The sequence below is a fragment of the Apteryx mantelli genome, chromosome 5 (assembly GCF_036417845.1).
Source record: "Apteryx mantelli isolate bAptMan1 chromosome 5, bAptMan1.hap1, whole genome shotgun sequence".
NCBI classification, from domain to species: domain Eukaryota; kingdom Metazoa; phylum Chordata; class Aves; order Apterygiformes; family Apterygidae; genus Apteryx; species Apteryx mantelli.
The window spans coordinates 44,025,890-44,163,036 of record NC_089982.1 but is presented as its reverse complement, the minus strand read 5'-3'; the positions used below and the strand labels follow the sequence as shown (position 1 = coordinate 44,163,036).

Sequence of the window (137,147 nt, the reverse complement as noted above, 5' to 3'; positions counted from 1 at the left end):
TATGTAGAAAAGAAGCTTACACAAGATTTAGGCCTAAAACTATGATCTTTAATAGTCTTGCTCGGTTGCTGTCTCTTCATAATGATGACAAAACTTCACAGACATATTATTTTTTCTATTTCAATGCATCAACTCCTCTGTGCATTGAAAACTCAGTTCTGACAGAGACTGCCCGAAGTTCAAGAACTCCCCAGAAAAAAGATTAGCTAACATTATGGTAATCCAACTGGGACAGAAAAACATAATTACTCCCTCAAGTAGGCCAGAGACTAGTGATTAAAAGAGCTTCACCTTTCTCCATGAAAAGGTGAATCTAGGCTTCTGATTTGCACTGAGTAGCTATAGCTCATTTTAAAGAGTGTGTTAAAAAAGATATTGAGTATATCTGTAAATGCCTGCATAAAGACATTTATTCTGAAGGTGCAAGTTTAGCTTAGATGGTGGCTACTGAAAACTCCAAGTTAGGTGTCTCAAATTAAAAATAATTTCTGCAGCAGTTTTTCTGTACTAGATGGTTACTGCAAATTGCTTGATGATTTTAGGCATCTTGATTCATGCTTGAAAGAATGGCTATTTCAGGTCCTCATCTCAAGCCTCTCTCTCTCCCTTCCCTCTTTGTTTTGTAGGGAGGTCTTAAAGACAGATGTGGTAACTGTGATGCGCCACTAGAAGGGCATCCGGGATTCTTTTGGATTCTGGGGTTAGCTGCACTGAACTCAAGAGATCATTATTTGTCAAGTAGGAGAATTTATTAGAGATAAGAGATTATAACAAAGCTAAAACTATAGTAAACCTAGAAGTATAACAGAACTGAAAATATATACTTATCAGAGCTCTACAGTTAAATCATGGGTGCACGGTACAACGACTGCTCTTGCCCTTTCATCAAGTGCCACCCCTCCGGTATAGTTTTCTCCGGATTCTCAAGCAATGGGTGCATGGTACAGCGACCGCTCAGGGCCACCCTTCCGATCTAATTTTCCCCGGTTTCTCCTCACCAGGCCGTTGACATCAGGGGCGTCCCCGCCGACGGGTGGGCCCTCGGGTCCCGTGGGTCCAAGTGCACATCAGACTTCGTGGCTTACTCTCTTTTATACCCAGCCAGAACAATGCCAGCCCACAGCTATACAGAAACGGCGCGGCTCTGGTCAATAGCAGCGCGCCCATCAGCGGGTCACCTGGTGCTCAGCCCACAAGAGTGCTCGGGGGGGGCGGGGGTAACGATGTGCCCATTAACAGGTCGTTTTGAGGGGAATGGCTCCACAGCACCTAGATGTTTATGGTGTGGGTCTGCGGTGTCACTTCTCCTTTGTCTGGACTTGTCAATCATGGGGTCATTAGAGGGTGTGCCCCCAGGCTGCAGCAACCCAACAGTGTGGTGGCTCCGGCCCTGGTGCACTCGGGGTTTGTTAAGTCTGAGGGAGCACGGCAGAGCAAACCCCTCTTCTTTGGGCTGCACCATCTGAAGTCCCATGCTTGCCTGTCAGTAACATAGGCATTAAAATACTATTCGATACATGAACGTTTTATTTAACCTTTAAAAATTAAATGGTTCTCTGACACTTCTTTGTTTCTTTCTCTGGAAGATCCGAATCAACTTCTGTGAAGATTTCTCCTACTTGTTATTTGAAAATCCCTCAGGAAAGTCAAGTCTGGTCTGCCTTTTACTAAGGGGAGTAGTAGGAAATCTAAAAGATACCTATATGAACCAAAACACATCATCCAAAGAGATGAAGAGTTGAATCTAAAGGCCTTCCTTCAGGACCTAATGAAGAGGTATATTAAAACCTATTGAAGCATCTGACTAAAAATCATTTCCTCTTTAACGTGGAAAAGGGGAGGAAATAAGGAGTTCTGATTATTTCCTAGAGCCTTATCTACAAAAGGGGGGAGTGGAGAAAATGTGCTGAGAGGGAGCAGCAGGTTTATCTTGGTTAGCTGAACAATGCAATTAGAATATAACGCCGTTTTGGCGTTGAGGGTGTGAGAGATAGCTCTCTCCTGAATTGTAGAAATCTTTGTGCAAGTCTCAAAGGAAACGCAAGCTGTGAAAAGACCTCTGATCTGCTTATGTGGCAAATGTTACATGTCAGCTATCCTCCAGAAAGGCTGCCCAAAACTTGTCTGGTTCCATACTGGGACTATTTATTCATATGTAGCCCCTGCATTTCTCTGTGCTGTATCATGCACTAGTACATGACCTAAGGAGGATTGTGGCTTTTTGCTTCTCACAGAGACATTCTAATACCTAAATTATACTAATTTCATAAATGTTGACTTCAACAGTACTTAAGTACCCAAGTTCCCGTGTGAGTTGAGGCTTCTCTAATTTAGTTGAAGTGATAGGAATCTGGTGTTGTTTCTGCTAACGGAGTTTTAGGGAAAGTTAAAAAGTTGAGTGCAATAGATTTGTTAGTTTCTTTTCATATGGAATTTCCTACTTTAAGAAAACAGGCTTGTAAAAATAGTAGCTTGTGGTGGCAGTGCCATAATTAGGGACCCAGTTTTCTGGTAATATCATCTTGACTCCATCTCCCAAAGTTTTCCCAGATTACTATTTACCTAAATGGTGTTTGGGTCTGTTTTTTTCCCCTTCAACAGTTTCTGGTAGTTTTCAGAGGCAGCAGGAGCAGGTCTCCCCGCCGCTGCGCGGCCGCCAGGGCACCGGGGGACGGCAGGCAGGAATGTCTGGGGGCTGCTGCCTCGGAAACGAAGCTGACCCGGGCGGCGGGGGCACGCCGGGAACAGAAACCGAAAGTGGGCGGGATGGCACCGGCTCCAGTGGCCTCGGGAGCGGCCCAGCAGCGGGGCCATAAAGGATCTGTGGCGGCGAGCCAGGCGGCACAGCAGGCAGCGGAGGCAGGTAGTGCCCAGGCCCGGGCCCGGGGCTTGGGTTGGATTAGGGTTAGGGATAGAGTTGGGGCTGGGGCGGGGGTTGGGTTAGGGTTAGGTTTGGGGTTGGATTTGGGGTTGAGTTTAGAGTTGGGGGTTTTGGATGGTAGTGGCAGCTGGGTTGGAGTTATGTTTGGGTTGGTGCTTGGACTGAGACTGGGGCTAGGGTTGAGTTTAGGGTTGGGCTTTGGGTTGGGGTTAGGTTTAGGGGTGGGGTTAGGGTTGGGAGCTGGGGTTATAGTTAGGGTTAGGTTTGGTGCTGAGGGTGGGATTGGGGCTAGGTTTTGGATTGGTTTTATGTTTGGGACTGGGGTTGGGGTTAGGTTTGGAGTTGGAGCTGGCGTTGGGGTTAGGGTTAGAGTTCGGGTTGCAATTAGGGCTGGCAGTAGCATTGCGGTTATGGCTGCACACGGTGACTGGGTGGGATGCAAGGGAGCATCGGGGCCTGTGGGCACCTCAGATGAGCCTGGGATGAGGTGGTCTCTGGGCACACAGCAGGTAGGCAGGGGCACCACTGGGACAGCAGGGGTGTGCTGGCTGCTGGCAGGGTGTCCAAGCCACCCAGCTGCCCCTGTCCATCCCATGGCTCCAGACACTTCAGATGTTGAAACGTGTATTGCAGAAAAGCGTCATTGTAGCAAAGCTTTTAAGACTTTTTTGACAGGAAATATAGTGGTCCATACATGAGTATGTGCAGGTATAGTTCTGCTTTCTTTCAAAACAGCTGGCCTTCTGTTTTCAGATATGTAAAGTAACCCTTGATTAGCAGCTTGCTGAAGTAGGGATGGCAGTTTCCTAGGTGAATGACAATTTTAGCATGCAGATACATGCATTCATCCCAGAAAGAATCTCAAGCATTTGATACAGCTTTTTCAATTTAAATAAGAAAATGGAGAAAAGTTTCAAGCTTCTTCCTGCCTTGACATAAAATACATATGCAAATGCATAAAAAGTGAGCTTTATGTGGCTGTATGTATATAGATTGCTTACATTTAATGAAAATAGGCATCAAAGTTCAACTATAAAGTTATTTTAAGCACACCACTGTAATATAGCATTCTATGTGTACAGTATTTTACAGCTAGTTAATAGAAGTGTATTTTGTTTCCTTTTTCTGCAACTTCATTTCCTAGGAGTTGAAACTAATGCAAGGTGAAAATCAAAATGAGAATTTCAGCTTAGTTTTGGGTTGAGTTGATGAAATCTGAAAAATGGAGGCTGTACTTTGTTTTCTTTCTTCCCTTAAGAAAATGTGTAAAACTAAAAATGAATTCTAAGGACCCTGAAAAGACGTGCAAAGGATTTTTTTTCAGTTTGTAAAGAGTGTAAAGATGATGTGTTCCTTATACTTCATAAAAATAATTACTAATTTGAAAATGAAAATGTGTCTCATATATGTTCATAAAATGGTTTCTGATTTTTCTTCAAGTTTTATTCCAATGTAGCTGTGAGGTAGATAATCTAATGGTTCAAGTGTAAGAGGATACCGTATTTCCCCCAAATTACATTTTGATTATTTAGAGTTTTCTTTTTTTAGATACCAGAAACGAGATCTATGATGGACTCTGCAGAAGCTGATTTCAGGAAGGTTGTTGATGATGATGCCAGCAAGAGTGCTAGTAATGATGATCAAGACAGTGAGTTTATGTGCAGTGGGAAGCTAGGCTTAATGCAACAGTTTAAAAAGGAAGATGTAGAGAGTGGGAGTGCAAGTGACAATGATGATGAGAATGAGACCAGTGATAAAGAAGAAATAACCTTTATGCAGATGCTTAAAGAAATGGAAAATAGAGAAAAAGAAGCTGAAGACACAGATTACAGTAACTTCTATAGTACCTCAAACAGTGAAGAAGTAACACATCAGGCCTCACAAACTGAAGGCAAGGATTTCAGAGTTCTCCAGGACAAATGTGATTCCCAAAGTCCTGGTGAGGAGATACTGTTAGCTTATGCTTGTGTCTCTGGCTTTTATTATGGTGTTATACCCTTTGGCTTTTTTGTAATTAACTGATGAGTTATGGTTATATGGTTCTACAAATAACCATAACTAATATTTAGAAATTATTCTAAATTATTCTAATTATTTTAGAAAGAATAAACCATCTTGGATTTCTGGAGAGACTGCATCTACACATTTGGACATCTCTATCACAAGGTGAGTAAGTGCCCTGGGGTTCACTGAAAGAAATATAAATATAATTAAAAAAAGTTTTCTTTGAACTAAGTAGACATTGCGGTGTAGTACCCCTCAGAGCAGCTATGTGTTTGTCACCTAGATTTGTTGAAAACCAGGAGGCATAGCCACATGAAGGAAGCCTCATAATATCATAGGATGTCTACCCAAAGATTAAGGATTGTTTGCAGGTTTTAGGAGCTGATCTGCAATATGTAACTTTTGCTATTTATTATTTTTCAGAATCTCTAGCATGCTTTATAGCATTTTGAGTATGTTTCCTCACCTGTTTTAAGGCTTACTACTGTTATGGCATTTACTTCTTTTTTCACAGTTTTCCTTTTCATATGTACCTGCTATGTCTTTTGCACATCTGTTCTCATGCATGATCTTCTGCATCTCCAGATTCTGGTTCCTTTCCCTGCTTGATATGGAAAAGGATTAGCAACAGCACAGTTCACACTGACAGTGAAATGTCTTCTCTACATTCTGGAGCTGACATGCCAGAGATTAGTATTAATAAATGGCAGATAATTTAAACGTGTAGGAGAGATTTGCATAGTTTTGGTAAACGGAAAGCTATTAATTGCGTTGAATATCAGACTGGGCCTGCATAACAAAAAAAATCAGAGGCTGCTGATCCAAGTCAGAAAGAAAAGCTGGGTCTTTCCAGGTGTGTATATAAGGTGGTGTGTATCAGGCACTTTTGACAGCCATGAAGAAAATAAGCACATTCTTACCATTACAACATGGATGTTCTTTTACTATGTAATAGTATTATTTTTCCAGTGGGAGAAATGACATTTCTTTCAACTGCTGAATCTGCAGATGAAACTGAAGTCGTCTTCTGGCAAAAAAAACCCACATAGATTTGAAGTCTGCTGTTGGTGTGTCTTGGCAGTTAGGACTGAGATACTGTAGACAAACTAAGAAACAGAGAACCTTTACTGAAAGGACTTGTCTCTTCTTCATCTGGACCTGCAAAAGTTCTTCTATCTCCTTGCTCTGTCCAGAGTACAACATCATGCCCCTGGACATTCATAGATATTTAGGCATCTGAAGAATGCAGTTAATTCCTAGGATGTACCCAAAACTACTGAGGTGCTGCCTGTTTATATCTGTCATCTTCCCACTGAAGAGGATTTGTTCCTAAGACTGGGAGGATCTGGCCTAAGGCTGGCTTAATGGCAAAATTTATTAACATTCATAAATAGTTTTCTTAAATGGGAAGGGGATGAAGAAGTCTTTTAATTCTTTGCCCTCGTGAAGAAATATATCATGATTAGATTGCTTGTGTTGTTAAGGTACTTTTCATGCCATGGACGTTCCTTGGAGGAGGGAGGTAATTGTCGCTGTTGTGACAGTTGTTGATATCCCACTTGCTATATTTGTGTGGAAACAGTCAGGAATGCCCTCAAAATCCATTTTTGGTTGTCTCCTGTGGGATATTTCTTTTATAGGACAGGTAGTACCTGGATAAGCAGACATGAGCAAGAGCTGCCACAGAAGTTGCAGAGGCCTCAGATGCTACAAAAGTATCCAAAATTGTAGAGGAGACAGTAGTAATACATTCAATAATTGAAAGGATTGCAAACTATTTTTGACTAACTTTAGATCCAAAAAAGATGGTTTGCTATAGATTTTACTTATGCATCTAATGTGTAGTTGATTTAATTAAGCAAAACATTTACTTTAAAATCTATTAGTAAGGAATTTTCTTCTGTCCTATATCTGTAACTTTTTTGGAGTAACATAATGTACATGCTATTTTCCTTTTCTTTCAGTTATGTCAGTCTATTAAAAGACTTTGAGTCTGAATTTTTTGTGATAGATGGAGATTCCTTACTTCTTATGTGGTTATGGAAGGAAACAGAATATCTAACCTTCTTTTACCAAGTTGAATGCTTTCTGCATGACTTCACTGAAAAAGGAGCAAAATACGTCATTGTTTTTTCAAGGTACTGAACAAGTAACAATATTTGTTTGCTATTTAAAGCACTGCACTTTTTCAAAAGGGACTGTCTGATTCTAACCAAGTTTAGGAAACGATCTGTTTGTTGTGTCCGCAAATAAAGAGAGATGTGTGACATTCAGCAGGAATAACATTTCATTTTTTTTCTGCCTCTTCCTTGCATGAGATTTATTTTCAAATTTGCAGTAGATTTTAAGAAATTCAGTAATGTATTATAATTCACATCAGTTTTTGCTGCACAACTAACCATTAACATCCAAAGAATGACAGATCCATATTGTCCTGTATGAGGTTTTAACAATGCTTTTGTTGAATCATACATAGTTTGAATTCTATAAACATATTTCAGATTACTTAAAAATTAATAGCTTTGTTGATCCTGTCATGGAAAAATTATTAGGAAGAATGATAGCTCTATGGAAACAAAAAAGTATATTTGAAGTGACCTATGGGGGGAAAATGGGTAGTAATCATACTTCGCAAACGCAATGCAACTGAAAGGATCTGGAATCACTGCTAGGGATGGCCTAGTATTACAACTGCTCTGCAGTGCTTCCTCTTCTATACAACAGATTTTAAAGTCTTTATTTGCTGGTCATTCATCCCTTTCATATACCTTAAAGAGGAAAGCAAACCAGAAAGCACAATGGTCTGTTTTTCAGAGACAAAAGGTGCAGAAGGGGTTTTCCTTGGTTCAGTCTATGGTTCAGCTACAGAGCTCAGGAGCCCGTCCAGTGCTGTGGTTGTCAGGCAATGTTTGCAGGCTTGGGGAGGGTGGGGAAGTGGGCAAAGGGGGATACATCAGCACATAACTAATCTGTGAAAGTGATTATTCCTTTTCTCTTTGGGCTATTTTCAGCCCCAAGAGATACAGATCAAAACTAGTACAGTTGACACCACTCGTATCTGACACATCTCTTTATATGTTTGTGTTTTCAAATAGAAAGAAACACAGTCATAAAATGAAAATACTGTAGTGGGCATTTACGAAATAGCCTGATTAGATTTTCACAGGAAATCTTAATCTCTCATTTCTCAACTTTTGAGATCTGATTTTACAACTTGAATGTTCTTTTGACATAGTTTTATTTTTTATACGTGTGTATATATATATAAAATATATATGTATAAATACATATCTGTATGTAGACAGATCTATTTATTTTTCACATATTTATATACCTTAAAAATTATTTTTTCGTTGAATTTGCTTGGCATGTCTGGTGCAAAATTACTAGTAGTGTACAAGGGAACCTTAATGATATGTGAAATAAAACAGCATTATGACACTTATAAACTGTAAATAGAATTTGAATATATGCTTGCACAACTTATGAAAACTGAATTTGAATGTTGCTCACTGGAAAGTAACTGAGTAATTACATTGTTTTCATTTTCAACAGGATGCAGAACAGATGTACTTTGCACATCCCCTTTTCTTTTCCTGTGTACTGCATTAATAGAACACCTAAAGCATAACACAGACATCAGTGTTCATACAGAGTTTTCCAGTTGTTTATCATCAGAATGGGAGATTTTCCTGAAGAATAACTATCCTTATTTCATCATCGTATCTGACATAGGACTGACCTGTGTCCAAACAGACTATTTACATATCTTTATTGCTCATTCCTTGTCGAAGAAAATCAATGTTGTGCTCACTTCAGGACAGGAATATGATACTCTTAGAGTTTATGGATATCATCTTCAGAGTTTGTGGAAACACAGACTATTCTTTCAAAAGGTAAATTACACAACTTCTTTGTGGGTTTGCAATCACAGTGTTACAGTTACACAAACCTGATATATTTAAAAGAACTCAATATGAATATTAGATTTTACATACTAAAATTATAAATCAGTGATACATGGCTCATTTTATATATCTTTCGTCTAATACTCTTGAAACCTTTAACAGATAACTATTGTGACTGGTGACAAATTCCTGCCCTGTTCTCCATAGTGTCACTCCAGCCTGTACCACTGAGCACTATCTGGATCTTAGGGAGAGCTCTCCTGACAGAGGGCAGAAAGTGGTGTGACAGGCCCAAAGCATTACTCAGTCTGCTTAATGCTAATGTAACTGATCAGGCTGGACTGAGAATTTGACTATTACCTTCAATAATGAGTGGTTCAGTCCTCCCTAAATTTCACTGTGTGATGCCATGTCCTATATACAATCCAACTGAAAGCAGTGGGATCACTCTGTGTTAAGTAATGATAGCAGAATTAAACCACAGTGTTCTCAAATTTCACATGTTCTTTTAAGGTAACTAATATATTTATCTAAGTTGATATGGTAAGTTCTTTGTAGCTTCAGAAGTAGGTCACTGACTTGGACCCTCAATGTTATTATCTTTTGTGTTTTCCATAAAAGCAGCTTTTGAGCCCTACTGAAAATAATGTTAAATATACTTTATAAAATCCTGTAATATTTTATGCTTTATCCACTGGAACACAAGTTCCTGTGTCTCCTTTTTCTTTTGATGTTCCCATTTGACATCCCTGTTGATAATCACTTAAGGTATGATAAAAAGCCCACTAGTATCAAATACAACCTTTCCCATAACTTTAGTAGCCCTTGTCTTAGTTGGCTTGTAATATGCCAGGCAAGACTAGAGTTTAGTCCAGGGATGTGATGTTTAATGAAATTTTATTTAGAAGAAATATTTCTTGTAGGCTGAGGTTTGATATATAAATTTGTTTTCCATCTGTGTATGGCTAATGGTCCATGATCCATTTTATCTGTTGACTTTCGCATATAACTTTGTGACTTCTGCACTTCTTAGCATGAAAAAGATCTGCGACGTGCCTGTGAAACCGTGGTCAGGTACGCAGCAACATCCCTGTGTCTGTATGGATATCACAAGCTGAGCCTGAAAAGCATACAAAAAGATGTATTTCATCCTTTTTCCTTTTTTTTCCCCCTCAGGGTGACTATCTTTCTCCATTCCTGTTCCTGAAATTCTCTCCTACTCAGAACTGGGGTCTCTTTCCCTTATTCTAAAGAGACACCCTGAGGACACTAATGTCCTCTCTTTATCCAGTGTTCTTCACAGCCACTTGAGGCGCTGTGTTAACTTTCTTTCTTTAGGTTCACTAAAGTAGGATGGTTCAACTGGGGGCTGGTTGTTGGGATCCATCTTGTGGAATGTTTCCACCTTGCTGATTGCTTTTGTCTTGTAGAAGATGGGGACCAGCCCGTTCAACAGAAAGCTCTATCTGTAGGTGCAACGCCGCACAAGGGGGTTGCTGCTGCTGCCCCTCTAGGCAGCAGTGTGACCATTGTCTAAGCCTCCATGGCAGCAGCTGGCTCTTTGGTTAGGATGAGGGAGGGTATGTTCAGCAGCTGCAGATGAAAGTCAGTTGCTGCTGTCAGCAGCAACCTAATCTGTATGGACATCTCAAAATCTAAATCTAGCTGTTTCAGCTGCCAAGGCTTGCACACTCTGTTAACTAAAGTATTCACAATTGGGGATATTTTTTGAAGAGCTGGATTATAGTTGCAAGGCCTGTTTTAATCATTGCTGATTAAAACAATGCATTCTTTAATCTTATTTTACAATATTTTAGCCTAGAAATATGATACTTTTATGGTACCATAATCACCTTTAGTGATTATTCTACCCATTCCATTTCCTTAAATGTTAAAGTTACACTGCAATGTTGTGAATCTACTTCTGCTCCTATTCAGAACAATAGCAAGATTTCCTTTGACTTCAGTGGGAATGATACTGGTCCAGCAAGCTGAATTTTTAGTCCGGAAGCAATTGGTGTTACTCACAAAGCATTTTAAAGTCAATAGAAACATGGCTGCCTGGCTGCTAAAAATATTTCATTTTATTATAATTATCTTTCCTGAGGCAAGTTCAATAATTAGGTAAACCATGAACAGAAAAGCATCAGGGTGCCACAAGGCTTGGCACTCCTGGGGGCTGGTAGTGGCGGGGGCTCCTGGTGACTGCAGGGTAGAACCTCACAGCCCAGGCCCATCCCACTGCCCCGTGAGGGAGCAGGGCAGCTGGGGGGCAACTGGGGGCAGCCCTGGGCATCAGGCAGTGGATGGGAATGGGCCAAGCGGGCTGTCAGCCTGCGTGCTGGGGTCTGGATCAGGCCTGGTAGGGGTTACTAGGGTCAGACACAGCCCCATGATGGCCAGGCAGGGTCATGAGGACAGGGATGTAGTTTTTGTATCCCTTTTTTTTCCTCTGGTGGAATTATATACAGAATAAGATTGATGCATCTTTTTGTAATTTTTATCATGACAGTAATTTGTGCTATTAATAATATTTTGACTGCAGGTATGCCAGACTATTCTTCTCTTGAAACAGCTATGGCCTGAAGGATCTGACATTAGGCGTACAGTCTGTGTTCTTGCTTGTGCAGTGGTTTTAAAAATGTACAGCAACATGTTGAAAAATGCAGATACTTTCATGGGAGCAGAGAAAGAACCATCAGAAAGAGTAAGTATTTTTTAACTATCCTCTCAGCACATTCATCATAACCATCTTGCTAACAGAAGAGATGGCTATCCTTCCAGATCCTAAGTTGAAGAGAGGCCCAGCTGCTGCTTTTGTGATTGCACTCCATAAATGGTTTGATTCAGAGAATTACTGTAGCCAAAGCTTCTTGAAAGGAGCATGGCCTTTCTGTGCCTCCTACAGAAGTGGCTATTTCCAGGGAACTGTTTTATCCTAGGAGTGATTACCTCCATGGAAAGTTTTACCTTAGGAGGTAGTGGTGCTCATTATTTTTCCTTTTCTTACATACAGTAGCATAGTCGCTTTTACAGAAGAATACACTTTTCCTCAAGTTAGCAAGACATTTGACAAAAAAGATTACCTAGGTTTCCTAGATGCGCACAGTCATGACATCATTTTTGTGATCATACTACAAACCTTATATTTTCATTAAGTTAACATACATAAGATACTGTATGAGGAACATATTCAGTGGACTACAGAACATAGATACTTCTTCAGTATTCCTGACCTACTTGTGACAGCAGGGCACTAAGTAGGATCGCAACCCTGGACTTCAGGAGGGCAAACTTTGGCCTCTTCAGGGACCTACTTGGAGGAATCCCATGGGTTAGGGCCCTAGAAGGAAGGGGTGTTCAAGAGAGCTGGTTAATATTCAAGCATCACTTCCTCCAGGCTCAAGAGCGGTGCATCCCTATGAGTAGGAAGTCAAGCAAAGGAGGTAGGAGACCTGCATGGATGAGCAAGGAGCTCCTGGCAAAACTCAACCAGAAGAAGGAAGTCTACAGAAAGTGGAAAGGGGGACAGGCCACTTGGGAGGATTATAGAAACATTGTCAGAGTATGCAGGGATGTGACAAGGAAGGCTAAGGCCCGTTTGGAATTAAATCTGGCGAGAGATGTCAAGGACAGCAAGAAGGGCTTCTTCAAATACATCAGGAGCAAGAGGAAGACTAGGGAAAATGTGGGCCCTTTGCTGAATGGGGTGGGTGCCCTGGTGATGAAGGATGCAGAGAAGGCAGAGTTACTGAATGCCTTCTTTGCTTCAGTCTTTACTGCTCAGGCCAGCCCCCAGGAACCCCAGACCCTGGAGACAAGAGAGAAAGTCTGGAGAAAGGAAGACTTTCCCTTGGTGGAGGAGGAGTGGGTTAGAGATCATTTAAGCAAACTTGACACCCACAAATCCATGGGCCCCGATGGGATGCACCCACGAGTGCTGAGGGAGCTGGCGGATGTTATTGCTAAGCCACTCTCCATCATCTTTGAAAGGTCATGGAGAACAGGAGAGGTGCCTGAGGACTGGAAGAAAGCCAGTGTCACCCCAGTCTTCAAAAAGGGCAAGAAGGAGGACCCAGGGAACTACAGGCCAGTCAGCCTCACCTCCATCCCTGGAAAGGTGATGGAGCAGCTCATCCTGGAAGCCATCTCCACGCATGTGGAGGAAAAGAAGGTGATCAGGAGTAGTCAGCATGGCTTCACCAAGGGGAAATCATGCTTAACCAATCTGATAGCCTTCTATGATGGAATGACTGGCTGGGTAGATGAGGGGAGAGCAGTGGATGTTGTCTACCTAGACTTCAGCAAGGCTTTTGACACTGTCTCCCATAACATCCTCATAGACAAGCTCAGGAAGCGTCGGCTAGATGAGTGGACAGTGAGGTGGATTGAGAAGTGGCTGAATGGCAGAGCTCAGAGAGTTGTGATCAGCGGTGCAGAGTCTAGTTGGAGGCCTGTAGCTAGCGGTGTCCCCCAGGGGTCAGTACTGGGTCCAGTCTTGTTCAACTTCTTCATCAATGACCTGGATGAAGGGACAGAGTGCACCCTCAGCAAGTTTGCCGAGGATACAAAACTGGGAGGAGTGGCCGATACACCAGAGGGCTGTGCTGCCATTCAGAGAGACCTGGACAGGCTGGAGAGGTGGGCGGAGAGGAACCTCATGAAGTTCAACAAAGGCAAGTGCAGGGTCCTGCACCTAGGGAGGAATAACCCCAGTCACCAGTACAGGTTGGGGGTTGACCTGCTGGAAAGCAGCTCTGTGGAGAAGGACCTGGGAGTGCTGGTGGACACCAAGTTAAGCATGAGGCAGCAATGTGCCCTTGTGGCCAAGAAGGCCAATGGTATCCTGGGGTGCATCAGGAAGAGTGTTGCCAGCAGGTCGAGGGAGGTGATTCTCCCCCTCTACTCAGCCCTGGTGAGGCCCCATCTGGAGTACTGCATCCAGTTCTGGGCTCCCCAGTACAAGAGGGATGTGGCACTACTGGAGCAAGTCCAGCGAAGGGCTACTAAGATGATTAGGGGACTGGAGCATCTCTCTTATGAGGAAAGACAGAGAGAGCTTGGCCTGTTTAGCCTGGAGAAGAGAAGGCTGAGAGGAGATCTTATCAATGTGTACAAGTATCTGAAGGGAGGGTGTCGAGAGGATGGGACTAGACTCTTTTCAGTGGTGCCCAGTGACAGGACGCGAGGCAACGGGCACAAACTGAAACACAGGAAGTTCCATCTGAACATGAGGAAATACTTTTTCACTATGAGGGTGACAGAGCACTGGAACAGGTTGCCCAGAGAGGTTGTGGAGTCTCCTTCTCTGGAGATATTCAAAACCCGCCTGGACGCGATCCTGTGCAATGTGCTCTAGGTGACCCTGCTTGAGCAGGGGGGTTGGACTAGATGATCTCCAGAGGTCCCTTCCAACCTCAACCATTCTGTGATTCTGTGAATCTGTGATTAGCACAGCTTGCTTTCTGTACAGATTTTTTGCTGTGCATTTGACAAAAGAGCATAGGTCTATATCTAAATATTAACTTTCCCTCTTAAAATAATACCATTTCTAGCCAGACATACTGACAGTTGTTTTTAAATTTGTCTTGATTTTAATAGTCATATTCTTTTTGGAAGAGAGGGGTTTTTTTACATTGTAATTGATCTCAGCTGTCAGCACTACAAAAATGAACATTTCGAACTAGGTACATCCAGAAGTAATTATAATGCACAAATAAATGCAAGTTATTAGTTGCTTTAACAAAATGAGAATCACTGAATTAAATTAAGTAGAGGTGGACACAGTTATTTTAATGAAGAATGTAATTAACTTTTTATCTGTCATTTCTCAACAGGGAGAGAGTAAACCACTATCTCGAGAAGAAGCAGCTGACCTCTGTAGAATGCAGTGTCTTATGGTGATTTTTCTTCTACATATGCCTCTTTCACAGAGAGCTCAGATTAGGATCATTAAATCCCACTGGACTGAGCGAGTTTTACTATTAATAAAAATGGTATGTGTAGCACTGTCTTACTTCCACTGTCATCAGGTGCAATCATCATTTCAGTTTTCCCTTTTCTTGGTATGGTGTTTTAGTCCTCTGATAAGACCAAAGAATGTAATGTATCTGCTGGAAAGAGTCTCTTTCTGGTTCAGGGGGCTAGGATCACTGGGACTAGGAGAATGTTTGGGAGAATATCCCTGTATATTTGACCTCTTCTTAGCCATCTACTGTTGGCCAGCGTTAGTTTTAGGATGCTGGGCTAGATGGACCTTTTGGTCTCACCCCATACAGAAATGCTGATGGCAGGTCTTCATGTTAAAGTTAGTTATTGCAGTAAAGGAGAGCAGTGAAGACTAAAAATATGCTATCAAGCTGTTTCCTAATCATCAAGAAGTCACGTAACAGCATGTTGTTTTCCTTGTCTATAAAATCTGGGGTAGTTAACCTTACTTTGCAGATGCTTTGATCCCTCCACATGAAAAAGTGCTCTATAAGAATTAATTGTTTGGTTTAACAGCATGAGTTTTGTTCGCATTTTGTTCTGACACACCTAAGTGATATGAACGATTGGAAATTGGATTTAATTTATCTGCCTGACTTAAATGATGACTCACTACTCAGAAACCTGGCACATTACTATGAGATGGAATACTGTGAAGGTATTTATCTTTGTTGAACAACTTGCTTTCTTATGTTTCTAACTTTATTAAGCTGCAAAATGAAAATAAAAAAGTTTGTAGAAACATGTATCAGCATACTTTTCTACTTACCAGGTATAATAATGGATCAATTTTATGGAATAATAGGGAAACTTTTTGTTCAGAGGTGAGTGTAGAAAATCACAAATTCAAGTGTCTCCACCAGTATTTATTCAGGATACTTTCCCATGTCATATTTCTGATATGTCACTTGTAGTTCTGCAAAGGCAGAGTGATACAGCATAGGTAGTAAGAGCTCTGTGTCACTGTTACTGGGTAGTCTCAGCTTGTTTGTTATTTTTAGCCAGCTTCCTATCCATTTCATTTTGTCTCAGTGCAGCACAGTCAGAATGGGGACTAGATTCTATCCCTAATGTCACTGTGACATCAGATGTTTCTTTGGTTTCAGATAAAACTGATTCAAAATCTGATATTATCTTGTAAATACATGAATTTGGGAGCTGGAGCTTTAAAAACACCATCAGATGTCTTAGGACAACATAACATTACAAAAGCTGACAGAGCAACAGGATATGGATAAATATTCTTTCAGGGCAATTCTGTTTACCTGCCATCTTCTGCTCTGAGCACAGGCAGTCTGTCTGAAACTCAAATAGAACTTTCTCTTTATGAATCAAGTGACAAGATCTTCTGTATGTACCTCAATAAAGCAAGTATAGAGGAATTTTTAAGGGAAATATAAATCAGGAATATTGAAAACTGTATAATGGTATCTATTATTTATTGGGCTCTAAAAAGAAATTTCTGATCCTGCCTTGCAGAAGAGGAAAGTGAGAGAAATGCTTCCTTTTCATGGGGAGCTTGTGTACTTCCATAGACCATCTAAGTCTGGTGCTCTTTGCAAATTATGTTTTCTCAGCACATCTAGTTATATATATTCTGGCCTATTAAAAACTGTGAATGTGTGACATCCTGTCTTAGTTTGTTCTAATGCCCAAAGGCCTTGGATAGATTTGACCTCTTCGTGCCTGATGCTCTATGGGTAAATAGGTAGGTTTTATCTGAGGAAACTTTAATTGTAGATCTCCTCATTTTCTTCTTTTTCTTTTCCTCTGTGCAGAATTAAAGTTCCAGAAGGAATTGGGGAAAAAAATGGAGAGTGAATACCAATGTTTATGGGATACTGTAACCAAGTTGGCTGTGAAATATGATTTCGGAGGTGCTTTCCCAGTACGAAATACCTCCCAGCAATTTCTTGAACAGAAACAGCCATTTTTTAGAGGTACTAACAACTCCACAAAATAGAGAGTTAGCAGCATGATCTTCATTATTATCACTAAAACTTTGGGAGTAGTGGTCTGATTTTATCCTGATTCACAAATCTAATCTGTGCTTCATGGCTCCTCTTCTGCTTCCTTTGAACTCACTAGCAAAACTAGTAACTGATGCTAAAATAAGTCTGACCAGGCTGTATGGGAGAAATTCTGACTCCACTGTAGACAACACAAACATTGCCATTGCCTTAAGTGGGAACTGGGTTTAATTCCATGATTGCTAGCCCAGATCTATCGTGTGTATTGTAAAAAAAATCATGATTACTATCATACATTTAATAATAAAAGACATAATCATAATGAAAGTGGCACTTAATTGTTCTGCAGTAAGGCTGTCTCCAGGTAACTTCTCTGAACACTTTGATGTAAGATTGTGCAGATATTGGGCATGGGAGCAACAAATCAAGTGAAACATGGAGTTGAAGCCCTCAGATGTTGGAGACTGCAGGTTCCGCTGTAGCTCACATTACAATCCTCGAAGTTTGTAGAAATGTGACATGCCCACAAATGTCTTAAATTATACCATCACACTGTGCAGTAGCCCAGAACTGGAGAGGTGTATAGTTGGCTTAGAGATTATTTGTTTCCTTTCTTCACTTGCAAGACCTGTTCTGAGTATTTGAAAGGAATAGGCAGAGATTTTTTGCCTGATATTTGACATTTCTTGAGAACCAGTTTTGGTTACACCCTTTGAATGCTTGTTTAAAACACATCAGACTATATAAATCTTAAGAGACAGTTTGCAAGAAATTCATCAGACTGGAATAAAATTCTACTGAAGTTTATGGGTGTTTTTTAGCTGGTTGCAATAGATTTTCAGTGAAGCTTGAGTAGGCAAAAAGACAGTTTCTTCATTACCTGTGGGCTATAAAGCCATCTTCTGCCAGAGCATATGTGCTGCCTATTCCTGTAAGTCTTCTGAGAAGACCCTGAAGCCTGAAGCTGTGGCTAGACTCCAAATGTGGGAAGGATGCACAATGTGACATATCATCTCCTTTAGTCATGTAACATTAAGTGCAGTTGAAAGTACATATTTAAGGGACTGCAGTCTTTGGGGAGTCAGTGCAGGAAAGCAGATGCCTCTGAGGTGAGGTGGGTTATAACAATAAAAAAAATTGACATAGGTACCTAAAATAGATTATGAGAACATCTCCCTAGAATTAATAATGTTTGCTTTTGTTCCTTGTCTTCCCAAGCATGGTTGTGAGCCCATGTTGGGGGACTGGTGAACCACCGCTTACTCTTAGTATGTTTTACTTGATCAAATTTCATTTAAAATTTCACTTGACAGAAATTTCAAAATATGATATGCAATTATATATATTTTTTTAATTAAGCAGAATTAATGACTTTTTTATGGTGCAAAGACTGTGAAGAAGAAATTCCTGACATAGGACTAATCCCATTGAAGTCTGATCTTGTTGAAGGGTATGCTGGAGATGTTTTGAAAGATCTACCTGTTTTAGAAAGGTACATATATTACTTCTATAGTAAAGAAATAAGATTATATTGGCTTATTTTCTACTCTCCTGTTCTTTACATCCATATTATGCTCAATTCATAGACATGTATGGCTCAGTAAGATTTCACATTTACATGTACTGGTGTAAATATTAACAAAAAGTTCAGAACAAGATTAAGTAAGAGTCAGTATCTCCATATTTTCTCATACAGTTATTTGGTCACATTACAGTCTGACCATTCTTATTCTACACACTGAAACTGTCGTTTGTATGTACAATTTGTATTTGAAAGGCCTGGTTTAGTACCATAAGTTGAAATTGACTTCAATAAAAGAAAAATATTAAATAAAAGTACTGAATAAAAATTACAAACAGGTTATCCTTTACATTTGCCTTGCCCTGCTGCTTGTGGAGGTGGGTTCACTGCTACACAATGAGTATTTTTTTAGCCATTGGGGGAAAAGGGATGTGCATCTTTTAAAGGGTATTTTTGTGAGTTATGTAATTATATTACATTCTACAATTAAGCTGAATGAAAGTAAATAAAGTGGGATTTTACTTTGTTGGTTAGTAATTCTTTCAGAAAAACTGAAAATATCTTGACATACTATATTTAGAGCAGGATTAAGTCCTGTGTTGGCTTTTGGCTTCAGTAAAATTGTGTTTTGATGAGTACCCAGTCTGTAAAATGTTTTGGTTGTTTCACTAGAGATGCCAGAAAACCCTTAGAATTTCTGGTCTGTTGAATGTTTGTATTTTTCAGCAATGATCCTGCAGTTACTTCAGTAATTAAATACAAAGAATTTGATGAACTTCGTCACTGGCATTCTGGCAGACCTCTGACTGAGGAATATGAGAGGGCACGGTGCAGTGCTGATGATAAGAACTATCAAAGCACACATATCTATGTTGTCTAGAACAATATTGGCAATGTAATCACAGTTTTGGAGAATGACTTGTCATTTCAGAAAATATTCACATCTGCATAAATCCTTGCCAAACTAGAGCATTTGCAATGGCTCATTTATACTTAAACGGATGAATCTATGCATTGTGTGTATGCATTGTGTATTATCTTGAATAGCTCTAGCAAGTACAACACAATGAGCACTTCAAGTCAGGTGTTCATGTTATACTCCCTTGTGCTTGCAAAAAACTTCACAGACCTTTTATATTTGTGCATAAACAAACCGTATGCCTATGTGCAATTTAATGTTTACACATATGGTTTGGATAATTGCTTATTAAACTAATCCCTATATATGTGTAATCTACTCAGATGTTTGCACAGTGGATGCATAGCCAATCTTCTCATTTGAGAATAGCATTAAAAAACGAAGTAAAAGAAGTAAGCAGAAGTTGGTTGTATCATAATTCTTGTTTTTACCAATTTGAGACACTAAGGAAAACAAACCATGGACTTAGTTTTTCTCTTAGATTTGCACATTGACATTAAATGAAGTGTACAATTCTGTGCATACTAGCACGTACACAAAAATTTTCTCAAAGATATTACCATTGTCTACTGCATCATACAGTCAATTAATCTAAGAAAAACCTACCAGGTGACAGGAAGTCATGGATTACTTATTGCTACTTCAGTGCTGCTTATGGTTTTCATTCAGTGACTAGAAATGTTGTTTCCTGAGTAGGGATTTGCATCACTCGACCTATGAAGCCAGGGTTCCTTGTGATCATTTTTCTGACTGCAGAGTTTTTTGCATTCCTTCCTGCACTGTGATTTCAACGGGAAATTTGGAGAGCAGTCACTTTCAACTCAACCTGCAGACAAGTAGCTAGAGCACTTTTCCATAATGTTGAAGTTTTATATCTACTCCAGCTGAAGAGGGGGGGCCTATGTCTACCACACTTGAGTACTCTGAATGTTGGTCTATACCATCTCCTCAGTCTTTCCTGTTTAAAACAGAAAGAGTGAGCTCTTCTGAGATGGATATTCACACTGAAGAACTGACTTAGCATTTTGATTTCTGGGCAGAGAGAAATACCTAAGCTTGAGTACATAAGTATCTGTGTGCTCAATATCTTCCATTGACTAGAATTACATGTTTTTTTAGAAGTATTATTTTTTTGTGTCCTGGTGACAGTCTCATTTTTTTGAGGCAAAGGTCTCTTTTTGATAATCTGAATTGCTTTTTGAGAACACCTGCCTAGTTTCATGGACTGCGTGGGAAGCCTAGCTGTTTTGCTCAAACACTTACAGTCTCTTTCTAGGGGTCCTGCTTGTTAAGTTTTGCAGTGCTTTTGGTGTGTGCTTAGGGCAGTCTGAATTTGAGCCTATGTCCCAGATAACAAGTACTGTTGAATTTCAGTGAGTCTTAGTAGCCACTCTCTTTAGAAATGTGGATTTTGCCTTTAAGTCAATGAGGAACGTTGGGGAAATTTAGCTATTACCCAGGTATTTTTTCTTGGAGATAGAATAGGCTGGAATTCTACCAGTGTGTTTTTACATCAAACATATTGTTTGCAGCAAGATCCAAAGATCCAGATGAAAGAAGACAAATACAAAAACTACAGACTTTCTATCATTTTTATGGAAGCACTTTGGAAGAAAGTGTTTCAAAGACTATTGTAAACCAAGGGGCTGTGCCAGTGAATGCTAATACTGCTGTCAAAAAGACAAAAAACTCACGTGAGTCTATTCAGGTTGCTCTTTTCAAATCTGCTTTCTCTTATCCAGGAAAGAATTTCTACTATATAATTCCCACAATGGAAATTTTATACTTTTAATGCATTAGTAGTTCTCAGTTGAAGAAATTAAATTATCTTTATACTTCAATTTTAATTGCTTAATTTGCAAAAATATTTTTATCACTAGTTGTATTATTGAGTGATTATATTTTAATAAGCACAGCAAGTTAATCAAAAATGTAATAAATATGAAGTCTGTAAAGGCTGATAGGTTTGGGCGCGTGGCCAGTAATAAAATCTGGAGTGAACGAGACTGGATTTAAGCAATTTTATTTTGTCTTTACAAAGTTCTGAGAAATACTGCAAAATCCACTATTCATTTATTTATTTCCCTGAATTATTTAGAAACATCAACTGCGTTTGTGAAAGAAGGATCCTTCAAACATTACAATTAATTCTAGCTAGAAAAGTATGTGAACATTTTGTGACTTCACAGGGTATGTACTTGCATACTAATGAACAATACAGAGCAAAAATAATTTGAGCAATATTTCATAATAGATAGTACTATTTTTATATTAGTATGGATTATAGATTATGGCCTCTTTAACCACCAGAAGTCTATTTAGAGCAATTTTTTAACTTCAGTTAAGATTGAACTCTTAATTTTCTTTAATTTATTGAGAAACAGCTCAATACGGTTAGAATTTCTATTATCTATGGATAAAATAAAAGCTTGATGTTTAACTTTCAGACATCTGCTATTTTATTTTTCCACCTTTGTGCACTTTTATATTATTTGAGGAGGAGATGCTTTTTATTGACATTTAAAATGAGTCTTGGATAAGCTTGTTGAGCAGCATATATTGTGTGTGATTCAGAAGTTATGTCTTCTTCAGAATCCAGAGATATCTTAAAAAATTTCCAAAACAAAACACAACACACAGATGAATTGAAAACTGGAATGTACTTGTGGTGATTTGGTTTGTGAACTAGGGTATTTTTTATATGATGCTTGCAGATGTTGATGGTTATCTCTGAATATTTTAATTTTTTGGATAGAAAAGTAAAGCAGAAATAATTGTAGAGGAAAACAAGAAGCGACTAAAAATTAAAGAAGAAAAGAAAGAGCAAGAGCAATGGAAAGCCTTGAGTATGTCAACAGAGAAGGAAATAAAGCAGAATCTGACTGTTGGAATAAATAAATTAGAGAAGTTTCTCAAGACCCTTCAAAGCAAATCTGTGAAGTTCAGCACAGAAATGGCAGGACTGTCAGCCTGTTTAGAAGTGTGTAAGGAACACTGCAGAAAGCAAGATATTATGGCCAAATTCATGTCAGTATTTACCTTGCACCCCTGAGCAGCTTTCCTCTTTAACCAAGGAAATGAGTGATTTTGCACATTCTCAGCTAAAATAGAGACATGTAAATACACACCTGCTTTGGGAGTACTGAAGGTGCTTTTAAGTGTTAACAGACTTTGATCCCCAATTTGAGATTTCAGGATCCTGTGAGTCAGATATAAACTATCCACTCAAATTAGGTTGTAGTTATTTTGCTGTTTTGCCATGTACATCTATTGCATACACAAATCATTTATTGTATATCTCTTTAATGAATGTGTATCATGCACACTAAAATATATCCATGTCGCAGTGGAGTGTTTAATTTGCTGAGGTGGTGAGTCTGAAGAATGCTGACTTGCATGGCAATCCATGTAACCATGGTTAGTGATGTCCAGTTTCACCAGAATTAACTTGTTTATTCCTTACCCTAAGTCAGGAAGATCCAAACTGGAGCTGCATGCAGCCTGCAACCTGCCAGGACAGATTTTTGAATAATCATCAGCAGTATGACTTCTTTTCTGTAGCTTTGCTTGCAGAGGCAGAATATTTGGGTGTTTGGTCTTTACAAGCACTCTTGTATAGGTCACATGAGTGTGAGTTGTCTTCCTCTGGTTGTCTTTAAATAAAATGCTTTTTTAAATTGTCATAAATATGGTTGGATGGATAAGATCTCTTCTAAAAACACCTGATACTCCCCAGTGATACAATCAGCTCTCAAATAACAATTTTTTTTTAAAGGTAACAATCCTAAAGATTTAAGCATAGCTGTCCAAGTGATGAGGAGAATTCATATCCTCCTTGAAAAATACCAAGATCTCTTGGAAAAATCACACTTACAAAAGCTGACCAGATGCCTAAGACTTCTTGGATTTGAGAATTTGGCATGCTCTCTATTCGGGCAGGTAACTTTATAGAATATAGTGATTCTACTGTAATGGCATATCAACTATGTTTTCTTAAGCATTGAATGGTGTGTGTAAGATCTATACTGAGCTTATTTTATTTTGTATTGTGCCATAAGATTTGGAGCTGTCTGTTCTTGTTTCGAAAATCAACATGTAATCTTCTTTGGTTCCATGGATGTATTTCTCTGCTTGATATGGTGGCTAGCTGGCACAGAAAACCATTTCCGCTAGAGTGAATAGAACTGGCTGCAAAGACAACCTTTGAAACAAGAATCAAGAGTAGTTTGCTCTTAGTTACTTTTGTCTGAGTCCTTGAACATCTCTGAGAGGTACCTGCTGTTCCACTCATCACAGTCAGCTGAATTCTGCATGTGAAAAATAACTGTTAAAAGCTAAGCAATGAGGAGCTGCTTTTTAACAGTCCCAAATGTGCTACTTTAGAAAAGGAAATCTTTTCAGACTGTTGAGGTGGATGGAAGCTATTCTGTTTGTTGTTATGATTATTACTGATCACCTCTGAAGGAAATGGCTTCAGATACTCAATTGCCTGTCCTTGCTAGCACAGCTGAGACTCATCAGTTAGATATACTGAATTTGGCTCTGAAGTCAGAAACTGGGATGCACAGCTACTGTCAACATTTTTTTAAGGACTGACCTTATGCTTTTCTGCGTATTAGCAGCCCTTCCACTGGCTGGTTTAATGTTAAGAGCAGTTTGGTACCTTTGTGTGTAGATGGGATGTTAGTGGGGAGAGGGGCTGCTGAAGTGGCTCTCAAGAGGAAGAGGAGATAACTTGCAGACTGCAGAATATGAAGTCATTAGCAGAAGGAAGGAGGATTACAATGAACCGTAAACCCAGTATCACTGGAGTGTCTCATTTTTCATATTCAGTAGAGTTAGAAAGTTTTGGAAGCTCATTTTTGGAAAGTATTTATTGTCCTTCCTTGAGGATTAAGAGTAAGAAATGAGAGAGGAAGTGATTGTTTTGTAAGAAATTTTCTTCTGCTGGAGAGTGTAAGTTATTTTTCTCCTTTTTTGTGTGAATTCCGCTGGTGTATGATGGTTGTTTGCCCTTGAGTACATAGTTTTTATGAGTGTTTTGGGCCCTGAATAAAATATAATACATTTCAGGAGGTAGAGTTGTAGGTTTCACAGATCTCAAAAGGTCTGTTGTAAAGAAGGATTGTGGTGATAGAGGGTATATGTTGGCAAGTTGAAAGTGTCTTGCTCAGAATTATTCTAGATCCACAGTGCATTTTTGACCTACTTTTTCTTTTGCAGCTGCTTGTTTCTAGTAATTATTTTTGCAAAGTTGGGGGATTTTTAGGAGGGATAACTGAAAATATTTCTTTCAAAGTAGAATCAAAGAGGTTGTGGAGTCTCCATCCTTGGAGATGTTCAGAATTTCATTGGACACAGCCTGAGTCACCTGATCTAATTGTACCTGGTTCTAGCAGGTAGTTGGACTAGTAGACCTCCAGAGGGCCCTGTCAACCTAAGTTACTCTGTGATTCTGTGATCTTTTGGTGTAAGTTTTAAGATGTAATACTTTTCTCTATAGCTTTCAGGATTGGGTGGTGTAACTAGACATGACCAGGAACTTTAAATTTGGCATGTCTTAGAGTATATAGGTGTTGCTCGAAAATATCATGCTTTACAAAAACTTGGGCTCACACTCTGCACTAAGTCTTTGTATTGAGTTTTATTTTGCAACTGTGATTCATTGCACAAGGCTATGTGGTGTGGATTTCTGGAGGAAATTATCTAAAAATCACCTGACCTTTTATATTTTTTTCAAAGCTCACACAGAGTTCAGAAGAGCAGAAACTCTGTGCAATTTTTTGAATCTCTTCCTAGTTTTCAAACCAGCTTGAATTTTAATTTGACCTTATAGGTAAGAGAAAGTGATGATCAGAATATAAGCAACTATGCTACTGAAGTGGGACCAGCTCATTTTCAGCTACAGTACATGGACTATTACTTGCTCAGAGAAGAGAGAAATGATCCAGATCCCAGAGTGCAACATTTCATACCAGACACATGGCAGGTGATTAAACTCAAACCATTTGTGTATAAAGTTATTGGAGATGATCTCTGAATTTTTTCCCATTTAAAAATAGACATTTTTGCACTATTTGTGAAAAATACTAGTGTTCTAAGTTTAACAAATTCAGTAGATCATTTTGGACTGTATTCCGCATTTTTTCTACACAGTTTTTCCACTGAGACCTTGGCCCAAGAAATTCGGCATAAGAAATGCCAAATCCATGGGATTTCATTGTTCATCACCATATTTGATGGTATTAGTGCCCCATTTGGGTAATCCCTGACTGTTTTTTTCATCCTTTGCTCATTTGGCTTTAAGGAATAACCAGTAGCATGAGTTGAGAAATAACTTTTCTTTCTAAAATATAGTAAATCTAGCTCTAGTCTTTCTATTGTTGGATTGGGGTGACCAGCTGAATTTGTTGCTTTGCATGTGCACATCATGTCCACTTGCTTGAGTAGCAACTTGGAACTTGGCATATGTGCTGACAAAGGAAGATAATGTTAGTACTATTTCTGCTTCCCCTTCTGTACCCTTTGCCCCATCCTTTCACAGACCTATTTAAGGTGAGAGAGCTTGGAGAAAGACAGTAATAGGGAAGAAGACAAAATAATAAACAATGTATACTAGGAGCAGAAGAGAGATTTGGGCAGTATTGATGTAACTATTATAATGCAAGCAAAAATTACTGCATTGTATAAAACAGTGGGTTGGTTTTTTTTAATACACTGCTGAGTTAACTGGTTTTATTTTTTATTTTTAAAATGTCCACTTTTGGACTGAGAGAGTTCTGGTATCAATATCTTGGACCAAATCATTGAAACAGGTGATTTATAATTTGTAGTATCATTTTTTCCACTCACAGTTCAACAAGAGAAAAGAATACGGTAGTGTATCTAAGTTATTATGACCTTCTGTAGTCTCAAATCTGTATATAAAGTCTGTATGCAAACCTAAGAGATGTTTTCATAGAAAGAGCTTGTTTACTCCGTGAGAACTTCTTAGCAAGACACTTTGACGTAAGTAACTCCTTTTCTCTCTTGGCGAGAACTTCTGGATGCTGTAGATAATAATGAGTCTGTGGTGATTGTTGCTCCCACTTCATCGGGAAAAACATATGCATCATACTATTGCATGGAAAAAGTTCTGAAAACGAGCAATGAAGGAGTAGTTGTGTATGTTGCTCCTACAAAGGTAAGGCTGCATCTTACTACTTATTCTGTATGTAAGACTATGATACTTCTCAGTATGATTCTGAAACCATTTGGGGTAGTTTATTATACAAATTTAGATAATGTATGTCTTTTTATTAGATACATCTAATTAAGCATGTTTAGAAATATCTTCTGAATTCAACCCCATGTAGAATTTTTTGGGTGTTAATATCTACATAGCTATTTTAAGGTCATAAACACAAATATGTACAGAAGTGCTAGAAGTAACATGTTAGGTAAAAGGTAAGAATATCAGAAGCTAGGAGCATGGTGAAAGTAATATTAGAACAGAGCAATGACCAAGCAGGGCAAGCTGTCTGTTTCCAATTGAGCTCACCATTAGATGCTGCAAGAGAAATTTTAAGAAACTCTAGGCAGTTGTGAGATTTTTGTAACAACGGTTTGTCCTAATAGTTAAAAATTGACTTAGGAGCTGAAGCATGATGTTTTGATTTCTTCCAAAACTTACTTTAACATCAAGTAATACAAGTTTCGGATAACAGTCAAAGCCTGAGAATGAATATACAACTACATGTGCTGTTATTCAGTAATAATATCTATGGATTGTCTTCTATAAGTAAAATCAAGATTTGTATGGATATACTCAGGCTGGGCATCAAATTGGTGTTTTAATTTGAACATCAGAGTCTGGGTGCAAAACTAATGTATTTACACCTGCAGCCCTAGGACTTGAGATCATAAAAGTGCTTGTAGATGCAGTAGAATGTTATCTGTTTTTTAGCTGTTTTGAAAATAATTAAAATACAGAATTAATACTATATAATCCACCACTTCACACAACACTAAATTTCTTTGAAAGTGCTTGAGTATAATTGAAAATCAAGTACCATATCTTTTCAATGTTAACATTCTCAACAGTCTAGACTGTTGTAAATTAATAGCAGTACCAAAATTGAATGCTTTTCTATGTATCAGAATGTCATATACCTTTACATATACACTTCTGGTTTTTTTAATGACCTGCTTTACTTAAGACCCTTGTAAACCAAGTGGTGGGAATTATATACAGTCAATTCACCAAGAAACTTCCTGATGGATTGGTGATGTGTGGAGTCTTCACGCGGGATTATCGCCATGATGTCATGAATTCTCAGGTATATGTTTATGGATGTTTTAATACATAATAATAATGACCTTTTGTATTTCATCTGACTTCTGAAAATGTTACTCATTCTGGCAACACTGCATTGATTACTTGCTCTGGTTACAAGAAAATTCATTAAAATCCTTTGGGCACCAGTATACAGCAGATGGAAATCCAGACAAATGAAGGAGATGCTCTTTTCCTTCCCTTTTTATCTTGATTGTGTGACATCTATTCTTTATAGACCTTACTGACATCAGCCTCTCGTTATATAGCTCTGCCTGATGCATTTTCTATTTGATTACTACCAATCTGTTTTCACTAGCCGCCATGGATCAAAATCACTTATAAGTTCTAGTGAAATGTTAGAGTTCATACTCTGAAATGTAGGTAAATATTGGAAACAAATTAGGTAGACTTTGGCTCAGAGCTGAAAAAGATTGAAAAGTACTTATGATTTAAACTGAAAACCAAGGTAAGGTCTTAATTTTAAACAAGATGATAATTTGCTACTGCTGTTGCTGTGGAAAGCTTTTAGACACGCAGTTGATAGCAGTGTAAAACCCTGGGATAAATAGGAGTGAACTTAATATATATTATAGGTATAGTGTGACATTTCTGTAGCCATTAACCTTTTAAAAACTTGATAGTGAAAGATACAATGCAAATGAACATTTGTTATTCTCTCAGCACTGAAATTCATGTTTTTCCCCTTCCGCAAGTTGCTTCTCAAGCCAGCATTCTTTCATTCTTATATAGAAGTATTTAAAAAGAAAACTGATGAAATAAGTACAGCTTTCTTGCTGATAGTAAGAATACTTTAGACACAATCCTGATGCCGCTATTAATGCCTAAAGTGAAAAACCATGAACTGTGGGGTATGTTTTGGCTCCTAGCAGCCACTCTTGCTCATTGTTGCAATTATAACCTTAGTTGGAAGGTGATTCTAGACAGATTAATCATTCATTCATTCTTGCTTATCTTGAAATCAAATATATATATATTTTTTTAATAAAGAAGCAATCTTCCTATGTTTTATATGCCAGTTTACTTGAAAATAATGTTTTACAAACCTTCCTTCTTAGATACTAGTCACTGTGCCTCAGTGTTTAGAAATCTTGATGCTGTCCCCTCACTGCCAGAAATGGACCAAGCGGATACAGTATGTTATATTTGATGAGGTAGATGTCTTTTAATATTAATCAATTTAACAAATATAAGAAAAATCTTGAGGAAAAATGCCTAAGACTCCTTTTTCATTACATATATTATTGCTGGTAAAAGCCAATTTCCAGAAATATTATTTCAGACTTCTTACTTCTCGAATATATATATGTTTTGCTTTTTCATGGTAGCTAATAGTGTTTATGTATTCTAGTAAAAGAATTTAAAAATCTGATAGTCCTCAGGAGGACATACAGTTCAATCAAAGCTACCAGGAACTTCACTTATTTCTTTCAAGCTAGTCGACTGAAAAACTAAAGGTATCCACCATAGTCTCAGTGGTACAAATGGAATATTCCAGACCTTGATCATACACATATGACATCATAAGGTTAATTTTTCCAGGGCAAAAAGTCAATGATGAAGTCTGCTAAATTTAAACTTCGGACTGCACTCTGTTTCTTGTGTATTAAATTAATTGCTAATGATGCCAGTGAGTATCTGGGATACAAATAATAAATGTAGTGTTGAAATTTAGACTAATTCACTGTCCAGTGAAGTCTACAGAGGGACTTACTGGACATTTGATTTGGGTCTCACAGTTGTTTGCTACAACAAAAGAATTATTTGGTAGTGGTCTCGCAAAACTTTTTGTTATTGCAAAACACAAATCAGCTGCTGTTATGGGTGCACTTTGACAAGGAACATTTCTCCTTTTCTTTTCACCATTTGTCTGTTTCCCAAATACAGGTCCATTGTCTTGGTGATGAAATTGGAGCAGAGGTTTGGGAGCATCTTCTGGTAACAATTCGGTGTCCGTTTTTGGCATTGTCTGCTACTATCAGTAACCCAGAACACCTAACTGAGTATGCTTGGAGTTTTCTTGCTCAAAAGAACATATTTAAATTGGATGTGAACTTTTTGGACAGAGAGGTCAATTACTGTATGGAGACAACAGATACAGAACTGGATTGTTATACATTTTAGGCTACCCTTACCTCCCCACTTGACCCCAAATAATACTGTAACTCTTAACTTTCTGTAATGAGAACAGAAAGTTCCTTCAGGCCCTTTAAGTTAGCAGGAAAGAAGAATTTAGAAGGCCCATACCTCTTTTTGAACTGCCAAAGCCTGATAAGCATACTTGTCCATCATCAATCAAGGAAGACACCTGCACTATATGTATGTATGATACGAACATTTTCATACTTATGGCTTGCACCCTGAGATATGTTGGAGAAAATTGCACTAACTATGGTGAGCGGGGACCAGAGGTAGAAATTCTATTGGTGAAATCAAGCAGATAGTAGTAATCTATCTACTTTAGTTGTAGCAATTTTATTAAAATGTTTTCTAACTGTTAGCTTTATTTTAATCTTTTACTATAGGTGGTTACAATCTGTGAAAACGTATTGGCAGCGTGCTGAGAATACAATAGAAGAAAGCTCTACAAACTATGCAGAGAATTTCACAAGAAAATGTAAAGTGAAATCGAAAGTACAAGAACAAAAAAAATCATATCGTGTTAGACTAGGTATGTATCAGAATATTTTGTAACTGAAAAATAAATACTTTTTGGTGTGATTTCTGAAAAAACTTTAATCAGTGCATGAACTTAAGCATATATATTTTTTAAGTAAAAACAAATCTTTTCAGGATTAGGTACTTGCTTTTTAAAGCAAACAAGTGTATCATGACAGCATTTTTGTCTGTTCACAGTCCTGTATGAAGAGAGATACAACGATTTGGAGAAGTATGTGTGTTCTATAAAGGGCACTGATTTTGTTATTGAACATTGTCACCCATGTGCTGCATTAACAGTCAATCATGTAAGCATAATACTGGTGTCAAAATTGTTCATCAGCTGTTGCAGTAAGCAACATGATTTCCCTTAAAATGATTCCTTTATTTTTCTTTTGTTTAACCTCCTTGCAGATTGAGAGCTATGGTATTCCTTCAGACCTTTCGCTGTCTCCACAAGAGAGCATCCAGCTGTATGACACAATGGTAAAAGTCTGGCAAGAGGGGCCAAGGGCACAGGTGTGTATACACAGTTGTGTATGGAATGTATCAACATAAATAGAAAACTAAGTACTATGTTTTTTATTATTGGTATTTTCAAGGAGCTAGATCCTGAGGAGTTTGTCCTTTTCAAGAATAAAGTGGTAATAAAAAAGGTGGCTGTGAGGAAGTATGAACAGGAACTGAAGAAAGAAATAACTGAATGGATTGCAGTTTGCCAACAACAGAAGGTAACAGTTGTTACAAAAAAGCTTTTTCAAAGATTATATATGGCTTTAATATAATTATTAAATAATAATTATGTATAGTAATATGATTAAATAATTATGGGAGTTTCTCCTCCCATAATTATTGTTTCTTTTATTAGTTGTAAATATTGCTTTGCTGAAAAATAAGTGCTAGTATTTGTGGCATTTCCATAAGCATTTTCAAGGTGATGTTTTCACAAGCTTCTCTGGGATTTAAACTTTGATAGTACTGTAAGATTTCAATTTCTGATTCCTTTAGGTACAGTTAAAACTTCAGTCTGCCTCCTTTTTACTGCTTATTTGAATCCTTCTCTGTAACCACAGATACTAAGTATGTTTCTGCATAAATGATAGAAATTAAAGCAATGAGCAGAAAATCAAGTCCTTAATTAGAGGCGATCTGTTCATATATCATAAAAAGGAGTATGAAGAAGCAGTGGATCAGCAACAAGAAAACAATTAAGAAATTCGGGAAATAACCCAAATTTTTTAGAATGGGATACTTAAATGTAAAAAGGACCGTAATCTGTATATCAGTGATGCTTTATTATCTGTGATGACAGCCATGAGTGTTACAACAGTTTGCATTTTGAGTTCTTACTGAAGTCAGTTTATGTTCTGCAGACCTTTTAGTCTGTAAACTATCCATAGTTATTGCAGTTCTAGAAAATTTTAAAAATCTGAGCTGATAGAAGCTGATGCAGAAAGCTGGAGGCATCATCTTTATTAGCCTCCAGGCAGAAGTTTCTGTCATTAAAATCTGTTCAATAATAATGCTTTGGTCAGGTGCATGAGCTACTGGAGCACCTTAAGCCCTGACCTGTGGATTGCTCAAAAGAGGAAAAGTGGACCAAGTTTGCATGCTTTGTTGACAAATTACATGAGATGGATAAGTTGCCTGCCCTATTTTTTATGTAAGTATTTATTTTCCATATATTATATGTGTATTGTCTAGACTCAGAAGAGTGGGTATTAGAGATAAGCATTGACATAGCTTGGCAGCATTTATATGGTAAATGTTAGCTTTGTTTTAAAACCGTATGAAGTAAAGAGTGCTATCAATCCATTTACCTTTATGGAATGATAAAAAGTTCAGCTGAAATAAGACTGGGAGCATTACTGTGTGGGGAATGTTTCGAAGAAAATTATAAAAAACTAAGTCACATTAAAATGAGAGTTAGAGCCTCAGTTGTTTTGCCCCTGGTGTAGTGAGTAAAACTTGTGCAAAGTGTATACTGTGTATTTAGGGATGCAAATGGTGTATGTAAGGGCCAATTTGCTAGGGGAAATGGTGAAATGAGGGGCTATTAATGTGTGCTTTTGTCACAAGGTGGTGGTTCCACTTCATAGACTCTAACAAAATCATATCATATCCAGTGACATGCATCCATGAACCTGTTTTGCATATATGTGAGATGTAATTTGGCAAAGCCTCAAATGAATGCAAAGCTTTGATAATATCGATACTACCATTATTGCCAGTTATACTGTTAATATTAGTAAAGTAGGTACATACCTCAGTGCTGCGCTTAATAATGGAAAGAGGTTACAAATCAGTAAAAAAAGGAGTCTGCGTGCATATTCTCATTGTAATAAGGCATAGCAACAATCACTTAAAATGGAAGATTTTCTCATCTCAGTGTCAAGGGCCTTGCTCCTCCTTATACTAGACACTTTGATAGTTAGGGGAGCATGCTTACTGCCATTTCAGTTCTCACATGCTTGATGCTGGTGAAATGGAATTTCTAAGAGGTCTCTAGAAAAAAAGAAGCAAAAAGTGAGTATACATGTAAATGACACATCTCAAAGGACTCTAATTGCTGGTAAATTAAATCTTTTTTCTATCTTTGAATGACAGTCCAGTTGTAAATTAATCCTATGGCTGATTTCAGGCTGCATCCAATAGTTTTCAAAACCACAGTTTGATATTTGTAATTCCTTCACAAAAGGGGGCCACTCTGTGAAGTGCAACCTCATTTTCAGGCAATTAATGGAAATTCCAAGGTGTTTCTCCTTTAGAAAGATGAAGTGCCTTCCCCCTCACCTACCCTAGAATTGCGGGCCCTTAGAAATTTCTGGTGGCTAGTGACTCTTAGGGATTGTGCGTAGGGTGTGAATCCTCCCTTTAGTAGACAGAACTGATAAATGATCATGATGGGACAAGAACATGTGCTGGGGCAGTGAACATGCAGGTACAGCCTAGTGGTATCAGCTGTGGAGATGAGGTACAGGAATCTATTATCATCTGAGGTTCTTTTAAGGTGCAGGTTCAATGTAACAGCGCTTGGTAGACCACCTAATCAGACAAAGGTCAAGAGTCAGACAGAAATTTAAAAAATTCTCTTTAGCTAAATGTCCAAATTCTGAAAAATTCTGATAGAGATGAAGGGGTTGAGTAGCCATCAAAAGAAGTAGATATTGACTTGGAGTAGTAAATTGGTATTTATGCTTTGTTGGTGCTGGTAAACTTTTTCTCCCTAAGCCATTATTGAGGAATGAGGTTGCAAAGTAGTCACCCTCCATAGTATTACATTAGCATGGAATTAATAGAGACTCCTGAGAGATCAAGTATCAGAGGTGTAAAAGCCAAATTGTTTATCACAGCCATTGGTGGTAGAAAAAAACCCAGTGCTTAGAGTTTGCTTTTGCTTTTCTTATGGGGGTAGAGCCACCAGGGAGAGGAGCAGGTTTGTAATTCTTATGACCAAGCAATGGAAAGAATTTAGATCACTCACTCTGAGTTTCAAAGTGATGCAAGAGTAAATGGATATGATTTTTATTGAGCTCTTTCGTCCATAAAGATGTGAACAGCTTAATTTAAAGAGAAATCCCCTAGTATTAGGATCCGTATTTGGCCTTTCTGAGGATAAAGTCCTTCAATTTTTGCTCCTGGTGACTGCCAGAGTTGAAGGACTTGTGAATATTCTGATGGACTAGGATGCAACCTCACTCCAGGTGATACATATACCTTGTATGATGTTAGTTAACATGATCTGCCTGCTGCAACAAGAATATAAAAATTAGTTTTTGAGAGTGAAGCTGGAGAAGTCTTCATCACAGTTAAACCCCAAGCAGTCCAATACTGAAAAAAAAATATGAGGAAGAACAGCTATGTAGATGACCAAGAAAGCAAGTATTCATTCTCAACTGGCCAGTTGAGAAGAATTAAAATGGCTTAAGGGACAGTCTGATTTATACATCCAAGTATTTAGCTTAGGGAAGGGTAGGATTGAGCATGCTTTCTATGGATAATTTACTGTCAGAACCATTTTACATTTTATCACTCTGTTTTGGAATAACTGCAGTATGAAGGTGAATGTAGATTGTCATTTGGAGATGGAACAGGGATATACTTCTAATGAATAAAATTAATTATTGTCAGGTGTCAGGGCTCACTGAATATTATCATAACAGCATACATCATATATTTATAAGGAAAAGTTCTGTTAGAATTCACTTAACTGATATATATATTACGTATTATTTATTTTAAGGTTTGTCATAAATTCAGCGGAACAGACAGCCTGGAATGTGTACTCCAATTTGCTGAAAAAACAAAAAAATGAACAAGACCCTAATACTGAGAGGGAAAAAGAAAATTTAAGAGACAAACTAAGAAAAGTGAATAAGGGGCTAAAGAAACTCCACCCTTTGTAAGTATTATAACGATATACTATTAGAAAACTCATGTATTATGACAGAGCATAATTTTGTGATAAGATATTCTCAGGGAATGTACCTTACAGCAGCACATTCATCCAGCTGCAGTGTAGTAGTCCCACCTCCTTTTTGTGCTCCAGCAATCCACGCAGTAAGAGTAGCTCTATCGCAGGTGTCAATCAGCAGTATCTTGCACATAGTCCAGCAGTAGAGAGACACCAGCGTCACTGACTTTGTGGAAGGTGCTGGCACTACAGCATGTGTCAGAGAGAGAAATGAGTATATGAGATAATCAGTCTGGAATAGTCTGGAATTGAGACAATATCAATATACCAGAACTGCTCTTTCTCCAGACTGTAACTTTTTTCATGCAGTGACTTAAAAACAGAGTAGCATCTGAGCCTGGTCCTGGGGGCAGTCACTGTGGGAGAACACAGCTTTCTTAGCTTAGCTTCACCATGGCTGGTTACAGTGGTGGATCTGTGAAGTGTGGGTTCACCTGACTGATGAGATGCTCTTTGAAAATGTCAGCCTTTTGCCTTGATTTGTACCCTTTGCTTAGATTTGTTTCCCCTTTAACCTTGAACTTTCTTGGGTTTGTCATTATTGGGTCTAGATTTTTAAAGGCATTTGCCAATTAAATATAGTTACGGTTACCAGGATTGTCAGGAACACTAAGTACCACATTTTTGCACTCCTAATCATGACAATTCACAGTGCATTCTTTGGTCGTAATATCACAAAAGAATGAACTTAGCTGATTTTAATAGTAGTAGGTGAGAACTTTGAAAAATCCAGTAGCAACTTAGACACATATTTAGACATTGAAGTATCTTCATGAATCTGGCTCTAAATAGTTTTCCCTCTCCTCTCTTCTTCAAATCTTGCCCTGAATCCTTATAGTCCATGTCATCACTGGCAGTAAATCTATCACATTTCTCATTTCTCTTTCTTGTTGAGTTCTTCTACTATACAATTATTTTTACCTTACTAATTTGCAAAATTAAGGTACTTCTACATGTTATCTTTATCTTTCTTCATTTTTGTCTATCATCATGAATCTTCCTCTCTATTTCACCCAGATTTATTTGCTGGAAGTGGTTAGCATTATAAAGAAAATTATATTAACATATGTACCCATATGTTTGAGCCTACAGTTTAAAAGGGAATGAATCTGCATCTTTTAGAGCCAAAGTAATGTTTTAAAATTGAGAAATACATGTTAATTACAGAATTAATAGTTTTAATTATATATTTTATACAGTGATATCAAAAAAAGGAGTCCCAGTAAAACTGAAAGCATAATGGTTGTTCTGGCTGAAAAAAGACACTTACAGAAAAGACTTAAAGAGCTTACTGTGATCCCTTCTGCATATACTTATGCTAATTCTAAGGCTGTGGATGAATATGTAAGTAATTCACTGATAATTTTAACAAGTTTTTGGTTTTGTACGTCTAAAATGTTTAAGTTCATGCATAAATACATAAAACATATGTAATGTGTGATTCAGTTGTACTTCATAACAGTCTGTGTTTTAACTTCATGTAACATTCCGAATATTTATATAACTCTAGGTATCAGTCAATCTTAGATGACTTTATTTTCAAGATGTACCCAGAACTTTCATTCTGCCAAAAAAAACTTGTTGACTTGTCCCTGTCGTAGGAGTCATGGGATACATAAGGCAATGAGCTCACTTCCGTGAACTGTCAGCAGTGCAGTTCTGTTACCTGTTAATTTGGATGTCAGACTGATGTTTTTCTGAGTGAGTCATCAAATTTGGCTACATGGCATCTTTGTGTACTTATCTAAAACTTTTCAAGCCCTTAATATCTTGAAAAATAACGAATAATAAATTACTTTCAACCCTAAAACTCCTAGTCATCACAGAGTAACATTTTCCTTGCTCTTCAGTATGTTTCTGCCCCCCTGAGGAAAGAAAAGCTGAGAAAATACCTAGACTCTGAAAGTTTAGAGATGTCCATCAGCAAGGTTAAAGTATATACTTATATACAAATCGTTAAGGAATAATTTGAAAGATATTTATATGACATGATTGCCAGCAACAGGGGGTGACTGGACCTTGATCCAGGAGGTCCCCTCTAGTCCAGAGTTTCTGAGAAATGACTGTGGTTCATATAGCTGTCTCTTACCTAACTTTTTTTTTTAATTAAAAAATAATTATGATATATACCTCTTAATTCAGAGAAAAAAATGCTCAAAATTTTGATTAAGTGTCTTGATAATGCTTTCTCACTGCTCATTGTGATTTGTCTTCTGAAAGACAGGAAATTTCTGTGTATTGGGCCCAAGCCTGAAAATTCTCATGATTCCTGTTCTGGGAACTTGGGATCCCAATGGCATTTTTGGACTGCTATCAGCTGGCTTCAAAGAAACATTACTTTCCACAGTTGTGAACAGATAAAGACAGTGAACAAGTACTTTGGATTTGGAATAGATGGCACTTAGCTGAAGGGTGAAATTCAGAAAATCCTGAAGTAGCTTAACTTAGTGCTATTTCTGAGGATGGGAAAGAGAAACTTGCTCACTGTGTGGTGAGATGAGATGGTGGTACAGAGCAGGGATGACAACTGAGAGCAAAAGAACTTGAGTTGCGCATAGGCTACTTAGGAATTTGTTCTGAGATGGTGGCATGCAGTCCATATCATGAGGTCACTGTTGGCATAGGAAAATCATGAACATGCACGCTTGCTGTTTCTAATTGCAACCAGTTGAATGGTGGATTTGACAATTGGGACTGATGTAATGGCATGTGTGGCAAAGAACGTGGGAAAATACCTGATAGTAATAGAAGTGTGCTGAAGAGCTAGGATTTGTGATCATACTGAAGCTACTGTTGGGATCCATCCAATTATTTACTTGGTACTTCAAGTTCACTGAAGTTCAGAAACAACTGTATTTCTCTGTCATATTTGGAACTTTATCAGATAAGACATTTTCTATTTGCACTGGCAAAATTTGTTTGTGATTAATACTTAACATTTGTTTTTGTTTGTAGACTTTGAGGAAGATCTTTGATCGAGTTAGATTTCAAAGAAAAGGTTATGAGCAGAGAATGCTGGCACTGAGGGGCATTGGGTATCATCATGGTTCTATGAGCTTCAAGGAAAGACAAGTAGTGGAGATGCTCTTCAGGTTGGGTTATATCAAGGTTGATGAATGAGGGTCAGTTTATGGACAGTTTTTGTTTGTTTTAAAAACATTTTAATTTTTCCACATATTTAATTAAAAATTACAGTGTATCTTTCACCAGTGGTAAAATATATCACATCTGGATTTGTCATGCTCATTTTTTAAATGTTGACATGAAGGTTTCCAAATTAATGAAATCAAGTAAATGAATTGGTAGCTGTAAAACTGAATACATAGAAATTACTATCCTTCAGATTAGCATATCACAACTAAATGTGTTCTAGTGAAATGAACTCTATAGGACTATGATATTTCCTTCTCTCTTCACTCAATATTATTTCCATTTGTGTTTCATAAAAGAAGATATGTTATAAACTTTCAAGATATGCAAGTTTGTAAATGTTTATATGCATATAACTACATTTAAACAGTGAAATTCAGGTATGTTCATAGCTCTGTTAAATCCATCATATTAAAGTTTACCTATATGAAAAATAATAGTACAATTCCTGTTGATCTGAGTGGGATGTTACAGATCATTTTTAATTGGATAGTCACATCTATTAGATGTACTAATATGTGATATTTTTATAGGTAGTCACAGCTACTGGAACACTCGCTTTAGGAATCAACATGCCTTTTAAATCTGTTGTCTTTGCTGAAGATTCTATCTTTTTAGATGCCCTAACTTACAGACAGGTATGGAAATAGGATACCTACTGTTTGTATTGCAAATATAGTACATACATACCTATCATCACACACAAATTCAGAGAATATCTTTTCTTTTACATATACTTCTGGGCATATTCTGAGTTTTAGCTGTTCACTTCAGTGACAAAAATAATTTTAGCTAAGGTATTTTTGCTAATGTTTCAGAAGTGGCTGCCCCCAGATAATGGGCAGAGTTAACAGACCTATTTCAGCACTGAAAGTATTGCAATTGAATTAAAAGCATAGATTCAGCTTTCAATTATGGGGGTCAGTAGAGAGGGAAGTTCTTTTGTTTTAGCCAGGCTGTTACAAATGTATGAAAAATATGCTATAAGAACATACAGTGGGATATAATGAGGAAAAGAAAGATACTGACTGGATTAATAGGGATGCTTGAGCTAGTTCCCTCTTGGAAATGGAGCTCCACACAGTGCAACACAGCACTGTCTGGCTAAGGTTGCAAACACAACTGAGCAGAATGTCTCCAATTACAGCACAGTTAACCAGATAGGCTGAGAGACTTTAGCCTCTTCATTAGTCCCTGTTTCCTGTTCATTTGCGTTTCAAAGAACCTGTATTTTCCCAGATACTGCCAGTTTGCCTCTGGTTTTGGACTGCATGGACCAGATGCGGCTGATGCCACCATCTGGCAGGTAGCTTTCAGAGCCAGAGAGTCAGTGGACCTGTGCAGTAGCAAAGTACCTACCAGTCCTTCTTGTGCTACACATATATGATATGATTCCAGCTTTGTCACGTCATGGGGTACATGGGGCAAGTCCCCAAAAGAGACCTGACCAAGAAAGGGTGATCCAAGCAAGGGAATGCACCCTTAGGCAGCTTCCCCCTACTCTTTATTCATATTTTCCGCTTTTTATTCATATTGAGACTCCCTTTGCCCCAAGTCTACCCAGAAACAATTCAGAGCTAAATGTAATTTGAAAACAAAGCTGGTATATAGGTAAAATTAAGTTATAATTTACCTTGCAAAAATATGGATGTTAAAAAGAGGTGTGAGAGAACATAAGTATCCAGGTCAACTTTTAGGTCCCGTATCAAATTTAGAAGACCATATTTAGAAAAGTAAATGAAATAATCACAACTGTAAAACAGCTACATTTGAGGTACAGCACAATTTGCACACATTATTTTAAAACTGTGCATAATGCTGTATTAAGATTGTAAAGATTGTAACAGTATGCACAATTCAGATACATTCTATTCAAAATTTTGATAATTTAAACATTATTGATACAAATATCCTCTTCTTAGATGTCAGGACGTGCTGGAAGACGTGGACAAGATATGATCGGAAATGTGTTCTTTTATGATATCCCACTGCCCAAGGTTGAAAGACTTATCAAATCCAATGTACCTCAACTGAAAGGCCAGTTTCCTCCGACTATTTCTTTAATACTGAGACTCATGCTGTTGGCTGCAAAGGCTGATGACAAAACAGATGCCAGAGCAAAGGTATAGGATTTTTTTTTTTTAATAGCAATTTAGTTAAATTATGGTATCTCTTTAACTCAAGCAGAAAGTTATGCATTTCAAAAGTAAACAGTCGTTCTCCAAGTGAAATTGCATATCCTGCTGTACTCCTCCTACATGGCATTGTACTGTGACTTTTCATGCACCTATTTTTTTGCAATAAATATTATTATGAGAAAGGATGCTATATCAGGAAGGCACTTTTACTTTAACTCTTGTTGTATATAATATTTGCATTAACTACACTTGGAGAATCAGAAAATCTTGTAATATTTAAAATTTTAGCTTTATTTGACAAGCAGGTGTAAACAGATGTTGGCATCAGAAAGAGGGAACTGTGAAATGCTACCTCAACTGAAACAATGAGAAAATTCTGTGTATTGCTTGAAGTTGTTTAAATCAACATAAGCTCTGTGCAATAAAGAGATTCTTATTCTTGACATTGAATGCAGTGATTTAGATAAACAATCCACGGCCATGATTACAAATTGTTCAAGGGGCCCCTCTTGTAATCATTCAGATAGAGCATATGGACATTTATTTTCAAGAATGTAAAAGATGAGCAAAGGACACAATGAATTCAGACATAAGTGGGATCAGCTGTTTGAGATAAAGTAAATTGGTAACCTTATGTATTAAAATATTAAAAATGATATTAAAGTGTACAGAATGATTTTAGAACTTCCTGGTTTTAGTTTAATGATGCAAATGTATATTAAGTTCTTGATCCTATAGATTTGTATATGAACTTCATGTAACTAACTCTGCATAGCTCAGCATGAATTTAAAACGTGCAAATATCTGACATGTGCCAGACAAAGGATGGTCTCTTCACAAGCACTTGTGAAAAGGAGTTGGGTGTTCAATTAAAAAAAAAAAAGAACAAAACCAACCCCACCCAGCATTTCTATCCTGAAAACTAACTGATGAAACAAACATAAAAACTGGATCTTAAATTTCTTCATTTATTACAATACAGACTTCCCCTTGTGTTTCTCATTTCTTGGGTTTTTATTTTTTGTTTGGCCAGGCATTGTCAGTGTTGAAGCACTCACTGATGTCCTTCAAACAAGAAAGACATACTGAACTATTAAAAATCTATTTTATCTTTTCCTTGCAGTTTCTTATCAAAGAGGTATGCTTTAACTCATTCTGGATAGCGGTAGTCAGTAAATACAGTCTTTTTTTCTTAAACCTACCAACTCTCAAAAAAAGTTAAGAACTTCTGTGTGTGCTAGTACTCTTTCACTTAAAAATGTTTATGTTCCACAGCAACAGTCAAGCTTCTGTAGAAATTTAAGGAAACAGATAAAATTAGAGGACTTCAAGCCGGAGGTTAATTTTAAGTTATATATTTTGTGGAATAAATTCAATAGGGAAAGTCTCATGGTATGGTCTATGTAACTATGATCACAAATTGATTTGGAAACTAAAAATTGTGTTCTATTATGTATGAAGCAGCATGCATGTGAAATGATTGCAGCTTAAAACACTCTAAGAATCATATAATTTCCAAAATGCTGGGAGAAAATTATATCTCTAACAAAAATTTAGGAAACAGCTATTTGAAAAGGCTGAAAATTAGCAGTGTATCTCTGCATAGCAATAGTTTCAATTTGAGGGATACTGTTCTGGCAACTTTTTGTGCCTAACTCTCGTTTTGGTTTACAGCCAGGACTGCAGGCAGTAAGAGGTAGCAGTAATGTGATTACACCAACTTGTCTGTGACCAGGTTTCCTGGTCCAGCTCCCAACAGGAGCCCTATTCGGGTCTTCCCTCTGATGGATGTCCCTTGTGCGTGAGACCAGGAGTCTGATACTCCCACTGAACAGAAAAATCTGAAGTCAATATATGGGAGAGATTTGTAACATTTTTAGAAAGTAACAGTTAGTTAGCATGAGAACTGGCCAAAACCAAGTCCATGTTCCTAGTATCCTGTCTCTAATACTCTTTCAAGGGAAGAGTATAAAAAAAGGGGCACTAATACAATGATGATTCCCTAGATACTCCCTGCTTTCTAGTAAGGTGTGATGCAGAATGTTCTCTGCTAGGAGAGAGCTGTCTTGGCATTTATAGTGTTCAATAGAGTTTTTGTCAAATACAGGCTCATAAAAGACTTTGGATCTTTCACAGCTAAGCTGTTTCTTTGTTTTTAAATAACATAGGGCTACTTGGATCAAGAAGGTAACCCCATAGAATTTGCTGGACTTGTGACACACTTACACTATTATGAACCTTCAAATTTTGTCCTAGTGAGTTTTCTTGTGAAAGGCTTATTCCACAAATTGTGCCAGCCAATTGAAGAAGGTAAAACAATATTCCATGCACTTTAATTGTAGTCCATGGCAGGCTCTGTAGTCTGAAATGTTCTGAAATTTCTGGGTGCCTTGTTCCTGCTGCTGCCTTTTTCTTGCCTAGCCTTCATCCCTGCATCCTTGGTTTCTGCATCTCCCCATTCTGTATGTGCTTATATTTCTGTCTGAGAAAGCTAATGCACACATATGGCAATGCTAATATCATGAACCTAAATTTGTTTGCACTAACACTTTCTGAGTGCTTTGCTTAATTATTTAACTGGAGGATTTTTGTGTGTAATGACGTGATCTTTATCCAGCATTATTTTGCTTAACCTCTCTCATGACAATGGCAGCTGGCAGGGAAACTCCTGAATGGGAATCACTTTAAGCAAACAGAATTAACTTTTTTAAATTTTCTTATTTAATCTACATACTTTCTGTTTTGACATAGGCTCAACTGATTTTTCAGAAGATGTCATGGAAGAGCTGGTGCTCATTCTAGCAAACCTATTTGGGAGAAGGTATCTTCCAGCCAGCACAGCGAAATTTAGAAACAAATTTTACCAGTCAAAGGTAGAGAAAGCATTTGGTGTTTACTGTAACTTATATTACACCCCACCTCAGTGAATTTCTGGTTTCATTTTGTCAGTTAGGCTAGTGTCATGATGGAGGTACAGCAGTTAGAATAATGAAGAAGGTACTTACTGGATTAAGATAAAGTGGCTGTGATTTAACTACAGAATCAGTTGACTCTCAGGTCTCAGGTTAAATGAAAAGTGTCAGATTATTCAAGTATATTTTAGAGATGACAAATTATTATATATTTAGTGTCATGATATTTCAAAATTTTAAAGTATGGACTACACAGTGTTTCTTTATGCAATACAACTTAAATACCTCTTCCCCAAATAGAAATTTTATTTCTTTTTCTCACTCTACTAGATTTTTGTCTCAGTCTAAAGAGCTGTAGCATTTTGTGACACATACCAGTGACCTTATAAGGACTTGAGCATGCACTGTGGTACATGAAACTATGGGCTTAGGGCTTTTTCAAAAAATGGGACAGTATGACTAGGATGAACATTAACATTGATTAAGTCCAATGTAGGACTGACAATCTTGGAGAAATAATTTACCTAAATTAGGTAATAAACAGTTACGTATGTTATTTCAGGTCTTTCTAAAAGATCTGCCAGAAGACTTTGAAGATACTGTATATGAGTACAACAGCAAAGTAGAGAAAAACTTTGCTCATTTTCTTCTAACAGCTGCCAAGCTGGCTGATACGGAACAAGAATACAGACTTCCACTGTCAAAGACCAGTAGGCAGTGAAAAATTCATGCCTATTCATCATTTGTGAAATTGGTTATATTGAGAAAGTTAGATTAATTACTGTTTTGTAAAGAAAAAATGGTGAATTCAGACATGCTAATAAGGAGATACAATTTCTAGTTCCCTTTTATTTTAAAGTAAGCATGATAGATTATATTGTATATGGTAGGAGTGTATAGAAAAAGGATCTTTTTAGTTGCTCTTCTTTTATCATTTTAGATAGGAAATAAAAATAAAATTAAAGGCATTTCTTTTTAAATGGAAAATAAATAATTATGGTAAGTGTAATTAAAAAAAAAAGCCTTTCTTCTGGTAATGACTGCATTTGCAGCTTCTGAAATGGCTGTGATAGCTGAATTGCTTTCAGAGTTGTACAAAGGTTAGTTTTTCAAGATTTGAACAGCCTTAAATAGAAGTAACAATTAAAGAGGAACATTGCTCCAGCTGTTCAATCAACTAAGTTACTTATGCCAATAAACGATGCCTAATAACCAGTGCAATATGAAAAAGCATTATGATAAAATTACCAAGCAACCTGGATTTTCACTGGGTGAAAAGTGTTTGACTACTACATAATCTCATGCTATTTCCAGGAAGAAAAATATAAACCCAATGTAATATACCACTGTCCCTTTACCTAGACCTTCTAAAAATATCATGCCTTCAAAAATATTATTTTTACAGAAAGGAAGCACTTAAAAATATAGTAGATACTGTGCTTATTTCTTTTTTCTACATTAGTACACTGATTTTTCAATTTCTATTGTGTACAAAATAAAATAGCCAAAACATCTTATAAGGTACCATATGATCTACTTTGAGGTTTAAGTAAGGGGACAGCTGGACAGTTCCCAATATTTGGGAAGTTGTTTTATTTAAAGTGGATGCCCACTTAATGCATAGGTGAGGTATTAGGGGAGATAAACAGATAAAGTGACTTCAGAACAAGATTCTGAGTTCTGCATATGGCTTTGGATGGTAAATAGTAGCTTTCCAGTTCCACCAGGTAACACATACTGTTTCAAATGCTAAGTTTCAATGTCACTCATCAGAATGTCCAATGAATAATTAAAAAATACCTTAACTTTTCCCTCAATCAAATTTAATATTAGCTTAGGCGAGACTAACCTACATCTGAGGTGTGGCTTGCATATTCAAAGGCCCTCATTTTTAAAGTTCTTACATTGACATGAACACAACTTCTACTGTTACTTACTTTTATACTTTTTACTTTTACCATTTCTTACTTTTATAGTTTTAGCTAAGTTTGAAAATATGATTTATTTGTAACTGACCAGTGATGGCTGAATCGATAGGCAACCTCTAATATGAAAGAACAATTAAGTTGAATGGGGGAAAAGTCACCTTATACATATAGAGAAGTTAGGTTCTAGGATTATGTGGCCTTGTTGAGGTGATTGTGGACCAATGGAATGAAAAACAGAAAGATACTTGTTAAAAGAGAAACATACACAAGTTTCTGCAAACTACTTCTTGTTCTCAACAAATACAAGAACAGAACACTGGAAAGTGCTGCATAGTTGTACTCTTAGCAACCCTATAGTGAAATTCTGGATTTTTCATATTCATTTTAAGATTGCATATTTTAATAACAGAGAGAGCCCACATGGTAATACATTAACTGGAAAACTCAGGGAACATAGGGAAAAGATCTGTAAATCACGGAATGATGGTATTCCACATTAGGAGAGCAAAGCATAAGCTGCCTTACGCTTTCAGGAAAGTCATGTGCATGAAACACATGATCACATGGACAGACTAGTTTAGTTCTGTGCACTGAATTCTGCAGGTTCATGTTGCTTTAGCTCCCTTGTTGGTGTTACAAATGTTACTTTTATCCAGGATGTGAGCAATGGAAATTGAATTTCCTCCTCTGCTTGAGTGGAGAACTTGCTTGTTTAAATAAACGGTGTAAGAGGCAGGCTTGGGGATATTCTCCCCATTTTGCTGAAGCTGTTTCACTTTGAAAGAAAGAAATACATTCCATTAGATTTAAAGAAAAAAAAAATCAAGATCAACCTGTATCCTGTAGTTCAAGATGTAAAAGACACTTTTTATACTTAACACAACTTTGGAGCAAGGCTAGGAAAAAAAACAGTGTCAAACTACTGAAATTTTTTTTATCAATGGCATAAAGGATGTAACTACAGCATACTTACCATAACACAAAGCAGAAAAGGTTTCAGCATAAAGATTAAAGGGATCACTGACATTCTAGAAAAAAAATTCAGTTTAGTGAAGACAGAGTACAAATAAATTTTTAGAAATAACTAGATGGCTCTTCTGATTGAGGTTATAGGCAGATCACAAACCAACCGAAATGCCATTCTGGTGTAAAAACACGAAAATCATACTCAGTTGCATGAAGCAGAGTGCTTGTTATGCACCAGACTTTGCATACTTAAGCCCTAAGAAGGCCTCAATTAGAATATTGGTGTGTGCATGTGCAGTGCCACACTTCAAGAACGTTGACTGACATGTCAGAAGATAGCAATAAGAGCTATTAGAAGTCTAGCTATTACAGCCTGTGAATACAGATTGAAAAAAAATGTTTCTTTAACCTGGGACAGAATAAAAGATGAAGGTAAAAGAAGTCTTCAAATAGTAAAATTCACTTTGTTTTTGGAGTAACTTTATATTGTTAGCTATTTTGGCTACAGATGAAGCAAGGAGAAAGAGGTTTAAATTACAGGGGAAAAGATTTAAATGTAATTATCCTCACCACTAGAAAGTTTTTTCTTACACACTGGAATCAATTGCTTAGAGAATCTTAAGAACAAGTCTAGCAAGAATGATTTGAGTTTGGAAGATTAATTCCATTTTCTGTCATTATCTAAACAAAGAGAAAATTGCTCACTTTTAAAATTCTTTGGTGAAGGGGTGCTTGTGTCTGTATAGCTTATCCTGTACTTAAAACTTCCTTTTTAGATTTTACATTTAAAGACTGGCATGGCTCTGAACTAGCATCTTATTTGATGGACAGCACCAAAAACATATCTGCCATCTCACCTTTTGCATGTTTATCTGGAATGATTGATCGTGATTTATTTCAAGCAGTGAACATTAATCAAGTAAGTTGGGGGGGGGGGAAGAAGGGATGAATTTTATTTTCTTTTAATAAAAATGATTTTTGTTACAGTCTTTTTGCCTCTGGCTGACATGAAGGCAGTATGCACAACTATTACTGTAGCAGGAACAATTGCATTTGAAAAATTTCTAAAAAAAATTCGGCATGGAGTAGCACTACATTATCACCATGAAAGAAACACAGAATAGATAGATATAGGAAAGAACAGACTGTAAATAGTTTGCTCTCTTGAAAAAGGCCTCTGTTCCTGGCTTCTGGGTCCTGTTTACTCTGAGGTAAATGAGTTAGAGATTACTATAAAATTTCAGCTTCAAACCATATCCCCAATTTGTTTTTCTCCACTTCAGGAACTGGTTTTCATTCATCAGGCAGTAGTCCTAAGGAGCCTAGAAGAGTGAGCATTCTGTGCCATTATTACACCCATAATTTTCTTCCCTATCAGGACTTTGGAGATTATGTTAGATAGGATATGAATTAGATTAACTGTAATAAACATCAATATGTTTACTGATACATTTTCCTGTGATCTTCTACCTAGGGTTTGTACCATTAGGGAGTTATCACAAGACTCAATTCTGTAACAGGAAAATGGAATTCCTGAAACTGGGAATTTGAAATTCACCTTCATCCTTAAATTGTTCCATGCTTGTGGCCACCAATACTTACATTTAGAACATTCAAGAGTTAGTTTGAATGCATGATCTGTGCACATGGAAAAATCTTCATCTATCTTAAACTTGAGAAATCTAGTGCCCTCATTAACCCTTTTATTATTCAGGAAACATCTTAGAGCTAGACTACACATAAATTTACTAACAAACTGATTTATCTTCTATGTCAGGAAGCCTACATGGACTTTTGTAAATTTTTGGAGTGGCTCAGGATTAAAGATGTAGAACTTCTCAGCCATGGGTCTGAAGTTGTAGGTTTGACACAAGTATCAGCAAAAACATAGTAGTTATTTTGTATTTTTTTCAGGCTGTCTTACGTTCTCTCAGAATTAATGTCACAAATTGCCCTCTGCTTTACCTGGAAAAGTATGATAATCAAGGAAGGAAGAGGCCACTCAATGCATATGCACTTGACTTTTATAAGCATGGTTCCTTGATTGCATTGACAACTGATAACTGGTATGTACCACCTTCTTTAATATAGTTAAACAGGAACATTATTTTCAATACAGTACATAGCTAATTTATCTTGGAGTTTTATTTTTAAACTGCTCTCCCTCCAGAATTCTCAAGGATAGAATATCTGTTAAATATGGTTAGATTAGTTGAACATTTTAATGAGAACAAAACATATGCTATATTCATTTTTAAGTCCAATGATTATAGCTGAAAAGTGTTAGCTGCATATTCAAACAGTACTGTAAGTGTGAAACCTTGATTTTTGATGACACTAGTTATTTTGATTAACTTGTGGCATGATCTCAAATTACTTCTCATTGTTTCCTGCATCAAAAGCACAAACTGTCTTCTGTACAGGAAGATTGTGATCTTGGAAATCTGACTTTGCCTGTACCAAAGCAAAACTTGCCAGTAATTCTGTATTTTAATCAGTATTTCTTCCATGCTTCCCCTTTCCTAATTATTTCTTGACATGTAGCAACTTGTCTTCATAATATAATCATATCATTATCTCTTTTTAAGAGAAAAAAAAAGGAAAAAAAACCCAACCCCAAAACTCTTGGTGCCCCAGGCTGGTCAGTCACTGCCATATCTCATCATACTTTCATCATTAGGTCTATGGTACATGTGATTTTCCTCTCCTGTCTCCTCCCTGGATCACTTATACTCTGACTTTTCCAGACTTGGGAGTTTTCAGTCTTTTTTTTCAGTCTCTCCTGCCTGTTGCTTTTAACATTGATTATTACTTCCTTCACAATATATTTTTTAATCTGTTTTTGTCTTTATTATTTTACCAAGCTTTCAACATCTCTGTTATATATTACAGTCTTCTCTATTACTACATTGAGCTTTCTCATTTTAGGGACTTTCCCCGTCTTTTTCATTGTGAAAAACCTTAAATAATTAAATAAAAATTGTCAAAGAACCTGTCAAACTCCTGCACTTGATGTAGCTCCAAACAAAAAAATTTTTTTTTACACTCTTTCACCTTCCTAATTGGGCCACTTATAAACTTCATCATTCTCTTTTTTTTCTTCTCAAAAACTAGATTTGAGGTTTTCTCTTTCTTTTGCTCATACCATTTGCTATCTACTATTATCCTCTTCAGTCTTTTAAAGACTGCCAGAAGTGTTGTCTTTTCATGTTTATCATTATCACTTTCTCCTTTGATTCCCCTCACCGGGTTTCCCTAACCTTGTACATTCAATCTGTCTCATTTTCTTTACAAATCTTCCAGCTTCCCCTTCTTAATCAAGCCAGTCATGTACCTGTTTTATTCTCAACCTCACCTCAACTAAGTTCAAGGTCCCTCCCTCGACTACACTGTCAAGTATCTTTATTTTGCTTTCATGCTCATAGCCAATCCAGTCAACCTTTATGTTTGGATAGGAAAAATACCACTTCACACTACTCCCTGAAGGGGGGGGCAATATCATACCTGCTTTTTTGTAAGCTCTTCAAAGAAGGATCTGGTAAGAACCACTAGACTACAATTCCATACAACATTTTTAGTTAGAGTAATACAATTTGGCACTGGTGCCACATTATCAAGGGACAAGGTATACTGATGGTAATTATTTTCAATACAATATTGACTGTAAACTTATTAAAAATTTGTAATATTCTTAATTACTAGGAACTGAAATTTATGAAGTTGTGTTTCAGTAATGAGGGGGATCCTCTCCGCAGAATATAGGATCTTAGTCATCTATAGGTAGATAACATAGTTGACACTATTTCCTATAGATTAATCTGCTGGTTAAATTCTGAAGTATAGTCTTCCAATCTAGACTGGAATGCTTTAGTTATTCAAACAGTTGAAACTATGCTCCCAAAATACTGTTAATAAATTAAATTGCTTTGACCTTTTCCAAATATGACTTGAGTCTTTTGGTAGACTTAGTATAATTACGGAAACATGCATCTCTGGAACATTATTAATTAGACTTTAAGCTTACAGTTATTCTACAGTAATCCTAATGAACTAGTATAACAATGTTTGATGCCACTGTATACACTCTGTATACTCATCTAACCTAAGTGGCAGGGGTTATTAAAGGTGAAACAGTATGATATAATGCACATCCATTTGGATTTTCTTTTTTAGGTTAAACGAAAGAGATGCTTACTACCACCTCAAGGATTTTTCACTCCTCATTAAGACTGTATGGTATGAAAAACTTGTACTTTTTAATATTCAATGTATATTATATTTTTAAAACCACTTAAAATGCTTTTTTTTTTGTTGTTTTTTAAATAAACAGAACATCATTGAGTGAACTGTGTGACAATCCAAATGATAATGTTCTATTGGCATTTCAAAAACTGGCTGAAAACTACAAAAAGAAACTGGCTGCAGTCTGAGCCTTATGGCTAACCTGGATGATCAGGAGAGTGATTAACTGGGGGGGGGAGGGGGGCAGGGAGGAATTAGCAGTATATAATACTCTTTCCACACAGATCAACTGCCTTTTAAATTAAGAAGTGACTAGGTCTGAGTTCTCAAATATGTTTAATAATAAACCTGTACTAATACCCAATAGTAGTAATACAAGGTTTGCCTTAGAAAATTTTAACCTTTATATGTTGACATTTTAGCTTGTTCTATTGTCAAGTAAATAATCATTGTTTTTAATATATTGCAGAACTAGGTAATTTGCAGGTATTTTTTGATTTCAAATGTTTTTTTTCAAGCAGTGATATACATGTTAAGACAGCTTTCAGAAATACACCAAACAAACCTCACAGTTCTGAGGAGCTGTTCCCATCAGCTGTCATTAGGACAACGTTGAAACCTTTCAGCTCATTTGTGTTCAGCAGTTATTTTGGCAATTATAATCAAATTAATTGTTCTAATTGTTCTCCAAGGTTTGCATTGTGTTATAAAGCAGACTTTGTACCATCATGAACCTTTATGAAAGCTCTTAAATGACTCTACAGTTTTAGTCTACAAAAGTATAAAAAAGGTTTTGATCAGTATAATGAAGTTTGATGAAAGTCTCAGCCATGAGTCGAATTGTCTTTTTACGTATTGTACCTTTAAGAGTTAGAAAGATAAGCATACAGGAGGATCGTGCAGTACTTGTCAAAAGGTTCCTTATAATCCAAAAGTAAAGTACATTTCTTATTTCCTTTACTTAATAGAACAAAAACAAGTTTCCACCACTGTTTTCATACATTTGTGAAAATTCTTTGGTTTAACCATACATTTTAGTCCACCTGTAGCCTAGCATATATATACATACATATATATGTGTACATATGTATACACATACACAGATAAATAACCTTGGAAAATTAGGCTTTGATACCAACCCTTATTGCAACACACAATTTTATAATGATAACCAAGAAAATGATGGAAATCATTTCTACTGATGATAAGCAGTGTTTCTTCACATACTCTGTAGTGTTCACAACCGACCATTGATCTCTGACTTGAAGTCTCTTTAGACAGCATTATACTACTACTAAGTGCAACATGCATTGCTAGGTGGTACCAGGAGAAAAACTGTAATTAGTCAGGTAGTGTTGCTGAGGTACCATTAACTGACTAAACTCTTTTTTTTCTTCCACAGTTTTTCAAGCTGCAGCAAAAATAGAGCATAATGGCAAGAACATACAGCTTTAACTCTTCTTGGAAAATAAAATTTACTTAAGTTATTCTTTACTGCCTGGCAATCATGGCACATGTAGGCAAATCTTGCACAAGGGTGCCTCAACTGGAGGTGAAGTGACCTAATTTAGATCCTTCCATGCTCATGTTTCCTGATGTAAATGGAATAATCTTTTTAGCTAACATCACACACACAATTCACTGACCTAGGAGTAAGGTCAGAAATTTAACTCAGTTATTTCAACAGTTAATTAGAACATTTTTTCAGTTTTCCAAATATAAAAATCTTTTGTAAGAGTTTGGCCCTGTCCTCCAATAAGAAAATATACTAATACTCAAAATGCTATTTTTAGATTTAATGTTCCATTTTATTTTTCACTGCCAGGTCATCCCCACAATTATGCTGATCTATCATCTCATTACTTAAAATACATTACTTATTATATGCTTATATGCTTTAAGATTTATCATCCTAACCACAAACTTCACCTCCCAAACCAAGATTGAATCTGTGTTCAGAATACAATAGGTACTTCAAGTTTTGTTACCAAGTTACTAATTCTTTTTCATAGGAAAAGATCTTGGGTGAAAAACAAACTAGTTAGGTGTATCACAATACTGATTTTATATGCTGAAGAATGTAATGTTTCTTAAACATTAGTAAGAACAATCAATATTTCACTTTTAATAACACATATAGAAAAGCACCTCACTCCCTTCATCGCTTCTAAGAAGTCAAAAGTTTAACAAGTGAAATATCAGGAAATTGAAAATTCTATTAATATCTCAGCAGACTGTAATTTTACTATAACATATTGTAATTTAAGTGCCCTGCCTATCATTTATCCTTCCACTGTAAAAGCTTCATCTTGAGCTATGATCTCTGTCATCTCAGCATACACAGATTACAACTTGCCAAACTTGAAAAGCAGTCCCAGGTCTATATTGAATGCACACACAATTTCTTCTGTAAAAAATAACGTATCATATTCCATTTATCTTACAATTTTATAATAGTGTCTTTTCACTAAAACGCAAAATATCTACTTTAAAGTTTAACATTATCAAACTCTCAGAAAACATCATAAATGGACCCAGTGAAGAGAAGAGATATGAAAGTAAGTAGTTTTAAGAAACTCATTAGGGTTTCCAAATAAGTTATTCTACATGGATGTTTTTTCCTGCTGTGGAGGCAAACAGAATACACAATTTTCTGATCTTTTTGTCATTGTAGCAGAAAAGATCTGAAACACAAAATTTTGCAGCAATTTTTATAGGAGCCTCATCTGTCTCTAAAACTGTGTTCTGTTTCTCCCGTTTTCATTACAATGAGATCAACCTCCTTCCATGGTTGTGTCTGCCTTTAGCATCGCACTCAGCCTCCATCTTCTAGTAATTTAACTTAGTACCTTTTTAAGACTTATCTCCTACACAATCAGAAAAACATGATATGAATATTTAGAGATAGATGTAAAACAATTCTTGGGACAAAACTGAACTGCAGTAAGACTTAAGAGATGAATATAAAGAACTATAAAACTAACAATAATAAAGAGAATTTTTGCCATCTTCCTTACTATAACACAAGACACAAAGGGAAGATTAGTGAGTTTTATAAGTTCCAGAAACTGTTTTTCCAGCACATTTAATAATGGAATGCACTGCCACAGAGAAACTGAGGGCAAGAATTTAGCACAAATCAAATTAGAATTAGATCAATGTTTCCTAAATTAAGAATAGTATTTCTAAAGTATTCCATCACAGTAAGTATAGATATAAGCCTTGCAGACATTTAAGTGATATTTCTCTTACTGAGTTAAAAATCATTTGGAATCTTTTTTTTTTTTTTTAATATGGAAAGTATCTAGTTACCAGTGAAAAATTCTGAAGGGTTGTTTGATATGATGCTTCAGGATTTATGGTCTAATACTTAGGAGGTTGACATATCTGCCTAATACAGGATTTGTTTATTTAAAATCTGGAACTAGCTCCTACTGGAGACTGAACACTAAATAAGATGGAGCTTTAGCCTGAAATAGTATTACCATCCACATATTCTAATAGCTAAAGAACAATTATCTTTCAGATGCAACAAAACAGTTAACAAATCAGAAAGGATAGCATTTTTATCCTCACATATTTTACGAACTAAAAAATTCAATGAGTTCTGTATCCTTAATACTTAAAGTCAAAAATACTATTTTGCTTTTTTTCTATCATTACACATACTTTTTATGGAGATTTTGTTACATTAAAACCTATATTCTCCTAATGCTTTCATCAAACAAGTGAATATCTGTCCACTAATTCCCCAACTGCTGCCAAAAGGATAATGAAAATTCACCGTTTGACAGTTACTTTTCATAAAGGTAGCATTTTGTAAGTGTAGCTGATATCTGTCCCTCACATATAACAAGAATATTCATATAGTGCTTCAATTTTAAATGCATAAAAGACATTATTGAAATAAATGACATTAGAAGTTGTACCTTCAGTATGCATTAAGTACAGCATAGAAACAGAATATAGCCAACGGGAGATGAAGCAAAACAATTTTCAACAGATAGTGTCCTTCAGTGTCCTTCTTTAAACTATTTTGCCCTGGGTCTTCTCAACCCCCGCTTCCCAGGTGGATGTTATTGTCTGTACTCTCTTTCTGACTTGACCCTAGTACAGTGCTGTTGTACTAAAACAGCAGGATACTGCTTTCTGGTGCAAAGGCTTCATCGAACCTGCCTTCGGGGACACCTCAATCCCCACACGACCCTTCACATGCCCCAGTGACATTTCTTGGAAAGCCTGTATTCCTAAGTATGTGGTATGTATGGCTAAACTTAGTCTTTAATAGCACATGGCATTTTTGGTTGTTTCTTCAGTTTGGGTTTGTACCATAAAAATATTTTACTCTATTGAACTGTAGCTGCTGACAAGCAGTTATGTTTCTAGCACAGATATACCTCAACTGGCAAGAATCATGGAAAATAAAACTGTAAAACCACAAGGTATCCCCACTTTTTAATGTTATGTAGTGTTTATTTTGTTCCAGCTCATTTAAGCATAGTTATCTTCTATTTCACTCTGTTCATGTCTCTGATTTTCCTCTAGCAGATATTTTGTCTTCTGCAACAGAAAAATATTCTGATGCACTGCTGTTATCACTAGAGGTTGATGTTTGACTTAGCTCTTCAGTGTCAGAATCAGTGTCACTTGGTATTCCTCCTGCCTCATTTACGATAAGTGTAGAGCCTCCTAAAAATGAATCACTGCATGTGTCAGGAACAGAACAAGCTTCATTCTGAAACAGTACAGACTCAGGTTCATCCTCCTTCCTAGCACAGGAATAGTTGTTTTCAGCAGTAATTCTACCGTCTTCATCTTTTACCTTTATTTCTTGTTTTGTTGACGTAGTAAGTTGAGTGAAAGAGGCAGTCTCTTCTTTATCAGGAATGGCAGCTGAACACAAAGGCTGACTAAAAGAAGAATTACTATCAGCAATTGTTTTTTCATTTTCAACCTTCTTAGAAGAGTTCATGGGAAAAAAAGAATCTGCACATTTTGGACCACTTTGTTTAGAAGCAGGCTCTGTACACTCTAGAGACACTGACTTTTCTAGATTTAAGAGTGTTTTGTCTGGAGATTCTGTTTTCTTTTTTTCATTTTTTTTAGTGCCACTTTTAGAGAAAAGCACTGAGGAGGAAGTCAGTGAATCGGAGGTATTTTTGACAATGCCTCCAAATGAAAACACTGGTGAAGGCAGCTGAAGACAGTTATTTGCAAAGGAAAAAACATAATTGCTGTGGTGAAGGGGGGTCTCAGAAACATCATTCACCCCAGCTGCAGTGCTGGTTTCTGAAGTACTATAAGCTACAGTAGTGATGGATTCTGAGGTATTAGCAGTTTGCTCCAACAAGACCGATGGATTTAGCATACAGCGTTCTATAGCTTCGTTTGGAGAAACTGTATTTTCTCCCATGTGACGTGTTGCATTTTGGTCAGATGGCTTCTCTGATTGGTTAAAAAATGAGGGTAATGGTAAAACCTTAAATGAATTGCTGGCTCCAGATACTGTGAAACGATCTCTTTCTGAATTGCCAAAGGCAAACGAAAAAACAGGTTTCTCACTTTCTGCTGATTCTAAATTAGGACTGGTTGAAGCATTAGAAACAGTAGTTTTAGTTACAGAGCTAAGTTTCATAAATTTAGTTTCATCCTGGTCATCTATTTTATCCTCAGGATCACATTTCCCTAGATAAAATGTAGGGAAAATAGATTTACTGTCTTTCTTTGTAAAGGAAACTGTAGCTGCGTCTTTAATAAACCTGGGTAATGAGTTGTTACATGCACTGAAAGCAAAAGGTGAAGCAGAAACTCTCTCTGCAGAAATATCTAAAAATGCTGAACCTGAAACAGTAACAGGTACTGATGCTGATGGTTTTAAACCAGATGAAGCGCTGGAATTTGCATCCATTTCATTGGAAACCATAACTGCTGACGACTGCACTGGTATTTTTTCTTTCATTACTAAGCCATTAGAGTTCTCCGATAAGGCCAGTGTGCTTATTTCCTGGGACCTTTTTTCATGAAAAAATTTAAAGTCACTATTTGTTTCAGAAAAATTCAAGTTTGTGGATGGAATGCTCTGATTACTAGTACTGGAAAAGCTTATCTCATCAAAACCATCTGCTCTTTGCAAGCTTCCCATTTTTACTCTATCTGCATTGTTTGCTTTAGTAGATGAAGATACAAAAGGAACTCCTGAGGACTTATTCTTCAAAGCCTCAGTGGTTACACATTTATACTTTTTATTTGCAGGTAGAGTTTGTATCTTGAACTCATGAGACAGCTTCTGATGTTCCATGTAGTATTTATAACGTAGCTCCTACAATTACAGAAATGAATCCTGTTAAGTAAAACAGAGCATCTGTGGATTCAGAAATTGTAAAATAGTTATGTACAATGCTAAGATAAAAAAAGCTGTTTGCATATTTTATAGCATTTATGATAGGTTTTTTGTCTCCATTGCTGCTAGAAGTCAACAGAAACCACATCATTATGAAAAAAGATCTTTAAAAACAAGATACACATGGGACCCTAATGACAAAATAGATACTGAAATAGGAAACTATAGAGGAAAAAAAGTATACAAGATGACTGCCAAAGCTGAAAATGTTTAAAAAATACTAGCTTAGAGTCATATTAAATGACAAATTCTCAAGCTCTGTCATGAACAACCACCATCTGAAAATAATGCAGTATTTGATTAGATACAATCAAATATTAAATTACATTCTCAGTGGGACTAAGAGAGTCGAATGTCTTCTACAAAACAATAAATAATAATAATGGCATATTTAGAGTGCCTAAGCGACTTCTAGTGTGTTCACCTGCTATTGCTATTCTGAATACATACATTAAACAATTAACTGCCAGTCACACTCCACTAACTGCAAAAAGATTCATCCCTGCACAGAACAATACTCCACACTGAGCCACCCACATGGGACTGAAATAAGTGTGCGTGTCGGGGGGGGAGTGGAGAAGTTTCATAACTAGATCACTGGAGATACAACTAAAAAGAGACTGGTTTCAGCTTCATGTCAAAGTTTCAGGAATTTAGAATTCACTCCAGGTCTGCCTATTATCTTCAAAAAACCCAGAACACCAGCAAGTTACTTCCTCTTCAAATAAGCAATAGAGAATCCTATTTGGATTAGAAAGCTACAGATGTGTCTGAAAAAGCCCCATTAAAATATTTGTATTTTAAGTCACTAAGTACCATCAAATTCTAGTTTTCTGAAGAAAAAATTAAATCCTGGCAGCTTTAATAACTTTATCAGATTTACATTCCAGAATTGGAAGGGTACCTGTCTCCAAATAAAAGTGAAAAAAAAGTATACAAACATATTTAGAAAGTTGTGTTGTAACAATTAATAACTTAGCCATACTTACAACAGATGTTCAGTCATACCTCATGACTCATATTTTGAAATGCTGACATTTCTGATATTGACATTAAGCGAGTACAGATCCGACCACCATCTGCTAGTGCTTCCTCCTGTCCTGCTACTGGCTGAAAGATGTTTTGCATCAGACATTATAGCCCATTTTGATATCAAAGACAAAACAAAATACTATCCAGCGTTGTAACCTCATAGCCAATTACTTACAAGAAACATGTTGGGTATATTTTTCTGGTCTTTCCATTGCTTTACGTTATTTTTAGATACAGTATTGTTAGCTGAGTTCTCATTTCCTTGAGAAGGTAGATCTATTAAAAGGAAAAAAAAATATATTGATTGGAGAACATCCAAGTATGAAAAATAATACAAATATTTTTCTAGACACAAAATTGTGACAAAAATATTCTGTTTTTATAAATCAACCAAGTACTATTTTAAATATGAAGTTTACACTGATAAAAAAAAAACCTCAGCAGATATTTTCAAAATATACAGGATACCAGGCAATGAAATATAGACTGCAGGTAAGATACTGAAAGGCACTACAGGCATTATGAGTCTTGTATTATATACTTAATACTGGACTTGCATTAAAAAAAACCTGACCCCCACCCCCACCCTGCAAAAGACAGAAAACCCTTGCTGCAGTGTTCAAAGAGCCACATGTGACTAAAATCATTTTATTCCTGTATTTGCATCCTTAAAGGTTCCTGTGCATCTAAATATAGATTCCAATTAAGAATAAACTTACCTTGCCCTAAGCAACTAAGACTCTAGCACTTATCTAAACTCCTGTGATGCAAAGCAAGATGCCTGCTTAAGAGCTTTTCTAACTGCTCTGATGCAGCACTCACTTTTTTTTATCCTACAGGTTAAAATATTTATTTAATCAGGGTGTAGACAACTTTGGTATTACACTACAACAAACATCCATCTAGCTCAGTATTACATTTCTGACAATGGTCATACAGGTTTTATAGGAAAATTAAAATGAAACTTCTCCCAGCTTCCAAAAACACAGCTTAGGCACTTTCTGGAGAGAAAGCATCCACAAAATTTGTTTAAAAGCCTTGATGAACTTGTCTTCTATTAATTTGTTCAGATGCTTTCTGAACTCATGCATAGTTTTGCCATCTAGAATGTTTATCAGCAATGAATTCCACAAACTGTGGGTTCCTAAAGTGCCTTCCTGAATCTGTCCTATATTAAATCCTCCTTACCTACCTTTAACTACACCTACATTAACTGGTATTAACTTCAAGGCCAAGATTTCATTAACCACAGGTTTGATATCCATTTTCTTTTGGGTATACTCTGGTGGCTTCTCATAGCTGGATGCTATATTCATCAGGTCAAGCTGAGTTTTCATTCTGGAAAATGAAAAAAAAAAACCCCACACTTAAAAAAACCCCTTTTTATTAAGGCTCAGATGCCAACAACAAAATTAAATTGTTTAATAAAAAAATTATTGAAAAAAGTAAGTAAAAGGGAAAAAAACCTGAAGAAGTCTTCAATAAAACATTGATAGTTTCCTAAATTTCTTTTTTTAAACTTTATTACTTGAAGATTCATTTGGATTAGGTTTCATGGAAAAAGAAAATTGCAAAAAGAAGTGTCTTAATTCAGTCAAAAGATTTTAAAACCCCCCTGTTATTAATGGGCTGTATCTGAATCAAAATTGTACTCTTTCAGAGGACATTGCTGATGTTAGTCTGAACCACAAAATATTTTGAAGAACTCCATTTTCAATATTCTTTCTCAAAAACCACCGCTTCACTGACCTTTAAATAATTGCAGTCATGTAAGTGATAAGAAATTTAATTAAGAACCTTTAGAAGGAAATATATGGCATTCAGGGTAAATGTACTGCAAACAATGAAAATGAAGATACTGCAGGATCTTCATATATGCTCTTACATTTAAAGAGCCATGCTGTAAAAGCTTCTATTGTTAACTCCAAATATTTTATAACTGAACAAGTAGTACACACTCCAGTACTCCCGATTCCATTTCAAATAAGGTATCTAAAAAAGTCCAATAACCCTGTATTTATGAATTCCTATATTACAGTTTTTGTTAGTGAGCTGATTCAAAGATTGATATCCAGTAGGCTGATTATCTGATCCCAGATAGCACATCACAAGTTATTGACACATACCGCCTAAAATTTGGCACATGCAGCATCCAAAAATCCACAAGCATTAATAACTTAGTTACTAAACATTATTTTCATTAAGTGGATATCTATAGCCACATCTAAAATAACTATTCTTTTGATCTTAAGAATTTACAAGAAAAGAAATAAAGTACGAAAAAAATACATATATACCTTGTATTCAAGCCACAGGCCACCTATAAATAAAACAAGAATTCATATGAGTGTGTTTTCCACCAACTTACGAGAGGAAACTATTGCTTTATTAAAATACTTCTGAGATTAAACTCCCTACCTTGATTTCACAGAACTATAGGTGATAAACCTTTTAACATTTTATATATACATATGTGTGTGTATACATCTATATGTATATATACACATGTGTGTGTATAAATATTAATACACACACTGTTCAAATAATAATAATAAAAACAGCCACATATAAGAAAAGGCAATTCTGGGAGAGAATGACCAGTCCCATAATATTTTGTGTTGAGGACAAAGAGAGATTTCTTGAGAGCCAAAGAAAAGCATTCAGAGTATGAGTCATGAACTATACAGTTATCTCATGCATTTTAGATGTTCAGATATTTGTAAATATTCAAATGAAGGACTATTTTGTATTCCTTGGTGAGGGAAACATCTGCTAACTGCTCTCAAGATGTTATTATACCGAGGTTAAAAAAAAAAAAAAAGCCATCTTTTAGTTTTAAATCAGCCAAATCATAGCAGTATGAAATGCATTTTGCTATAGTCCTTCAAGTGACTACTTACCAAAGAACAAGTAACAACAACAACAACAAAGTAAATTATAGACTAGCTCCTTCCCTATGAGACACTGATGACCTCAGTACAATGAATCTTAAAGAATACACCTCACCAAAATCAGCTGTGTACTGATATGGTGGAAAAAGCTGGTAAGCTTGAAGCATACTGATCACTGGATTCAGGACACTTCTTCCATAAATGGGGGTCACTTTCACCTGAAAGTGAAATTTTCCCTAAGACAAGTTGAGTTACCAGAAACTTGGTCAAGTTCCAAGTACTTCAACTTCTCATTTATCTGAGGACAGTAAAAAAAACAGTTGCAGGAAATAGCAATGTGCTGCAGTTTCTTAGCAGAGGTATGTATACATGAACACTGAAGTTAAAGGAAGCACAGAATTCGGTGATTTCTTAGACCCATATCTGAAGGCTGCACTAAGTTTCAAACAACAGCAGCTACAGTCCTGGACATAAATAATCTAGCTGGTTTAGAGTCAGATGAAAGGTCTAGCCTAGCTGCAGTAACAGTGATGACTGAGCTTGCGTCTTTTGTTCCTCTAGCATTTATCTCAAAATTAATTAAAGGATGTTTGTATCTCCAGTTCCCCTAAAGACTATGACAAAGACTTTCAGAGTATTATACAGAAGCATATAAACTACTTGATACAGTGTTTGTCAGGGTACTTAAGCTAGCTTTGAATAAGCTAATATATCTCCATTGCACACCTCAATGCAAAGAGTACAGTAGGTTTTTGAATCAGTGTAATTCAACTTAAGTCAGTTATCTGGTACGGTACTCCCCTGTGCACTACAGAAAATTATCAATTCTGGCTCCAGTCTTCCCCCTCAAAAGTTTTAGTATCTCACAAATTTAATGATGCAATGAAAGTGCTCAATATACAGAATATTTGAAAATAAACATGAACAAGCATATAAATGCAAGACAACGTTGATAGCAGTACTAGGAAATAACTCCCTTACCCAGCATCAAACCAGCTTACTTTCAGAGCTGGTAACATAATACAGCAAGTGTTACAACAATAACTATACAGTCAATTTCATCAGTTTCTTTTTAATGTAAAGAAAGTAAAAAGCATTAGTAAATTCTATTAAATACCATGGGTTAACTGCAAGAAATGCTTTTTAAACTTTGCTATAGTAAAAAGCATGTTATAAAAAAGTATGAAGTGTCAAATTATTTTAGTCCAAATTCTTAATTTTTTAAATTTATTTAATTTAGTTTTCCCTGATCCAGTCATTATTGTAATCATAATCTATAATGTGTCAGGCTGTACATGACATTTTGAGGATTATACAAATGATGTCAAGTAGCAATAGAAAGGCTATCACCTCCAGGAAACACTGAGGATCACATTCATGAACAAGCTTTTCACAGTCCTTCAGAAAATTCTCAATGGTTTTCTTGTGAGTTTCCTTCATTTTCTTCCAAACCTGAAATTCTTTCTCTTTTTTACTTCTTTGGTTTTCAACATCATCTAGCAATTGCTTTTTCTTCATTTCCAGAGTTTTGAATATTTCTCCAAATTCCAGTGCAATTATCTCTGCTTCATTGGTCAGCATTATCTAGAAGCAAGAGAATGTAAATGCAGATGAAGTTGCAGTAGCAAAGTCTATACTGAAGTCACATTCCTAACTAAGTTCAGAACATGTCTAAACCACAGAGAGTACCAGCATGCTCCATGTCGTGATTAACCTACAACGAGTAAAGAACCAAGTTGTTGCTATCAAGCTACATATAACCCCTCCCCCAAAACCCAGCATCTGTAACTCACGTCAGTATCATCTGGATGACTTGAGATTTCATTCATCAGCTTCTCATTTATTATTCTCAGTTTTTTCAGACTACTGAAGAAGGTTAACTGTAAAGACAGCAATTGAAAAGCTTGTTACAGCATTATCCACTCCATAAAATACATACATTTCTGTGGTTATCTTGAAATTATCTTGGGATGTTCTGTACAACATATAAACAAAGGCAGTGATACAAACCATCACTTAATAACATTTCACACTTTCTTGGAACAGTAAACAAACTTCCATTTGCGATTTCTCTAATGTTTTTAGGCTCACCTACAATACAACATTTTGCTACAATTACTGTACAGCTACAACAAAAGTCTGTTTTTCCTCCATCTTCTTTTTATCCTCCTCCCTCAGACACATCTATCAAAATATAACATTGTTATATTATTCCAGTTTGACAAACAAATCTGAGTTAGTCTCTTTTTTCAAAATATTATGCCTCACACTGACAAAATAGAAAGCTGTCCACAACTGAGTTATTTTGTTTGTTTTTAAACATAGTCTACTACAAAGACTGTTATCCCCCAATTCTTTCGGGGACAGGCAACTCTGGTGAGGGAGGAAAGGGGGCATAGAGAAATCAGTGCAAGAATAACTTCGGGCTTTAAAAATAGCCAATGCCGCATGTAAACTTTTAATGACCAAACCATCCATTGCAAAAGATGTAGACTCCATGAAAACACCTGCCTTATAAAACTGTTAAACTGTTACTGTTATTGTTAAACTGTTACTACACATGAGGTCAGCCATCATATACAGCTAATGGAAAATCTACCCCTTTACCACCCTGAAGCCTCTAGTTAGTACATGATAAATCCTACATCACCTTCAAAATTGTGTTTTCTAATTAGTCCATTACCTATATATGAAACAAAGTCTGAAAAAACAAACATTAACCTTTTCCTTTACTAAGGACATAAACTACATTCTCCAATTCTGGCTCTGGTCAGTAAAGAATTATGTTCAGGGCAGAATATTAAAGCATTGGCTCCAAATTAATGTTTTGTCATGACTGGCTTATTTTCTTAGCTACAATAGCCACAACACTTATCCTCTTTAGCACTGTTTCAATACTGTGTATCAGAACTGTTTTATGGCATGCTATCCAGCACCTGGTTTAAGTAGGGCGTGAAAAACTCACTTTACCAGAATGCTAGCTGTTTTGATAAAAAAAAAAAAACTCTTCTACTACTACAAAAACACCCCAAACACAAAAAACAGTAGGCCTGCCAGTTGCTGGAATATATTTCTGTTGTATAGTTATTAAATTTTATTTATCTAAGCTACTTCTAAGTAGGTAATTAGCTATCATCCGAATTACCTAAATCAACTCAGAGAACCTATAAACAAAGTACCTGTGTGTTTCTGGTTAACAGAACTAGCATCTTTCTGGACTTGGAAAAAACAGATCAAAGCACGGAGTTAAATAACTGTTCGCATCCGTGTGTTACTACAGCAGAAGTACAAGTCTTCATTTACAAAAAAAAAAAATGTTAACTCTTAAGGTGCTTTGATAAGCTCTGTTCAGATCGCACGGTACTGTAAGATAGCCTGGTGCCCTGTACGTGAAGCCTGGCGGCAGCACGGCAAGCTACACTCCGCTGCTCCGCACACGAGTGCCCACGCGTTCAAAGCGGCGCTCTCCCTCGCTGCCTTTCGCCTACCCACGACACTGCGCTTCTCCCCGCGTTTCTGAACAAGAGCGACCCAGGTCGGCTGGGACCCCTCCGCGACAGCCCGACCTCCCGGCCCAACCCCTGGCGCAGGGAGGAAGCGCCGCGCTTACTTTTTCCTCCTGATACACAGTGTCTATTAGGTTGACAGAGTGGAAAATGCCTTGGTGCTCCTCAGACACGCACTGTCCGCAGCCCGCCTGGCGGCACATCCGGCAGTAGAGCTGCACCAGGCGGCTCGGATGCTTCTGGCAGGTTCCCCCGAGGGGCAGCGGGGAGAACAGGCCAGGCCCCGGGCCCTGCTCTGCCTCGGCCGCCTTGGCAGCCCCCGCCGTGCCGGACCGGTAGAGCTTCACCACCTCCGCCAAGGTGGTGTTGACGGGCAGCGCGGCGGCGCCGCCGCGGGGCAGCGGGCAGAGCTTCCTGCACAGCGGGCACGACACGCGGGTGGCGGCCGCGGCGCCGCCAGCGCCCTGCCCCGGGCCTCCCCGCGAGAGGCGGGCCTGCCCCTGGCCCCGCTGCTGCTGCAGGCGGGCGGCTTCGGCCGAGGCCAGGCACTCGAGCACGCAGTCCCGGCAGAAGTTGTGCGAGCACAGCGGCAGCGTGACCGGCTCCTCGAAGAGGGACAGGCACACGGCACACGTCAGGCTGGCCTCCATCTGCGACAGGCAACTGCGCGGCCGAGGCCGCGGCTCCTCCCCCCCTCGGCCCGGCACGCAGGCGGCCCGGCTGGGAGCCCCCGCCTCGCCACACGGCGCCGCTCCCTCCAGATCAGCGCCAGGCGGCTGCGGGCCCCGCCGCTAGCGGGCTGCGGGTGCGGGGGGGGGAGCGGGCGGGCCCACCGCCAACGGCGCCGCCAGCTTCGAACTTCAACCGCCCCTTCCAGCCGCCAACTTCGCAGGAAGTGGAACCCGGCAGTGGAGGGCGGGGCAGGGAGCAGCCGTGGTGGCGATTTGGGGAAGGCGCGAGATTGACACTGCTGCCTTCCAGTCAGAGCACAGGGGGCGTGCGGCAGCGTCACAGGCGGGGCAAGGGCGCTGGGTGGTGGCTGTGCGACCGGTGGCGGCAGCGCTGCCGGTGCGCGCTAGGACCCGGCTCCTCCCAACGGGCGCGCGAGCGGCGGCGCGCCAGCACCCGCCGCCGCCGCCGGTTGCGGGCGTTAAATCCGCGGCCGCCGGGGCGCAGTGGGCGGTTTGCCCGGCTGCCGGCTCCGCGCCGCGGTCCTGCCGACCTCGGGGAACGCCCCCGTGACGCAGGAGTTTCCGGGCTGCCTGCTGCCGAGAGAACTTTATTATTTTTTTATTCCTGTATGCAAATACGCAGCGTTAATATGAAGCAGCTACGCGGTGGTGTGATACGGCTGCGGTTAGCTACATGTAACTGCAGGTGCAAAACCGTGATAAAACTCAAATAGGCTTCGAGTTTTGTTAATGATAACGAATTGGGGAGCGCTTGTCTCATTCGTACTCTAGTTCTGTATTTTTCCTCCTAGGTCCCTTCCTTCCAAAGTTCTGGCTTAAGTTCCAGCTTTGTAGCTGAAATATTTTCAAATTTGTCAAACCCAACAGGTACCCTCAACCAAAATTTCAAGTTTATTGTAAAACAACACTTTTGAAGCATAATCAAAATTGGTGTTTGTAAAAACTGGTACACTGAAAACACATAACTCTCACAGAGCTATGGAAAGGACGGATGCAAACTGCATAAAAGCAAACATGTTATTTGTATGTTTTTATAATGGTACTCTGTTCAATCATACTGACCTATAGTTACCAGAAGTCACAATGCTTGTTTTAAATAGTCAAATATCTATGTTAACTTGGAAACTTTGTAGCTACAGGAAAAAGCAAAGGTAGTTGTTTTAATGTAAAATTACTACATTTTCCCTTGTGAATCTAATTACACAAGAGACTGACAGGAGATACAAACAGGCTAGAAAGCTGCATGGATAGGCTGCACTTACTACACTCGTAAGATATTTATAGCGTGATGTTTTCTTTTGGGAGGAAGCCTTGATCAAGTTCTGCCACCTCTACTCATGCTGATTAGTAGGAAGATACACTTAAGAGTTGTCACAATTTGTTGTCAAAATAAATTTTTGCTAGTATTTGGTGAAGTGTTTTGTTTTGAAACCTTATTTAGGTGTAAAGTGTTATCTATTATTAGTCAGATCTTAACTCATGAATTATAATAAGGGGCATCCTAGAAATACCTGGGCATTCTGTATGTCAGTATTCAATTAATGCTTTAAATTTCGAAGATGCAAATAGTATTTTAAAGTTTAATCTTTTAGAATGCTGAATTAATTTCTCAAAGCCATATAATGTTTTATCTTCCAGTGATTTTCAGGGCATGACACTAAATCAAGAATTATTTGTGATACCTGATTCTAATTTCTCCTTTAGTTTAAAACAGAAAAAGATAAATGCATTAGGTACGTGTGCTAAATGAAAGAGAATACAAAATCACGCTTGGGTGAGTGACTGTTAATAGACAGGAGCAGATGCTTACGATAGTAACTAAAATAATGCAGTTCAAGAGCATAAAAGGTGAGGTATGAGAAGTGGGAAAAACGGCAAAAATGTCATTTAAGGAAGAAATCATGCGCTAACAGTAAATGAAGTAAAATGTACTTTCTCTCTGATGGAGAAGTGTGTAGGTTCTTCAAGAGGCTATCTTTATTATCTAATGATTGGGATGTTAAAAAAATAATACAGGCATTCCTCGGAGATATTGTGGGTTCAGTTCCAGACCACTGCAATAAAGCGAATATTGCAATAAAGCAAGTCACACAAATTTTTTGGTTTCCCAGTGCATATAAAAGTTATGTTTACGCTATACTGTAGTCTATTAAGTGTGCAATAGCATTATGTCTAAAAAAACAATGTACATACCTTAATTAAAAAAATACTTCATTGCTAAAAAATGCTAACCATCGTCTGAGCCTTCAGTGAGTCGTCATCTTTTTGCTGATGCAGGGTCTTGCCTCGATGCTGATGGCTGCTGACTGATCAGGGTGGCGGCTGCTGAAGGCTGGGGTGGCTGTGGCAATTTCTTAAAACAAGACGGCAATGAAGTTTTCCACATCGACTGGCTCTTCCTTTCACGAAGGATTTCTCTGTAGCATGCGATGCTGTTTGATGGCATTTTACCCACAACAGAACTTCCTGCAAAACTGAAGTCAATCCTCTCAAACCCTGCCTCTGCTTTATCAACTCAGTTTATGTAATATTCTAAATCCTTGGTTGTCATTTCAACAATGTTCACAGCATCTTCAGCAGGAGCAGATTCCATCTCAAGAAACTACTTTCCTTGCTCATCCATACGAAGCAACTCCTCGTCCATTAAAGTTTTATCATGAGATTGCAGCAATTCAGTCACATCTTCAGGCTCCACTTTTAATTCCAGTTCTTTTGCTGTCAGTTCGAGTTCTCTTGCTGTCAGCCTGTCCTCTGAAGCTTTGAAGTCAGGCATTGACTTCTCCTCTCTAGCTATGAAAGCTCTAGATGGCATATTCTTCCAATATAAGGCTGTTTCATTTGCATTGAAAATTTGTTGCTTAGTTTAGCCACCTTCATCAATTATCTTAGCTAGAGCTTCTGGATAACTTGATGCAGCTTCTACATCAGCACTTGCTGCTTCCCCTTGCACTTTCATGTTATGGCGATGGCTTTTTTCCTTAAACCTCATGAATCAACCTCTGCTAGCTTCAAACTTTTCTTCTGCAGCTTCCTCACCTCTCTCGGCCTGCACAGAACTGAACAGAGTTCGGGCCTTGCTCTGGATGTGGCTTTGGCTTAAGGGAATGTCGTGGCTGGTTGGATCTTCTATCCAGACCACTAAAACTTTCTCCGTATCAGCAAGAAGGCTGTTTCACTTTCTTATCATTTGTGTGTTCACTGAAGAAGCACTTTGAATTTCCTTCAAGAACTTTGCCTTTGCCTTCACAACTTGGCAAACTGTTTGGCGCCAGAGGCCTTGCTTTCGGCCTGTCTTGGCTTTCGACATGCCTTCCTCGCTACGCTTCATCATTTCTAGCTTCTGATTTAAAGTGAGAGACGTGCGACTCTTCCTTTCACTCGAATGCTTGGGGGCCATTGCAGGGTTAGTAATTGGCCTCATTTCCATATTGTTGTGTCTCAGGGAAAAGGGAGCCCTAATTTCCATATTGTTGTGTCTCAGGGAAAAGGGAGCCCTAATTTCCATATTGTTGTGTCTCAGGGAAAAGGGAGCCCTGAGGAGAGGGAGAGAGACGGGGGAATGGCCGGTCGGTGAAGCAGTCAGGGTGCACACAACATTTATCGATTCAGTTTGCTGTCTTATACAGGTGCAGTTCATGGTGCCCCAAAACAATTACAATAGTAACATCAAAGATCACTGATCACCGATCACTGTAACAGATATAATAATAATGAAAAAGTTTGCAATATTGTGAGAATTACCAAAATGTGACCCAGAGACACGAAGTGAGCACATGCTGTTGGAAAAATGGTGTCGACAGACTTGCTTGATGCAGGGTTGATGCAAACCTTCAATTTGTAAAAAACACAATATCTGCAAAGTGCAATAAAGCGAAGCGCAATAAAACGAGGTATGCCTGTAAACATGTATCTGGATAAAGTTATTTTACTAATTTTTTTTTACTAGTTTACATTAATCATAGAAACAGATATGATTTGATCAGAAGTAGGGATAAAACAATGTTCCTGATAGGAAACATTTGTGTACATTTTTTCCTGCTTCAAGTTTTAAAATTAGGAAACGTGTAAGACTAATTTTTCTTGTAATATAGGGATAGCTTACAGTTATAGATTATTGTGTATAGCTTCAATTTCTACTTAAAATGGATTTATACAGACATCAGAATTCATCATTGTCTTGCTTAATATTCTTCAGCATCACCAGCACTGATGGCAAGTAAGGCACTCTCATAATGTCCGGAAGCAAAATGCTGAAAGAAAAAAATATTTTTGAGACTGTAATTTTTCCTCATTTTCCCCGTTTGTGTATGACAAGGACTAGAGTACTGTTGTAAGGTTTTGTAAAATATCTATAGTATTTTCACAAGGATTTTAGGCCAAAACTATTTAATTTCATGTATCTCAGTTACTGGTTGCTCAGACACCTAAAAATGATCTAGCTTTTAAAGGTTGGATCAAATCTGCTTAATGCTTCTCAAGTTCAATCCCAAAAAATCATTAGCTAATTCTGGAAGTCTTACAGTTGGAATATGGCAACATAAAAAAATTGCAAAGTGTCTTATTAAGAGTCATTGTTATACAATTCAACAGTGCCAGGGTTTTGACTGAAGATGCACAGCAAGAATACAAGAGAAATAGTTTTTCTGAAGGTTGCTACATAAGCACAAGGACTGACCACATTTTGATCTCAGTTTCATACTTAAGTGATAGCAGACTAACTTTGCAAGCTTGTGTGAAAGATGATGATATCAATTAGTGCAGAAACTACTCATGCAAAGTATTCCTCAGCATACACTGTCCTGCCCTGTTCATGTCCTCCTCATGCTACTGAGGAGGGAAAAAATCACGTGGGATGAGAGTGAGTTGAGAATTCACTTACTGAAGTCAGCCTGAAGCACTGAGTAAGATACAAGTTATAGATTCTATACATTACTATTTTTCTTTTTAACCAAGCAACTGAATAGATTTCAAGCCTCAGTATTTTTCTGATAGGGGTCTACATACTCTATACGGTGCCTGCTGAATATATGTAAATGTGTGAAAAAACTTACTTTAATATCATGAAAAAGTGATTTCCCATATCTCTCTTTGTATCGTTGTCTTATAGTCATCAAGTCAATTTCACTTCTAGCGATGAGAATCCTTATAACTGTTTTATTATGAAACCCCAAATCCTAAAAAGGAAAAAGGATGTGAAGAAACTTGACAGTTTGACAGTATGAGCGTGTCTATCTAAACACGCTTTTATTAATTTTTACTAAACAGCCAATTATTGAGGCCACCCATAAAGATATTGTGGATCTGAAAAAAATCTAAGGATTCAAAGCTATCATTTTGCAGAGTTTTCACATGCTTGGATAATAGTAGTCATACTACTGAATAACAGAAATCCACCATGTATCAGTGAACCCATGTTTTGAAACTTTAAAAAGAAAAAACGGATGTTCTCTTGTCAATAGTCACAGATATTCAGTTTTCTAGTTAGCTGTTGTGGCTTTTCTTGCGAGGAATGTATCAACTAAAGCTATACTGAAGCCAACAATCTGTTTCACACCGGCTGCTGCCCAGTGTGGATTCAGAGAGATTTTTAACTATTGTCTTAGAACTTACCTAGCTTGTATTCAACTATTATTTATTTTAAAACTTCTAAATGAATCCATTTTCATATCGTTATTGTATGGAGAATGGTGACATCTAGTGGGCAATAAAACTGATCAAAACAGATTTGGGGGGGACTGATTACCAATTCAGATTGTTCAAAGCCAAATGGATGATTTTATCAACTAGCCATTTGTATTGAAAGGCAGTCCTCCAAAAAGCAAGTAGTAAGTGATGTTAACAAACCTGCTTATGGAGAATCTGATACATGTTTGATAGCTAGATTAAAATCGTTCTTACAAGCCATTATGGACTCTTATAAGCCACATGGACTATGATTTCAAGCATTAGAATCCTGGGTGGGCTTTATTATATTATATTGTAAATGGAAGTATAAAAAACCTATTTGTATAATCTGTACAAAACTTGTTTGCAAAAATAGAAACAATTTAAAATTCCCACCTTTCATTCAAAGACTATCCATGCTTATTAAAACATTTTGTGAAAATAGTAAAAAATTAAAATAAAATGCAAATGCTCATTCTGAAGCCTTTGAGAGTTTTTTTTCCTGCACCACACACATCATCTGAATGTAATGTAGAAGAAAACCATCTATATGATTTTTTTTTAAATTAAAATGAGGTTTTAACATGAAAACCAGTCTAAATGCAGGGCCTTTGAGAAACATCTCTTCTCCTGATAGCTGGTATTTCCCTGGGGTAGTTTTGGCAAAGCTTTTTCATGTCATGATGTGCCAGAATCCAATTTTGACCACTCAAAAAACACTGCCTTTTCCTCTCTGCCAACAGGGTCTTCCTCAGTCCTTTGCTGTCACTGTTGCTGGTTTAGCTAAAACACATGACAGCAGTAGTGGCAGCATCTGGAAGAGGATACTGGGACCCTGTTGCAGTGTTGCTGACTAGGTTTATGGGATGGTTCTGACTTGAACCCTACCTTTGCCACTCTGGCCCTAAAATGGTACTTCTCACTTTACCTATGGCTGATTTTATGACTGTCTTCTATCTTGAGGCTTAAAACATTACATCACATTTTTTATATAACATAATGTGTCATTATTTTCACTAATGAATGAAAACAAAAAGAAATGTCTATAGTGATTTCCAGTGGGAAGTGTCTGTAGCATTCTTTGCATTAACCCACATTTCTTCTTGACATTCATTTGGTTCAGTCTGTTAGCAGTTATACACCAAGATATGAGATTTTGCATATATGCATTGAGCCCCCTGGAAAATCTGACAATTTGTTTTCATGTAACACTAATTCATCATTTAATTAATAATGATACTTATTAAATTCTAGTGACAAAGCTGCATAATAAGAATAGATTGTTGTAAAGCGCACATTGAGTTCTGCACAGCAGGGGGAGATACAATCCATAGAAAATAAAGGTCTTAAAATTTAAGAAAATGATAGTTACCAGACAGATATTTTTAAAGAAATCTAAATATTTAAACTTTTAACTTTTACACAGTTAAATCCCAACTCTTGCAAACACACTACTACTTTTAAATTGATTTAGGTACCAAAAGCATTAAAACAATCAATCAACCCCTTAAAAAACTGAATGGACTGATTTATAAGCATTTGTTTAAAAATAAACAAAAAAACAAAAAACAGAAAAGCTACTTTTTATGATATATGAAGAAGAAAGACTACTTACATGGATTGCATTGTAAAGCCTATAAGCAAAATAGGAAGGCTTGTCCCGAACACAGAGAACTAGGAGAAAAAAGTCACAAGAGGAAAACAGAAGATTACTGTAAAAACACTTCTATTGGCTTTGGGCTCTTTGAAATATAAAGCTGGGTAGCACCACCTGTGATTCAGCTTAAAGTTAAGCTACCAGTTTTCACAAACATGACTATATTTGTCAGGTACAAACAGGGTGAACACAAACGGCTGGCTGTATTTGTCAGCTGCTTTTTGGGTACTCACAGCTGTTGCACAGAAGGGCTTTTTAAATGTTAATGAATATGCTCACATGACATCTCTGAAGAAATATTATTATCATTTTTTATAAATGGGAAACCAAGGCACATAAAGCTTAGAACTTTTTTACATACCACTGAAGTCCTGAAAATTTTGCCAATGATTTAAATGTATGTGGGATCAGTTACTAATGTACTTGTCATTGATCACACAGGAAGGTTGTTATCAAATAACCAATATTAGCCCTTTTCACTCACAATTTAGTGCTGCATATATACATTTTTAGATTTACACAAACATGGAACAGTATTTCTATACAAATATACTTTTCTACATCCATTAATTATCTCCCAAATTTTCAATCACATAATAGAGGAAAGTGGAGAAAAATAACAGAAAAAAATACCTTTTTAACGCATCAGAGATACCATTCCAGATATTTATTAAGAGATTACTGCTAGCATAAAATAGTATTTTTATGTTACCTATTGCAACCAGTAATTCTTGAAAGTATCCATCATAACATTCATTAATGGCATCTACTATGTCTTGCCCAGAGATATTTTGGAACTCCTGAAAAACTTGAAAGAAAAAAAACCCTTTCTTTATTCTAGTTCAGCAAGAGTGAACAACCCCCCTGTTTCCCATCACCTCCAGTATTATCACTATTAGTGTTTCATTACATTAATATCCCCCAGGTAAGGTAATCTAAATGAGTACCTTGAAACCTGGCTTCCAGGAGCTTTCTCCTCTGTTGATTCTCCAATACACCACAAACAATTAAGTCATGTCAAAGCCTCTTTTTCACTGAAAGCTCTAATATATTCTTTATCTAGCTACCTCTGTTTACAAAGCTTTTAAGAACTTCATGTCTTTAAGATATCTTCCACGCTCCAGCTTGGCTAAAATTGGCCAAAGGTTCAAAAATTACGAGAAGCCATACTAACATCACATGCAAGTACCCAGACTTACACGCACAAATATACAGGGCATGCTTACATAGGCTTTAAGAAATGAGGAAGAGTCTCAGCTCATTGTCCCCTATTAAGCTTTTGGAGGACTACATTTTACAGGCACAGGCATCAGATCTCTGGTACAAAGAGGGAGCATAACCAGGTCTGTTATGCAATGTCAGTCCCATCATTACTAACCTCACAGAAGTCACGACAGAGTAATTATTTGTTGATTTGTTACAGCAAAGTAGTTTTAAAGTACTGCTATAAATTGGCTTAAGAAATACAGCTGGCTGCAGAATGATAAACTTGTCACCAAACAGACTTTCTTCCCACTGCAGAGCAAAAGACATCTCAAACCTGTCACCAAACAGGTATGAGATGTTTTCTGTTCTACAGTGGAAGGAAAGTCGTAATTCTTTTTTTTGCAATCTGTAATTATGTCTGACTATCTAGCTTTAAATCAAAACAATCCGGTTACGTTTCTGTGTTTGTGTGTGTTAATTAAGAGAGAGCAGATGTGGACCTTAGAAATTGTCCCATCAAAAACTACTTCAAAACATTCATGGAAAAGCATCCACACAGCAAAATGTCTGACATACTAACATTTGCTGAAAATACTCCTACTGCCTCTCCCAAGCAGTTTTCACCCATAGTAAAGTACAATTTAGGAGAAATCAAGAAAATAGTTTAGAAATATCTGCCTCATCCTGTTGCTTGCATTGTGTGTAAACTCAGTACAGCCATAGCCCATGTCTTTGGTCATGGTCTTCTCTCTTTCATTAGGCACTGTGGTGTCTATCTGTTCTATCTACAGCTGTCTGTAGTCATCAGGCAGAGTTCAATTTTGCATTACTTCCAAACTCCCCTTAACACCAGTGGGAGTTGAGAGCTCAAAGAATTCACACTTAGATTCTTGGATGCTTAAAGTTTCAGACTAATACTTTGCACACTGAGCTTCCTGGTATGCAAACCATGTTTTTATTAGCAAGTCAGATTCTTCCTCTCTACTGTGTGTTCAAACAGCTGAACTGTTGGATTACCCATCCACAACTGCTGGTAACTCCTGTTGCAGAGAATCATTTGGAGCATGTTTTTGTGTTCCGCTGTTTTCTGCTGACATGCTTCCCACAGGATCTAATACACCAGAAAAAGAAAAAAAAAAGCAAAAGATTTTAAGTCCTAAATCACTTTTCAACATTTGTATTTGTTCTTATTTTTTTTATATTTGAGAAGCTGACATCTGATTACATTTACCATCGCATCCTGAGCAGCTGTAGAAGGATCTGCATATCCTTCCATTCTTGTTCCCTGGAAAAAAAGATACATTTTTTTCAACAGTTTAGAAGATGAAGTTTTCTCTGTATGATGATGCTTCTCATTTCTTGAGGTATCACGCACATATTTTTACTTTGGATCACTGTACTAAATAATTAAATGTGCAACTGTAAAAAATATCCTAAAGTTGTCATGTTATGTCCTCATTTCCCCTAAACGGAGGAATCCTGGAATAACAGGGGGTCTTATGAGAGGAAGAAAAGGTGGAAGTGGATAAATTGGCCACATAAGCCAATCCTGTTTTTAATCCCATTTTAAATAAATTTTTACTTTACCAACACCCCCATAGTATTATAATGTTATACTGTAATATGTAGGTAAATATGAAGGTAAAACAAGTATAAAAGTAACATCTGCCATTCATTGCTTATTTTTTATCAATATACTTATTACCAGGAGAAGACTCTTTTCTCAATTTTTTTTTTCCTGCCCAAATTGTAAGAGCAAACATATCAAACAATGGTCATTCTGCCTGCATATAATCATCATCTAAAATTAAGATTCAAGACTGGGAAATATTTGGCAAGTTCAATACATAAACCACAGAAGGATGATTCTAATTTTGCCATACATTTAACAGCTTTTCAGTTACACAAATTAAGCTGATATGATTTAGTAAACATACTATGATCTAAATTATATGGTTGTTAGAAAAAGAAAAAAAGCACCCAACTTTTACAATTACTTTTTTAACCATAATCATCTTGTAAGGACACAAATCAGCCCGGGGTGCAGAACTCTTATTCTCAAGCAGCACGTAATCACTGCCTTAATGATAGGTGTTTGAAGCAATTTACTTTACTTTAGAATTTACAATCATTTTACCAAAAAAGTGAAAGTGGGGATAAGAACTGTATTGTCTATCAACTCTTGGAATGACTGATTTGCAGCTCTTTCTCGGTAAACATGTTAATTTATATTTTAATTAAATTTTAAGTATTTTGCAAAAAAAGAAAGGAATTTCTAGTAAGAAGATAAATTACTTCAAGGAATTATGCTGGAATGGCTGCATAAAGTTACATACATGAGACAAAACAAAAGACAGACAGATAAGTGAACAATAAAATAAGTTAAACAGTACTTTACATGAGTCAAATGCCCACTCCCCTCAGTAGCATTTAACAGCAAGTACTCTTGGTATAGTTTCACTGGAGAATCCCACAATATGTATACTTATTTTTTTTAATTCCAGAGAATGATCATATTTTAGTTAATATCCATATAAAAAGAATGGGAATAAAAATAATCTGTCAGGGTCAGGTTAAATGCTAGTTAAATTAAAATTCTAACTGTTACTTTAATAAGGAAGTACTAACTCTTCCAGAACCTTTCTATTCCAGAGGATTTTGCTGCTATATATTTATTATATTGATGGGTAATTTTTATAAATTCTAGTTTACTTTAGTGTCAACATCAAAACCATAATTGTCACACTATAGCAACTGAATAGAATAGAATATGCAAAGTCTTTTAGCAGCAGTTATATGTCTGTGCTATCAGTCACAAGATTTAACTTTCATTACTGTGGGAGAAAAAACTCCATTAGAAAAAAATGTTTCTTGTTTATAGCTTCTACTTTCGAAACATCTGCACTTCATCTCTTTACCTCAGTTGACAAAGCCTGCTCTCACTTCAAATCTTCGTAAAAAACATTTCCCCTTCTTTTATAAATATGCGTGTGCATTTATGTGTAGGTACCTACACACACACACACATATATATGTACAGAAATCTAGATATATCTTACATATGCTATTATCTCCTGACAGTCCTTTTGTCATTATTTCTTACTTCAGTTTACAAAACATTTTAAAGATAACGAGCATGGTGACCATAACGAGAATGGGGACTCAAAATGTCACGAGGATGATCAACTCAGCAACATAAAACTGCAAACTGGTAAAACTTCAGAAGCTGATGTGCAATACTGACAATTCTCTTGCTTATGTGTAAATGTACCGTGATTCAGCTTGTTTAGTTGTGAAAAGAACATGATCGTTAAAACAAAGAACTGTTTAATACTTTCTTCCACAGTCAAATGTAGCTATATCAACATTTTTACATACTGTCTAAACTGAATTATGAACCATATATTTTAATGATAGATAAAACAGACCTTTAAAACTGAAAATCTCATTTGTACATGAAAGTAGAGTCTTTTGAGAAGAGACAGATTGAGGGTCAGCAGTCGAATATCCAGGGATTTATTCAATCAAATAGTCAGTTAGCTTTGCCTCTATTTGAAAGCCAAAGTCAAGTAAAAGTAGGTGAAGGAATTCAAATTCTTTTCCTCTCCTGTTCTTTTCCCTATCTCCTTGTTCAAAAGTGCAACCTTATAGAACTATCTTTAACCACAGTCACCTCTAAAATTTAAGACTCCTTGAACAATATCAAAAGTTGTTCTGATATTTTTAGAAATATAAGTCATACTATTTTACAGTACCTGAGCAAGGTTCATAAGCGTATCTCTGAAGTGACCTGAAGTCTCAGAATCAATATCTTGTTGAAGATCATTATTATATTCTAGGTTAAAACAAAAATGTATCACCTATAACACAAATGCTCTGAACGCACATTAACAAACAGAATAAATAAATAGGATGCAAATACTTGCAGTGTGTTGATATTTGTCCATTTTCTAATGTCATTATTCTGCAGTAACCTGTGTAGGTTCTGCATGGACCTAATCATGTGGATCACATTCCGGCTGCCGTGGCCGGTGCCCTCTGAGAGCCTCGTTTGAGCCCTGTGGGGCTCTGGCCGTGTTTGGGTCCTGCCTGGCAGCCCTGCCTCCCCGGCACCCCCCAGCTCCCCCTGCTTTTGCAGAGCAGCCCTACTGCTCCTTGGCAGTCCGTACTCAGAAATGCCTCATCAAGCTAGGTGAGTCGAGTGTCCAACTTGCATTAAGAACTTGTTTGAAAAACGGCCTATGTGCTTTTCTTGAAAAAAAAAATGCACAAAAATTTTTGAAAATCGCAACATGTGGTTTCCAGGTATTTCAAACATCATAGGCTGCACTACTCTAAACTGTTACTACATATTTTAAACTTCAAAATTTTGCTTCAGCCTCCTACATATAGTTATTGGGGGAGAGGGGGAGAAAAGAGTTAGTTTTGAGAAGTCCTCTTTTGTAGTCCCCTCTTTAACTCATGCTAGTACATCCAGAGCTCTAGTAATATAACTGCTACTGTACACTTGTAAAAATAAATAAATAAATGAAATTACGCATTAAGTAGGCTTCTTTAATCTGGAAGATCTCCATATTCGACCTTGAGGCCAGTATATCAATTAGACATTTTTCTTCCATGTCTACTCCCTGCATAAAAAAATAAGCAAAAATGTTACTAGTAGAAATCATGACTTTCAGAAGAATACAGTGTATTTATCAAAAGTAACAAAAGACTATCAGTCTCTGCTGGAGACTGTATGTATGTCATACTTTTGCATAGTTTACTCATTTAAATAGAAACTGATTTAAAATTAGTAGTAGAGCCCTATATTGCAAATATACTCTTGCTTAATCTGAATTTCAGCGCGCATGTTAGTAAGTGGTGGAATGAAGTAAGTCTAATGTTGACAGAAACAGGATTTGAATTCATGTTATGAGCTTGAATTGAGATAAGATATGCTGCTTTTGATATAGACATGTATCTTGTTGATGAATATTCTACATTTGGGATAATGGGAGAATGTGATATTGAGCCCAAGCCTGTAAACTCTGACACGTGCTCTTCTCTTTAGCCATATGAATACAGGTCAAGATAGAATACCCTAAAAAAGTTTGAATTTGAGCCACATGGAGATAAAACATGACTTTGCCAATCCAATCAGTAATGTTAATGAAAGTCATACTTCTGATGCTACCAATGATATTTCCCAATCTTTTTATTGCCAACTGTAATTTAAAAATATATCATTAATTCTAGAAAAAGCTGCATCAGTTTCAGTATCTAAAAGATATGAAAAGCAGGAATCATCAATTCAGGAATTTCCTGAGAAGAAATTTGCAAAGGAGGATTATTATTTTCGATAGCCAACAGCGGACCTGTTTTCTAAGAACTTGCTAAAGTCCTTTATGAACTGATTTATGCCTTTGTCCTCCACAGTGTCCTGTGGGAATGAATTTCACCATTTAATTATATGATGTTTGAAAAAGTATTTACTTTTGTTTCAAAACATTAGCTGCTTAAAGAGTGCAGGCTCAGATCCAGAGAAGAAAAAGAAATTTTTTCTTGAAATTGTGAAATCAGTTCAGTTGGAGTGGAATGATCATTGCTTTGTCACAGAGTAATTTTTAAATGTTTATGCAAGGACATGTTCTTCTAAAGAAGTATCAGTGTCTTCAGAGGTGAAGCCATAGAGCATGGCACTGGGGCCAGGAAGTAAGAAAAAAATGTGGGTTGCTGCTCCCTCATCATCTCCAAAATACCCACCCACATGAAAGATGGGAACCTCTAGGTAGAAGACTGAGTAATTGTGTGGAATAGAGGTTGTAGTCTCCAAAATTAACCCAGAGTTTTGCAATTCCTGGAGAGAAGGCATAACTGAGATATTACCTATACTGTTTTTAACATACCAATGAATATGCCTCATATAGCTCTGTATTTGTCATATCCTGGTATACATGAAATACCTTTATAGCAGTATATCAACCATTTCAATGTCAAAAAAATCAATTTAACATATGTTAGGTAATATAGTCATTGACTGTGACTCTTAGTAATTCGGAATTAGACAGGTACCTTCAAGGCATGCCAGAGCTCATGAGCATCATAGGAAGCAGGTGGATACATCAGGCCAACCATGACTTCTTTGAAGTGATGAGAGAGACTCTCTTTTAGGTCTGTTATCAAATCCTTAAAAAAAGGGGGGGGGTGATGACAAAAAAAAAAGCATAGTCAGGATTATTTCAAGAGTCACACTTCTGGCTAAAACTAAGCAACAAAAATCTCTTCTTTAAGTAGTACCTATTCCTTCTAATAATATGGGTGAGATGACAACAGACAGATAAGCAAGTAAACTACGTAGGCTTGTTGGGTTTTGGTTCATTAGAATACAAAGTAAAATTCATGGGTTTGTTAAGAGCAAATACTATCTAATAAAGGCTTTGAAACCAGAGTACCAGGGCAGAGCATCTGAAATATTCCCTAGGTGAATTTGTGGGAACTAAGGATATTTGGAAATCAAATCCCATAAAGCACAAGAGATTTATTGTGCTTTTTCTCATTGTTATTCACTGTGTGATTAAAAAAAAAAAATCCATATTGCTCCCAGTACATAAAAGTATCTGCTTTGGATTACTGGAAGGTTAAGTGCTTCAATTTATGCATTATATTTAAACTGAATTCACTACTTTTGACAGATTCTGGCTTCATAAAAAGCACCTCCCCTCTCCCATGCATGTGCCTCAGTACTCACTTGCCCAGTAGTTTACTAAAGGATGAGAATTTCCTTGCCCACTCTCCCTTTACCCATTAGAATTCTTCAAAACATTAAGAATGCCAAAAGCTTCTTAGTTATACTACTGCTATTTCTGATTAAGAGGATACTTTTATGCTGATTTCTTTCCCCCTTTTTTTTTGTACACCACTGAGCAGCTGTCAGATACGTTCTGACCTAAGTCTGAATTTAAAGGAATCCTAGAAACAGTTCCCATTGTATAAACTCTAAGGCGCATCTTTACAGGACTATACTTCAGCTTTGAATACATATCTGAATATAATCAAATTAGTAGCTGGAGTAGCAAGGAGGGAGGATACATGCACATTATAAAATTAAATTTATGATGAAGAAACAATATGCAATTTTCACTGAATGCACATTAGATGCATTTGACAACCACTAAATCACACATGGAATATAAATTAATTCATTAAGACATTTCACTTCTGACAATATGCCTGTGGGAAAATGGATTAATAATACAAATGGATACTAATTAAAAATTACCCTGCAATCAGAACTAGGAGAAGTGAAGTATTGAAAAATAAGAAAAGACAACTCTAAGTTGTCATTATTAACATTTCCTAATTGTCTCTGCTACGAGAAATCCTTGAAGGCTTATTGTTAGAAGGAACCTTAAGGCTTGTATGTATGTCTGAATCATCCAGCCAATCGATGGTCTTCTTTTCAATCTATTTCTCCTTCTGATGTGTTCCACTTTACAATTGACAAAATGAACAAGCACAGTGGCTACCATATTGAACGTACTGAATTGAAATTAAGAGGGTGGAACACAGGACTGATGGGCTTACCATATATTAAAGTTGGAAGGCTAAAATCATTATTGCCTAGCTGTCTGTCTTCTTTTTCCTGCAGAGTTTACCAGTCATAAGCAGGGACTGCTGAATGGTGTATCTGTCCAATAGTGTATTAATATACTAAAGGACAGATAATTGGACAGTCCATTAATACAGATTACAAGTGATGAAGTGTTATCACTGATACATCATGAAGTATCTTCTGAGATGCAAACCGCAGCAGTTCAGAAGAAGACACATCAGCATATCAGAAGTCCAGAAAGTGACACATCAGAACAGATGTTCAGTAGTTCCTGCTACAAGATTTTGAGGGATAAAACTTTTGAGGGTTAAATCAAGCAAACTGCAGGGAACACTAACCACGTTGACCATTACAGCATATCCACTGTCACAGCTGAGTCCAAAAATTCAGCATTCCTGCTTCATCCCTGAACTAAATGAAAACTAATTTTTACTGAACCCCATTTCCATGTGATCAAAGGTGAGACTGGTTTAATGACTTTCTGGGGGAAAGCTATCAAGAGTATCTGCCAAGAGTACCCAGTACTTAATGGATTCATTTAAATAAGAATTGTGGGTGTGTATGCAAGAGTGAGTCCATGAGTTTGAAAATTTTCAGATTTTCTCCAGCCCATTGCTGCAATATAAGAAAAGTTTGCTTGCTTTTCCCATCTATTATTAGTCATTATTTTAGGGATAAAAAGAAAGTTAAACAACTGCTGAAAAAGTATTACCAGTCAACTAGGAAAAGTCTCTCTGCTCTGGTCCAGGTGTGCTCAAGAAGAGGAATCTAGGATCAACTAGCTCATTTTTTTACCTAAAGATGGCAACTCCTCTATTTTTATGCCTTTATGCCTTATTCTTTTTCTTTCTGTAAATACTTTGACTGATTTTTAAACATAACTGGTAGAGCAGAAATCATTTAAAACATAACTATTTTAGTTAACTATTTAATAACTATTTAATAGTTAACTATTGTTAACTATTTTTTGACTATGGTGTTTGAGAGTCTTGCAAGGTATCTTGCATAGTTAAGAAAAGGTATCTGTTTGATATTGCTCGGTTAAAAAAATGCCAACTGCTGTGGACATAATAGGACAAAGCACGGTTCAATAGTTAAGGAGATAAATTAAAACTTGAAAAGGCTGAGTTCAAGTGTTTTACTATCATAGGCAGCTTTGGGTAATTTCACGTGCTTTAGTCTTCTACAAGTAAAATTAAAACTTCATGAGGAATGTTGCAAGGATGCATATGGAAGTTGTGTGATTTGCATGTGTAATGGTAATGGGAACCTAATAAGTACTTCATAATAGAAAAACACTTTTAATCATTCAGATCCACTGATCTCAATCATTGTTATAATCTTTGAAAGGTAAGAATACCTGTGATTGTTATTGCTTTTTTTTAAGTTTTGTTTAAAACATACACATCTATTCAAGGCTGCATCTTAAAACATCACAAATATTAATATCTTTTAATTTTTGTAACAGTTCAAATAAATCCAGTGACTCCTTATCTCCTAGAGATCAGTAACAACACAAAATCAACCCAATATACTGATTAAATCCAGCTCCTCTCTTTCCCCCAATTCTAAGAGAGCAAGTGAGTGTTCCAGCATATGTAAAGGTCCACAGTTTTAAGGTATTTTGTTATAAAGGTGGCCCAAAGGCTGCCTCTGAAAAACTGTTCAGCTACCCAAAGAAGAAAATACATATTTCTACTGGCAGTGTAAAAGATCACCACATCAGCAGTTAATGTAGAGTTTTTAAAAGAACAGTTCCTAGTTAACTCTAATTAAGGCTGATGGCTGTGTGGTAGGATTTTTGCAAACTCACTGTCCTCATTCACACTGGTAGATTCAATAGCAAGCATGCACTGACCTTCACGGCATTTTTCCAGTGAGCTGTTAGTTTTTCAGGCTTCTGATGAATCAGTTGCTGAAGAGGAACAGGGTGATCCAGAATCCAAGAAAACTGGATTTTATTTAAGATGCTTGGCTAATTTCTATTATGGTTATGGGCACGTCTGGTCTGTTTAATCATAGTGCTTTTCTTTAACTTTCCAATAGTATCTAGTTTCATATAGCACTTTTCATCACTGGATTTCAAAGGATGTTACTATTATTTCACTCTTACATGGCTGGGGTAACTGAAGCAAATTCAGGGATAGCAACTTTTCCAAAGTCATTTAGTTAGCAATAGTAGATCTGGAAATGGAACCAAGACATCTGTCTCTGTCCATTTGTTTAAGAACTCATATTGTTCTTCTGATGGGCTTTTCATATGTTTGAATGACAAAGACTTAATTGTCCAGTAGTTCAAACAAAACAAAACTCACCTTCTGTTATATGTAAAAAATATGGGTAACATACATTTGGAAAAGAAAAAGAAAGCTTATAAATTTTGAAACACCTTTCAAAGAATCATATATTTAAGTAGCTCTGACAAGTATTATGCTTACTGTATGGATAGAATTACATGCTTTGAGGTCTGAGAATGTCAGTGCTTGAGATGAGAACATAAATCAGTGAGGGAATATAATTCCAACTACCTATACTTGATGGGATGGTGTTTTTGTTTGGTATTTTAACTAATATGGAATACTCTTTCATGACATATTCCAAAGACTTAAAGAAAGTAATACAGAACACCCAAAAAACACATGCAAGAAGAAATATGCCTTTCCAAAGATTCTTGCTAGGTCAACAGACGAGCAGAGTGAACACTACAGAAGAAGAAACTTTCCATGTGCTTTTTTCTTCTTTTTTCTGTTTGTGCAGCAGACGTATTTAAATTCTACTGCTATATAAATGACAATTTGAAACTTTCAGAGGTATTGATAGTTACATGAGCAAAGTTGCGTGCCAATCTGCTAGCTGCCAAGCAGCTGTCTGCCAGGCTTTTGCTTCCAGTGACTGACCTGAGAGAAAGTCCAACCACAATAAAGACAGGAGAGGCAGAAGTAAGGAAAGTACAAAATGGTCCTATCATACCCTGCCATACATGTCTCTGTATGCCTCTGCAATCATAAGTCGTTGTGAATTGCAACGCTGTGTTAGGATATCAATCAACGCATCTTTTTCACAACCTGAAAAGGAAACATGACGCTGTCTAAATCAGTGAAGCATTGTTGTTTATTTACATTTGTGATTGCTCATGTTTTGTTCAAGAACATTAACCACATTTCTTGCAAAAAAACCCCCAAACAACAGATTAATATCCCACTGGTACTTACCAACATCAATTATTTACCATGCTTATTGTACCTTTCACTTGCTGGTGTAATACTAGAAAATAGACAGTAATCTGTATTATTATTATCAGATGCATTGCCATATCTCTCAAGGGCAATGGATTTGAAAGCATCAATAAAATAGATAGTGGCTTTCATCAAATCAGAACTAGACATACTAATAGAATTTGTGGCTGAGCCTGGGAAGTCATACTTGTATGCCCTTTCGAGGTTGATTATATTGTCATTTCAGAGTTAGGGATCTCTTTTAAGAGAATGACAATTTATAGTCAGAGCATTTATTGAAAAACTGAACAATATATTTTCTGAGGAACTATACAAGATAAATTATTAATTAAAATATTACTTTAAAAACAATTTCTGAGCCTATTTTATTGGAAGTTACCCACGATCTTTTGCTTAATGGCTAGAGCTTCCTGCTACGCTTCTATCATCACCATGACTGCTTATCAAAAAAAAGAAAAAAAAAGAAATGAATAACATATTCTGATTTTTTTTAAGCGGTTTTGTATTTTTTTCCTTCCCAAAAGATGGCTCTTGGTAATTTCAGATGGCTAAACTTTTTAATGACAATACCGCAAAAATGTATCCCCAGTGTAAATCAATTGACTTTGTCAGACTTGTAACAGAGATGAATTAGACTAGAAAGTATGGGGTTCAGGTAGCATCTCAATGCAGTAGGATAAAATATCTCATGTTTCTACCAATTATTGTTTTTTAGATATAAAAACCACAATAACCGTGCATATATCTTTCTCTCATATATACAACTATATATATGTAGGCATGCATGCGTGTGTGTGTGTGTATTTGTTATAGATATCTTTCACACTTCTTAAAAATTATGCAGATTTTATTACATGATCTTTAACTCACAGGTTCCATTTTGACACAAATTTAATTTGACATTGGATACAAAAAGAATTATGGTCTCTATTATTGCATTGGCAGGGGCTGATGAAGGTAACTAAATATCTGCTACAAAACCATCAAGGATTCCAAAGAGAATTTCATCGATCACTTATGCAGTAAATTATCTTTTTTTCCATGTTGGCAGAGGAAGTCTTGTATTTGCTCATCACACAGCAGGTTTAGCTCTCTTTCTTCTGGATGATGTAGCCACCATTATACCAGCTTTTCAGCTCTGCTCTGATTTCACATCAATTTGATTAATTTCCAAACTCACAAAATCAGTATATTACTGAAACTCTGTGTATAAGGATTTCTTTTTACTCTTTGGAAAATAATTATTGCTAGGAATCTGTACAGCTTATATAGTCCGTAGAGTAAAAAGTAAGGAGGATTCAGGAAATTATTCAAACACCTAAATAACTTCTTCAATTTCTGTAATACCATTGGAATCAGTGGGATAACTTATGTGACAACCTCATCAAAAGGATAAGTGTTGTGTGCAAGATTTGTGGGAGGAGAAGGCATGTCAGTGCTTGTAAATACTATGGAGACTTAAACTCCTCTGAAGCTGAACTTTGTATCTTGCAGATTGTCTTGAAACTAAAACTTTGTTCTATGTACTTTCATAGGTAATCAAAAGTAAGGTTAATGCACTTCTATTTACAGCATTAAATGAAGAGAATCATCTCTGTATTGAAATCTTAATAACATCACATTAGAAGTACTGTTTGAAGTCTAGCAAAATGTTTAAGTCGAACTTTTTTATCTGTAGCCAACTTAATCAAAAAAGACATTTCAGATTGTTCTTGATCAATAATACCCTTCATGGCATTTCATTTGACATTAAGTCTGAATCCTCACGTTTCCACTACAGAAACTGAACGAACAGAATGCAAGATTTGGTGCTGTAAGGCCCTGTGAGAAGCCCAAGAGGTATAAAAATTCCAGTACACACAACAATCCTAACATGATGAAAATGTTTCAGATAATCAAAAATAATCAATATTCTGACCCTCAGCAATACCAAAAATGTTCAGCAGGAAAACGCAAAAATCTGAACAGAGAAAAATACTTTGTGAACAAATACATTTTTCGTCTATAGACTGAAAGCCAGAGTTGCTCCTGAGGGAAAGATCACAGAATCACAGGATGGTTGAGGTTGGAAGGGACCTCTGGAGATCATCTAGTCCAACCCCCCTGCTCAAGCAGGGTCACCTAGAGCACCTTGCACAGGATCGCATCCAGGCGGGTTTTGAATATCTCCAGAGAAGAAGACTCCACAACCTCTCTGGGCAACCTGTTCCAGTTCTCTGTCACCCTCACAGTGAAAAAGTATTTCCTCATGTTCAGATGGAACTTCCTGTGTTTCAGTTTGTGCCCGTTGCCTCGCGTCCTGTCACTGGCCACCACTGAAAAGAGTCTGATAATCAATACTTTAAAATTTCTACTCCGTTTATTTCTATTTCTTGATGACTGATATTTTAAAAGTCATGCTAGCCTCTGGTAATAGCTAATTGTTGAAGTCACAATTAAAAAACTTTCCTTTTTTGTTCTTCACAGTAGTGACACAACATAAAATTCTAATCTCTTCTTATTTTGTAAAGGAAAATGTTTGTTGCTATAAGCATTTGCATAAGCTTTAGATTAATCTTAATCATCTCAGAGTTCCTGTAAATGCAAATGCATCATTTATTTGGAACCACCAGTGAGTCTTTTTGTGATACCTTGAAGAATCAACAGACATGTGGTGATATTTTTAATATTACGAGCTGTTACTTTGCTTAATGCTTGCTATTGCAGAAGAGTTTTCTGTAAGAAAATACATGTTGGAAGTATCAGACAAGATACTCACTAATTCCTTGTAGGGCTCCTCCTAGCAACTGGGCATCCATAATAGGGTTAAAATTTGGAGCAGGAAAAATCGTTCCCTGTATCTGCTAAAGGAAGAAGAAGCCTTTAATTAAGGTGTTTTACATCTTTAATGCTGCATATATAACTGCTGAAAACCAACAATCGTAAGATTAAACAGTCTCCACTTCACAGAGAAAAGGACGCAAAATTTTTAATTTATGAAACAGAAATCAAACTTTCAGTAAACCCTAGGAAAGCAGAGCATATTTGAAGAAGTTGCCCCTAGTATGAGTTGAACCTGGAAAAAATTAAAATTTTTATACTAATTAATATATTTTTCTGATAAAAATGTAACCACAGCTTCATGTTTCCCAACATTTTTCTGAAAATATTCTTTTATCTTTTAAGGTTAATCCCAAGATATCCCTGACAGTCCTCAACATCTATTTCTTTCTGCATTTCTAAGTTCAAAGGACATAATTTCTTAATATGTTTGATGATTACTTCAGACCTACCAAGCAAATGTAGGGGCAAATACTGGTTAAGAATTGGGGAAAAGAATATACAGTCAGAAATTTGAGATTTTTAAAAAAGTTACTTAAAAAAACTACTAATATGGCAGCGCGCCTTTATATACAAATGGGAAAGTACTCACCAAATATTCTTCTGTAGTTTGTTGTCCATTTTAAAATTAAGGTCCTACTTTTCAAACTTAGCATAAAATACAAAGTGCCCTATTACTCATGAAAAATGATCAGGAAAAGAGTGAGAAAAAATTCTTTGGGAAAATGGAAAGAAATCCTGGCCCTTGAGAAAACAATGGGACCATACCAAATTTCAGAGAGTGATATATGATGTTATACCTAATATGAATTGCAGACTTATCTTTTAAGATATCCAATATCCCATCTTCACCTGTTGGTGTGGGAATTGTCTTTGTATCTTGGGCCTCACTTGTTATTTACATATATGGTGGGTAGTAGTTTCTGAGGTTAAGATCTTCAGATAAGTCAGAGTTCATATCCTCATAACATCCTAATTCCTGACAGTGCATGTTCTCCAAAAGTCATTCACCAGAAATTTCCTAAGCATGTGTCATTTGCAGCGGCGCGGAGATCAGACTCTATTTGGCCAGATGGTACCTGAGGTTCTGTTCATGTTGATTTTTTTTCCCAGTGCTACCATGTTAAATAATGTTGACCTCAGTTCAATCATCACTCTCCACAGCTCAAAGAGACCGAAATGCATGAGCTTTTTGGCTGATCAGTAAGGCAGCCAGACAAACCACCCTAAATTTTACTAAGCTTACTAATGAACAAAATCACTACGTAGAGATGCGCTAGAAGACACTATTAGAAAGCAGAATCAAAAATGTATATTGATGTACGCTATCAGTATTTGTAGCAGTTCTTTTGATTTACCAAAAAACCCCCTGACAAATGGAATTTAGTATTGTTGGCTTTAAAATAGTTGATCAATCTTGAAAGGAAAAACAAAACAAGCCCAAAACCAAAACATCATCAAATATTATGTTAGGGCAACTAGAAAATATTTTGATGGGAATAATAATAAAGAATGGTAAGATGTAAACAGAATTCAAGTAACATATAAGATTAAAGACTTCAAGTCTGCAATTTACACCAGTGGTAGAAAGTATAAACATCTCTGGCATTCAGTTTAAGCACCCTCTGAACCTGTGACAGCCCTTGCTGCTCAGAAGGACGGGAGAGGAAAAAACAGAAAATATTTGTAGGCATATGTGTGCATTTATTCAAATCTAGTTTAAAATACCAGTGCCAGCTCTTTTTCTTTGCGACAGCAGAGAACAAGTTCAAATCCCAGAAAGATTTAGTTAACTTAAAGCATATCCTTTCACATATTTAATTTTGTAATGTCACAAAAGGGACCACTAAGTTACTGATCTTTTGGCATTTATGGTACTTGCTTTAGAATCACAAATAACTGACTAACTTAATGAATGCTTTGGCAGTGCAATCCTGCATAATCCTTGGATTCATAACTATAAATGTATTTTTCCAAATAGATATCACTTTTCAATCAGAATCGAGGCAAGCATTAATAATTTGGGGATATAAATCTTTATTCATGAAACAGTCAAAAGAAAAAAAGGCCTTGCAAGAATAAATATTTGCTAGAATATGATGGGAGGATTGATCAAAGCAAAAAATATTTCAAAACATGCATATTCAGGCAGATTATACATTTTTGACCAAAAAACTGAGCATAGTCCTTGTAATTTATTTTTCAGGCAAAATAATGGATATTTGTCTGTGCTCAATTTCCCCTTGGTTCAGCAGAGTTGCTGAACACTTCTTTTAGAAAGCATTCACCACACCTCACTGGATCAGGCTCACAGTCAGTAGATTAAATCCAAATTGGTAAACACCAATCTCCTAGCTAGGATCTAATTAAAGATGCTCCTAAGTAGAATCAAATTAAATATGAAGCTTCAGGTAAAACTTTTAGAAGACACAGTAAAATACAAGATTTTGTTTGTTTTTAATATTAAAATTGTCTTACAGTGTGTACATTGTACTTGGCTTTGTCTTTTATCCTACACAGACATTTGTGTTAGAGGGTAACTTCTGATGAGGATTTTCAGTGTAGCTCACATTTGGATTTTATGACTGGCTTCTTGGCAGACTCAACATTCTGGCAGTATACAGCAGCTCTCTGAACCGAGCACTACGTTTTATAGTGTACACTATCAGCATCCTCAGAAGGAATTGCTGCATTACTAATGATGTCTTATTGTTGGCATAGCGCACAGAGTTAATGTTACAATGTTCTGTACCTTTAGGAAAGCACTCTACTATTTTATGGTGAATCCCCATCTTACTATTAGAAAGTTTTATTCTTTCACAACCTGTGTCAGTTTTATCCTATGATCACTTTCAAAATTTTAGTCTTTGATAAGCCTGCAGAAGCATTCCTGGTTCACTTGATGCATTTAATTTCAAAATCTTCAGGGGCTTGTTACCGATTAACCTTTATTCCATTTGTTTTCATTGAATTTTTGAAATACGTACACAAACAGATCTGAGCCAAACCTTTAGAGCTGAATTTAGGTAATTTTGGGTCTGAGTTCAGTATGATTATCTATATATCGACAGCTTACCACCTGTTGTACGTTCTAACCATATATTTTCTATCCAGTATCAAAGAATTCCAGAGCTGTGTAATATTTACTGTTGAAGGCAAAGCAAAGGAAATTTTTTGGTAGACAGTAAGCAGAAACAGCAATTGATTCTCAGATGCTGCAGTGTAGCCTCTCTGAAGTAAATCCTGCATGAACAACCTATACACCTATCACAGAGGATCAGGCCTTAATGACATGATGGCAGGTGGTAGTACTGTCCGGTGCTGACAAGATACTACACAGAGGTGAGGAGGAAAAAACTTGCTTAAAAAGCAATGTACAAATCCAGGAAGTTGCTTTTCTGAGCAGGAGACTGTTCTAACGTCCTTTTCTATAATTTTATGGGGAGAGTGAAAGCATGAAAGAGATGGTATAGTTTTAGGTTGTTGACCAAGACTGAACACTTGCAAAAATGGCCTGTACTGAGATAAGCCAGGAGGCTGTGGTAGGCATTTTGTTTTGCAAAGATCAGTTACAATCATGTAGCATTTTAGAAGTGCCTGTGGTTACAACCTTCTTTTGCTCAGCTGATGTGCTCACGAAAATGAGGAAATACATTAAAGCAGTAGTTAGCCTGCAATAGCTGGGGCTCTGCTTCCAGAATCTAGATCCCAGGGTGCAAAATCCTACTCCAAAAAAAGTTGCTACACAGGGTTTGCTTGCCTAAGTGTGTCTAAGAGATGCAAAGCTAGCAACAGTGTCAATCTGCACAGAAGGGCCAGAACAGCAGGAGTTTAGTTGCACATACTGCTATTTCACTTCATTTTTAATGAAGACAGCACAATCAATTTTGAGTCTATGGTCAATTCTGTTTTGTTTGCACATCCTTTTTCCTCCAAGTTCTGAAAAGCAGAGGGAAATTAATAATATGATCTCATGACTTTTCTTCTATATACCTTGAGATGGTCACTATACAGGGGCATTAAGTCATTTCCCCATTGAAATTTTCTTTCTGAATGTTTATTATTAAAAATACATTTGATTTTTTCCAAATATCCACCAGAGTGTTCATGATCACGAACACTCAAGTGAAATTTATCTGAAAGAAAAAAAAATCTCTCTACGTAGAGGAGAGATAAACCTTTAAACACCCTCCAGTGAATGAAATATCCAACAGGGTTCTGAATAATTCAAGTTACAACTCCCCATCGATCACGATGAATTATTAGAAAAGGTGTAACACTGGTACCGTCATCAAATTCCAACAGCTTTGAGACAGAAATCACATTACAATAACTCCTTCTGAAGATTAGTCTAAAATATTTTTCAAGACCAGAGAGCACATCATAAATCACAGTGAATAAAAGCCTGCAGAATCACTACAGCTTCCTCTGCAAAATAAAAGACACAAGGTGGTAACTGCTGAGAGACAGAGCATCAAGAATTACTGTGGATCATCTGCTAAAAATAGTAAGAGGAAAAAAAAATTTGTCCTTTTATTAGAAGCCACTCTAGACAGGAACAAGGTAAAGAATTACTGATGTGCCCAGCCAGGGTGGTGGTAACCCTCATCAAAAATCAGCACACTGCAAGTTACTAACCTGCTATAGAATAAAGACAGAAAAATTCACAAGGAGAACAGGATCAACTGAACAGTGGATTAAGACAAAAAAAAGGCTAGGATTGCACTGATAATCTTTCCCTTTCTTAAGGACTGAACATTTGATATTTGAAATTGTTACTATTTAATCATAATTCAGCACTTGTAGGTTATCATTTATAATACTAAAAATTAAATTCCAGCCTTTGATCTACAGACTGAATAAGATTCTTTGATCTGTAGAAAAAGACTCTTTTAAGCTAAACTTTTCTGGTAATTACTTTAACATAAATTCAGCTTTAGTCTGCTGAAATTGGCTTTATGAGTAAAATTTTAAAACAGGAAAATCTACTACAATACCTGAATAATCTTGTACGTCCTTAGTGCATTAAGCTATTTTAAGACCCCCACCAGGTTATACTAAAGAACAAAGGACTATTTTCTTCTCTCAGAGGACAGCAGGCCTGGCCCATAGCACTTCCTCTGACCCTGGCTTTAACATATGTGAAAGTTTCTCTCTGTAGTAAAGTTCCATTCTAAGTTTTTATTTATCATCAGCTACTGCATACTTATTCCTATAGTTTAAGGTAGTGTTATCTCTGCAGACTAAAATGGAGTATGCTGTGTCTGCTTTCCTCAAATAAAAGTGATTCGGAGGTTCACTGGAGTACAAAATAACTAACATAGGTACTGAAATACAAAATTGTTAGAACAGGAAAGATGGCTAAACATGGGAACAAAACCCAAAGATTTAAGACACATGCCCACAGCAACATTATGCTGCTATTTGCCCTGTGCAAAAGTTACATTTCATGGTAAAGCTAAAACTGCAACAGTGAAAGTTTTGCTGTGGTTGTCTTGGTGATGACAAAGGAAAATTCAGGGGTACTTTCACTAAATCTCATTTCTCTAAATAAAATGCTCTCTGACCCACTCCCCAGAAGTAAAACAAAACTATGATTCTGAAATAACAGAAATGTTTTTGAAAGTTAAGAAGAGCAGGAACATTTCTGGATCATTTAACATTTTAGTACTAGGTCTTTATCCAAATCTCACGGCTATTGTTAGCAGAGCTCTTTGTTGACCTCAGGGAGCTTCGTATCCTGCCCTTAGTGCACAAAACTACCAAGCAGTGACACCAGAACGGGCTGTTTGACACCCTGCGAGGAGAGCTAATTGATAAACCGAAGCAAGTTCAGTGGAGAGTCACCAAGATGCTCAGGGGTTGGGGCAGTTGTCTTGTGAGGTGAGGCTGAGGGACTCAGCCCAGAGAAGAGACAGCTTCAAGATGGGGACGCAACAGCAGCCGCCCCCCCCCCCCCCCCGGTACGTACGGGGAAGGCATCGAGAACATGGATCCAGCCTCTCTGCTGAAGTGCACAGCAGAAGAAATAAAGGCAACGATCATAAATCAAAACAGGGGAGGTTGCCTGGATATGAGTTTTTTTTTTTTTTTTTTAAACTATGAGGGTAACTAAGCAGTGGAACAAGTTGCTTGAAGAGGTGTGGAATCTCCCTCCTGGGTTTTCAGGGCCAGACTGGACAAACCTCTGACTGACTTGGTCCGACTTCAGCGTTGACCTTGTTTTGATCAGGAGGCTGGACCAGATTATCTCTCAGTATCCCTTCCAATCTGAGTGATTCCATGGCAATTTTTCTCCAAAGCCAAAGATCAACAGGAATTTTAAAAACAAGTAAACAAATCAGTCACCCAATGACTCAGTGACATGGGACAGAGTAATAAAGAAACTAGTATTATACTCTGGGGGTCAATCCTGCAAGATGCACACCAATTCCAGTTATATACTTTGATAACAGTGCTATGCCTTTTGCAGGATCAGGCACAAACCTGACATTTGTATCACAGACCACCTGTGTTCCACTGTACATATTGTGATTATGTGAGTTGTTACACTGGTAAGAATTGTATGCATTATCAGAATACAACTGTGAATTTCAGGAGCAATTCATTTATGCATTTTCATTTTCTGAAAGGCAGATTAGCAAAGGTATAAGGAGCATGGAGCCTGAGAGAAAAGACTATTAGCAGTGACAGACTTTGATACTTGCACAGAAGAGGAAGTTACTGCTTATGGACATTAAGTTGGCCTAATTATAATTTACAGATGCAAGGCAGTTTATCTTCACCAATCATAAATCAATCACATAAAAAATATTCTTCCCTTAAATAGCTTGTATTTATAAAAACTGAGGGAGGATCCCATGATAAGTAAGGTGTTTATTATTTCCCTAATATCTGAATGCAATTATACCTTCCCAAAGGGACATTAATGTATACTGAAACTGAATAGAGCACTGAAAAAAAAAAAAATTCAAAATCTTGCTTTAAGGAAATAGTGTTTAAGGAAACAGTGATCTACAAAGCCTATGGAAGAAATATGGACTATATCCTTAATTGTTATAACAGTGTGTAACTCTGCCAAAGTTGGTAAAACTTTGTTTTGCACAAGTTGATGATACAGCTTTGGTCAGCTCCTAACTCCTCTTTCACCCAGATATGCTTCAGGTAGCCTCATTACTCATTACACGTTCCCACCACCTTCATAATGAACCATGTGAAAACTCACCCATTTTTCTGTGGATATTCCCCATATTTTTCTGTGCATATATTCAGACACATTCGTTACGTACAGCAATACGAATACTATGCAATTTAATATACTAAGCTGTACCTTCAAGTTGTCTGCACTCAAAAATATTCATTATCACAAGTGCACACACAGGGCTCATATTTATTGGTTTAGGCTGGACAAAGTCATATTTGGTCATTCAGTCTGGGTGCAAGAACACAGATTTTGTGGATATTAGTTTGGTGTCTATTTTGCAATGTTTTTGTAATTTAACAAGTTGTTCTGTTCTGTAAACACTGAAAATAGTAGCGACTGTTTTCTTACAGATTCTTTTGACTCTATATTCCTACTTAATTCCTCCTACCACAATATCAGTTAATTTTCTCTCCTTGAATCTCCACCTACATTCACAATCCATCAGGTCCTTACCAAGTCTACCGCTGGCTAAGTAAAAGATGGCTTGTCCTGTGGTTTAGTCCATGCTATGCATGTACTGCTTGCCTAATGCTATGCCAAAAAAGTAAATGAGTTTAAACTCAGAGTTAAATTTAAACTGTTGTGTTTTTCTAAGTGAAAGAACAATTTGGATCTCTCACCTCCATTGAGCAGCTGGTTTTCACAAAACTTAGAAGAGACTGCCATTCCTCTGTCCGTTCCATATAAATTAACTAACAAGTCCAAAGTTACTGGTAGGAACAGAAGGATGGGCAAATGTAAAGAAATAAAGCCTTATTTTCTGAATGAACCAGAGGGAAAACGTCTGGTATGGTCCACTGAAAGAACACAAAGAACCCTGTAATAAAAAATACTGGTTTAATTTTGATATCCAAGTTCTAACATTCCATGGTACATATATACCATTTTTATAGAGCACTCTGGAAAGATAGCATTCAGCTATTAGAAAGAAAATGCCTTCAGGGAGCAGACGAGCAAAGTTCTGGTTATTTCTGAAAGCAATTTGGTCATTTTATGGGTTACTTCAGACCAGATGCTATACAAGAACATGGAGAAATGTTTTTCATACCATCTTTCTTCTGCAGTATCTTAGAGAAAAACATATGTATTATCCAGAAGGAAGAAAATCAATGAAGCATAAAGTATTCAAGTACCTAAAGCAAACAAGTCCCCAGAGGGGATTCTATGATTTTAACACTCATTAATCCTCTTTCTGATGTCAAGATACCCTCATCTACAAAAACACAGATCTATTTTCATGGAGCTGGTCCAGCTGGGCACTTTATATATACATAACTGCATTTGCTTGCACACATGCATTTAACTCCTTTAAAGAAACTGGTTCCAAAGCAGATGTGAAAACTGAACATGTTTGCATGGTGTTAGCTGAATGAAACAAAAGAAAGACAGAGATTGGAAAGGGACTGTAAAATCTGTAGTAAATCTGAAAAGTAATACTTGCACTGTACTTTCCTTCTGCATAAGAGCAAGGAAGTTACAGCTTTTCCTGCCACTGACCAAAGCTGCAAGCAGTTCAACAAAAGTATCAGCAAAAGCTTAGGCTGTTTTTATCAAATTACTGTATGATGTGTAAAGTTCAGACAATTCAGTCTTGTGATGGAAAAAGCAATCTAAAGTGTGAACAACCTTCTAATAATATTTGTTCACTAAGTCATTCTGCTGATAAAGCCAGATTCCTTAGTCTGAATGTTTCCAAGAGGGAATAGCTACTAAAATAAAATGCCTGCTTTAAGAACTAACTATGCTATGAGTTAGCTGTGCTTTTTACAAAGATATCTTTTGTGTGAAACTTTATTATTAAATAAAAAAAGTCACAGTTAGTTTCGACTTACTGTGATAGTTATATATGGCACACTTCATTGAAAAATATACGATACAGTAATGGAAGGGATACTTTTAAACATAGCATATTCATTCTTTTCCTCCAAAAGCTCTCATCTTTCCTTGAATATGTATTTTAGAAAGGACATGGATGTCTTCTTACCTAATTTCTGGTAGTTTCACCTCTGTATGTACTGTGGGGAGCCATTTTCTGTATGTAATCTCTAATAGTAAAGCCACATCATGTTGCTGAATCTGGCAGAATTGCTGCTGAGAACTTTTCTACATCTCATTCCTAATGTTGGTGGATTTCAGTCAAGGTAACCTCCCATCCAGTCATTCATATGTGGCATACACAAATACTAGTATGTGTAATATAAAATATAAAGAAGATAATCTTAAAGAATCAATAATTTTGAAAGCAACACTTCTATTTCCTTTTTTATGTTTCTTATTCTTCTAAACCAATCCAATATTAATATATTGTGATTTCTTGAAAATGTATTTGGAGCTACACTGTGCTTTTAAGCTCAGTTCTCAATCTAAGGTTGTGTGTAAGGAGAGTAGACAAGATGTCAGTGTGACTCAGTCTCACCATTCTGCCTCTGTGTAAGCTCTGCTTTTCTTTGCTCACAATTTCCTAATGCTCTAGATCAGTGATTTCCAGCTGTTTTGTTGCTGAGTCTCATCTGAGAAAATACCTATTGTTCCATGACCCACTTAATCTTGAGGAACCTGCAGACATCTGGGAGAGTTATGTCTGCTTGGGCTTTGCACTACATCTCCCCATTCTGTGCTGATACCTCTGCAGGCAAGTCTGCTTCACTGTTTAGGAACTGTTGAACTATTTCATACAAGCCTCCTTTAATTTCTCTCCCTTCCCATCCCACAAGTCATTGAGAAACAGGGAATAAAGAATAACAATTTACCCAACCTGAGAATCTCACCATACCTTTTCAGCTAAAGCCTGTAGTCAGATTTTGATGTCTGTCTTGAGACCAAGCTGCACCCTATTGCCTACACTTGTCAGTCTACTCTTTTACTTCTATGATTGATAAGTAAAGAGCTAACCAGTATGTCCTTGCATATTTAGAAGTGCAAGGAATGGACAGATAATATTCACACCATTTACTTTGGTGCAGTTCAGAGAATCAAAGTTAGGAACTTCAGCTCCTTCTCTGACAAAGAGGTCCTTAGGGCTGACTAATACAGAACGATTACATTAAAACAAGCCTAAAATACTAATGTAAATATCTCCCACAATTAAGAATTAACATGTAATCCATTAGTTTTTTTCATGATACTATCAAACCGTCATAATATTATTGTCTTACAAATATATCTACCAATTTTAATGACATAAAAGTGATATAATTTCCTCTACAAGTTATGTTATAATGTACTAACATTAATACCAGGCAATATATCATATACAGACGCAGTGTCAATTACTTAAATACAATTGGTCTTGATAAATCAGTCAAAGAAATGAAACTGAACTTCCTGATTTCTCCAAATGAAATGAATCTACTAGCTTTATCCGATGGACTTCCTGCCTTGCTTTAGTAATTGAATTACTTTAATAATTAAATAATTAGTAACATAGTAAATAAAAGAAATTCACTAATAACATAGTAATTAAAATCTATCAGCTTTATCAGATGGATTAATTCTTCCTGCCTTGCTTTAGTTATCAGAAATAGATCAATAACACAGAAATTAAATGATAAAAAAGAAGAAAAAAATCTCTTTTCAGTTCTTAACTGGAACCAGGTCTAGTAAAGAATGCAAGATCCCAAGTCTGACATCAAAACCAAACACATTATTAAAACCCATTCCGAATCAATTATCTGTATGCCAGGTGCAGAAAGCAATTTCTTATTTTGTTGTCACAAAATAATAACTATAGTAGCTTTCAGAATAAGGAGTTAAAATTGCAGTATGAATGTTTATTTTCATGAAGAGAGCTAAAGGAACCATTCAATCAATTGCTATAAATTATTATTTAGGAACAATAACAGATAGCTTTTTCTGTGTTATGGCCCTTATAGAGGTAACATTTTTTTTTGCTTTAAAATATTTGTCACTTTTAGAATGCAATGCATTGCCAGCAAAAAGAAATGCTTATGAATGATGAAATTATATAGTTACTTCATGTAATTACACAAAATGTGCATTGAAAAAATATATACCCACCAAAATAGTAGCATATATGAGTATCATCTGAACAACTCACATTTTTATTTTTAATACCATTTGGTGATGGTATATAATTTTGTGTCTGTGTTACAGCTAGGTGGAAGTATAGGAAACTCAGAAAGAGGTAAAAGACCTTTTCTGTCTTAAAAGGTCTAAAATTATGAGACTAGAATTGTTAATTCTGTATATTTTAATCTTCATTTCAGATAGTTTGCATATACTGCAATAATCCCAGAATTAGACATAAATCAGAAGTAAGTTAACTTCACCTAACTAATTTTACTAGTAGAAGGAGAATGGCTCCCAACATGTGTGGCAACTCAAGAGCAAAAAAGAATTTTGAAAGATTTCACAGAACAGATTATTATACTTACATAGTCTCCACAATACATTTTGATACAAGTCTCCAAGTTCCGTTGAGATCAAAAGAGAAACTTTCCTAGAATAAAGCTAACAATTCAGCAAACTAATACTGTTATAGTTAACTTTTACTCTATTTTAAAGAATTGAGAGAAACCATCCAATCAAGCTAATACCAAGTACTTTAGGCTCCAAGGTAACAGTGAAGCAGGAACGGTGCCTGGTACTGTATGTCCTCAGGTTTTACAGATGCACTGTGTATTTAGTCATTAATCATATGTGAATAAGTAAGATTATTTATGTAAGTAAACAGTCTCATTAGCACAACACCCTCTGTTCTACTGTGTTGATTTTAAGAATCAGAATTCAGCCAGTCAGAATGAAATGTTAACCTACAGAAACTACTTGTGTTAATGATTTACTTTCAGCATTAGATCTGGTCTAGTTCCTTTTTTCCTTCTGCTGAATCACTCAGGTCATCACTTACTCTATAAAATATTTCCACCTAGCATGGATAGAAATATGCTATATAGCCCTCATATGCTACCTGGAGTAATGAGGACACATCCTTGCAGCCTCAGTGGAACCGTGTGGATGAGGCCCTCCCTTGATGTTTTCACACCAGTTACAGTTTACAAGATTCTGCAAAGAGAGGAGGAAAAATCCTGTAACATTGTTCTGCTAGAATTATGCAGAATCTGAACCATTCTAGAGACTGACAGCAAAACCACTTTTCTTATAGCTGCTACCTTGTTTTACTTCATTATCAATAACTATTGTTGTATTAAAGCACTGAGAAAACACAAAGTTTCCTCAAAAAAAGAGGAATTTAAAATAGAGGTATGGAAACAGTCTGTATATTCTCTAGTACAACTTGAATGGGAAGCATGGGCTACCGCTGTCGTGATTGGGGTGTCAGTATAGATAGTTTATTTTATTGAAATAGTTGGACAGGAGTTTTAGACTTCTAATTTTCTCGCTTTTGTTACTGTATTCATCACATGCTTTGTATCACCTATTAAAAGTTGGAGGTTTCTTATTACAATTTAGGATGACTTTGGAAAGAAGGAAAAAAATCATTTCTTTCATAGCCTCAATATCTTAGCAACTCTTCTAAACATTAAGAACCATCTCTGGGTTTGTAGGAGCTCTGCAGTATTGATTTCAATACAAGCATGTCAGTGTGTATTATCCATAGGGATTACATGTCAGTCCTTACAGACAGCTGGAAGAGTTTCATAGAGTGTAGGCTTGTGAAGCATGAAAGTCTTAATGAGCTTCATGCTGCCATATCTTTGTTTTTTCCTTTTTCCTTAGGGTTATGGTAGATTTTTTTTTTCTTTATAATTGTACCAAGTACTTGCTTTACATCTCTGTATCTCAAGTGCTCTATGAGGATGGCTGTGGAACATAGCACATTTTACAGCTAAGCAAACTGATCTGTAAAGAATCTGACCTGGCCAGTTAGAAGATTGCACATACAAGGTGCTGAAGGTGGTGACAGAACCTAAGGTGGGATCTAGTCTCCTGATGATGAATATTTTGAAACACTGACAAGAATATGAGAACATTTTAAGCCTCTCTTTTGCAGATTCTCATTTTACATATATTTCTTTCTGTAATAAGTAATTAAAATGCAATACAGTTATCTTCAGTACAACACAAAATGGATTAAACTTACAGGATTACAATGTTTTAGTCTGGTCATGTCAAAACCTTTAGTGGTCAGGGACCATAGGGCTTAAGTTAGTAGAGAAAAATTCACGATTCTGCGAAATACTAATTCCCAGCCATATAATGCGAGGAAAGCATTTTCCTGATTACTGAACTAAATTCTGGTTTTAATGAATCTTTCTCGGAGAAGCCATGACAGAGTCTTGAGATAAAATGTTCAACAGAAGAGGAAGCTTCAATTCCCTCTTGCTTGTGAATGTCCCTTGGCTGTCCTTCCTTTCCACTTCCTCTCTAAGGCAAGAAGCAAGGTTTTCAACAGTGAAATGCGACATACATTTCTCCAAGTAATGCTTAGCAAAATGAATCCAATGTTTGCATTTCAGAGTGAACATGCTGAACATAATCTCAACCTTTATATTTTCTTCAAGATCCAGCTGCTCAGAGGCATGAATCATTTCTAGGGTAGGAGCTTATCCTGCCTTTTTGGGAAAGACCAGAGAAATTGCATTACAGGTGGTTTTGGCCTTCTGAAAATATGGACTAGAGAGCGTGAAAGAGAGCAGAAATTATAACCTAGAAAGACAGAAAGAACTGGTTTGTTTAGACTAAAGACAGAAAAGTCAGAGGGACACATGAACAGTTCAAGTAAATAAAAGCTGTTGCAAGAGGAAGTAAAAAAAAAAATTTGCCCTCACATTCATGGTGGACTGGACAAGAAGTGAGAAGCTCTGCGTTCTTTTTTTCTGTTTCTCCCTCGGTTTAATCTTTGCAATTCTCACCCAATTACAGGGTGAGAATTTTAATACTGATTTGGACACCTGGTTGCTTGTTTTTTTCTTTTTCTTGCTTAGAAGTTTCCCATTTCTGTTCCTGCTTAATTTTCTCCTCTCTCACTTTGTTACCTGTTCTTCCTCTTTGGAGAGGCTTGTTTCTTTTTTGTAAGAGTAAGGAAGGGTCAGTTGCTCTTCTTCAAGTCCTTCCTGCTAGTGGGATTTCTCACCAGTGCTAAAGGTTCTTTTTCAAACTTCTCCCTGTTCTGCTCCTTGAGGTATTTAGGCTTAGGCATTGTAATGGATAATTTCAAAGTTGTACTAATGGAAACCTTGAATAAAAATAACTGGCCGTAATTAATTTCTAATTAGAGATCCATATACTTCTAAAAGAGAATGATTTAATTAAAGTGAGAAATAAAAATGATTTAGTATCAAATTAGTCTATTCATTTTCCTGAAAATGAGAATCTAGCATATCAGTCACATATTAATTAAAAACAAAATTCACATTATTGGTATAATAAGCTTCAGGTATCGCTCTGGAGTCTCTTCAGAGAATTGAAATGGGGAAGCTAGGAAAAACACATTTGTAATGTGTTAAAGGGAAGGGACTTGGTACTCTGTGTCTTTCAGCATACAGTTTATGTGGTGGAAACAGAATCTGAACATAACCTGAGCTGGTAGAATTACTAGTCCATCACCAGAACACAGAATGTATAAGCACAAGACACAGGTAAAGAAGAAACAGTGGAAAGAGATAATCTCCAACTCTAGTACAATAGCACCCTTTGGTGTTTAAAAATGTGACGATGTGTGCAATAGGATTTACAGTCTCTGTAGGTGCTTATAAGCATGCGTAGAAACTTACTCATCACGATAAATGGAAGGATATGGTGGTAAGTACCTTAACACAATGAATCATTGGAGGATATATGAGTCAAACTTAACTTTCACAACTCTCAAGTCTGTATTCATATTACAAAAGAAACTTTGGGCACTTATCTGCCTGTGAATTGCTCTTAGGGTTGCCAAGGCCAGGTTCTGCCCTAGGTCTGAGAAGAGCTCTGAGCACAGTATGTGTACACAGGAGTCAATAACAAGTACTCTGATGGCTTTGGAACTGGCAAACTGTGCCTTAGAAGGGCTACAGCCAGCTGCTATTTGCCTTTCTGGGTGAGCATGCATGAGCATATAGAGTGATGGCTTACCATCTTGCAGCCATTAGTACAAAAAAGACCCTTGCAAAAAGTGGAATACCTTTTATAGCAGTAACCCTTGTTTTGATTTCAAGTTGCTAACTAAAATAAAGAACAAGAAGGAAAGGAAAACAAAAAACTGCGGTAGCAGACTGGAAAGAACAAGAACACTGCACTGCAAGATCATACTGCATAATCTGCTTATGTATGCTTGCTATTTAGTGCTGTTTAATTTTTTTTAATTATGTTAAATATATGATCAAATTGTGAAAAGGGAAGCTTTTAAAGGGTGGAATGTAGCCAGCGACAGAAGGCTAACCAAATGAAGCAGTGCTAGAGCAGGCATTTAAAGAACAGAATAGGGTTTGAATGAGACACTGGATAATGAAAGGTATTATGGGCATAGTTTCTAGACACAGCAGGAGCATTATTATTTAGCAAGTGTAAAATTCTGCAGTGAAGACTTTTCTCACTATCCCATCAATATACCTCATACCTGTATTTTCTGGTGGTTTATTTGCAGAGGAAAATGAAAAGTCTTGGACCTAGAGAGCAGTAGTTCTCAGTCCAATATATCACCAGCGAATAATAGTAGGTTTGTACTAATGTTTTTACATTTCTAGAACTGTCCTAGCTCTTTCAGAGTCCTACATGCTGAAGTACTCTTAGGCAGTATATTACAATAATTCTTGCAAAAGAGCAATTGTCTAGGATCCTACTTCAGGGAAAAAAAAAAATAGATGATGACAGTTTGCACACTGACTGCCCAAACCAGAACAGCTACGCATTTACAACATTTTAAAAAAGCTCTAATCCTCAAAATTACCAGCTTCACCGTTATTGTAGGCACCTTCCTTTGAACCTCAAATATGAGGCTGTACATTACTTAGAGCTGGAGGAGAGACTGAACCCCTCCCTTTAGCATCTCCGAGTACTTACTTTCCACCTCCCGGTCCGCGAAGCCACAGGCCTCGCCCGCGGCGCCCATCCCGCACTGCGCCGCGCCGCGAGGCTCCTGCTCTCGCGAGACGGGCCCCGGGGGCGCGGCCGGGCCCCACGTGGGGCGGCGGGCGCCTGCGCGTCGCCGCCGTGAGGGCGGCGGCCGTGATGACGCGCGGGAGGTGACGGAGTGGCGCGTGGCGGCCTCGGGGTTACGCGAGGAGGGAGCGAGGCGGAAGCCTCGCCCGGGGCGACAGGGGCCTGCGTGCGGCCTCCGCTCGCTGCGAGGGCGGTGCGGCGGCGACGCTGCTGCTTACGCGGTGGGTGGTCCGGCGGGCGGCCTCGAAGTTGCCGCGGAAGGGGAGCCGCGGGCGGCGTCGGCACTGGGGCCGGCTCGGAGTCCCGCCAGAAGAGACGGAGTGAGGGGAGCGCCCGCCTGCGGCGGCTGGCCCGGGGCGGCGCCTCCGCTGGCCGCTGCGGTGCCGCGGGGGAGCGCCGTTGGCGGGCGGCGGCCGTTGGCGGGCAGGGCGCGTGTGGAGAGCCTCGGCTCGCTGTCACCCTCGCGGTTTGAGCGGTTCTTCTGCCGCTAGTTGCGGGCCCGACAGACTTCGGTCACATCTCTCTAGCAGCAACAAAAAGTGGACGTTTTGGTTCTTGCGTGGAAATGGAGTTGAAATAATGCTGTAGTAAACTCATGTTTCTTGTTATGAACACGCAGATTTGGGGCTTAGCTGCATCGTTACTCCTGTTGTGCGCAGTTTGTCAGATAACCCGTTGTAGTGACTCTAGTAGGTACTGCTTACGTTAGTTCTCTTTAACGTCTGAAATTTGTCAGTGAATTTCAGCGGTGAGATTCATTCTGTGTCTGTGCTTGCAGCATCTCAGCAGTTTGTGGGCTGTTGAAAATACAGGTCCAGTGGATCTTTCCTCTTCTAACTTGCCATGTCAATACAAGGCCAGCAAGTCTGTATCACTCTTAAACTTACAATTCAGTTCAAGTGACGTGGTAAAGGTAAACCGCGTTTGGAAAGAGCTAGGGATTGCACCAGCAGATTCTTAGACAATATTTATTTTATGGGGCAGATGTGCTTTCTAGCATCACTGATAGTCCAGGTCCCCTGATCATGAGTATTGGGGATGCGTTTAAAAGACGTTGCCCTGTTTCTCCCTTTCCACGAACGTGCCTGAATTTCCTGCTTATTGAAACTAGATGGAACAAAACTTTCTTCATTGCTGTTCCATTAGGAAGTTGGGAATAAGGATATTGGTTTCTTTATGGGAGCTGGATATGACCATGAGTCCTACAGTTTAGACATGACTGAGATCCATGGAGTATACAGATGTATACAGATCTACACTGAATGCAGTAAGGGTGAATTTTAAACCTACTGTCCCTTGATCAGAGTACTGCAATTTCTTGCACATTTCAGGGAAAATTAGACCCTCAAAGGGCCTAATTGCTATCCACATTGGTATCCAATGGTATTCACAAAAATCAGTGCTGTCTATGGGGAGTGGCCTAATCTGGCTACTGTGACTTTTGCCATCACCTGCTGTTTGTTTGTTTGCTGGGATGCACAACTGACAAGAATGCTCATGAAGTACTAGCTAGACTGAGATAGGTAGGAGAATGCCTGCTCTGATTTAGGCACCCAGTGCACTGGTACATTTGGCACGAGACTAGTTGTGTATGTGAACGTTTGCAAAAAAGGTAAGATCTTAGGAGATTTTTGGACCGAGCTATGTTTAGGGAGCATTGAAAAGAATTTAAAAAATATCAATATCACATAGGCTAAAATGGTAACCAGGTAGCTAAGCTCCTTTGTAGATTGGAGCTCTAAAATTTATGGCCTAATTCATAAGTTAAAAATCATTAAGTTTTCTGAAATCTGTCTTAAATAGACATTTTCATCAGCAGCAGATCTTCTGCAGTTATCCAAGGCATGTATTAAGGAATAGCCATGCAAAACTGAGGGAAAATTAAGGAACTGAAAACAGACTGTAAAATTTTATAAATTTTTAAAACAAGAGGGGATCTAGATGACCTTTCTTGGGATAAGCATAGTTTGTCTAAAAAAGAAAGAACAATCTTCTAGCATATCAAAAGCACACACTTCTGGTTTAGGAAAAACTATTAAAATTAATGGGGAAGAGTGATTTAAAGAAACTTCACACACTTCAAAAATAGTTTGTGTCTATGAAAAGCAATTAAAGAGCTTTCAGAGGTAATGTTGAGTACAGCTCAAAGTTACTAAGCTTGAACTGGCTTACGTTTGTAGCAATGGTAGGAAATGATGCTTATAGCCAATGATTCTTATATTTTGGGGAAAACTTTTCAAGAATGATGAAAAGATTGTTGGCTTCTGGCAGTCTGTATGTATTAGATTGCAATTCTGATAATATGAGATTCTCCCCTAGCTCTAAACCTCACAAAAAGAAACAAATGCCTCCTCAAATATTTTCTTTCTATCTACTTTTCTCAAATCTGCAAACCTCACTGAATCTGTTGTTAGGCAAGAGGGAGTGAGGGTGGAGATAGATATATATGTGCGTGTGTGTATATATATATATATATATATAGCCATTGTATTTGCAATTTTAAATTTTTTTGAGTAGTGGTTTTGTTTTTACTTGGATGAATATGGAATTTCCTCTTGTGATTTTTATCTCGCACTGTAGAATCTTTTTGGTACTGTAAATGCATGAATTTACAGCTTTTTTTTTTATAGCTCTTTAATTTTTAACCTGTTTAGGTCTTGGCTAAACACTGTGGTAGAGTTATGTGTCCTTGGACTTTTTGAAGTTCTGATCACTCGATTTGGGGAGCAGCCTGGAGCGTGCTTTTCTCACAAACATGTCTTGGCTTCTTACCATGGAAGAATATATCATTCTAGGATGTTATTTAGATGTATTGTTGCTGTGTTTTTCTAATTTGATACTGTGTTCTCTTTCCCTATTGTAGAGCTATTGTTTCATGGCACTGTTCCAGCATTTGTGGGTGAGGAACTTGCATGCTTTAAGGCAATTAAAACTAATTCTACCAATTTGTATGTGGGAATGCAAGGAGTTCATGTGAATTCATTTCTAAGAAAGATTTCTTGCTCTTTGGACCTCGCTTCTGCTGACAAGTCTATCTGTTTGTGAAATTCCTATAACTGTTTCCTGCATTTTGAGGAAGCATTAGGATAAAAATTTATTTCACACGCATTATATTTTTAACAACTGTGTTATGAAAGGCACTACACTTACATACTTAAAGGTTTGTAGTTAAACGGAAAATAACCCTACGTTTCCAGCCAAGAAGAACTTTTCATTAAAAACTTATTAAAGCTGTATAAGCATGTTTCAGCAGAACCTGTGACAATTTTGGAATGGTAGTTTTTGAATTGTCATGGGCACTTTTTAATGTTTCACACCTTAAATATAAATTTGGGATGAATACAATACAAATATTTTGACAATGTCAGTGGCTAAACTAATACCACAAGGAAAATCACATTATTTCAAAAAATATCCATTTGACTAGCATGGAAGGAACTTTTTATTACAATAATATTTTTCATTTATTTGCTTTAAGAGAAGGAAAAGGAGGCAGTCAAGCATAATTAAGTGTTAACATGTAACTTTAATGGCAATGTGTAAATGCCAGTGGGATGAATATCTGACCTTAGTACTGTCTTCCTACAGGCATTTAACTTTCTCTGCTGTGCCTCTATCTGGGAAGCCTATTGGCTATGCCAAACAAGCAAACTTCATACTTCCTGAATCTCGGTCATTGCCATGGCAACCGATAATTGCTATTAGGAATTATTTGACTTATAAACTGAACTGATTTTTATTTTTGTTCACAGAAGATTTTATTAATAGAAGTTAATTTAAAATATTTTATCATGGATAGCACAATAAACTGCAATACAGATGGAGGGAAATGTAATTGTTTTTATGACTTTAAATACAATACACATTTGTCAAACAAATGCATAGCACTTAGATTTCCTCAAAGGATGAGTATACAATAAAACCATTCTGCTTTGTCTAATTTATTATTACTTTATTTTGGAGGTTGTTTTTTTTTGTTTTGTTTTGTTTTTTGTTTTTTTTTTTTGCATTTGATAGTTTGTCTAATCCTGTTTCCCTTGTTTATCTTTGAACTATTTTCTTTCCCAAGATTACACTAAAACTGAACAAAAGATTAAGGAGTAGAATGAATAGAAATTCAAATGAGGGAAATTAAAGATGAAGTCCTTTCACAGCTGTAGTTATTTACAGATTGTATCTCATGCTGAGCTGTACTCTGCATATTTTACTGCTGCTTAGGCTGATGAGGACTGAAATTTGGGAAGGTTTATCAACTTCAGTCTCTGACTGTCAAGCTTAAAGGAACTTTTGCTTGTGTAAAAACTGTGCGATCAACTCCATAATTTCCCTTTCTCATCAATATCAGAGAAATAATATCTACTAATAGCTTACATGTGCAGTACCTTGTATGCAATGATTATTTTAAATACTTTCATTTATTGTATGTTGTCTCCACAATGAATACTGTTTTATTTTCCAAGTGAAAGAAATAGTGACTAAGTGATTTGTACAATGTCACCCAGGAAGCCTTGTAGCAGAGCTGGTGGTAGTTCTTGGGCTTCTAGGCCTTCTTTTGGAAAGAAAGCTCTCCTATGTTTAGCACAAATTCCTATTTACAATAAGACCCTCAAAAAGATGGTTTAAGTAGTCCTTAAATGGTGCATGAAACTTTTCCTTTCCTTTCTTTCTAGACATATATCTTTAAGTGAAATGTAATGCAGATTTTTTTTTTTTTAAAGCAATAAATAGATTGTTCTAAATCTACTTAAACCATGTGAACCCAGTGCTAAGCTTTTAACATGGCAACTTACAAGTTCTTACAGAGAGGAGAAAACATCCCAAACGTGGTTATTTTCTCCCTGAATTCTCAAATACTGATAGCTGATGCTATCAGATTTTTAGCAGTTGATCCTATGGTCCTTAGCAGGCAAAGAATGACCAATGGTAGATGTATTTTCAAGATTTCAAACCTCATTTCTTAGGCTCAGCTCTACAAAAGATTCCTCAGAGGAGATATTTAAGCATGGAAGTGTGAGGTTCTCAAAATCTGCTTTAATGATTCTGATGATATTTCCTAGGCACAGGGACATTGCTGTCAGGTGAAAATCCATGTTGTTTGCTAGTCCTAGTCTTGTGAATTGGCTAGAAATTCCTAGAAATTCTGCAACAAATTGTACTGGTTGGTGATGTTTCTCTGGGGCACTGAAACTAATTAATATCTGTTAATGCTAACACCAAGCAGATACAGTTCATAATGAAAGTAAAATAAACAGGCTTTTGTGGATGGACAGATTCCAGAACAGTGACTATTTGTGACTGACTTCTTAAGACACATTCTAACCGTGAAAATAGTTGTAACATAAACAGGTAAGCTTCACAGTCATTTACTTAATTTAACAGAAATCATACTGGATTTTTTCTGTGTCCCCTTGTCCATTTGGTACTGTATATTCTGTTTGCAGAATAGAATATATTAATCTTTGTCAGTATTGTTGTTTCTCCTAGATTCTGACATTCATTTCTTCTAGTGCTAACTATTCATTTTACAGCTGTGTTTGCTAGTCTAAAATTTGATCCATTCTTTTTATCTTTCTTTTTTTCCTATTTAGTTTGATGGTTAATTTCTTTCCTCTATATGTAATGGGCAATCCCATTTTGTATACAGAAGATTAAGGTGATAACTTGCTGTGCTCCTGGAGAGTTAACTGGTCATGTATCTTAAGCTTAGAAATTGATGTAGGCTGGAAGATAACTGATCCAGTCTCAATCTAGTTTGTTATTGCCAAGTTAGATTCAAGTGATGCGTTCCTTGTAATGAGGTCAGGTTTTTCTCAGTTCTTCCTGTGGCAGCCTGTCTGGCCAAGCTGTTCTGGAGACTTGCAGAGCTCTGTGAGTAATTGTGATTATGTAAAGAGTGTTTCTAACTTACAGCGGGCCAGAGAAATCTTTTGGGAATCTCTGTCTACAGTGTCAGCATGCACTACTTCATTGGTGCTACTCTATAACTTGCAAATCTTACATGTACCAGAATCTGATTTCCTTAGATGATGATGTTGGTGCTTTTTTTGATACCACTTTCTGCCAGACCACTAAATTTGGAATAATTAGTGATTAGCACAATAATGTCTATCCTCTTGATAATAAACTGACCAGTAAACTGTCTCACTTTCAGACGTTGTGAGGTATGCTATGTCTAGTGAAAATAATCTTGTATGTTGATAGGTTGGGTGAAGTTAAGCCCTGTTAAGGCTACCTCAGGGGAGTGAAACTAAAGACCAAAGTACCACATATTCTAGCCAGTGTAAACTAGACTAGTCTTAATTTGCTTCTGAGTGGGAGGGCTTACTAGCTCAGGCTGAACACAGTGCTGTTAGCTCTGTATCGCTTTTGGGACATGTGGATATACATACTGCTCATACTGCTTGGGTAAGTGCTATGTTGAGGATAGCTGTGCTATGCTGTGTTGTGTGATGTGAAAATATGCCCACCTTTTTTGCTTTTTTCTTTTCTACACATGGTCTGAATGATTATCTACTTCCCAGCTGAATATGTATGAACATGTCTATGCTTAAGTCCTATATTGGCATCTCTCTGAATTGTACTTAATGTGTACTAATGTAAATAGAAGGATATATGCTAAATTATCAAAAATACTATTGTCATGTAAATTGAAATGAACTGTATCATGAGAAAGCAGATGAAAACTTGTGTAGGAATTCAAAGAGAACATAATGAGTAGAGCTGTACTTGGAGGCCTTAGAAGCACTTGTAAGGGTACATACAGAAAAAGGCCTCACACTTGCTTCTTTCTCCCTTAAAATGTATGAAAATGCTTTTTTTTTTTTTTTTAAACTTTGCTCTAGGAGGCATTCTTGTAGCAATTTTCCTGTAGTCATTTCTCTTTGATAACTCAGAAGGCTAAAGTAATTAGCATTTATGAGAAAAATCTAAGCTCACCACAGGAAGGAAATATCAACAAAAACAGATCTCTGCTGACCTAGAAAACCTCACTGTAGTCCAGCACTGTGAACTGTATTTTGACATTTGTTTTATGAATGTTAGGCTGTTCAAAGGATGGTTTGTGGAGGGCAATTAAGAGATTCAGGGGGCTTTGCAGGGAGAAGAATTAAGAGGAAAATGTAAACTTACAGAATATTCTGGATCTATGATTCCGGCAGTTGCAAAGTAGTAAGGTAGTGGAAATACTGGTAAGTGGGTGAGTGTAAATGAGTCCTCCTAGGCATTATTCTCCTCTCTGCTTAAGCAGAATTGTTCTGAATATTACTTAAAACATTCTTCAGGATGCTTTGCAGTATGTTCAAAATGCCTTGATTAACTTCACAAAAATCCACTTTTGCTAGACAGCCCGAAGAAAGAGGAAGAGTATTCCTTTGAGAAAATAGGAAGGTGCCGTAAACCACATTATTATCCCAACAGCAAGTTTCCAGCCACTGCTGCCTGAAATGTTATTTCAAACTGAATTAAAAGAAAACAGTCACCAAATTTCTTCACTGATAGTCTTTGTGTAGATGACAGCTGTGTTTTATAGCGTTCTTGCTCAAACAATGTTCCAGTTTAAAAATAATAAACCAGTCATTTATGATTCTCTGGAAAGGATGAACTCTCAGTTCTGATTAACACAGAATTTTATTATTAACTTTCAGTTTTATGGCAGGAAAATTATATTGACATTTAATTTATGTGATAACAGTTTCAAAAATCAGATAGTTATGCATAGAATTTACTGCAAACACTTGAATGGTCTGCATAAAGAATATCATTTTATTATTTATATAATGAAATGTCACTATGGTCCCATAAACAGCACTTTACTTTTTTGTGAAATGAAATGTATATAAATAAAATATGAAATACGGTGAATTTAAGATAGAATCTATAAAACCCAACTCTGTTAAGACATAGCTGTAACTTTCCACATTGATGTCTGGTTTAAATATCATAAAGCTTGTCAGGCATTCTAAGTTATATCGAAACCAGAATGTACCATGAGTTGGTGGTTATAGATCAGTGATTTACACAGATGTCTGTTGAAAATATAATGAATGTATGATTTCTTGTAATGCTAAGCTGTCAAAGTACAATGTTGTTTCTATTTTGTAAACACTTGATCTTGGAGAGGATGGAACATTTCTCTGCTGCATGCCTGTACTGATAATAGATGTTGCTCACCTCAGACACAGGCTCTCAGAAAGAAACAGAGTGGCTGTGGGTGTGTATGTGAGGCAACAACAATTTATCTGGTGAGCGTAGCTTATTTGTGAGCTCTGAGCAATTGTTTCTCCTGAAGAACTTTTCTGTTGTAATGACTTGTTTAAACCCATTAGCACGTCTCTAACGGTAAAGACTGAAAAATACAATTAGCAAGTTGTTTACAGCAGAGATGAAACTGCTGTGACTAAAATGTCATTGATGAGTGAATTAACTTCTATAAGAATTGTTTTCCAAAGATGAGTTTAATAAAGGTTTGAGATGATGCTGTAACTTAGAGTTGTTTAGGTAGAATGTAAGGCTCAATATTACTGTTTCAATGTCAAATTACTGCTCATATAACAGGCATTATATTTGTCCTATGTAGTCCATTTGTGCTAGATAGTTTAGGCCTACTCTGCTATACTACTTTTAATACCTTGTAGTTCCACTGGCCTTAGAGCCTAGCAGCTGCTTGATGCTAAGCACTATTGAAATTGCATTTATTCGGTTGCCTGAATCTCAAGGAAGGAATGATAATAATCTCCACGCTTAAGGTAGAACAGCTTTCTGCTGAGAGTGATATCAAAGGCCATAAGTGAAATGTGATGAAAAATGGTGGGTGCAGCAGAAAGAAGTGTAAAATTACTGCTGTCTTTTTCAAAAACAGACTAGAGCAGGTTATTAAAACCTTTGCCAGTGCTGATAGTCACAACTTATGCACAAACTGAAGTTTGGCTTATGTGCTTTGTGTGAGTGCATGTGTTGTCTTTGTTGCCCTAGTAACTGGAATCAGGTTGATACTAGCATGTGCACTTTTGTCTGAAAAAATAATAATGTTATTTACATCTGCTATGCCTAAGGAGAAAAGTTTATAACTATAACCAGTAATGTAAGTATAACTTTCAAAGTTGGAGGAAAAAATAAGAGTAGTAAAATTAGTGTCTGAAAATTTCACGTTGTTGAGAATGTGGCTCTTTGTTGTTGTTTGAGGTTAGTTTTTTTATTTTGGTCATCATTTTCAATGTTGGGAGAAGGAGTGGATAAAACACTGAAATGGCCATTGGGACACCTGGATTGTCACCTTAGATCTGCAATTAATGCTGAGACCCCATGAGAAAGTTAGCTTATCTCTCTGTGCCTCCATCTTCCTTCTATAAGTGGGGATAATGATGCCTTTTTATGAAGTTACTTAGACACTTTTCATGAGAAGCATTATATAAGATATGGACACAAGGCTTTATTTTGTATGTGATATCTATTATGTGAATATAAATAACTTTTAAAGCAGGAGGAAGGAAAGACTACATTAGGATGAGAATAAATAGTATGAGCACTATTTCCAGTATCACCATCGCAAAGACGAACGTTCTGTTTCTGTTATCGTTAAAAGGCAAATGAAAACTCCATTTGTGAAAGATCTGATCTCCATGTTGAAAGATCACCATTAATTTCAACTCACATTAAAAGGTAATGTAGCCTCCAGTTTGCAAAATTTCTGTGCATCCAAACATGCTTTTTATAATCCTCTGTAAATGGAATTTTATTTCTGAGCCTATGGATGTATACAGTCATACAAGTTTTTAATTGGGTAGAGACTTGCACAACTTTGATTACACTTCCTTTTCCTTCTTTTCAAGTTCATTACATTTATCAGAATGGGTTATATGTTCCTGTAGTATTTAGGAATTCAAATGATCCTCTCTCTACTAGAGTAGCCATTATTGCATGATGCTGGGAAGTCCCTTTGTGGGACTGTTCAATTTCATCTGTATTTTGTAATTATTCCTTTATGCTTACTCTCTTCTATCTGTTCTAAAGTTGTTGTTGTTGTTTTTTTTTTTTTTTTTTAAATGCATGAATCCTTTTGTCTGCCTATATAAAGAAACCTATCCAGTAAGTAACACCGTTTTTTACCTTTTGGTGATATCGTACAAAATCTCTAATTGATGTTCCCATCAGTAAAGTCAATAGCATTCAGTTCAAGTTCTATAAAATCTTTGTCACAAAAATTGTATTCAGTGAATCTTTTTTTCCTTTTTTCCTTTTTCTCTTTCCTATTGCTTACTGCTTTAAAATGTTCTGCAGATGACTCATGTAAACATTTCAGCCTATTTTTGCTATTTGCCTTGAATGATTCCTACTATAGTCAATATATATATATATTTTATTCAATATTCATGATCTGAATTTTTTTTGTCACTGTCTGGATGACAAACTTTCACAGAAGAGGCTATAATTTGAATACAACTTTGTTTATATGCATATTGATAGCTGTTTGTCTTTATTTCAGGGAATATCCTTATGAACCTTAACTACCCAAAACTGATTACAGATGTTTCCATGTTTCTCTGGCCCCTTCCTATGTAAGAGTCTCTCATTTACATGCCTTGACAAACAAAGCAAGCCATGCAAGACACAAAGGAAGGGACCATATCCTTATGAATGCTCCTGCTTTTCACCATACAGTGGGATTAGTCTCTTCAGTCGATGATGAAGCAAAGCTGTGAGAAGACTGTGGGCCTCTGTACCATTGTACAGGTGATTGAATATATGGTTGGTGGTGACTGTAGGAGTGGGCAGAAGGGAGTGTTACTGGCTGAAAGAATCTGCTGCAGTATTACCAAACAGAAGCATGCAGAAACAGGCAGCTGGTGTAAAAATCATCAGATATAAAATGAAAAAAACAAAACTGATACTGCTCTAGTTTTTGGATGTTCCTCTGCCACGCATAGCTCAAGACCTCATTCTTAGCCCTCATGAGGGCTATGAATGAGTAACATTAGGTGTTAGGGTACTTGCCTAGCCAATGATAGTTACTGAAACACAACGTAACAGATACAATGGCAATGAAAGTCATTTGGGAAGAAAGCATTGCTGGGAGAAAATATGATATGGGCAATTAAATTTAAATTCATACTTACATGGTAGCTGAAAAAGACCTACATGGTGGATCCAAAAAAAATGCAGTACATTCAAAAACGTGCTAAAATTTTGTCTTGCTTAGAACCAGTGCTTCAGTCATCATTTTATGTAATGATATATCTGAATTTTTTAGGTGAATTCTGCAAATTAGCAAAGAATGACTTGAAAACATCACAAACTTGTTAATAATCCCATGAGTAAAGCATTAGAAAAATGATGAAGATATTATTAAGGATTTACACTTGGTCTTTAGTTGCCAGCATAAAGGATGTGATCTTCCTAAGGCATGTATTAGATACCCTGGCTTCTAATCACTCCACACTTAATATGTTGCTGGCTATAATAACAAAAAATAACTGAAAATGCTAGAAATTCTATAAAACAAGCTGTTGATTCAAAATCAGTTCTGTTAAAGTCCCTCTGTCATAGAGGATCCATTAACTTTCCTCTAAGTCAGTTTTAAAATTTGATGATTCTTCTGCTGATTTCTTGATTCAGTCTGATATCTGTTCTCTTGATTCTGGCTTCTGAATAAGTATTTCCTGTCAGCAAGGTCTGGTTTCTCATTTGCTCAGCAAAGAATCCTTGCTTCTGTTTCCTCTTAAAGGGAGGTTACAGATGGGAATTAGAGATGCTAGTCTTGTTTCATCTTAGAGCTGAAGCCAGGGCATTTGGGGGGGGGGGAGGAGGTAATATGTGAGTGAATCTTTCCTCTTTCAATAATGATTCACAGGGTTTTCAAGAAATGATGCTGGCAGACATCTTTATTGTATCAGAACTTCAAAAGAAAGTAAATACGCTTCAATAGTAGAGAGAAGAGTTTAAACCAACACCATTGACGGTAGTCTGTAGCTGAAGGTGTGATTTGTGCTAAGCTTTATTTGCGCCATTGAAGTGAGCTGTGTCTGCCTGGTGCAGTTCTTAAGTTGCCTTAACTGGAGAACCACCTCTGTCCTAGAAGACTCCTGCTTGTAAGTGAAACCTAAAGTAACATCAATTCATGTTCATGTGAGTCTGCCCTGTCTTTTTTTTTTTTTTTTTTTCTGGTTATAACTTGGCAGTCTTCTAGTTCTCATCCGCCATGGCTTTGTAGGATTCTGTTTACCTGTGTTTTCTGTAAATGTACCTCAAGATTTAATTTATTTATTGTTTGAATGCTGGCTGCACTGAAGTCATACATGCTTCCTGGAAAAAAAAAATCCAAGGATCTCTCTACTGATGTATGTCTAACCCACTAGATATAGCAAACACTTGTTGGGAGAGAATTTGTTCAAAAATCTGAAGCCAGGGTTACCTGCCTTAAACTTTTGTGCTTTTATGGTCCCCCTTGTAGGTTGTGTGTTTGGGCATTTTTAGCTGACTCAAAGAAACTCTGTGAGCAGGATATATGCAGCTTAAAAGTATAGAGCAGTCTGAGTCAAGGTTATGTAGCTGTGTCAGAGCTGGTACACAGGCAGCTAAACACCTGGTTGGGAGGCTGACAGTAAGCTTACAGCAGGGGTTACAGAGGGAGGGTTACAGCACAGACCCTCAGTAACCCCTCAGCCTGATCTGGATGCGGGTTACTCCAACAATAATCCAGTGTGTTTGATACTGTTTGAGGAGTAGTACACATTATGTTGATCATATCGTTGAGAGTAAGTTATGTTTCTTATTATGGATCTTATTAACATGTACAAGTATCTGAAGGGAGGGTGTCAAGAGGATGGGACCAGACTCTTTTCAGTGGTGCCCAGTGACAGGACGCGAGGCAACGGGCACAAACTGAAACACAGGAAGTTCCATCTGAACATGAGGAAATACTTTTTCACTGTGAGGGTGACAGAGCACTGGAAGAGGTTGCCCAGAGAGGTTGTGGAGTCTCCTTCTCTGGAGATATTCAAAACCCGCCTGGACGCAATCCTGTGCAATGTGCTCTAGGTGACCCTGCTTGAGCAGGGGGGTTGGACTAGATGATCTCCAGAGGTCCCTTCCAACCTCAACCATTCTGTGATTCTGTGATGTTATTAGACAAGACTTACACATGGAAGAATGATTTCATCCTGTTCATATAAGGATGAGAACAAATTTATTTCTCTGGTGGAAATGACTACGGTACAGAGGAAGGTCATCATAGAAGATGACAATCGCACTTCAGAATATATTTTTCAAAAAGATATTCTTCAGTTGCTTCAGTGTTCCCTCCTCAGGAGAACAGCAACTTCAAAATACTGTTGTACCTCAAGACTGACATAGCCTGTGAAATTCTTCTCATCCTACCTACTTCTACTGCCAAAACATTTTCTGCCCATCCTCTCCTCCCTTCACATGGCAGGATGTGAGAAGTGTGAAGCAAACAGAGCATTGTGAATCCTGCTAATTCTTGGTCAGTCTAGAAAATGTGAGTTTCCTTTTCATCTCCTGTAAAGGCTTTTCCCATAGTGATTAGGAAGTGGGAAATAGATATTTGGGCAGGGTAACAGAAATTACTGTTCAGTCATTCATTCCTCTTCTTGTCCTGAAATTTTCTTAATTAAATCTTTTATTATGTCTCAGCACTCATCTTCCAAATTGCCTGGCTTCTTTTGTTATAACTCTCTGAAGATATGATGATAAAATGTCATAATCACCTTATTAGATTCAGTTATTCTTCTGTAAGCTTCTTATAGACAAATATATAATGGATGACTAAACTGGGAAAGATGATGTTTACACCCATGTAAAATGAACTTTGCTGGGGTCCTCTCTGAGGATCCCACTGTGGTAACAAATATATATTACTGGAAGTCTAGCAATGATCTATGCCTTTTGCCTATCACACACAGACAGAAGAGAGATGAAGATTCAAGAAATCTTTAAGAAGCATGAGAATATTTTAAAGGAACAACTGAGCAAGATTACACTAGGTCCAGTTAGAGTAAGTTGTTCAGTGCCTTGTATAGTTGGGGACAGCCACCATCCAGAGCAAACTAGTTAGCTACTGAATGTTAGGAGTTAGAGTTAATAGCTCATGCTTCCTGACACTTTGGGATCTCTCAGCTGCTGCAGTGTGAGCTTCAGGCAGATCTCCCTTATCATCCTAAAATTTTTCAGCTGCTACTGATCATCCCAGGAGTGCAGTAGAAACCCAGCCCCCAATCAGCATTGTTTCATGAATGTAGAAATGGCACTGCACACAGTGAAATTAAAGTTCTTCCACAAAGGACTGTCCTTTTCATCTTCCTTATCGACTGATACTGCAGTTCATGTCAGGCTCTGTGCTGCTGACAGAGCTGCTCTGAATGCTCCTTATGAGGTCTAATATACAGTGATGGACTTGGAAATTGAACCCAGCCTGCAGCAATTGTCAAATTGTATCTATGTATTTGGGATAAATAAGATGACAACTGAACATTATTGAGGTTATTCTGGCTAGTAACATCTTGAAACTGCTGAGCAGGCTATAGAATAGCAGAATAATAATTGTGGGAATTGTGAATTTTCTGTTAAATTTCATAATTACTTATTGAAATTGGGCTGCTTCTGTGGTGTATCATAGGAAAAATTCTTTTAATTTATGGGACTAGCATCAGGAAAAAGGCCTGGGGAGAAATAATGATTTGATCTTCAGTAGCAGACTTCTGGTTGTGAGGGTGCTAACACCATGACCATTTAAAAACAGAAGTTAATGTGTCACAATTCAAGGGAATTTGATATGTTGTAAAGTCAGGTCTTAGGAAAATAGATCACTTTGTAATATGCCCAAAAGGTTTCCATGAAAATGAGCTTTTCTGGTACAAGAACTTCCTTTTGAGTTTTACTAAGTACGATAGTGGTCAGGAAAGTTACATGACTAAAACAGCCATCCTACAGTTTTACTTCCATTTGGAACTGTTTTAAATAATCACTTTCAACTATTGCCAATTTTTGTTCCAATGAATATGGATTAGCTGAAATTTGTTTAGCTGCAGGAAGGATACAACTTTATTGGCTTTTTGGAGCAGAACTGTTTAGAAAAATAAATGCCTAAATAGCACATACTTGCAGAGTAGCTGCTTCCAAACTAGCATAGCTATGCAGCTGGGTCAAAACAACACATGCTTTTACTCTATCAGTTGAACAGTTTGCTAAAAATGCAGGGATTCGACTACCTGTTAATACTGTTAATTGCTATTAATCTGCTGTGAAAAATCTGCCTACATTTTTAGTGTTATATACTGTATATGAAGTTAAACTGCTTTTGTAAGCTATTGCATTTTGTGATGATCTGGACAGTGCTTTAGAAGAAAATGATCTATCAGCCTGTTTATTAGATAATTACACACATTCTACTAGTTGATGTGGAGTAGCACTTCGGGGTTTTTCTGGCAATGCTTGTACATTCAAAAAGGGTAAATGGAAGCCACTGAATTCTTGAAGGACCAAGTACAATGTGTGACTGGAATTGTCTCAGTCCTCCCACAGCTATGTAATCACGAATATTATGTATTGGAGCGGAGGATAAAGCTACTTTACTATTGAGTTAACATCCCACTTTTTAGCATAGGAGGAGAGAAAAGTGTAGGCAACTGAACTGAATGATTAACTATTTATCTTTAGGGGAAGAGAGACTAGAGGCTTGTAGTTAATCTCCATGACTGAGTCCTTGGTTACAGAAGTAGATTCTGTGGATTTCCAGTACTGAGAGGAAGGGAGAAGACTGCTCTTAAAGGCTGGCAGATAATCTTCCTTTTCTTTTTTTTTTTTTTTTTCAAATTGGTGGTATTTCCAGCAAATATTTCTTTAGTTGTGTAGCTATAATTGGAAGGGAGGGAAGGAAGTGAAACATCCAGCAGAGCAAATGATTTTTCCTTGGTGTAAGGTAGAGCAGCTGTAGGATTTCTTGGAAAAGGTACGAAAATCAAATCGTCAACCAGGATGCAAGCAGAACCAAACCCACAGCGCAGATCATCATTCTCTCTCTCTTTGCTATGTTTTTCTTATGCTCCTGCACTTCCTGGTTTGGCTAAGGCTAAAATCCAATGGGCCAAAACAGAGTCCTGATTGCATATATACTTTAAATGGTGTGTGTGGGAGGGTGAAGAAGTAACAATAGATTTCACATCTGCTATATCTATGCTTACCTTCCATATAGTGATATGCAACTTATCCATACAGAGATTTGCAATTAGATCCATAGTTCAGACAGCTCTCGCTACAAAGTTTTAGGTTATGAATATCTAGAATTCTGTCTTAGTTTATTGTGCAAGTTTTCAATTGCAGATTTAGAATTCTGAGCTCTATTTTCATTGTTCTTCTTTATGGTTTCCAAGCAAATAATCCTGGAAATCTCCTAAGAACCACGCTCTTAAGAGAGCAGAGCCTTGATGTCAAGTTAATTTAATGATACACTAGTGAATTTTGTTTCCAGGATTTCAGAACTAAAATGGATAAAATGTAGTTCCCAAGTTTCAATTTCATGCCTAATTATGTGTCCTGATTTTCAAAGTTGCTCTGCTTCCAGCATCTGCCTTCAAAATCTTGGGAGTGGTATCTATACAAATCTCCATTTGTACATCTCTCTCCCTCTCTCTCCCTCTCTCTCTCTTTCTCTTTCTCTTTTTTTTTTTTTTTTTTTTTGAGACTTACTTTTCTTTTAGAGACTTGGCTATCAGCTCTTAATTATTCATTTTAAAAAAACCTTAAAGCTGAAAATAACTGCAGTTTTGAGGCTGTAGTTAGCAGTGTTTGAAGCTTAAAATGTATAAGCACAAGAGGAAAATAGGAAATGGTCACTTTTAATGCACAGGCTTTTGTTTTCTATCGCAAGTACAGAATTTGAGCTGAATTTTGTTGGATAGAAGTATTTTACAAGTACAATGAGATGCCATTGAGCTGGGAATGCAGTAATGAATGAAATTAAGTAGCTAAAATCTTAAGTGGAGTTACTGTAAAATAGGTAGAATCCTGATTAGTGCTTTTTCTGAGCAATAATGAAGAGGTGACACAATCTTCTGATGACTCTAGCTGATCAGGAGTTTGAAGAAAAAGAAGTCAATAAATACTGAACTGGGAGGGTACAGAGGGTTGCAGTAGCTATTCATGAACTGCACGTAAAACTGTGTTGAGTGGTGAGGTACAGATTCTTACAGGTAAGTAGATAAGTGTCTGCCCTGCTATGTTTCCATTTGGAAGTTGTCTGTGTGAGGAATTTTCTGCATTTGGGATGGAAGAACCCCATATAATAATGGGAACTTTCAAACTGGTGGAAAGTTTTCCAAGAAAACATAATCTAGAGAACTGAGATACTCTCTCATGGATTTATTAAATCTACAGTTGCTGGTTTTGTCTGGGTCCAAACAGAATAAGACGAAGCTCAAAGTCGTCTGTTTCAAGTGACCACTGTCAGAACTGTATGTAGCAGTTGTTCAGGAATTATTTTTAGGTACTCATTTTCAGTTCCTTCAGTTTTGGTTTACATATATAGCATATACATTTATAATTCCTAAACTAATAGCTTATGTGTATAAGTGTGAGTAGTTAATAAGTGTTGTGCCCCATATCTTAGGTTTGACCATTTTTTTTGTTGTTGTTGTGTTGGGGCATTCAAGGATTATAGGCTACTGCTAAAAATTATTAACATTTTAAATCTCCAGTATGTAGCTGTACCCGTAGTTAAAATGGATACATAACCTTTTAGGGATTTTTGCTCCTTGGGTTGCTCCTCTTAAATGCTGATTAGCATCAAGTTCCTGTGCTCATTATAAAAATACTATCAACCCAAAGGACAGACTGGCTGTGTAGTTGCACCCATTCTGTGCCCTTATTGTCTAGTGTTAGTATGAATCTGGAGAAGAGAACCTACCTCTAAAGAGGCGAAGCTAAAAGGTCTTTAATGCCTCTTGGCAAAGAGAATGCAAGTTAAAGCACATTATTATTATTAATAATAATAATAATAATTTTCCTTGAAACTTGCAGACAACAAGCAGGAGCATTGTTTTGTTTTGTTTTTCCCCAAAACAGAAATGTTGGGTTTTTAAGTGCTGAGATTTAGACCAGATGTCAAAGGAACTGTGATATAACTTCATAAAATGCAACTCTATGCAAACATTGAAGCAAGGGGTGCCAGTTAGAAAGAAGTGGGTGAGAACTACTCTTATTAAATACGTTACTGAGGGAAGCATTGTTTTAAAAGAAGTTTTGCACCAGAAACTGAGCATTGGAATCATAAATCCATTTTTCTCTCATTTGTTTCATCACTTACCAATTCTTAGTTGATTAATACTGAGATTACTCATTTCTCACTGCAGTTCTGGAATATGGGGCAGCTAACTTTAGACCCATTTTATTTACCACAGCAACACTTCTGCAATATTCAGAACCGTTAATCTTTGCTTATTTGCTGGTGTAATGCCAAAATGATATTAACATTACTCTAAAATACTTGGAGGGAGGGAGGGAGGGAGGGAGGGAGGAAGTGTTCTTAGCCCAGATAAATTTAGCTTCAGTGGAGCTATGATGGCTTATGCTGGCTGATGATCTAACTCTTATTGTCTGTCATTGAGTGAAACATGACTGTCTAGCTCAAAATAGAATTTGGGGGTTCTTTTTCAAACAAGGCCTCTTTTTTCTTTCCCTGTATTTTCTTAGAGGAAAATCAAATTCACAGTTTGCAAGATCACCTTCATTTCCATGACTGCTATCTTGGAAGTCAGATGTACAGAATTATTAATTCTTACAGTGTCAAGCAAATGAACAGCGAGGCAGGGTGGTTTTTTTTTTTTTTTAATGAAAGATGAGTGACTTAAAATTTCATAAACAATTTCTGGTTTTGGACCATGACTGTAAGAACATGTCAGACCAAAGGCCTATCTAACACCGTTTCCTGACTCTGACAGTGGCCAATAGTAAGTGCTTAGAAAAGAGCATAAGAATAGGGTGAGAATGTAGCGGTTTTTTTCTACTGGCAAATTCTAATAATTTGCAGCTCAGGCAATTCCTAAACAAGAAATGTCTTTGTTTTTGACAACTCTCAATGGATTTTATTTATTTATTTTTGTTCCATAATATTCTGCTGTTTTTTGAATTCAACCATTATGGCTCATTTAAAAAAACGTGTTTGTTTGCATTTTGTGCATCTAGTTCTCTGTGAAAATGTGCAACGTTTCAGTGGATGTTTTGGGAGGTTTGGGGAAGTGTGGTGTGGCAGGAGTCAGTGCTGGTTCCAGGAAGGCCACCTGTGGGGTTGGGGATCAGAGGAAGTTTTGGGAGGCTGGCATGGAGTACTATGAAGAGATTTTTAGTAGTTTACAGGGACAACAGGAAGGAGATGAAGGAGTTGGTGAAGTTCAGAGGTGGTGTGAGAAATGGGACAGTGGGACATAGGGGATTGCTGGAGGTTACTGATGAAGTTGAATTGCTGATTGCTGATCCTCAGTAAGGAAGGGGAGCTGGAAATGGTCACTGGGTCTTTCAAGACTAAGGAAGGATATCTGTCTTTTAGGAGTGCCTCTTCCTCTCCTAGTCCCCTGTGATACAAGATCACTGTACCTACATTTTGAACTACCCTCTCCATTGCCATTCAGGAAGATGCTTGCATCTCCCTACAGCAGCTGTCATGTCTCTCGGGCTGCTACTCAGGAACGGAGCTGCCTTCCATAAGGAAGGGGCCAGGAGCAGGAAGGGGCTGGGGAGATGTTCTCCTGATACTACAGAATAGGTAGGTTGAGGCTGGGACAGCAGCTCTTGCTGCTGTGGGAGGCTGTTTGCCAAAACAGTACCTACTACTGTATGCAGCTCTGAAACTCTCCCCGTGTAGAAGCTGAGGACTGCAGAGGGAAGGAGGCCCTTTCAGCAATACAAGTGTGCATGGTACTCTTAGCAGCTGATCCCTATGGTATAGGTGAACAGCTAGTCAGCTGTGTCTGGTGTGATGTTCCTCTGGACTGTTTTGCCTGCTTCCTTGAGACAGCCCTGAAAGCACAAGTTTTCTCAGCAAACTTAAATCTCTATTGCTTAATGTAATCTATATTAGTAAGAACTAATAATAGAGTATACGTAACTACCTTTATGTGTCATTATTTACTGAAGGTTTAAAAAAAGGAATTGTAAAGTGATACAGATTTGGTTATCAATATACTGTCCAGAATAAGGCAGATAAAAATATGTTGCAACTGGTAATACAGTTTAATTTTTTTCCTGCAGTTTTTTGTGTAGCTCCCTGTTGCTATGCATTAGTCAGTGCAAAATATTAGCTTAACAAAAGAATCAGTATACACTGATAAATTTTTAACAAACTATATGATGTACCCAAGATTAAAATATCTAAGTAAAAATGTTTTTTATTTTCAGAATGGGTTTAGTATTAAGGATAAAATGGTCCTTATCCATTTGCTGCATTATTCAGCTGAGACAAAAATGTAAATGAGAATAAAAACACCCTGTCTGCCATGTTCCATGGCAGACACAATCTGTGGTGCTTATAAAAGGTAGCGAGAGCTGCTTTATGCTATATGGATTAAGTGTGATACTTGGGACACTTCTTTTATGGTTCCTGAACTGTTATATTGCATTGGAAACCATGGAAGCCTGGTGTCTCTAACAAAAAGCACATATGCATTAGGAAAAAATGATGAAACTTTTGGTTTAATGTTTACTTGCGTAATTGCAGTGGCCAATGGAGATCTACTTATATAAATGTAGTGATTTATTGGTACTGCACTTACACTGCTGTTGAGCTGATTCTGATCCACTAAGCCTCATTAGCCCTAGGCTGTTCCTGTGTACACTCATATATAAATTCCCCAGAAACTGAGGGAAGATAGTGTTAATGGTTGAACCTTGGATGGCTTTGTGGAAGTGGAAGATTTGCCTTTGCCAAAGTAGTCTTCTACAGGCCGGTTATAGCCAGCAGGCTATGCCACACAAGAAGACAAACTAAGCTAAAGGAAACTCAAGAGTAAAGCTCTGATCTCCTGATTAGGAGAATTGATTGTAAGCACTTACTAGTAATAATAATGACTCCATATTCTACAGGCTGGGGGGATGAAGTGAAGAAGTGGAAGGAAACAACAAATTTTGCAAGGAAAGATGCATATAATTTGTAATATTAAAGAGTGTTATGCTTTCTTGGGAGAGGAAGGAGAACCCAAACAAAATCCATCATAAAGGTAGCTCCTAAATACTATTTCTCCTTGTAAGGTCTGGAAAGTAATATTTCCATTATCTGCAGAAGCCCATGACAGACTGTAATTGAAATGCATTGTCTCCCCCAGGATAACTACAAGTATCTTGCAACTATAATTTGTTTTTAGTGTTCTGATATTACAGGCACCTTTTATGACCTGACCCTTTGCCAGAAATGAGAGTTCAGAGCATTAAGCATCTGACCCAGAGCCCACTGAAGTCAGAGGTAACCTCCCTGCACTTCTTGCCTTATCCCCAGTAACCTCAGAAGACCTTTGATCAAATCCCTGTATCCCTTGAACAAGATATATACTGATTCAGACCTATTATATACCTCTCAATTTTTTTTAATTTTCACTGAATTCTATTTCCTGATATTGACCTTCATTTGTTCTGTTTGTTCAAAACCTAATTTAGTGTGTTTAAGTAATGATTTGAAGTCTTAGGCAATTTCTGGGGATTAATGTCTGATTGAGAGAGTCGATGGCCTGAGGCAAGACTTAGGGCCATTAGTTTCATCCAGAGAAAATTTCTCAGGAAATGTTTTAGGCTGAAGTTGTTGTTGCTTGGCACTCAGCAGCTGTGCCTGAATTGAGGGAGGGTCACTCTGTGGGGAAATGAATTGCCTATCAAGTCTGAATTGATTTATTAAAAGCTGTTATTACAGTTTATTTTATAGCAGCTCTCAAAGGCCTGAACTAAGATGAGGGTAAGGTAGGAGAATGGAAAGGTTTGTTCTACCTTGGTTTTGCACATTACGTTGCAGCAGACGGTTCCTCCCATGAAGCTTTTATTATTTTTATTTTAAGAAGTGTTGCAGAGCTCCCTAAAGCAGGTGATTGCAGTTTCTTATAGAGTCTTGGCTATTTCACAATTCAAAAGTATTGCAAAATGGATCTTTAAATCAGAATTGCCTTCCAGAAATATTTGATACATAGAACTTCTAAAAATTACCTTCCCTAACCTTTAAATATTAGCAGAGAGATATTCAAAAACATGTGAATTAGGGACATTGCTTATGTACGTAGATAGATCTCTTAATACAGGTATGTATCCCAGGCACGAAATCTACTCCCATACAAGTGCTTCAAGTAGAGTTGTATCCTTATCCCAGTTTACAGGTGGGAGGCAGATTATTTGAATGACCTGGTAAAGGTGCAACAAATTACCTGGAGAGGCTGTGGAATATTCATCCCTGAGCTTTCCAAAACTTGACTGGACAAGGCCCTAAGCAACCTGCTCTGACTTCAAAAGTGGCCCTCCTTTGAGGGGGGGATTGGACTAGATTTTTCCAAAGGTATCTTCCAACCTACATTATGCTGTGATTCTAGGTGTACATGGCAGAGCCAGGAATTGAAATTTGTTTTTGCTGTTCTAACAGGATCTTAAACATGATAAACACTGTATTAATAGTATAATAACCTGATAACCTCCTTTAAATCTGTGACTTCTGATGGGACGCTAGGTTCTAAATTCTTTTGTAGATCTTGAAATCCTTCCTGAAAGTAATATCTTTTTATTTAAGCTAAGGAGATGTAGGCAAGACTCTGTTTAGTGGTTAGTTTTTGTTTTTTTCCTGTTTTTTTCATAGTTAGTGTTGCCATTTTACTTTTTTATTTTAGAAATTTGTCTTCACTGTGAGTTCTCTTTTGGGACAAATGCCTGTACTTTGTAATTGGTAATGGAAACAAATGTAAAAGATGCTTAAGTGAGGTACTCAAAAGTGCATTTGAAAAATACTTCTGTGTTCAAGCAGGGAGTTTGTACAGTAGCATCCTTCCTCTGAAGATTGCTGTTTCAGTTGTGTGGCCACAAGCTGGTCTTTTCTTGTAGAACAACACTGCAGCCCTGCAGAACTTTTTTGCTATTCTTACACTGCCTATTCCCATTTCACTCATTTAATACATTTTAACATGCTAGGTTTTCTGTCTGTGATGCTTATTACTTGTGAACTGGGCACAAGGATTTGCTTAAAACTTGAACTGAACTTTTTTGAGCTTTTGATTTGATTTTCAGTTTTGCCTTTCATTCTACTTCCATTTTTGACTTAATTTGAAAATGGACATGATGAAACATTAAGAATAGATCTGTCATATGAAAGATCTATTAATATTCATCAGCTAAAGAATTTTATGCCTGTATTTTCAACCAGAGTATAATATCTACAAGACTTGGGTGAATGTAGGTATCTCACCTGTTTGGTACTTATCTAATCAAAGCTGCATCTGTCAATTTTTGCCAGTGTTGGAGAGCCATCAGAGCTCAAGTTATCGTGTCTTTTTTTTCCCCTTGTTGAATTAATGAATGCTTAGGGGAATAGAGAAGTTTATTACATCAATATTTTGAGTTTTCTACTCTCTGAATTTTCAGCATTCTTGAAATCTCATCATTTAGGACTTTGAAATGCAGCATCAGCACTTTTTGTGACACTTTACTTCACTGAATAAAAAAAGACAATTTATTGAACATCAAGCTTATGAAAGGCTTTTTCCCCTGACAGCACAGAACTCATTCAAAGAATTATAGGTACTCTTTCCTATATTATTTTAAGAGTCCTAAAACTTGTTAATGATAGACATGAGCAGCAGACAAGATAAAGCTGTTTCACATACCAGCTGAGTACTTTTTGAAGCTAAGATCATTGCAGTAAATTGAAAAGGTGGATACAAAATCTCTGAGAAGTGAATCAGAACTGCAGGATTCATCTTTATTTTTGACCCAAAGAATGTTTTGAGGTGCCTGCTTAAGTAGGAAGCCCTTATTAAGTTCCCAGTGTAATATTTGTGCAATATTCACTGAATCAGACTATTTTTGAATGTATGTGCAAGGGAGGATGAAGACATTGTGATCTTTGTCTGTTGTGTTCCTTTGTTGGTTTCAGCCATAGTAATGTCTGTCCCATCAATCTGCAAAATACTTTTTCACATTTGTCCCTAAAAGGATCAGCTCCTGGCCCGCTAGATCATATAATTAGTGAGTATAAAAAATACAGTCAAAGTTGAACCTGTGCCCAAACTTACCTGATATCCAAATGGCAAGTCCTCACTTAAGATATAGGCCTTGGTTAGAACTGTGAAATTTCCAGGCAAGCCCTGCCTTTTTCTGCTGGCACTGCCTATTTCTATAGGCCTAGGATATAAGCAAGGATTCTGCTTGCTATGAGAACAAGCCATGGCTTTGCCTGACAGTCTAAGTGCCTTCACTGTAGTGCCTTGGTAGCACTGCCAGCCAAAATCTGATGTGGTCTATAAGCAAATAAACTCATTAAGTGTGTGCTTGAATCTCTGTGTGTAACATGGAACTTGGATGACAGATAATGTAGTAAGATTCATACTGCCCAAGGTAATAAAGATACAGGTGGTTCATCCTGAAACCAGAAAGTCTCTGTGTTTGGGTATCTCTCCTGTATTCATATTAGTCTTATTCAAAGCAAAGTGATCAAGTTTATGTATTTTTATTTTTTCATTACTGGTACAAGGTTGGGTAGGTATATCTGCACCTGGGGGCCATTCCTAGGGCTTTGGAGAGGGAGGGATGGGTTGTGCCTAGAATATATCATGGATGGAGGAAAAATAACCTAGTCTGGAAAAAAGGGACTTACTGAATATTTGGTAGGACTGTCAGGAAAAAAAACTGAAAAAAGAAAGACAGCACATCAGTGTGGAGAAAGCAAGAAATAGTGACAGCTCTGTGTGCACAGTGAGGTTGGTCAGCAGAAGATGCATGTTGTTCTGCTCTCTGGTGGAGCATCAGACTGTCATGATGTTTTTTTTTTTTTTTATTGTTTCATCTGGAGTCCCAGTCTGGTATTTGGGGTGTGCATTTGAAATGTGCCATGACAAAGCTGTAATGAGGTAATTTGTCATGATCAGCATGCAGAAAACAAAGCTAGTATCATGATTTGGGATCGGGATCTTGATAGACACACTTTCTTACCTTACTCTTTTTCCTGCCTTGGTGCTCAATCAGCAGTCCTACCTGCACCCTCAATTTGTCTGCCTCTCCTTCCATCACTATTTTTCTGTGGTCCCCATACATACGTGGTCACCACAGGAAGGTCCTTCCTGAAGTGTGAAATTTTAGTGGTTAATGTTCCCATTACTTGAAAACCAACCTCTGGGATGTCAACATGATATTGTTTAAGTAACAAAAATTCTCAGGGATTGTACCTGTTTACAGGGAAAATGGTGATGATGTGTTTATCCCCTTCTGTTCGCTTCCGGAGTTGTTTTCTCGTGGTTGCTACACAATGAAAACTTCTATACTAAGATTGATCTTTGCATGTGTTATCACAGGAGATCTACTGAAAAGCAAACAAACAACATACATATGTGGATTAGAGCATTGTTTTGTGTATTTTTCTCCAAACATCATGTGATTTGGTGTCAACCAGGAACACAAAGAAAGTTGATAGTATTTAGCAGAATTTTACCATAACCAGCAAGCTGCGATTTGAAAGCCAACTACTTTTTTGTCTTATAAAACAGAATAATCAGTTGTATACACTTACATATTCTTCTAAAACTTCTGGAGTTTTATTTTGTTTTCCTACCATCTTGCTAACCACATGCTTAATTCTGCAGGTCCTTCTGTAAGCACACCAGATGTGGAAACCCTGGCCCTTCTGGGCTGTAGAATGGACTTTGGTTTCTGTGTTTTGCTGAGCTCCTGCTTGGCTTCATTGTGCAGATGCTGGATGAAGATATAGGCATATTTCTTGAGAGAGAATATTTGGTAATCTCACTGCTTCTCTGACTACTGCCATGAGGAACTAAATGCAGTTATTGTATATGTGTAACAGCACACAATTTTAGTTTTAACTGTATTGCTTGAAGAGGAAGTTCCTTTTGCTGGTTTCATTTATTCCAGGTGATAGCACTAAAGGACCTTTTCTCTTTCAGCATATGATAAGAATTAAAGAAAGCTTTCAGACTCCTACCCCACCTGGAGAGGAAAGGACTCCCTTCTTTCATTCCTGTTTCTTCCTTGCAGCTCATTATGACATTCATCATGAGATGGAAAACCAGCATGACTTGGATTGTAGGTTGGGTTTTTTTCATTCTCAATAACTAATGAATACAGTGTATATTTTTTACCTGCCTCTTCCTGTATGGACCTCTCACACTGTATATTCTAATATAACCTTTCATTATATTCTATACTGTGCAAGTCATAGTGTTTGTTTTTGGTCTTAAGATATTTTAAACTGCCCCTGGAAGTTTACCATAGGTTGTGTGTTAAGGGACAGAGGGTGTCCCAGTAAAGCTGTTTATCTGGGATTTGTCACTCAGGCAGATGGTGACATAGCAATGTTATGTCAAAGACAGTTGCAAAATGAAAAGCCTTGTAGTGAGCCTGGAGTGTACCTGCTGGAACTGGAACAGATCAGCCGTTCACAACTAATGTTTTATTGATGGCCTAAAGGAAAGGGAGTGGGGGAACCCAGACCAGAAAACACCTACAAAGGAATTCAGCACAGCCTTGAAACTTCCGTTCTGGAGCCTATGTTTAATGAGTACAGGGCAGGATGGAAAAATGTCTGGCTTTCCCCCTTCTCAAATAAGACACGGTGATTCCTGTTAACAGAGGATTTGATTAGACTGAATAGTGCTCTCATACCATCGTTGAGAGGGAACGAGCCAAATGTTTTCCTTATGGTGAAAAGAGGGATGGGAACATCTGCTCAAATCATTGCTGCTGTATGTTAAGCTCAGGGAGGATACCTAGGTTTGGGGAAAGATTTCGTTTTGTCCATCTCAAACTGTGTAGCTTAAGGACTTGCAATGCTGTAATGAGAACAGTCTCATGCTACACAGTATCAGAATGTCAGTGGGTATGAAAATACTACTGTTCAGATCAAGAATAAGCTTTTGATGCAAATCTCCTGATTGTTCCTTCTTACTGTGCTTTGGTTTGCATCATGGAACAGTTTTCCAGAACACTGACTGAATTAGTTTCAGACGCAGCTAACCTGGAAAATGAGTTCCAGGATCATATCTGATGCACTCCAGTTACAAAAGAGTCAGACTAGAGTTAGCACAAGGGTAAAAACTTCTGAAATATTTTCGGTGTGGATGTCAGGTCCTCAGCGCCCACTATTTTGCCCGATAGATCTCCTCCTGTTGGTGTGGACTACTTGCTAATGGAGACCTAGCTGGTCTGGCTCTCTGGCAATGTGAATGATCTCACAACGTGTGCTGTCACTCGTTGTCCTTTCTGTGTGCATCTCCAATATAGCTTGGAGGGAAAGTTAACTCTGCTTTATCGATATTAACCCCTGAACTTTGACTAGGGACCCGTAAGTGCACTAACCTATACAGGTATACCCCTGCGAAGTTGCACAGTTCTAACTGTGCCGTATCTGTATGCTTGCTTGGATCCTGGGAAGAGGCATAGAACTGCTCCCTCTTTCCATGAGTTAGGCTCAGTCTTGCTCCTGGTTGCCTTCCTTGCAGAATGAGAGAAAGAGGGCGGTCAGGAACTGTGGCCTTGATGCATTAGTACATAAAGCAGGCTACCAGAGGGGACCTCTGAGTCACTGAAGCAATTTCCCCACTAGTATAGACAAACACATCCTATATAGATTTGTTTTCGCCCTTTGATTCTAATGCAGAGAATGTCCAGAATCTTACTCTCTGGAAACCTTCCTTCTGTTTATGCAGCCTGTTTGTTGCACTAAATTTGTCCTTCATTTAAAAACCAACCAACCCCCCCCCCCCCCCCCCCCACACACACACACTCCTCTGCTATTTTGGTGTTTCTTTGTGCCTTCTGTGTTTGTGAAAAGCAAGTAGTAGTTACTCTCAGCCATCTTTTTACTGGGCTAAATAAGCCAAGCTATTTTAATATCCCCTAGTGAAACAGGCTTTGCATTCCTGTGATCCCTTCCTCTATGCATCTCCCATTACTTTCAATGCATTTGCAGTATTTTTTTGGAAGTTGTATGATGTTAAAATCTATTCTTCATTGAGAGAGAAGTTGCTGATGCACATTTAATTGTTAGTCAGGCTTTCTGTTAATTAAAAATGTGAAAAGAAACATTACAAACTGCATGTTGATCTTTCTGTGGGAGTTTATTGGATCACATGGCTACAGATGAGAAGAGCATCTGGAGTTATGTTTTCCAGCTAGAACTTGCTATGGCAAATAAAATAATTCTTTCTAGCGCAGTCTTGTCAATCACTATACACTTTAAGGATGAGGAAAGGAAGGGATAATGAAATACAGACTGCTTTTTTGTTCTATAGATCCTTGACTATGTTAAAAGAATCTGTTTACACTTTTTTTTTTTTTCTTAAACTGTAACATTTCCTTGGTAGCTATATGCATAGGCTGTACTTACATTAGAAAATTAAACGTGCCCATGGATGTTTCCAGGCACTGAACCCAAATATTTTACATAGAATAGCCTGTACTGTTATTTTTAAATTCTCTTAGTTTTCAAAAGAGGGAGCTACTGAATACTGGAAAACTTCAGATTTCGTAGTGGTCCCTGCCTGTACTAACACCTGAACTGTGCCCAGGAATCTTTGGAAGATTGCTAGTTAATGCCTGGGACTACTCTAGTTGTCTAATAGTTTAGAAGATCACTGGGAATGATTTTGGCTACTTTTATTTTTACCTGTATAGACATAGGCATTCAGTACCTCTCAACTTTCCCAGGTCATGAACAGGATAGGGGAATATAAACTGAAAAAGCAAATCAATTAGTCATGCAAGAAACTCAAGTGCTTGGAAAATCATCTAAGTGGATCTGCTTGGGGTCATTTTTATGCTTGCTAACATGCTTTTCCCCCCTCCTTTCCTTACTGGCCTTCATTCTTCGTTGGTCTGTGGCTCCACGTTGCATCCAAATGTGCTGTGTATGGCTCCTTTTACGTGTGTTGGACACTATTCCTTTGTTCTCTTTGTTACCTGTTTTAAGGGGTAACTGGTTTTAACAGTTTGGCCAGTTCTAAGTCGGCATTTCTTTAACTGACCATTGGTGAGTTGTTCATAGCTGTGGGGTCTCTGGTGCTGGGCGTGTGCCCCATCTCTTACCATCCCATGCGTGTACTCCTCTGTGCTGCGTACTGTGTCTCCACTTCTCCAGGCCTGCAGGCCTGCAGGCCTGTGTTTGTCTCCACTATATGATTGTTTGTCATAAATATCTCATTCTACATAGAATAACTCCTTGTTATTGCTATCTATATAAAGCTGTGGTTGTATCATAGAAAGATAAACATAAATAAAACAAATTAGCCATAGACATCTGATCAATTAGAAAAATTTGCTGTTAAAGCTAAACCAAGTAAAAACAAAAAGTGGCAGGTAGGTCAAGAAAAGGTCAGACAGAGCAAGCCAGACAAGCCTCAGTCCTGAGGCCTTGCAAACTCAGTATGAAATTTATGGCCTGTTACTAGCAATGGTGATATGGTATTGCACCATCTTTATCCTGCAAGTATGAATTTATGTTTAGCTTTGTTACAAGAAGAGCTTTGTCCAAGCTGTTATTAGTTTAGAAGCTTAAAAAAAAAAAAGGAAAAAAAAAAAAGGCATGATTGCCAAAATCAAATTAATGGAACTTTTTTGCTATAAAGAAAAACAGTACCTTAGTGCACCATCATTCCTGCCACTTAAATAATATAATCCTCAAACACTGCGGATGCCTTTATGGGCCCTGATTTGTTTCAGTCTGCCCTTGCTATCCCACTGAGACTGTTTCAACCTGTCAAATTTGGTAGCACATTTATACAACATTTTTTTACTGCATGTATTTTGAATTTGACTCTTGTTCTATGGGGAACTAAGTGCAACTCTCAAAAGTCATTTTACTTGCCATCTTTAACAACCATCAGAAAAATAGAACTATGTCTATATACGTTGAGCTAGAAGGTACTTAGTCACTCATAAGCTATTTATTACTAAATCCACATAGACCTCCATTGTACTGTTCCTCTAAATGATAGAAACATCTCATACAGTAACTCAGAATATATTAACTGAGTTTAAGTACATGCCATTTTTTTTCTGTGTTAATTTGGTTTTAGACAAGGAGTAATCAAAAAGGTGAAACCTCATAATTGAAATGGAGTAGGGCTTCTTTGGAAACCTTTCAATGCTTCACGTTCCATTCTCGTTTCTTAGTACCTTGCTACTGCTTCTGAACGTACTTGACAAGTGTTGGGCAAAAACGTGTAATGGGGATACAGTGACCTGAACAGTGGTACAGACGCACAGTGATACGCTGAAACACTTGTGACCGGTGAGTTCATTTCCGCAGTATGGCAACCTCCCTTAGAAACTTAGGAAAGCCCTCACCAGAATGCTTGTGGCGGGATTAATACAAGCTGAACAATCACGCTCTCTGTCTCTTCCTGCTCACCAAGATTTTTGAATCAACTGTTTGAACAATTGAATTAAAAATATGGCATTTTCTGACTTCAGTGAACAATTTACAGAAGCCTTTTATAAAATATGTAGTTACAAGTTTTTTCTCTTCTGTGCCAACCCCCCCAAAAAGGAAGTGCTAACCATGTGGCAGGGAACTCCTTTGGTCTGTAATGTTTTCTTTAAAACAGTTACTCTTTGTCTGTGGGGAGTCACTGTATTCTCGTCCAAGTCTAAAATGTCATTGCTATGCAGCTTTTGTCCCAGTTATTTAAAAAAAAAAAAAAAGTAAAAAAAAAATTTTTTTGAACCATCTGTTGTAAATGGAGACTCTCCTGGAATCAGAAATGGCTCGTAATCGCTCTTCTAAAAAATTTTTTATTGAAACTCGCAGGATCTTACTTAGTAGCTAATTGCTGCATTCCCAGTCACTTGGGTAGCAGCACATAAATCTTACGGTTTTCCATAGCTTTAGTGATGTTATTGCATGGTAATAATAGCGAGCTTTCATTTTCAGACTAGAATGAAATACTGGTTTACGGAATAGTGGTCGAGATTCCTGAAACCTTTTAAGCGAACATGGAATAACAAGTATGTCTTAATATTTCATAAGTAATAATTAATTAGTATTGAGCTGCTTATTGACTCCCTTCTACATGTTATTTTCCTAAAATTGATTTCACCTACTTTAATGATGAATTACTTATGCTGTGAGCATTATTATCAGTTAAGGGTATTAATTGCCTTTATTGTACTGAATGCAAAAATATCCTCAAAATGGTGAGGGTATATCATTCTAGTTAATTACTTCTATTTATTGTGGGAACAACTAAGAATCAGTCAGTATTACCCAGGAACAGCTCTGCTAAATTGCTGTGATGGTCTTTTATTGTTTTGTTACTTGATCCATTTCTTAGTAAATTTTTTTTTTCTCCATCAGCCTTTGGAAAGAAGAAATTCACCTCTTGTTAAACTCTCCAAAGCAGTAGTAGAGGGAGACATGCTTACTGGACCTTGGCATCTGTGCGAGTGCTGTTTTTTGTTAGCAAGGTACAGAATGACAGGCCCTCCCTTTCTGTTCTTCAAACAGTTTTAAAAAATGCAACTCCATATTTCCATCAGCATACTGAAGAATTGACAGTATGGGGTGTTTCAGAGGAATTCATATAAACATAGGACATCGCATGTTTTCTTCAGAGCCAAATGCTTTCTTCTGAAGAAGGGCTGATATCAGTGATCTCTTGCACAAGTTATGAGAATCTGGTTCAAGCCAGTGCTTCCAGGTTAGCTGAACAGGACAAATTATCTAATACATATTTCTAAGTTGATGTCAGCAAGCAAGGTGAGAGCTGAGAGTAGAAAGAGGGCATTCTGAGAATTCAGAAACTGGATAGAAATGCGGCTTGCACTGTAACAAAATGTGTCTAGCAAAATGGCAGTTGTCAAGGATTTGTAGTGCAGTGGAAGCAAGTTGTTTGACAGTATAGCCTCTGACTGGGAGAGATAGGGGAACTTGGTCTGTGGTTGCAGTGAAGAGCAAGAGTACACTCTGGATTTTTTGAGAGCAGGTCTAAATTTAACTGCAAACAGTACAAACTGCGTGGGGGTTGAAATGCTTAGGCCTGCTGTATACAAGAAGTCAGTGTTGCATTATTTTTAGAGAGTATGAAAAACACCTATGTATCAAATGAGTGATTGCTCACACTGTTAATTTCATATGATTACACTTAGAGCTATGGTAATTTTGTGGCTTATGACTATTTCAGTTTCCTCAGCAGAATCTTTTCTTCAAATGTAGATATTGGCTGAGTAAGGGACCACTGGAACCTACCCATGCATGTGCACATTCACATTTCATTCTCAACTAGGATATGATTAATAAAACTTAATCATATTTAAGTTTTGATTTTTTGATAAGCTCTGTGAGTGTGTCAGTGTCTGCCTAGTATCAGGTATTTGCTCACAGACTCTGTTTCAGCTACCTCTTGTTAGGTCTGTTTGCAGTGCACACTGCAGGAATGAAGAAGTCTATTCTAGTAATGTCAAGCTAATCTGCAAAAACGCTAGATGTGCACAACTGCTAGTGCTGCTGAAGAGCAGGGCATTGGTTGGAGTGGACCAGAAGAAAAACTGAGGCATAAACAGATGGGGCTGTGAGGAGTATGGTTTTGGGAGAGTGGGTGCTGGACACTGCACTCCCCAAAGGATGCACAGCTGGAGACATTCTGAAGAGCTGACAGCGTGTGCCAGTGGTGCTCCTGGGAAGAGTGAAAAGCGCTGACAGCTCTCGCTAGTTTGAATGAGAGCTGTAGGTGTCAGGTACCAGCCACGCCAAAATACAGCATACATGTATGTATATTAAATGATACGAACATTTATTCATGTGGCTCCTGGATAGCAAATTTTAAAAAATTATACAGGAAATACATATTGTCTTTATGGTTTGATTTTCTACAAACTGGCTGAAGGTAAAGGGGAAGATCTTGAGTCAGCTACAGGTGGAACATAAACTGAGGGACAAGTCACTTCTGTTTCATCTGTTACCAGAAGGATTTAATCTTGTCAGGAAAACAACGAAAAGTCTGCATGCTAACTTGATTCAAAGTGCAAACTGAAGCTGCTTTTTACTTCTTGACTGTTGTTTGTTTCCCCCATGATGAGTCCTGCTGACACATCATCAAAAGATGGCAGGCAAATTTAAATAAGCAAGTAAAGCAAAAATCAGCAGGAAGAAAACTTATAGCTGCAAAACAAAACAATTTAAAAGATTGTTTCATACTTAGAAAAAAGGTAATTGAATCTGTGAATAGTAGGCGAACCTCCTCAGTTAAAAAAAAAATATATATATGTATTGCTGACATCCAATATTTCTTTTTATAGGAATATGAAATAAATCATCTGTGTTAAACTTCTAGCAATGGAAATATTGTAAGATATCTTTGAGGGAGATTGTTGCTACACAGAAAAGGTAACTTTGCTCAAGCAAATATCAGTGAAATTACTCAACAGATAGGGAATCGTGTATAAAGTAGTTGTTACTGTTCGCTTAAAGTTTATGCTTCAAAAGGATCTTGACATTAAACAGAAAAAAATGACCAAGAAAGAGTACATGTTCTTTTTTTTTTTCTTTCCAAATGGACTGTTGAAAGGGAGAACTTGAGCAGAAAGACTACTTAACCCAAAGTTGTTAAAAATAAGAAAATGACCTCATGTTATTGCACTACTATTTTATCACATATAACTATGTATAAAACAAATGTATATGTAAGTTATCATAGAAGGCATTTTAAGTAGTATGAGGAATTTTAATAGTGGCACCATATACAACATTATAATGAGCTTGGACTATGAATTACTGACCTAAATATATAGCAGTAATACAGTAGCATGTTGTTTTATATTTTGTCTGCAACGTATATACTAGAAAATAGTTGCCATTATTTTGGATGGAGGTGGTACCTTTTTAATTGGGATTTTTCTCCCTGTTTTACAAATCTGTATGGTATTTTCAGCACTTACTTGCAGTAAAATACTCTTGCAAATAAAATAAATAGCTCACAAACTAGTATATAATGACTGAAAACATA

The 137,147-nt window shown here is 37.1% G+C and overlaps 2 protein-coding genes across 5 annotated transcripts; both read right to left on the bottom strand.

Annotated features, from left to right (window-relative positions):
* Positions 1 to 44,282: 44,282 nt before the first annotated feature.
* LOC106484068 (serine-rich adhesin for platelets-like) lies at positions 44,283 to 64,700 on the bottom strand. Of its 4 annotated transcripts, XR_010884392.1 has the most exons (10): positions 63,929 to 64,700; positions 62,112 to 62,198; positions 61,669 to 61,902; positions 59,725 to 59,747; positions 58,620 to 58,765; positions 57,603 to 57,703; positions 57,404 to 57,505; positions 53,925 to 56,314; positions 45,761 to 45,815; positions 44,283 to 45,562 (listed from the first exon to the last, which is right to left on the bottom strand). XR_010884392.1 is itself a non-coding variant. In XM_067297891.1 (8 exons), exons 1-8 carry the CDS (start codon positions 64,472 to 64,474, stop codon positions 54,518 to 54,520), a joined length of 3,036 nt encoding a protein of 1,011 aa, XP_067153992.1. In that variant the 5' UTR covers positions 64,475 to 64,700; the 3' UTR covers positions 51,780 to 54,517. The 4 variants fall into 4 exon arrangements, 1 of the variants encoding a protein (XP_067153992.1); XR_010884391.1 differs by having other exon boundaries at positions 44,283 to 45,815; XR_010884393.1 differs by lacking the exon at positions 45,761 to 45,815.
* A 3,997-nt stretch (positions 64,701 to 68,697) lies between these two features.
* Positions 68,698 to 86,710, bottom strand: ANXA10 (annexin A10). The gene is made up of 11 exons (XM_067297127.1): positions 86,632 to 86,710; positions 83,608 to 83,702; positions 79,098 to 79,211; positions 77,581 to 77,671; positions 76,799 to 76,878; positions 74,275 to 74,328; positions 74,061 to 74,154; positions 72,550 to 72,645; positions 71,796 to 71,854; positions 69,568 to 69,690; positions 68,698 to 68,766 (listed from the first exon to the last, which is right to left on the bottom strand). Exons 1-11 carry the CDS (start codon positions 86,669 to 86,671, stop codon positions 68,698 to 68,700), a joined length of 915 nt encoding a protein of 304 aa, XP_067153228.1. The 5' UTR covers positions 86,672 to 86,710.
* Between the last annotated feature and the right edge of the window lie 50,437 nt (positions 86,711 to 137,147).

What these genes read in the sequence shown, in the direction of transcription:
- ANXA10 (XM_067297127.1), bottom strand. Translation starts at nt 86,671, where the DNA reads ATGGATGCCCAGTTGCTAGGAGGAGCCCTACAAGGAATTA. An exon ending in AGGAGCCCTACAAGGAATTA is followed by an intron (nt 83,703 to 86,631) that starts GTGAGTATCTTG and finishes TTTCCTTTTCAG; the next exon opens with GTTGTGAAAAAGATGCGTTG. An exon ending in TTACCAGCAGTTGTGGATGG is followed by an intron (nt 72,646 to 74,060) that starts GTAATCCAACAG and finishes TTTTCTTTCAAG; the next exon opens with TTTTTCAGGAGTTCCAAAAT.
- LOC106484068 (XM_067297891.1), bottom strand. Translation starts at nt 64,474, where the DNA reads ATGGAGGCCAGCCTGACGTGTGCCGTGTGCCTGTCCCTCTTCGAGGAG. An exon ending in CTGTGTATCAGGAGGAAAAA is followed by an intron (nt 62,199 to 63,928) that starts GTAAGCGCGGCG and finishes CTGTCTTTACAG; the next exon opens with TTAACCTTCTTCAGTAGTCT. An exon ending in TAATGTAGGTGTAGTTAAAG is followed by an intron (nt 57,704 to 58,619) that starts GTAGGTAAGGAG and finishes TCCTTTTAATAG; the next exon opens with ATCTACCTTCTCAAGGAAAT.